The sequence below is a fragment of the Homo sapiens genome, chromosome 20 (genome assembly GCF_000001405.40).
Source record: "Homo sapiens chromosome 20, GRCh38.p14 Primary Assembly".
In the NCBI taxonomy this organism is placed as follows: domain Eukaryota; kingdom Metazoa; phylum Chordata; class Mammalia; order Primates; family Hominidae; genus Homo; species Homo sapiens.
Window position 1 is genome coordinate 45,460,786 of NC_000020.11, and position 141,825 is coordinate 45,602,610.

Consider the following 141,825-nt stretch of genomic DNA (forward strand, 5'->3'; position numbering starts at 1 on the left):
CTAAAATTTAAGGTTACTAAGAATAAAAATTCTAGCTAATATATAATCTTTTTTTTTTCAGAGCAAGTGTGGAAATTTATTTTTAAAGGCTTTAGAACAGTAAAGAAAGGAAAATACACTTGGAAGAGCCCTGAGTGGGCACCAAGGTCAAGTGCCTATAATTTTATATATAAAAAATGTGCCAAAGATGATGTGCCTTTTTTTCCCCCAAGTTGGAGTCTTGCTCTGTCATGCAGTCTGGAGTGGAGAGGCACGATCTCAGCTCACTGCAACTTCTGACTCCCAGGTTCAAGAGATTCTCCTGTCTCGGCCTCCTGAGTAGCTGGGATTACAGGTGCCCACCACCACACCTGGCTAATTTTTATATTTTTAGTAAAGATGAGGTTTCACTATGTTGGCCTCTGTTTGGCAGTGTATGGGTATGCAGTGGGTACTCACAAATGCTGGTTAGACACCTGCAGGCTTGTACTAAGGACCAGGTTTGGCAAACATCAGTGTTTGAGGGAGTCTGATTTGAGAGTGTGGAAGTTGAGAATCATGGCAGGAGATGGACTCTGCTATTCACTACTATGAATCAACCTTGGTCCCTGTTCTTGGGGGAGACCACAGGCCAATGGAAAAAACAGAGATGTAACTAATTGCTGGTAGCGTTATGAGTAACTCTGTTGGGTAAGCCATTTGGTAGGAGGCAGAGAACTGGAGGCAAGACCTATGTACTTGCAGAGAACATTGTTAGCAGGACTGGCCTAAGGGCACCTTTCTCCCTTCATTCATCAGAAAGGATCAAAGCTGCTGCTAGGAGAGGAAAAGGGAGCTGGGCCAGCCCTGGCTGTAACCCTTTACAAGAAATAAAGCTGTGAAAGAACCTGTGGAATCATTTTCAGCTCAGAACACAGAGCAATATTTTTACTCTCTCTTACGGGTGGAATTGTGTCCCCTCAAATTCATATGTTGAAATCCAGTACCTTGGAATGTGGCCTTATTTGGAGATAGAGTCTACATAAGCAATCAAGTTGAAATGAGGTTATAGGGTGATCCCTAATCAAATATAACTGACACACTCAGAGAGACTATTTTATTTTATGTATTTTAAAAATTTTTTAATTTAAATCGTTTTTGGGGAGCAGGGGTTTTTTTGTTACATGGATAAGTTCTTTGGTGGTAATTTCTGAGATTTTTTGGCGCACCCATCACCCGAGCAGTGTACACTGTACCCAATGTGTAGTCTTTTGTCCCTCATCCCCTTGCCCCTTCCCCCCAAGTCCCTGAGTCCATTATATCATTCTTATGCTTTTGTATTATCTTAGCTTAGCTCCCACTTATAAGTAAGAACATACGATATTTGGTTTTCCATCCCTAAATTACTTCACTTAGAATAATAGTCTCTAACTCCATCCGGGTTGCTGCAAATGCCATTATTTTGTTCCTTTTTCTGGCTGAGTCGTATTCCATTGTGTATATATGCCACATATTTTCTTTATCCACTCATTGGTCAATGGGCATTTAGGCTGGTTCCATACTTTCGCAATTGCTAATTGTGCTGCCTTAAATGTGTGTGTCCAAGTGTCTTAGAAAAAGAGAAAATTTAAAGAGACACACATATAGGTAGAAAATTGTGGGAAGATGAAGGCAGAAACCGGGGTGATGCTCCTACAAGCTAAGGAACAGCAAGGATTGCCAGAAAAACTTCCAGAAGCTAAGGGAGGGGCATGGAACAGATTCTTCATCACAACCCTCAGAATGCACCCACCCTGCTGACACTCTAATCTTGGACTTCTGACCCCCCAAACTGTGAGAGAATAAATTTCTGTTGTTTAAGCCACCCAGTTGGTGGTATTTTGTTACAGAAATCCTAGGATTGCTTTGCAAAATATTCTCTCTTAATCTATGTTGAGCTAATGAGGCAAGAAATATCTTCATATTGTAAATTTAAAAACTGAGGCTCAGAGAGGTGAAATAACTGCCCAGGGTCTCAGAACTAGGAAGTGATAGAATTGGGACTCAAATGATCTCTTCTTGACTCCAAATCTCAGGCTCTTACCAGTTCTTATGGGATGGGTAGTAGGGGCAATTTGACAAATAATGAAACTACTTGCTTGTTTCTTCTTCAATTCTGTTACAGATTGATTTCTGTGGGTTAACCTCAGTAATTTACAGCCTGTTCTAATTCTGTATAGTCCCCCCACGGGTCCAACAGGGTTATAAAGAACCTCACCAACAATCTTCGCCTGCTCCAGTTACCTATTGCTGCATGACAGCAAACCATCCTAAAGCTGGTGTAAAATAGAATCATTTCATTAGACTCATGGATTCTATGGGTCAGAATTTTAAACAGGACACAAACATGAGAATGGTTCATTTCTGTTCCATGATGCCTCAGGCCTCAGCCGGGAAGACTCAAACAGCTGGGGGTGACGCGATGACTGGGAGCTGGAATCAGCTGGTGCCTTCTTCATTCACATGGCTAGCACCTGGGCTGGCATGACTGAAAGCCTGGGCTCAGCTGGGATTGCTAACTGTAGCGCCTACATGTGGCCTCTCTATGTGCCTTGGGCTTCCTTACAACAAGGCAGTCTCAGGATAGTCAGGCTTCTTCCATGGCAGCTCAGGGCTCCAAGAGCTAGTGTTCCAGTTAAAAGGGTAGAAATTGCACCATCATTTATGATCTAGCCTTGGAAACCATATAGCATTACATCTACTAGACTCTCTTGGTTGAAGCAATCACAGACCAACTCAGATTCAAGGAATGAGATACAAACCCCACTTCTCTATAGGAAGGTGATATGGTTTAGCTTTGTGTCTCTATCCAAATCTCATCTTGAATTGTAATCCCCAGGTGTTAAGGGAGGAACATGTTGGGAAGTGATTTAATCATGGGGGTGGTTTCCCCCATGCTGTTCTCATGATAGCGAGTGAGTTCTCACGAGATCTGATGTTTTTATAAGTATTTGGAAGTTCTTCCTTCGTTCACTCTTCTCTTTCCTGCTGCCTTGTGAAGAAGGTGTCTGATTCCCCTTCTGTCGTGATTGTAAGTTTCCATGATTGTAAGTTTCTGCTATGATTATAAGTTTCCTCCCCAGCCATGAAGAACCATGAGTCAATTAAACCTATGTCTCCATAAATTATGCAGTCTCAGGTATTTATAGCAGTGTGAGAAGTGACGAATATAGAGGGGTATAAAACAACTGTTGACATGTTTAAAAACTGCTACAACACTCTTGGCCTCAGGGTAGGAAAATCTCATGGGTCTCATGCTTCCCTTTGGGATGAATATGGCTTTCATGGCAGTTGTGGGTACCCATCCTTTCCATCCTAGGAAGGACCAGAAAAATTGGGTTGTCATCCTGCTAGTAGACGAATTAGTAACCATGGAAATGAGTCCAAGCTCATACTACTCACTGCATGACATTCAATAAGTTGAGAGACAAGGTATTGGGGTACTGAAGGCAACTTTATTTCAGAAAGCCAACAAACTGAGAAGATGGTGAACTAATGTCCTAAAGAAACATCCTAAGTTAATAGAATTGTAGGCTCTTTTTATGTTGGGAAGGGGAAGAGAAAGGGGTTTGAGATCAAGAGGTGATCAAGGATCACAGACATCTGGGTGGCAGTGAGGGTCCAAGGGGGTGTGGTGAAACTTCTTTGTCCTTGGTCAGGTCACAATGCTCCTATAAATCATCTTTAACACAATATTGTTACTTGTGTATACACCCTCCTTATCTCCTCTGGGGTTAATTTGGGGAAGGGACTATTAGCAACCTTGCTTTAAACTATAAACTAAATTTCTCCCATAGTTAGCTCAGCCTATGTGTAGAAATGAGCAAAAGCAGTTAACCTAAAATATGTCACCACAGGAGTGGGGTAGGAGTTTGGGGCAAAATAGAGCTAGTTTTTGCTAAGCCTCCTTTTTTACTGCTACAACCTCACAGCTTCTCCCTGTGACTTTATCTTAGGGTGGAAAGTCTAATAAATCAGACCTGTCTCCCGATGTGATGGACTGACCAGTACCCAGTAATTCATGATCTTTTGCCTAATAAAAGGAACCACTACTATCAATGCTTTGCTAAGACAACTGCAAAAATCCTCTTACTACTAGTCCAGTTTCCATAGCTGTCCTCTTACAATGCATTCTTCAGAGCTGCCAGAGGGATTTTCAAAAATTATAAATCAGATGATTTTGTCCCCCAATCTCCCAGCTTTTACTAGCCCATGGCTTCCCATTGCACATAAAAGATATGTTGCTTTTCATAGCCTTCAGGGTCCTTCATGATCTTGTTCTTGCCTAGCTCTTTGATTTCATCTCCCTTGATTTTAACTCTGCTCCAGCTATACTGGTTCTCTTACTCTTCTTGGCATTCATCAGGCTTCTTCCTGCCTTAGGATCTTTGGACTTGCTTTAACCTTTTTTGGTAATGCTCAGCCCCAGATGATGTTGTAGATAGATGTTACACATCATTCAAGTCTCAGCTGTTGATAAAGAAGACTCTTGGGGTGAGCTTGATCAAGGAATGTTTGATGAGACAATGAGCCCAGGGAAGGTTTGTGCAGCATGAAGTAAGTAATGTAGCTGGAAATAAAAGTTGGTATCAGTCAAAAAGGCAGGCTAAGGAGTTCAGCCTTTATCCTGAAGGCAGTGAAGATCCAGTAGAATTTACAGTCAAGGAATTAACTCGACAAGTGCACTGTTCTAGGAAGATTATTTGGTTTAGGGCTGGACCTGAGCCACTTCAAATAGACAAGCTCTGCTTTTCATGGGTTTTTGTGCAGAGACCATGTGTATTTTTTTTTTTTAATGAGGATTTGGTTTGAACATTATTGCATGTATGCCACAAGGATCTTAACTGTGAGTTAGAAGAGAATGAGAGCTGAGAGAAGTCCACTGGATTTGGAAATGAGGAACTTGGTGGTTACACTGGTATAGGGAGTAAGATCTCTTTGGTTACTAGCAACAGAAACCAACTCTGGCTGTTGTAAACAGAGAAGAAATTTATAAAAATGGGATGTAGTCGGCATCCATTCTCCTTTCCTAATAATATCTCTAAGTTAGCCAGAGTTGAATTTTACTGCTTGCACCCAATAGCACTAATTGATTCAGTTTAGCTCTCAGAACTGAAGGAAAGGCTAAAAGAACACAGCTTGGAAAGAATGGTAAAGTCAGAACTGAGTTCTTCCCAGGACACCTCTGAGTTAGCTCCATAAATTTTCAGGTCTTTTATCATTCATTGCTCAAGATTACAGTTCTAGGAACAGTATTTGATTGGCCACTCTGCCTGGGGGTAGGGCAGACACATTAATTGACAGTCTCCCTGGCCCCACCTGTCTTGGTCTGGAGGAAGTTATTTCCTCCAAAGCAAACTCAGGGTGATTTATCAGAAAAAGGACAAATGAATGCTAGGTGACAAAACAAAATAGTCAATATATCCAAAGAGAGAGGTTTCCATGGAATGAAAGGAAGTTTGACTGAGTCCAAAAGTCTAAAAGGAGAGGCCCATTGCATGGTTAAAGGCACCTTTTTTGTTCCTGGAAACTTCTTAAATCTTCACCGTTAACTTGTTTACAGTCATTTTAGAGTGGGCATGTCTACAGCTAATTGACATCATCTACCACTATAAACTTTTCCTTCTTTCCTTTCTGCTTCTTTTCTTCCTCCTCTTCCCTGATATATATTTTTTTACACTCATGAAGTCAAGTCCAAAACTTTGGATGCATCATCTACGTTAACCTCAGATAGATCTGTGTGAATGTGTATAATATTGAAATAACTGGGACAACACAAGTAATTTGGCAAGAGTCTTCCCTCTGATTTACTGGCTGTGTTTCCTCCAGCAAGTCACTTTGCTTAGCTGAATCTCAGTTTCTTAACGTGTAAAATGGGAGTAATAATACTTAATCCATAAGATTGCTAAATACATATAAGCTATCTTTCACCAAACACTTACTATGTGCCCACTCCAGAGGTCACAAATTTAAATGTCCTCCTGGGGTCAGGTGAGCACTGTGAATGGAACTAGTTGCAGAGAGGGAGGATGGTGGTGGTGGGGATTATGGGAAACTGGAGGGAATGCTTCCCTCATAGAAAAAGAGTAGCTGTACTTAGGTTCTGGTTTTCAAAGTATGGTCCCTAGCCCTGCAGCATTGGCATCACCTGGAAACCTGTTAGAAATGCAAATTCTCAGGTTCCAGACCTACTAATCAAAACTCTGGGGATGGGGATCCTGCAATCTGTATTTTAATAAGCCTTCCAAGTGATTCTGATGCATGCTTAGGCTGGGCACTGTGGCTCACACCTGTAATCCCAGCACTTTGAGAGGCCAAGGCGGGCAGATCACCTGAGGTCAGGAGTTCGAGACCAACCTGGCCAACATGGTGAAACCCCGTCCCTACTAAAAATACAAAAATTAGCCGGGTGTAGTGGCGCCTGTAATCGCAGCTACTTGGGAGACTGAGGCAGGAGAATCGCTTGAACCCAGGAGGCAGGGGAAGGGAAGGGAAGGGGAGGAGATGGGAGGGGAGGGGAGGGGAGGGAAGCCTGGGGGACAGAGCAAAACTCAGTCTCAAAAAAACAAAAACAACAAAAAAAATGATTCTGACGCATGCTCAATTTTGAGACCTGCTGCTCTAGCTGATGGTTGTTATATCTAAGATTGCAGGACTGTGTTGCCAGATCTTTTACTTTTTCCAAGAGAAGCTAGAGGTTTATTTTTATATGAAATTCGCTACTTTTAAATCTTGGCAACTAATTTAAAAATTTAAAACATACTGTGTAGTTAATAATGTATGTGCTCTAGCCAGATTTGCAACCTCTGATTTATGCTTTTTCCTTTAACCCTTATAATAATCTTATAAAACCCTTATAATAATCATCCAAGACTGTTAGGATGATACACAGTTTATGCAGGAAGAAGATGCAGGCCCAAAACATGAAGTGTTTCTCTAAGTCACATAGCCAGAAAGTGGCCATGGATGCATTGTCCCTGATTGGGCATGGATGCATTTGGTTCTAAAGCCTCTGCCCTTTTAAATGATGTAAAGAGAATATCTATAACTATACCTAGCACGGAACTTGGCACCACAAAAGCTAAACATCTGATGCCATTGACTGATGAAAATTCCTTCCCCATCCTTCTGCCTGGCCCTGCCACTCTCCCTCAGTCTGTATTCCTGTAAGAGAGAGCCAATCAATAGGGTGCTCATAAGGGCCTGGGAGGAGCAAGGCTGGGCAGTTTCCTGGCCCAGGGAGCTGAATAGGGCCCGGAAGAAAGCTGTTGGCAGCAGTGCCTGGGGCTGAATGTACAGTAGCCAGCTGGGTCCACGGGCTAAAAACTGGCTGCTCACCCCAGTGTTCTCTTTGTGCCCTAGACTGGGTTTCACTAGCCTGTTATGGGCTGTGTTCCCACCTGGCTCCTGCCCTCATTGTTGACTGAGCTCAGAGTAAATAGCCCTGGCCCCTCCCAATAACGTCCCCAGTCCCCAAGTTGAGCATGAGAAGCTGGGGGAGGTGTTCTCAGCATCCATTTTGGGGACAGTGGCCAGATGTACTCACATCACCAAACCCTACTCACCTGTCACTATCATCCCAGTGTTCACTGCCCCAGGGCCCCTCTAGCCTCCAGCAGCAAAGACCTCCTGGGGCTTCTAGAACCTCAGATCATTGGAGCAGGAAGCACTTCTTGTCTAACTCCCTGGGTAACTCTGTTTTGGCACTTAACCCCCTGGATTCTAAAGCTTCATTTATACTTATTGGTCTCCTTCGTCACAGGAGACACTTATCTGTGGAGCACTCATGGCCATGTATCCAGTACCTATCATGGGTCAGGCCTGGAGTCCCTGTGTCAATCAGTGTGGATCTACTCTCAATGCTCCCAGTGAGTACATGGTTGTTCCGTGGCAGGAACGTTGCATTTGTGTTCTCACTGAAGTCCCATATAGGTGTCATTTTCACTGATGATGTGGCAGCTCAGATCCAGGAAAGGATTCATTCCAGGGCCCTCAGGTGGGAAGTGGTGGAGGTGGGAGTCAGACCCCAGACCCTGTCACCCCTTCAAGACCAGTGCTGGAGGGCCCCTTTTGACGACTTTCTCTTCACCAAGCGTCTTGCCCTGCATATGTCACACAGTAGGCACCCAGTGAATATTTACGACGGAATGGAAAAAACAAGGGCCTGGAGGGAGAGACCTGGGTTCAAAACCTTATTTGTACAGCTTTGCAGGGGACCTTGTGGTGGAGGTGCGGTCCTAAATCCCTAAACACTCAGTTCCTTTGTCATATACAGCTGATAACAGTAACTCCCCGGTCAGAGGACCGGCGACAATTCCTTGAGACAAGGAGCACAGAGCCTGGCACAGTCAGCCCTGATCAGGGGCCGGTAGGACAAAGAGAGGGAGACAGAAACACACACCCAAACGGCTTGAGACTGCTAGGTGCTTCACCTTCCTGGGCCTGTTTCTGATGAGGAGGGTTTGTTTATTAATAATAAGTGCTATTTCTGTAGCCCCTACTATGTGCTCTGTATCACTACCCTAGCCCTCCATCAAGAGGGATCTGCCCTCTCATCTGGCTGACCCCAAATCGAACCCTTTAACCCGCATGCTCTACTGCCTCCCTGCGGGCCCTGCCTTATCCTCCTCAACCGCCCACTGGGGACACTCTGGAGAAACCTCGGAGTCTTGGAATAGAAACCCAGGAGCCCTGAGCCTTGGCCCTCAGGCCCCAGGAGGGAGGTCAGGAGGGAGGCGTGGACAAGGGTCCGGCCGTAGCTGGTCCCGTCCTGGAAGCTGCTTAAGTTCCTGGTTCCCACCGGGGCCAAGAGTGATACCTGATCCTGGGGGATTGTGAAATGACCTCATGTGGCAGCCCGCCCGCGGTGCCCGCAAAGCCCTCCACCCTCCCCTTCCCCGCTCGGCTCCACCCCTACCCCACGCCCCCTCCCGCGCGCGCGGTTAAATCCCCGCACCTGAGCATCGGCTCACACCTGCACCCCGCCCGGGCATAGCACCATGCCTGCTTGTCGCCTAGGCCCGCTAGCCGCCGCCCTCCTCCTCAGCCTGCTGCTGTTCGGCTTCACCCTAGTCTCAGGTGAGTGGGGCGGGGAGAGGCCCGGCGCCTAGAGGGGCCGAGCCACGAGCGCCAGGATGGAGCCAGGCGGAGGCGTAGCCTCTGGAGGCTGGGGAAGTGGGAATTCCGGGGGCGGAAGTGGCGGGGACCCTTGGAGCCTAGGGTGTGGGGTCCAATGTGCTGGAGGTGGAGAGACCACTGATGGCTGCAATTTGGGAGGATTCTGTGCTGAACGCGGACACTCCGTGGCTGCAGTGGGCTGGGGGTGGGGGCTGCTCTGCCTCGACCTCGGAAGCTCCGAGACGCTCAGCTGTGCGGCGTCCCCTAGGGCTGAGATCTGAGGGCCCCGACGCCAAGGGTTAGGGAGCTCTCGTACTCCCAGGGGTCAGGGACTCCTGGTCTGGAAGAAGGAGTCTCTGGGGGCTGTAAGGGGACTCCTAGGGCCAGAGACTGAGAATTCCTTGGGGTTAAGGTTTGGAGCAGGAGGTGGGCATCCTCTGGGGCTGGCGCTACGCCCCACCCTCGACTGTCCCGGGCCTCCCCTCCCAGGCACAGGAGCAGAGAAGACTGGCGTGTGCCCCGAGCTCCAGGCTGACCAGAACTGCACGCAAGAGTGCGTCTCGGACAGCGAATGCGCCGACAACCTCAAGTGCTGCAGCGCGGGCTGTGCCACCTTCTGCTCTCTGCCCAATGGTAACCCCACGGCGGCCGAGCGGGAACGGGGCGGGGCCGCGCTGGGCTGGGAGGAGGTGGGAGGGCCCGGGTTCCGGGAACAGGGGCGCCCCCGGACCCGGGGACCCCCGGGAAAGTCAAGGCGGTTGAAACCAGATCCGTCAGTCCTCTCCCTCGCACGGCCCAGGGGTAGACAAAGGCGTCGTTGAAACGCAGCCAAGGGGGGGTCCCCACCCCTAGCTGGGATTCGAGTCTCTGGTGCATGACGGGCTTCCGGGCACGCACAGCCGGGACATTGTTCCCCGCGGCCTGGGGACCCGGGGCCGCAGTTTCCTTCTCGAACCGGCCGAAGCCTGCCCTGCGGGAAAGCCCGGAGCCTGGGGCGCTCACCTCTCCTCTTGGAGTCCCTCCCTGGGGGCCTCCCCCAGCCCTGGGGAAAGACTGGGAGAGCCTGGCCTGGCAAGATTTTCCCCAATTCCTCTGTCCAGGCGGAAAGGAACTTTACAGATTTAGGAAAATGCCCCGCTCATCTTAAAGATGTGTAAGGGAGCATCGGTGAGAAAAAAATGTTCTTGCCCAAGGTCACACCGCCATCCCATGGCTGCTGGAGTCATAGTGAGGGTTCAGCTTTTGCCTTTCAGGCCAACTGGCTGAGTGATTCGAAGAAAGTGAGGAATCCTCCCTGGACACTGTATCGCCCTTCGTCGTCTTTCAGTCAATCTCTTCCACTCTAAGGATTGAGTGAGCGCGAGCTGGGGACTCTCTCAAAGGTGCTTGCTGGAGCTGCAGTCTCCACCAGGCTATCAGAACAGGGGGTGGCTTAAACAGCATGGAATCTCAGCTTTCCGTTCTCCAGAGGAAAATGCTGAGGATTAGAGGCAGGGATAGGACCTGGAGAGAACCAAGGTACTGTAATGATGTTCTTTATCCAGAATACAGCCCCTGTGACTTTTCCTCTCTGTTATTTCCTTGAAGATGCCAGCACAGGCTGGGAAGGTTTGTAATACGGTGACCCAAGACACCGATCAGCAGGGAGGTGGTAAGTGGAGGGGGACTGGCAGCCCACCAAGGGCAGCTTCAAGGTCATGAGTCCCCTCCTCTGGGCCAGGGAGAGGAGGACCAGAAGGAGAGAGGAAGATTTGGAGAGAAAGCAGGCAGCAGCCAGATGAGAGAGGTGGAGGAGCAAAGGAGGGAGTCTTTGCTGTTTGATGGATGAAGAATTTGTTCCCTTATCTCAGATGGACAGACTGAGGCAGGAAGAGGGACAAGGTCAGATGGCCTCCTGAGCCAGGGAGGCAGCCTGGAGGTTTGAATCCTAGTTCTGCCATTTTCTAGTTATGTGATCCTGAGCATGTTGTTTACCTCTCTGAGCCTCTGCTCTAAGATGGGAATAATTCCAAACTCTATAGGATTGGCATGAGGACTAAATGAAATAATGCATCTAAAGTGTCTATTAGTGAGAAGATACTCCATACACAGTGGCTTGTTTTGATCATAAATGGTTCCCTATTTATTTCCAGGGCAGCCCAATATTACAGGTTCCTACTCCTTTCAAGAGAATGAATTTCTTTGTATTAGGAAGTCAAGACTGTTGGCAACTTAACAACATTTTTTTTTGTATTTATGCTTTAAGTTCTGGGGTACACGTGCAGAACGTGCAGGTTTGTTACATAGGTATACATGTGCCATGGTGGTTTGCTTCACCCATCAACCCGTCATCTACATTAGGTGTTTCTCCTAATGCTATGCCTCCCCTAATTCCCAACCCCCCGACAGGCCCTGGTGTGTGATGTTCCCCTCCCTGTGTCCATGTGTTCTCATTGTTCAACTCCTACTTATGAGTGAGAACATGCGGTATTTGGTTTTCTGTTCTTGTGTTAGTTTGCTGAGAATGATGGTTTCCAGCTTCATCCATGTCTCTGCAAAGGACATGAACTCATCATTTGTTATGGCTGCATAGTATTCCATGGTGTAGACGTGCCACATTTCCTTTATCCAGTCCATCACTGATGGGCATTTGGGTTGGTTCCAAGTCTTTGCTATTGTGAACAGTGCTGCAATAAACCTATGTGTGCATGTGTCTTGGGCATTTGCGTTGGTTCCAAGTCTTTGCTATTGTGAACAGTGCTGCAATAAACCTATGTGTGCATGTGTCTTTATTGTAGAATGATTTATAATCCTTTGGGTATATACCCAGTAATGGGATTGCTGGGTCAAATGGTATTTCTTGTTCTAGATCCTTGAGGAATGGCCACACTCTCTTCCACAATGGTTGAACTAATTTACACTCCCACGAACAGTGTAAAAGCATTCCTATTTCTCCACATCCTCTCCAGCATCTGTTGTTTCCTGACTTTTTAAGGATCTCCATTCTAACTGGTGTGAGATGTTATCTCATTGTGGTTTTGATTTGCATTTCTCTAATGACCAGTGATGATGAGCATTTTTCATGTTTGTTGGCTGCATAAATGTCTTCTTTTGAGAAGCATCTGTTCATATCCTTCGCCCACGTTCTAATGGGGTTTTTTTCTCGTAAATTTGTTTGAGTTCTTGTAGATTCTGTATATTAGCCCTTTGTCAGATGGATAGAGTGCAAAAATTTTCTCCCATTCTGTAGGCTGCCTGTTCACTCTGATGATAGTTTCTTTTGCTGTGCAGAAGCTCTGTAGTTTAATTGGATCCCATTTGTCAATTTTGGCTTTTGTTGCCATTGCTTTTGGTGTTTTAGTCATGAAGTCTTTGCCCATGCCTATGTCCTGAATGGTATTGCCTAGGTTTTCTTCTAGGGTTTTTATGGTTTTAGGTCTTACATTTAAGTCTTTAATCCATCTTGAGTTAATTTTTGCATAAGGTGTAAGGAAAGGGGTCCAGTTTCAGTTTTCTGCATATGGCTAGCCAGTTTTCCCAACACCATTTATTAAATAGGGAATCCTTTCCCCATTGCTTGTTTTTGCCATGTTTGTCAAAGATCAGGTGGCTGTAGATGTGTAGTGTTATTTCTGAGGCCTCTGTTCTGTTCTGTTGGTCTATATATCTGTTTTGGTACCAGTACCATGCTGTTTTGGTTACTGTAGCCTTGTAGTATAGCTTGAAGTCAGTTAGCGTGATGCTTCCAGCTTTGTTCTTTTTGCTTAGGATTGTCTTGGCTATGTGGGCTTTTATTTGGTTCCATATGAAATTTAAAGTCGTTTTTTCTAATTCTGTGAAGAAAGTCAGTGATAGCTTGATGGGGATAGCATTGAATCTATAAATTACTTTGGGCAGTATAGCCATTTTCACGATATTGATTCTTCTTATCCATGAGCATGGATTGTTTTTCCATTTGTTTGTATCCTCTCTTATTTCGTTGAGCAGTGGTTTGTAGTTCTCCTTGAAGAGGTCCTTCACCTCCCTTGTAAGTTGTATTCCTAGGTATTTTATTCTCTTTGTAGCAATTGTGAATGGGAATTCACTCATGATTTGGCTCTCTGTCTATTATTGGTGTATAGGAATACTTGTGATTTTTGTACATTGATTTGTATCCTGAGACTTTACTGCAGTTTCTTATCAGCTTAAGGAGATTTTGGGCTGAGATAATGGGGTTTTCTAAATATACAATCATTTCATCTGCAAACAGGGACAATTTGACTTCCTCTTTTCCTAATTGAATACCCTTTATTTCTTTCTCTTGACTGATTGCCCTGGCCAGAATTTCTAATGCTATGTTGAATAGGGGTGGTGAGAGAGAGCATGCTTGTCTTGTGCCGGTTTTCAAAGGGAATGCTTCCAGCTTTTGCCCATTCAGTATGATATTGGCTGTGGGTTTGTCATAAATAGCTCTTGTTACTTTGAGATACCTTCCATCAATACCTAGTTTATTGAGTGTTTTAGCATGAAGGGTGTTGAATTTTATCAAAGGCCTTTTCTGCATCTATTGAGATAATCATGTGGTTTTTGTCATTGATTTTGCTTATGTGATGGATTACGTTTATTGATTTGTGTATGTTGAACCAGCCTTGCATCCCAGGGACAAAGCCAACTTGATCATGGTGGATAAGCTTTTTGATGTGCTGCTGGATTTGGTTTGCCAGCATTTTATTAAGGATTTTCGCACTGATGTTCATCAGGGATATTAACCTGAAATTTTTTTGTTATTGTGTCTCTGCCAGGTTTTAGTATCAGGATGATGCTGGCCTCATAAAATGAATTAGGGAGGAGGCTCTCTTTTTCTATTGTTTGGAATAGTTTCAGAAGGAATGGTACCAGCAACTCCTCTTTGTACCTCTGGTGGAATTCGGCTGTGAATCTGTCTGGTCCCAGACTTTTTTTGGTTGGTAGGCTATTAATTACTGCCTCAATTTTGGAACTTGTTATTGGTCGATTCAGGGATTCGACTTCTTCCTGGTTTAGACTTGGGAGGGTGTATGTGTCCAGGAATTTATCCATTTCTTCTAGGTTTTCTAGTTTATTTGCGTAGAGGTGTTTATAGTATTCTCTGATGGTAGATTGTATTTCTGTGGGATCAGTGGTGATATCCCCTTTGTCATTTTTTATTGTGTCTATTTGATTCTTCTCTCTTTTCTTTATTAGTATGGCTAGCAGTCAGACTATTTTGTTGATGTTTTTCAAAAACCCAGCTTGTGAATTCATTGATTTTTTTTGAAGGGTTTTTCATGTCTCTATCTCCTTTAGTTCTCTCTGATCTTAGTTATTTCTTGTCTTCTGCTAGCTTTTGAATTTGTTTGTTCTTGCTTTTCTAGTTCTTTTAATTGTGATGTTAGGGTGTCAATTTTGGATCTTTCCTGCTTTCCCTTGTGGGCATTTAGTGCTATAAATTTCCTTCTAAGCACTGCTTTAGCTGTGTCTCAGAGATTCTGGTATGTTATGTCTTTGTTCTCATTGGTTTCAAAGAACTTATTTATTTCTGCCTTGATTTTGTTATTTACCTAGTAGTCATTCAGGAGCAGGTTGTTCAGTTTCCATGTAAGGTTATGCGGTCTTGAGTGAGTTTCTTAATCCTGAATTCTAATTTGATGGCACTGTGGTCTGAGAGACTGTTAGGATTTCCGTTCTTTTGCATTTGCTAATTAGTGTTTTACTTCCAATTATGTGGTCAGTTTTAGAATAAGTGTGATGTGGTGCTGAGGAGAATGTATATTCTGTTGATTTGGGGTGGAGAGTTCTGTAGATGTCTATTAGGTCTGCTTGGTCCAGAGCTGAGTTCAAGTCTTGGATATCTTTGTTAATTTTCCGTCTCATTGATCTGTCTAATATTGACAGTGGGGGTTAAAGTTTCCCACTATTATTATGTCGGAGTCTAAGTCTCTTTGTAGGTCTCTAAGAACTTGCTTTATGAATCAGGGTGCTCCTGTATTAGGTGCATATATATTTAGCATAATTAGCTCTTCTTGTTGCATTGATCCCTTTACCATTGTGTAATGCCCTTCTTTGTCTCTTTTGATCTTTGTTGGTTTAAAGTCTGTTTTATCAGAGAATAGAATTGCAACCCCTGATTTTTTTTTGCTTTCCATTTGCTTGGTAAATATTCCTCTATCCCTTTATTTTGAGCCTATGTGTCTTTGCACTTGAGATGGGTCTCCTGAATACAGCACACCAATGGGTCTTGACTCTTTATCCAATTTGCCAGTCTTTGTCTTTTAACTGGGGCATTTAGCCTGTTTACATTTAAGGTTAATATTGTTATGTGTGAGTTTGATCCTGTCATTATGATGCTAGCTGGTTATTTTGTCTATTAGTTGATGCAGTTTCTTCATAGTGTCGATGGTCTTTACAATTTGGTATGTTTTTGCAGTTGCTGATTCCAGTTGTTCCTTTCTATGTTTAGTGCTCCTTTCAGGAGACCTTGTAAGGCAGGCCTGTTGATGAGAAAAATCCCTCAGCATTTGTTTGTCTATAAAGGATTTTATTTCTCCTTCATGTATGAAGCTTACTTTGGCTGGATATGAAATTCTGGGTTGAAAATTCTTTAAGAATATTGAATATTGGCCCCCACTGTCTTCTGGTTTGCAGGGTTTCTGCAGAGAGATCTGCAGTTAGTCTGAAGGGCCTCCCATAGTGGGTAACCCAACCTTTCTCTCTGGGTGCCCTTAACATTTTTTTCTTCATTTCAACCTTGGTGAATCTGATGATTATGTGTCTTGGGGTTATTCTTCTCAAGGAGTATCTTTGAGGTGTTCTCTGTATTTCCTGAATTTGAATGTTGGCCTTTCTTGCTAGGTTGGGGAAGTTCTCCTGTATAATATCCTGAACAGTGTTTTCCAACTTGGTTCCATTCTCCCCATCACTTTCAGGTACATCAATCAAACATAGGTTTGGTCTTTTCACATAGTCCCATATTTTTTGGAGGCTTTGTTCATTCATTCCTTTTCATTATTTTTTCTCTAATCTCATCTTCATTCTTTATTTCATTAAATTGATCTTCAATCTCTGATATCCTTCTTCTGCTTGATCAATTCGGCTATTGATACTTGTATAGGCTTCATGACGTTCTCGTGCTGTGTTTTTCAGCTCCATCAGGTCATTTATGTTCTTCTCTAAACTGGTTAATCTAGTTAGCAATTCCTATAACCTTTTTTCAAGGTTCTTACCTTTCTTGCATTGGGGTTAGAACATGCTCCTTTAGCTTGGAGGAGTTTGTTATTACCCACCTTCTGAAGCCTACTTCTGTCAATTTGTCAAACTCATTCTCCGTCCAGTTTTGTTCCCTTGCTGGCGAGGAATTGTGATCCTTTGGAGAAGAGGTGTTCTGGTTTTTGGAATTTTCAGCCTTTTTGTGCTGGTTTCTCCCCATCTTCGTGGATTTATCTACCTTTGGTCTTTGATGTTGATGATCTTTGGATGGGCCTTCTGAGTGGACGTCCTTTTTGTTGATGTTGATGCTATTCCTTTCTGTTAGTTTTCCTTCTAACAATCAGGCCCCTCAGCTGCAGGTCTGTTGGCGTTTGCTGGAGGTCCACTCCAGACCCTGTTTGCCTGGCTATCACCAGCAGAGGCTGCAGAACAGCAAAGATTGCTGCCTGTTCCTTCCTCTAGAAGCTTTGTCCCAGAGGGGCACCCGCCAGATGCCAGCCAGAGCTCTCCTGTATGAGGTGTCTGTCAGCCCCTGCTGGAAGGTGTCTCCCAGTCAGGAGACACGGAAATCAGGGACTCACTTGAGGAGGCAGTCTGACCCTTAGCAGAGCTCAAATGCTGTGCTGGGAGATCTGCTGCTCTCTTCAGAACCGGCAGGCAGGCTGAAGCCACATCCACAGCTGCCCCTTCCCCCAGGTGCTCTGTCCCAGGGAGATGGGAGTTTTACCTATAAGCCCCTGACTAGGGCTGCTGCCTTTTTTTCAGAGATGCCCTGCCCAGAGAGGAGGAATCTAGAGAGGCAGTCTGGCTACAGCGGCTTTGCCGAGCTGTGTTGGGCTCTGCCCAGTTTGAACTTCCTGGTGGCTTTGTTTACTCTGTGAGGGGAAAACTGCCTACTCAAGCCTCAGTAATGGTGGACGCCCCTCCCCCTACCAAGCTTGAGAGTTCCAGGTCAACTTCAGACTGCTGTGCTGGCAGTGAGAATTTCAAGCCAGTGGATGTTAGCTTGCTGGGCTCCATGGGGGTGGGATCCGCTGAGCTAGACCACTTGTCTCCCTAGCTTCAGCCCCCTTTCCAGGGGCGTGAATGGTTCTGTCTCACTGGCATTCCAGGCACCACTGGGGTATGAAAAAAAAATCCTGCAGCTAGCTCAGTGTCTGCCCAAATGGCCACCTAGTTTTGTGCTTGAAACCCAGGGCCCTGGTGGTGTAGGCACCCAAAGGAATCTCTTGGTCTGTGGGTTGTGAAGACCGTGGGAAAAGTGTAGTATCTGCTCCAGAGTGCACTATTCCTCACGGCACAGTCCCTCATGGCTTCCCTTGGCTAGGGGAGGGAGTTCCCTGACCTCTTGTGCTTCCCAGGTGAGATGATGCCCTACCCTACTTCTGCTCGCCCTCCGTGGGCTGCACCCACTGTCTAACCAGTCCCAATGAGATGAGCCACGTACCTCATTTGAAAATGCAGAAATCACCTGCCTTCTGCATTGATTCACTGGGAGCTGCAGACTGGAGCTGTTACTATTCGGCCATCTTGAAAGCTGAACCTAAATCTTTTTTTTTTTTGAGATGGAGTCTCGCTCTGTCGCCCAGGCTGGAGTGCAGTGGCATGATCTCAGCTCACTACAACCTCTGTCTCCCAGGTGCAAGCGATTCTCCTGCCTCAGCCTCCCAAGTAGCTGGGATTACCGGTGCATGCCACCACGCCCAGTTAACTTTTTTGTATTTTTAGTAGAGCGGGGGGTCTCGAGTCCTGACCTCCGATGATCCCACCCGCCTGAGCCTCCCAAAGTGTGGGATTACAGGCATGAGCCACTGCACCCGGTGATCTGTCAGCCACTTTCCTTGTCCTCTACAGCTAATCACCCAGTTCTGTGCCTGTGTTTTACACACAAAAACCTGCACATATTTATAGCAGCTTTATTTATAATTGCCAAAAGTTGGAAGCAACCATGATGTACCTCAGTTGATGAATGGATTTGGCTGGGCCTGGCTCCCCTCTATCTAACCTGGGAAGTGGAGTGTGATTGTGTGTGTGTTTGTTAGTGGAAGGACGTGTGGTTTCTCTCTGCATGGATGAATGAGTGTATTTGGAGGGTCATGGTGCTGAGAGACTGCAACTGGGATTCGGTCTGTGGGTATGAGTGAAGATTATAAGTGTGTAACCCCTCACATGTGTACTGTACTTTACACTTTAAGTGGCAGCATAGTGCTTAACCATGGCAGCAGCAGTTAACACATAGACTCTGCAGCTAGATTTCTTGGGGTTCAAATTCTGCCTCAATTCTGTGTGACCTTAGGCAAATTACTTAACTTCTCAGTGCCTCAGTTTCCTCACTTGTAACACAAGGAAATATTAACAGATCCCTCCCCTTCTTTTAGGATTATTGTGAGAATTAGAAGAGTTAATATATGTTAGGGGCTTGATACCTGGCATGTAATAAGAGCTAATTAAGTGTTCACTGTTATAATTTCTCATAACTACAGAGTAGTTTGATATTTCAGGGAGAAATAATATATGTTTGTTTCCCACTGCTTTCACAACAACCCTATGTTGTAATTAGCACTGTTCCACTGGCACCTAAAGACACGGAGGCTCTGGGAGATTTCTGGCCCTAGGCCACGAAGGCCCACTTGGGACTCAAGCTGAGGTCCTGTGATTCCATTTGGGAGCAGGAGGAGGGATTTGCAGGTGATCTTCCTGGGCCTCCTGAGAGCAGCTCAGGTGCCCAAGATGGACTCAGGCAGGCAGCTCTGCTGTATGTGAAGCCCAGTGAGGGGCAGTGGGGGGGCCATGCTGCAGGTACAAGTTAATCTCCCTGTATCGCCTCTGCCCACTTACCCTTACTCCTTTTTCTACCCAGATAAGGAGGGTTCCTGCCCCCAGGTGAACATTAACTTTCCCCAGCTCGGCCTCTGTCGGGACCAGTGCCAGGTGGACAGCCAGTGTCCTGGCCAGATGAAATGCTGCCGCAATGGCTGTGGGAAGGTGTCCTGTGTCACTCCCAATTTCTGAGGTAAGTGAACGGGAAAGAGAAAGTGCATTGATGGCCAGGTGTTGTGGGAAACAGGAGAAAACGTCACCCAGGCGGAGGTGAAGGGAGGTTAGTTGCAGGGACAGTTGGGAAAGGTATACCAGTGGGGTGACCCTCAGCCTGTTCTAAAAGAAGAGTGAAAGGTGGGTAGTCTGATGAGCTGCATTGGGGAGGCTGTCTCAGGCAGAGGGAACAGAATAAGCAAGAGCTTGGCTGGGTGTGGTGGCTCATGCCTATAATCCCAGCACTTTGGGAGGCTGAGGTGTGCGGATCACCTGAGGTCGGGAGTTCAAGACCAGCCTGACCAACATGGAGAAACCCCGTCTCTACTAAAAATACCAAAAAAAAAAAAAAAAATTTAATGGGTGTGGTGGCGGGTGCCACCCACCCGCTACTCAGGAGGCTGAGGCAGGAGAATTGCTTGAACCTGGGAGACAGAGGTTGTGGTGAGCTGAGATCACGCCATTGCACTCCAGCCTGGGCAACAAGAGCGAAACTCCATCTCAAATTAAAAACAAACAAACAAAAAACAGCTTGGTGGTACCCTTGGGTTGAAATCTCGTGGTTGTCATGTGCTACTTTTAACAATTTCTCAGCAAAGTAACCTGAAGATAACTGATAGAATCCAATAGTGCAGAGATGAGCAATTGAAATCTAGAGAGGGGGTGTGCTCTTGGTGCCCGAGAGGGAACTATGGTTTCTCTAAACTAAGCTATGGTCTCCCTGGAGCCAGGGCTCTCAGATGCCAACTGCATGGATAGGCTTTGCAGTCAAGAAGACCTTGGTTCAAATGTTAGCTCTGACACTTACCTAACCTTCTCACCTCCCTGAGTCACAGTTATCTCGCTTATAAAATGTAGCTAAATAAGATCTAATTGATCAGATAATCCCATTTTAACCTAAAGAAGAAGGCATGGCAGAACTTCCTAATAGTAGAAGGATTCTTGGGGAGAGAAATGGCCATGACCCCTCAGGAAGGCCACAGTGGACATCTGGGACCACAGTATACCCAGGTGCCTGCTAGGGATGGTCTGACCACAGTATACCCAGGTACCTGCTAGGGATGGTCTGAAGGAGAAGAGTATGTCTAGAACCTGTAGAAAATGCAAGCAGAGCCCCCAGAAGGTGAGGCTTTGCTGTGTGGGTGTGTGGGATGGGGTGGGGTCAAGGAGCTGGTCTAGGATTTAAGCTGCAGGTACTCCTGCCTAGTCTAATGGATATTGTTGTTGATGGTATTGTTATAATTTTCTTCCTCCAGCTCCAGCCACCACCAGGCTGAGCAGTGAGGAGAGAAAGTTTCTGCCTGGCCCTGCATCTGGTTCCAGCCCACCTGCCCTCCCCTTTTTCGGGACTCTGTATTCCCTCTTGGGCTGACCACAGCTTCTCCCTTTCCCAACCAATAAAGTAACCACTTTCAGCACGTTCTGTCTCTGTCTCCCCTGACTTGGGTTGAGGTGGGTGGGCAAGTGTTAAGGGTGTGACCAGATCATCCAGGCATGAAGTCCAGAGAAGGATCATCTGGTAGGTGTTAGCATTCTCCTGGTGGATCCCTGCATCAACCCTATGAATCTGGTCATTATTCCTCCAGGAGGATGGATGAGAAAAACGAGGCTCAGACAGGTGGTGGGGTGCTTCCAAAGTCACTCAGATTCATTGCTGGGGGTGCTGATAAGCAGCAGCATGCACCAGGTGCCAGACACGGTGCTGGGAGGTTTGCTTATGAGATCCTCTGGGTCCTCAAAACAATCCCCAGAGCAGTTAACAACATACCCCTGTCATAGACCTGGACTCCATGAGGTTACTTGCCAGTGGCCACACAGAAAGATGGCAATCCAGGATCCTCTCTTGTTGATACTTTAAGTCAAAGTTTTATTTTATATAAGTAATATAGTCATATGCATCCAAACTCAAAAGATTAAAAAAAGATATACAATGAAAAGTGTCTTTCACCCTTTATCCCCTGTCTCCACCTTCCACCCCAGCCACCAAGTTGTTTTCTATAAAGACAAAAAATGTTCTCAGTTTCTTGGGTTTCTTTTCAGATATGTATCCCCAGCTCTCAATCCTTTCTCTCTCCCTTCTCTATTTCTTCCTCTTTTCCTTTCTATTCCCCCTCTATGCCTCACTCTATTCTCTTTCTCTCTCCTCTATTCCTTCCTCTCCATCCTCCCCCTCTCCATACTCCCTCTCTTAATGCCCCTCTCTCTATGTACTTTCCTCTCTCTCCATAGTGTCCCCTTCTACTTCTCTCCCCACTCCCTATCTCTATCATCTCTTTCCATCTGTTAGAGTAGGTAGTTAGACATGAGCAGGACAGGAGAGGGCTCCCCCCTCACACGCCCAGGAATGTCAGGTGACGATCAGGTGATGGTCAGGTAGTGGTTAAACTGTCTCTCTAAAATGATCACTGGGCCGGGTGCAGTGGCTCACGCCTGTAATCCCAGCACTTTGGGAGGCCGAGGCGGGTGGCTCACCTGAGATCAGGAGTTTGAGACCAGCCTGGCCAACATGGCCAAACCCCATTTCTACTAAAAATACAAAAATTAGCCAGGCATGGTGGCATGCACCTGTAATCCCAGCTACTTGGGAGGCTGAGGCAGGAGAACTGCTTGAACCCGGAAGGTGGAGGTGGAATGAGCTCAGGTCACACGACTGCACTCCAGCCTGGGCAACAGAGAGAGACTGCATCTTATTTTTATTTTTTAAAGTTACAAATAAAAGTTTTCTTGGCTCTGAAAAACAAAGATCAGCAATGTTTTAAGTAAAAAGTCATAGAAGGGTTATTTTAGTCTTCTATTAGTTCAGTCTATGCAGTTAACACCTGTTCTGCTTGATATTCATAAACATTTCAGCTCTCCATGAGAGTCCTGAAAGTTTTTTCCTCGATTCTAATGTCACAATCTCCAAAGGTATCAGAAACCTGCATTCAAGAGCACCTGTCAAAGTCCTATAGCTGATTATAAACCACCTTTTGAAGAGAATCAAAACAAGACAATAATTGTGGGTGACAAAAAGTCTTAGGACAGCCACTACTAAAGCCACATTTGACAATTTTGGTTACTTCTGTGGCATACAATTTTACACAACAATTATAATTATTAATTACATACACTAAGCCATATCAGAATTACAGGACTTTCCAGTAATTTTGGAACATATACTAATAACATATTTATACAAATACAGCCCAAAGAAAGCCAAACACCATTTCATATTTGACAATGCTTCCTGTATGATTTTTATACCAAATAAGCCAAATATGTCATTTTTGGACTTTAGGGGACCTAATAGCTATAAGATTAATTAGGTCAGAAAAAGACATAATTTATAATTTGGTTTTGGAAAGTTTGTTACTATCAAAGGTTTAAAACACTTGATATTATAGAAGAGAATCATAGGCCACCATAAGTCATCTAGCCAAAATAACTCAAAAATTTTAAAAAGGCAAAAAACTTTATTCATGGAAAATCTTGTTCAAGAGAAAGCCAAATTTCACCTTTGCATTAGTGTACTATTAATATCAAACCCAATTCTTAGTAGAACCTTAGACAAATCTCTTCAATTTTAATGTTTGACCCTAAGGTAAGATTCTTATAAATCTTATGACCCTTTACAATTTTTGTTAAAGAGCAGATCAGTGCTCCAAGGAAATCCTTTTGTGCTTTTATTCCAATGTTCAATTTACAGAAAAACTGAATAATGTCACTTTAGCTTTAGCCAATATGTTCACATATAAAATTTCTTTTACCAGATTAATCTTTCACAAACCTATCACAACTTGCTCAAACCTTCAGCTTTATGCTATCTTAGTTAAAACCTTTAACCCTCTAAACTAGTGTAGCCAAAAAACTCCCACATTTCCATGCCTTCTTATAATCTTTTACCAAAAACACATTTCACTTTCCTGACACACCTTGCATGTAAAACGTTTCTGTAGTAGTCTCCATTGCATGTTACACTGTTAACTCTTAGAAACTTTTGTTGTTGCTGAAAAACCTGATAAGTGAGTGATTTTTAATTTTGTAGCAGGTGTGGAGCCTAAGATACGAGACAAAAATGCAGATAAGTTATCCTTCCATCATAGTGAGGGGGCATCCCTAACTCCGCATGTCCACAGGCCTTACCTAGAATCTAATAGCTCAAAGAATAGCTCTTCTTTGACTTTTCAAAAGTCAAAGAAGCAGTTCATGATCTTAAAGCGTTTAGCAAACCTAATTATCTGACCTAATTTAGACCAAATGTCTTTATTTTACCAATAATTTTTTAAACTGTCCTTCCAAAGCTTACTAAAGTCACGTGAACTAAAAGGCATTAGTTTTTATTTTCCTGACAAAATATTTAAGCGCTTATTTTTAAGCCAATTAATCAGAGCTCCTTCATATATAAATGTCACACACACAACACATATAAATATACAGACAGCAGAAGATCCAGTAGTTGTTACGATTTTTCATTTGGCAGTTTTTAAGTTTCTTAATTGGATTACTGGCTTCAGGGTGGGGTCCTTTGAGGAACAGGGTTAGGAAAACATGCCGTTTCTAGGGCTTAATAAGCAGATACAGATGGAAAGCAAAACAGATCCCCCAAAATTCAGGGTCCTATTTTTATACCGGATCCTCAATTCCCAAAAAAGAAATACTACAGAACAAGACAATGAATGATCTTACTGTGAGTTTCATTGCAAGACAACCCAGAGTCAATCAGCCCATTCTGTGATCAGCCTATCCCCCACGGAAGCCTTATCTCAGTGGTGGGGTGGGGGATGGGGATGTTTCCATACCTTCCAGGTGGCTGAGAGCACGCCTCTCTGATCCAAACGTGCAGAGAGCCAAGTATCCCGCCATAACTGCCACTGGCCATGCCCAAAAGTATATTTGCTACCTAGTTATTACACACCAAAGCTCACTCATAATGTGAAGTAATTTCTGATACTCTAAAAAGTAAAAAATGTCAAATAACGCAATGCAAAACAGAACAGAGCCTTAGCTTTTGAGAGAGATCTATCTGCTTCCAATCCCTGGGTCTTAATGAGGAAAACAGATGTTTTCCCTAAAACGGGGTCTGTGGCACCTCCTCTGTTTTTCTCAAGGAGTCCAAGGCTATTAGAAATTATCTTAGGTCCTCTCACATGTGCATCAAGAGTGGCAAGAAGGCAAAACAGAGAAACAATTCAGTTGACTGTGAAAAAAAAAATACCTTTTTTTTCCCCTTGTCTTGTTTTCCCCTGGTAAAAAAAAATACTTTTTTCTTCATAAGATCCAAGAAGAGAAAAAAACATAAAGACCTTTTAAATATACGTATAGCTTGGATATCTGCTTTTAATTAAGCTAACTTTTAACAAAATCTCTTATTACCAGACTCTAGCCGGGACAAACAGCCAATATTTATGGCCTTTAAACTTTACCAAAGGTAATCTCCCAGGTGAAACCAATAAGCCTTAACTAAGGTTGTGACTTAACCACAGGTGTACGAAGTATTTTCAAACAGGTGGTAAGCAGTTTTTACAAGATTTAGAATCTACAAAGGCAGCTTAGAGAAGGGAAAATTCAAAAAGGAAAGCCAGATGTTGTTCAAGGAGGGGCAGAGAATCAACAAATGGCAAAGCTCACGTAGATATCAAACTAGAAAGGACTAATTCCCTGAGCTGGGAATTGAACCCTGAATGTGGGCTGCCATTGTGAAAAGACAAAACCTTAGCTACTAAGCTTCAGCATTGGGCAGTTTCCATTTCTTTTCTTAGAAGGACCCTAGAGGCAGCCAATTTTGAGCTTGCAAAGGCTTTTAACTGCTCAAGACAATTTTTAGGGCTATGACGTGAACCTCAAAATTCCTGTCCTCTGGATGCTGGAGACTAAGAAGGTATACCACCATATGGTTACAAGGTCAAGCTTCCAAGGGCATAAGACAAGGGGAAAACTTCAGTCAGTTTTTTGTTTGTTTCAGGGACCTGCCGCAAAGTTTGTAACTGACCAGTGTGCCGGACTGGCTTGAACAGCAAGCTTACCGGGTCCTAAGCCCATATTCTATCCTAAGGTACCTCTCTTTATGACAGAAAAATACAGAAAGACAAATTCATAGCACAAATTACACCAGATTTGCTACAGCTTAATACTAGCCACATGAAGGCTTTTGTTTCATTAATTGAAACTTTGCAGAGGAGGCAGTGATTTTTACCATTCCTACAGTCGGCGCGCACAGAGAGAGGCCAGAAGTCTGACTGGTAAGAAATTCTTACCCTTTTGCTGGCATGCCAGGTTTCTGGGTTCCCTTTCCCTGAGTGGCCCTAGCGAATCTACTTGCTGCATCATAGCCCTGGAGGCCAAGCTGCAACACAAAATTAAAAAAAAAAAAATCTCAATTTTGTAAGATGCTGCCCAGTGGGTTGCATGGGGTAACCAAATGAACATTTTCCATTCCAGCCAGAGCAAAATACGTGTGACAAAACATAGACATTAGCCGCTCTGCTTAGCACCCAATATCTAACTGGCAAGGCTCAAACTTGCCCCCGGTTGGGCCTTGTCATCTTTAATCCATTCAAAGTGGGGTGGAGTGACCTCCGACCCGGAATTTCAACATGTGGTCTCTGGGCAAGATGGAAGAGCAGGTAGTCTCAAGTAACAGAAACGATAGGAAAAGAAAAGGAGAGAAAGAGAGAGTAAGAGAGAGAAGCCTGGTCTGAGGCAGGGTGGGGAAGCGGGGAGCTCAGGGAGACCAGAGGAATACCCACCCATTGCAGCAACACTGAATCAAAAGTTCAGGCAGGTACTTGTCAGTCACAAAGGGATCTTTTCCAGCAGTCCCATCAGCTCTCAAGTTGCCCCCTCTGGGGAGAAAAAAGTTCCCCATGTTCCAAGATCCTGTACATGCCTAATCCAGTCACCTGTAGCCATCAGCAAACAGTGCAAGGCAGATTAATCCAGAGAATAGCAGTTAACATTTCATAGTGCCAAATCCATTTCTAACCAAGAGGGATGTTACTGAGGGGGACCTCTGACCCACTGTCTTTCTCTTTTCTTTCTAACCACTGTCTTTCTCTTTTCTTTCTTTTTTTCTCTTTCTCTCTTTCTTCTTTTTGAGATGGAGTTTTTTGCTGTGTTGCCCAGGCTGGAGTTGTGCTTCATCCTAAGGTACCCCTTTTTATGACAGAAAAATACAGAAAGAAAAATTTACAAAATACAGAAAGAGCCCCCTCTGCTGGAGAAGAAATCTCCACCCACTCCACCTCCAGCCCCGACTCCTCAGCCTCTCCCACCCGCTCCGCCGCCACAGCCAGCCCTGCCCTCACCACCCCCGCTGGTGGCCCCCACGTCCAGCTCACCACCGCCACCACCGCTGCCACCTCCACCAGCTATGCCTTCGCCTCCACTGCCACCCCCGCCAGCCGCTGCCCCACCGGCTGCCCCTCCAGGGGAGCCCGCCCCCCATCCCCCGAGGACGCTGAGCTGCCGGACACCTGGCCTCTGCACCTGGCCAAGAAGCAGGAGACGGCGGCCGTGTGTGGAGAGACGGACTAGAAGGCTGACGAGAGTGGCGGAGAGGGCATTTTCCGTGAGCAGGACGAGTTCGTCATCCGCGCAGAGGACATCCTTTCCCTCAAGGTGAGTCCCAGGCTTCTCCAAAAACTGGGCCTGATGGGTTACTTGAGTGTTTGTTGAGCGCCTGCTGGATGAGAGGCTTGTGTTGGGACCTGCGGATCCAGTCATGGCTGAGGGAGAATGGCTGGGCCCACTGGAATTCACAGTCCAATGGGGCCGTTAGAGGTGGCAGTGACCTGCGGGCCTCAGAGGTGTTATTTGCGTATGTGTTTATACACGCATTACCTGTATGTAAGGTAAATACTTTTTTTTTTTTTTGAGACAGAGTCTCGCTCTGTCGCCCAGGCTGGAGTGCAGTGGCGCAGTCTCGGCTCACTGCAACCTCCGCCTCCCGGGTTCACGTCATTCTCCTGCCTCAGCCTCCAGAGTAACTGGGACTACAGGTGCCCACCACCACGCCCGGCTAATTTTTTGTATTTTTAGTAGAGACGGGGTTTCACGGTGTTAGCCAGGATGGTCTTGATCTCCTGACGCACCGCCTTGGCCTCCCAATGTGCTGGGATTATAGGCGTGAGCCACCGCGCCGGCCAGGATTTTTGTTTGTTTGTTTGTTTGTTTGTTTGTGATGGAGTTTCACTCTGTCGCCCAGGCTGGAGTGCAGTGGTGCGATCTCGGCTCACTACAACCTCTGCCTCCCAGGTTCAAGCAATTCTCCTGCCTCAGCCTCCCGAGTAGCTGGGATTACAGGCACATACCACCACACCCGGCTAATTTTGTATTTTTAGTAGAGGTGGGGTTACCATGTTGGCCAGGCTGGTCTCGAACTCCTGACCTCAGGTGATCCACCCGCCTCGGCCTCCCAAAGTGCTGGGATTACAGGCATGAGCCACCGCGCCCAGCCACCCCCTATGGCTTAGAAGGGACTCTAATTTTTCTAAGTTAAGCCTTTAACCCAGGTTTGGTCAAGCGTCGTTGCTTTTTATTAACAGGGGCCTTTAAGCCTCTTTGTCTTAGGAGGGACTCTAACTCTCCTAAGTTGGGCTTCTAACCCAATCCCATCCTTTACCCAGGTAAAACGTACCCCACCACATATCCAGAGTTGGCCAATTGGTGCTGCAGTCTTTTTCTTTGGGTCAGAAGTCTCTTCAGTATAGTCGCTTCATGGTGGCCAGGAAGATGTTACCAGAAAGGAGTCCGGATCCAGACCCCAAGAGAGGGTTCTCAGATCTCACACAAGAAAGAAATCAAAGCAAGTCCGTAGAGTAAAGTGAGAAAGCAAGTTTATTAAGAAAGTAAAGGAAAGGGAAAAAGAGTGGCTACTCCATGGGCAGAGCAGCCCCAAGGGTTGCTGGTTCAAGATTTTTATGGTTATTTCTTGATTATATGCTAAAACGGGTGGATTATTCATGAGTTTTCATGGAGAGGGGAAGAGATTTCCCAGAACTGAGGATCCCTCCCCTTTTTAGTCTATATAGGATAACTTCTGAGTGTTGCCATGGTGTTTGTAAATTGTCATGGCACTGATAGGAGTGTCTTTTAGCATGCTAATGCATTATGATTAGCATAGAATAAGCATTGAGGATGACCAGAGGTCACTTTCATTGCCATCTTGGTTTCAGTGGGTTTCGGCTGGGTTCTTTACCACATCCTGATTTATTAGCAGGGTCTGTGACCTGTATCTTGTGCCAACCTCCTATCTCATCCTGTGACTAAGAATGCCTAACCCTCTGGGAATGTAGCCAAGCAGGTCTCACCCTTATTTTATCCAGCCCCTATTCAAGATGGAGTCACTCTGGTTGGAAGGCCTCTGACACAATGATTTCTTACTTTAATCCTGGGGTGTATGCTTATCCTTTGGGGTGAGGGAGAAGGAGAATAAGGGAGTAATGTCAGTGACTCTGGCCCCCCAGGAACAGCCTTCATGTCCTTCCCTTCTCTACCCACCGTGGAACATGAGAGATCTGGAAAGTTTCAGTGACATTGTCTGGAATATCTGGCCAGCCTGGCTTGGTGTCTATCAGGCTTTATCTTCCTCATCTTCTTGTGGGACCAGGGACCAGGGACCAGACAAGGCCCCAGGGCATCTCCATTCACTCCCAGGGGCACAAACTGATAGAGCCTCCTGGTGGGAGTGGGGATGCTTTGTGCATATGATAGCCCCTTGGCCAGAGATGGCAGTGTAGATTTTCCCAGCTCCCCACTTTCTGATTTCTATTTTTGTCCATGCTCGGGGCTCCCCAACCTTTTAGGCAGAAACAGAGGCATCCAGTGATGGGTTGGGAAGAGTTGCTGGGAACTCGGTGTGTGACTACCACTAGCTCCACTTTCTCCTGTCCTTCTACAGGTTTGCATTCTGAAAGAGTGGCCCAGGCAGGGTGATGTCTAACCCAGGGATGGCAAAGGTGTCCACATGCCATCATTTCTTCCACCAGCACCCATATCACATGATTGCTGCTCCTTTCCATTAGCCCATGTGTGGCCACAGAGCCCTCAGCACAGGGCTCCAGGCAGCTGCTACAGCTGCCCATTGATTGGGGTTGATAGATAGATTTGCTACCCCTGATTTAACTCAAGAAATAAAATGCTAATGGTGAAAAGTCAGACCTGGCAGTTGAGGTTTTACTGAGTAAGAAGACTGCACAGGGGACCCTGAGCAGGGGTCCAAAGGAGATGGGACCTCAGGCCCTCCACCAGAAGCTTAAGAGGGGGTAAAGCTTTTTCAAGGGGTCCCTAGCCCAGAGGCCTCCTGCAGAAGATGAGGTGGAAGTTGCCAGGGATCTCAGTAATGCACAGGAAGAAGCTACCAGGGAAGGAGGACTGAGAGGTGGGATGGGGCAGGTAAGAAAGCAGGGGTGGGTTAGACGAGGCAGAACCTCTGGCTGAGACCCTTCCTTTAATTTTCTTTTTTAAGCTGCTTGGTCAATAAGTTTATTGTTTTTATCTGAATAATCTTATAGAAAATGACTATTTGCCAGACGTGGTGGAACGTGCCTATATTCCTAAGTACTTGGAAGGCCAAGTGGGGGAGGATTGCTTGAGCCCAGGAGTTGGAGGCTACAGTGAGCTATGATTGTGCCACTGCACTCTGACTTGGGTGACAGAGCGAGACTCTGTCTCTGAAAAAAAAAAAGAAAAAGGAAAAAGAAAAGACAAGAAAATAGTTGTTTGGCTTAGCGCTCAGCAGCCTGCTCCTGAGCTCTTAGAAAACTTGCCTTCTGAGCTACTCAGTCTTTCTTCTGGACAGGGGACGTCTTGGGATGGTTCCACCTTTTCTTAACTTCTTCCCCAGGCTTCCTCTCGTGAACTGGATTCTCTTGTTCAGCATCATGAGCTTTCTTACATGTCTCTCCGTCATGACTGGAGTTATGTTGTTCTTTATGTATTGAGAAAATTGTTTCTTGTAAACATCTTCATCTTCTTACATTGGGTAATGCATATAATCTGCGATCTTCTGACCCAGGATGTGCTTCTGCATTGAACTCCCTGCTTTCTGAATTGGAACCAGGGAATTGTTTGGTAACTGTGAGGGATAGAAAACCTCAATCCACACCTCCCTTCAGGGCCCCCCTACCTTTATTTCCGTTGGTAGTTCTGGCAAGTAGCAAGTGAAGGCACCAAGTAACCATCAATGCTTCCCATGTGATACCCATCTCTGCTCACCTCCACTTGACCTTCATAGGTGTTGTCCATGCCAAGACTATTGAGGGGCCTTCGGGTCAGCACAGGCCAGTACAATGTGCTGCATCATAATCTGGCTGGCCAACCTTCATGCTACACTTTAGACATTCATGAACATATGCTGTGCAGACAATCATATTCCCTTCTGTGTGGGCAAAAACCATATGACAAATGATCTCTCTGTTAGTTGCATGAACTATCCTGAATTTTGGTGTGTTCTACTTATTTTCATCCTGGATTACCAAGTGTGTCTGAGCATAGTAATCAGTTTAACCCACTGGTCTTCTAAATGTCATCTGTATCTCTTAAAGTAGGCCTTACTCTTAACAATTTTAACACACTCCATCCTCCGGAACAGAGAGCTGTGTCCATGGCTTGACACAGACCTGCAGCGTGCAAGGGGGGCCAGGCAAGGCGGAAGCCCTACGATCATTCTTTGATCAACTTTTGCAGCCAAGTGAATGCTGTAGGTTGGGGACTCTGAAGATTTGTGATTGGAAAGGGGGAAGGAAAAAGGACAGGGTCCCAGACTGGTCTCTTCCCCCTCTTCCAGGCCTTGATGGGCCACACTTGATATAGGCAGACCACAGCAAAGCTTAGTTTTGGCCAGGAGAACAGCTCCCAGGGCCCAGGAATCCCAGTAAACAGGTGGATCGAGATGGGACAGCCAACCTCAAGGCCCCTCACAGAACCACTCAGCCCAGCTGCCCCTCCAGACGTCAGGGCAGGGCTTCTTCCCGCACTTATTTTCTCCCATTTCCGATGGCAAACTGCTTTGCAGATGCCTCTAAAGGCCATCCCCAGCCCAGGAAGCCATGTATGGTAATACCTACATGGAAACAGACATCTTCTCTGCAGGAAAGTGCAGGTTTGGGGTTGGAGCGATAGTAAGAAGTTACATGAGTGAGCTGGAGCTTAGAAAATAAAGTTCTAAAGACAGACCAGTCAGGGAGGGGAAGGTCCTGCCCCAGAAACAACATCAGCAGAGGCATTCACTCATTCAATATTTATAAAGCACTTACTATGTGTTCTATTCTAGGTGGTGGGGATTTGATAGAAGGAAAAGAGTGTGTGTGTGTGTGTGTGTGTGTGTGTGTGTGCGGTGGAGAGGATAGCCAATAAATAAATGAACTAACACATATATAACATGTTAGGTGGAGGAAAAGTTATGGAGAAATACACAGGTAAGAGGAATAGTGAGTCTGGGGGTGGGGTAGAGATGGGGGTGATTACTTTGCAAAGTAGTCAGGGAAGGTCTTAAAGTATTATTCAAGTAGTGAACTCAGTGAAGGAGGACATGAGCTGCGTGACAACCCATGAGAAGAGGAATTTAGAGAGAAGAGAGTTCCAGAACAAAGGACCTGAGGTCAGAGTGTTCTCAGGGTGTTGGGGATCATCCAGGAGGCTGGCATGGCTGGGGTGAATGAGTGGTCAGGAGCCTGAGGTGAGTTGAAGTCAGAGAGGTAGCATGGGCACAGAGAATAAGGGCCTTGTGGCTCATTGCAAGGATTTTGCCTTTTATTTGGAGCAAATTTGGGAGCCACTGGAGGAGTTTGAGCAGAAGAGTGACATATGACTTCAGTTGGAAAAGGATCCTTCTGGCTGCTGTGTTGTGAATACTACAGGGGAGATGCAGAACCAGGGAGGGCAGGTAGGTCACTGCAACAGGGCAGGCAAAAGCTGGCTTAAAAAAATGCTTCAGGCTGGGCATGGGGGCTCACACCTGTAATCCCAGCACTTTGGGAGGCCAAGGCTGGCAGATCACGAGGTCAGGAGCTCGAGACCAGCCTGGCCAACATGGTGAAACCCCGTCTCTACTAAAATACAAAAAAATTAGCTGGGTGTGGTGGTGCGTGCCTGTAATCCCAGCTACCTGGGAGGCTGAGGCAGGAGAATTGCTTGAACCCGGGAGGCAGAGGTTGCAGTGAGCCAAGATGGCGCCACTGCACTCCAGCCTGGGGGACAGAGCGAGACTCCGTCTCAAAAAACAAACAACAAAAAACTCTTCATCCAGTGGTATGAGGCCCCCCACACTGTCAGGTAGAAATCTTGGCTTCCTTAAACAAACCTTTATTGTTTCCCTTATTGGAAGTATTCCTTCCTTGGTTTCTAAAACACCGCAGAGCCCTGAGACACAACATTTAACATAATCATAGTAATGCTGAATTACAAGCCAACTCAAAATTCAGTGACTTAAGGCAACAATCATTCGCTCTCACTCCCATATCTGTGGGTCTGCTGGGGTTCAGCTGATCTAGGCTGGGCTCAGCTGGTTCTTCTTGAACCAGCAGGTTCCATAAAATGTATTCCCTGGGTCACCTGAGGTCAGGAGTTCCAGACCAGCCTGGCCAACATGGTGAAACCCTGTCTTTACTAAAAATATGAAAAAAATTAGCCAAGAATGGTGGCGGACGCCTGTAATCCCAGTTACTCAGGAGGCTGAGGGAGGAGAATCACTTGAACCCAGGAGGCGGAAATTGCAGTGAGTGGAGATCAAGCCATTGCACTCCAGCCTGGGTGACAAGAGTGAAACTCGGTCTCAGGCTGGGCGCAGTAGCTCACGCCTATAATCTCAGCACTTTGGGAGGCCGAGGCAGGTGGGTCACGAGGTCAGAAGTTCGAGACCAGCCTGGCCAAGATGGTGAAACCCCATCTGTACTAAAAACACAAAAATTAGCCGGGCGCGGTGGTGGGCACCTGTAATCCCAGCTACTCGGGAGGCTGAGGCAGGAGAATTACTTGAACCCAGGAGGTAGAGGTTGCAGTGAGCCGAGATCACGCCACTGCACTCTAGCCTGGGTGACAGAGCAAGACTCTGTCTCAAAAAAAAAAAAAAAAAAAAAAAAAAGCAAAACTTGGTCTCAAAACAAAACAAAAACACATTCTCGTAGGATTGGTAGAAGGATAAGCACAGATTCCAAGTCTGTGCTTTCATCATGTCTGTTAGCATCATTAGCCAAAATAAGTCACATACCAACCCCGAAGTTAAGGGGCAGAGAAATATACTCTGCCTCTAGTGGAAGAAACTGCAGACTCTTTGATTGTGGATATAGGGAGGGTGATGAATTGGAGCCAGTAACTCAATCTACCACAGTTATTATGTTTAATAACAAGATATGCTTTGGTTGCTCTGATCCATTTATTCTGGCTGTGGGAAAAAAAGCACCATATGCTGGTTGCTGATTGAGAGCATGTACAGTATCCTGCGAGATAGAACCTTACCCACTCGAAGTTTTATTTCCAAGTTGTTAATGTCACACCTGCAGGACATCCCACCATTCCACAAGTCTGGCTGCTTCTGGGTGATGGAGAACAGGATAAAACTGGTGAATCCCATGAATAACAGGCCCTTTCTTTCTTTATTTTACTGTAGCACTCTCCCTAGATGTCTGTATGGTTAATCTTCACTCACCTCATTCAAGACTTTGCTTAAGTGTAACCTTCTCAAAAAGGCCCACTATGACCATCCTCATTAAAACTGCAACCTCTGCATCCCCAGTTCCCCTTATTCTACTCACTTTTTCCCCATAGCACCTTGTACTACTATTAGTCTATATAATTAAATTATATATTATGCTTATTGTTTATTTTCTGGGCCCCACCCTGAATATAATATTTATTATCTTTGCCCCACTCAGAGTGTTTGTGATCAAGAAGGGGAAAGGAAAAGATTATTGTTTTGTCCGTTTTGTGTTTGGCATATAGTAGGCACTCAATAAATATATGTTAATTGAATGAATGAATGAGGAGTTCTTTTCTAGAAGCAATATTATATGGGATACAGTCACTGTGATTAAGAAATTCCACAAATCCATGGGTACCAGTACTGGCACAGGCATGGAAGGCAAGGAAATAAAATTCAAATTCAGAATATCTATTCCAGTGAGGGCCAATCACCCCTGCCTCCATGCTTTTGAAGGGGTCTCATGTACCTGTCACCAGATAGCTGGTTCATTTTCTCTGGTTAACGGCACCATATCAGGGCTTAGATTGGCCATCACGCTAGCAGGCTCACTGCTGGAGTACACTGCTGTATACCATAAGTGTCAATAGGCCAATCAGCCTTGCTAAGTGGGAAGTCCATGTCATTGGCCCCAGGCTTAGTCCCTACCACTGTCACATGGTGCTTTGTTCATGAGCCCCCTGAGCAAGCACTAGGGTGGCCAGGGAGACAGGCTGACTGACATCTATGGGGGTGTCATCCTCTCTAAGTGATTACAAGAGCTTCTCTTGTAGCTTTTGTGAAGTGCCTGCGGGACATTGAGGGAGGTCTTGGCCCATCTCCTGGGCTCAGTTCCTCTTTGGCTTTGAAGCCCAGTAAATAGCTAATTCTATATGTTGTCATACTGGGTACTGGCCATTATTACATTGTCACAATGGGACTGTGCAAGTGTGCTGTCTCAGTTTCACATAGCTTCTGCAGGAAGATGGTACTAATTGTGTAGTAAGAAACTGTGTTTATAACCTGGATATTAGATCAAGATGGTGAAGATTGCTTCACATTTTTACAACATATCAGGGTGATATGTTGCAAATGTAAGAAACTTGGTAAACCCCATGTGGGATTTCCTCTATCTAGTAGGCTTGCACCAACCCAAAATATTCCTTGTGAGGAAACTGGAAGGTTACAGAAGCAACACTCATTGAAAATCCCCCCAATCTTATGTCCTCTGTAATGCTTTTCTGAAAATGCATCATCTGATCATATTGCAGTAAATGCAACTGCTATATGATTTAAACGTTCATTTCTCTAAGCCTCAAACCCGGTCCAATTCCATTTATGTAGTGTCCAACCTAGGGCTTGGTTTAAGTGAGGAGAGGTCAAGAGTAAGACAAGATCTCTTCCGGATTTTGAGGTGTCCTAACACCCATTATTTGCAAATGAGCTTAAGTCCTTTCAGGGACCACCCCAGCAGAACATGGTGTCCAGAAGAGTCAGAGGAGCTAATTATTGGATTCAATCACAGACCAGTGCAGGGATCTTGGAGTCCAAAATACACTCTTCTTGGGCAGGGAAGGGGAGAGGCTGCCCGCTACTGTAACTGGCAAAAGGGTTTGGCTGCTTGCCACTTGTAAAAAGAAGCCAGTATAATGAGAATGAAGTGTGATAAAAAGAGAGCAAGATTTTATTATCCATGCTAGATAGAGGAGAAGTGGATGTAATTCTTTCCAAAGATTTCCACTTTATGATTTGTAGAGGAAACACGGGGTCTTTTAAAGACAGGGTTCAGAATGCAGAAGAGGCAGGGGGCTAGGAGGTGTCAGGTGGGGTGAGCCACTCCAATGGGTTGTCTTGAATTATTGTTCCATCTGGTGAAGGGGCCAGCACCATTGTGGCTGAAAGTGTCTGGTCCGTATCAGGATCTGGTCCCTGAAGCTTCTAAGGCAACATATTGACCAGATAAGTGAGTATGATGTGTGTTTAACAAGCATCTAGGTAAATACATGTGCGAAAGGTGTGGGAGCGCAGAATGGGAAAAGAAAGGGAGTGGAGGTTTACAGCATATTCCAAAGCTGTGTTTCGAGATGAAAGGAAACACATATGCAGTTTGTCTCAAAGTTATATCTTGAGACTGGGGAGAAAGGAGGCAAGAAAACAAAGTTTTAAAATGTGGTTTGAAGCCAAGCTCCTCAGTTACGCTATTAAATGCAATCCATGCTATTAAGACAGAAATTGTGGTAGAGCTAGGATCTAGTAATGCTACCCTTTCCTGCCTACTGCCAGTCTTGGAAATTCTTGCCCCCAGCCTGGCCCTCACCCTTCACCCTAATGCTACCATCATCCATCCGCCCCACTCTACCAGTCCCAGTGCTTCTGCAGTACCAAGTCCCACAGCCCCATACCAGCTGTAATGGCTCGAGCTTTCCCTTCTTCACTTTTGCTCCTGCTGGTGCTGTGACTGCTGCATGGTTCCACTTGTCCTGTCCATTGATGCAGCCTTTGGAAACGCCAACTTGAAAAATAAGCGAATGGCAAAAAAATCCTCCTCCTTTCCCACCTCATCACTATGTTTACCCAGTTCATAATTCACCTTAAGGTCATGGCAAAGAGAGAGGGTGGGGAAAAAGTACAAATGGAGTGATGGCAGACAAAACAAACAAACACAAACAAACAAACAAAATGAGCCCTCTAGTCATTGCTGCAGCCTGTTGGCCAGGAGATAGGGGTCTGCTTAGCTTAGCTAGTAGAGGTGGTGCTTGGAGGAGCTATAGCATGCACCACCCCACTCCCGCCGAATTTTTTTTTTTTTTTTTTTTTTTTTTTTGAGACAGAGTCTGGCTCTGTTACCCAGGCTGGAGTGCAATGGTGCGGTCTCGGCTCACTGCAACCTCTGCCTTTGGGTTCAGGCGATTCTTCTGCCTCAGCCTCCCGAGTAGCTGGGATTACAGGCACTGCCACCAAGCCTGGCAAATTTTTGTATTTTAGTAGAGATGGGGTTTCACCCTGTTGGCCAGGCTGGTCTCGAACTCCTGACCTCAAGTGATCCACCTGCCTTGGCCTCTCAAAGTGCTGGGATTACAGGCGTGAGCCACGTCGCCCGGCAGCACGCTGACTTTTTCCACAGAACAGCATAGCATTAGTAAATCCTGCCTGCAGAGCATACAGGTCTTAGACACAGAAGTTTCTGTATATCCCCCTCCCCAGCTGAGACTTTAACCCCCAAATGTCCAGGGCCCAGCCACACCAGACATGTTGGGATGAGCTCATTACATAAAAACTTGGTGAATTTGCAAGAGATGGGACCCCTGGGGCTGCTCTGCCCTAGAGTTTATGGCCTTCACATCTTGAACACCCCTCAGAGGATTTCTCCCTGGATGAACAATCCATAGCCTGTGGTTTATTATGGGTTAGGGTTAGGGCTTTTGCACCACCTGGGGGATAGACAATGAAGGCAACTGCCCTCTTCCATCAATCTCAAAGTAAATACAAATGGGAAGGTTTGTGGTTTCCTCAGCAAGCAGAGCTCTGTGAAGCTAGGTGGCACCACAGGATCTACTTCAAACAAGACCCCAATGTTGGTCGGGCGTGGTAGTTCATGCCTATAATCCCAGCACTTTGGGAGATGGAGGCGGGAGGATTGCTTGATCCAAGGAGTTTAAGACCAGCCTGAGCTGGTTTCTACAAAAAATACAAAAAACAGCCAGGCATGGTGGTGCATGCTTGTAGTCCCAGCTACTCGGGAGGCTGAGGTGGGAGGACCACTTGAGCCCAGGAGGTCAAGGCTGCAGTGAGCCATGATAGTGCTACTGCACTCCAGCCTCAGCGACAGAGCAAGACCTTGTCTCAAAAAAACAAAACAAAACAAAAAACCCGGTGAGCTCTGCAGCCTCATGATAGGTGCCTGGGTTGGTTGAGTGGTTGGAGCACAGAAAACCCTAGATTGGCTCATTCATTATCTACGTTGTAGGGCCAGAGACTCTGGTTTGAAATAATAGAAATCTCTTGACTTCTTAATATATGACTTAGGTGAGTACATGCTTATCAGAAGGACAGTTCTCCATCCATCCTGGGGGATTCCCATTCAGCTGTGGCAGATTAGCAGAGTCACTGTCATTTCTTATACTTTTCTCTATGATTTCATAGGATACCACTGTATACCACTGTGGTGACTTCCCCTTCACTGTTTTCTTTATGTTTTATTCTTTTCTTTCAGTGTTTAATTTTGACATAATTTCAGACTTAAAGTTACATGGCTGAGCACAGTGGCTCATGCCTATAATCCCAGCACTTCAGAAGGCTGGGGCAAGAGGATCACTTGAGCTCAGGAGTTTGAGACCAGCTTGGGCAATGTGGAGAGACCCCGTCACTACAAAAAAATTAAAAAATTTGCCCAGCATGGTGGTGCACACTTGTGATCCCAGCTCTTCAGGAGGATGAGGCAAGAGGATCTCTTAAGCCCAGAAGTTTCAGGCTGCAGTGAACTGTGATCACGCCACTGCACTCCAGCCTGACAAACAGAGCGAGACCCTGTCTCATAAAAACAAAAAGAAAGAAAAGTTGCAAAAATAGTACCAAGATTTCCTGTATACCCTTCACCCACATTCCCGAAATGCTAACATTTTACAACATTTTTCTTAATCCTCTCTGTGTCTGTCTTTCTCTGACACACACACACATACACACACATATACCCCACATATTATGTTTGTTCATAGCATATGGGAATAAGTTGCAGACATCTTAAATACTTCAGTGAATTTTCTAAAATAAAGGTATTCTTTAAAATAGCCTCAGTACAATAGTCACATTCAGGAAATGAGCATTAATACAGTACTATTATCTAATCTAGAGGCAAAACTGGCTACATAATTGTAGGGGTACCCAGTGCAAAGTAAAAATGTGGAGCTCCTTGTTCAAAGAAACAGGGGAAAACATCACTAAAGGTACTCAAATAAAAGGCTTTTTTCTTTCTTGCAGAGTCTCTCTGTCTCTAGACCTCTCATGGAGCTTTTTATTTATTGTTTCTGTCACTCTCCCTCAGGCACGGGGATAGTTGTGGAGCAGTGCAGACCCTCAGAACTACCTAGGGTCCCTGACCGCTACTTGGTGGTGTGTCCTGGAGGGTTCCGCTTGCTGCTGAATTCCTCCTCATGCCAGCTGCCAGACTGAAGCTCTGTGACCCAGCTAGGGGTGGGAAATCAATCTTCCTTGTCCATAGGTCCATTGCACCAACCCATGGATGGGCAGTCCCCAAGCGATTGCAACCTCTGTGCTGAGACATGCTCAGTACAGGATCAGGATAGGTGAGAGGCTGGCTCCTGCCAAGTCACCAGTTGAATGTATTGTGCTGCTGCCAGCCTGGGACTGGGACAGTAATTGGCACTCCCTGAAATGCCACAGGATGTGCACACCTAACTCTGACCCTTCCTGCACCCTTTCCCAAGCCCCCACTGGGAGTGGTTGGCAACGGTAGAACATGAGCCTCCCCTTGCCAATGTGATTCAACTGTCATCTGCATAGCAGCAGTCAGGGGGCAAAGGTGGAAAGGGGCGGGCTGAGCAGAGCCATGGTGTCAGTGGGTGGAGGGCGAGTTGCTGAGAACCCATCCCAGGGAGGCAGCAAGAGGTGGCACTGCTCTTGAGTCCGGACGCCTAGCTCCTGGAGCATGCACCATCGTCTAATTAACCTTCACTTACAAACACAAATTTAAATAACTGAGAATTTTAAGACAATGACCACAGGGAATTACATCCTGGGTGCAGGGTCCTTCTGTGTCCAGGGCCCTGTGTGATTTGGGTGCATGCCTACAAAGCCCATCTCTAGACCTTATTCGGATTCTACAAATTGTCTCAATAATGTCCTTTACAACAAAAGAAAATCTTGGATCCTGTGTTGCATTTAGCTGTCACACCTCTTTAATCTTCTTTCTTTTTCCTTTTTAAAATTACTTAGTTCAGGAGCAGATCTTCCTTTAATCTTCTTTCATCTGGAAAAGTTTCTCAATCTTTTTTTGTCTTTCATGACATTAACATTTTGGACGATTAAAGGCCATGTATTTTACAGACTGTCTCTCAATTGAGTTTATCTGCTATTTCTTCACAATTAAATTCATGTTATGCGTTTCTGGCAGGAATACTATAGAAAAGATACTGTGTTCTTTGTGGTGGATCATACCACGAGGCACATGCTGTTGATTTGTTTTGTTACTAATGGTGTTAACTTTGACTACTTGAGTAAGATGGTGGCTGCCTATTTTCCCATTTGCAATAAATAAGTATTTGTGGGAAGATACTTTGGATCTATGCAAAAATATTATTACTTCTCAAAATTTTACCCACTAGTTTTAGCATACATTGATGATTCTTGCCTAAATCAATGATTATTTAATGGTTGCTAGATGATGTTTTCCTTTTATTTTTTTCTTTTATTTATGTTTTTTGTAGAGACGGTCTCGTTATATTGCTCAGGCTTGTCTTGAACTCCCAGCCTCAAGAGTTCCTCCCACCTCGGCATCCCAAAGTGCTGGGATTACATGTGTGAACCATCATGCCCAGCTGTTAAATGATGATTTTCTAATTCTATCCTTGACCCCTTGTCTACCTTTACTGAGCCCTTTTTGGCTTCCTATCCTTGCCTACGATGTGACATTTTGATGTGTTCCATCTACTCTTCTGAGCCTGTGGGCACGATGCGGGTAGGGGAGGTTTGGGACTCTGATCTCTCTGAGGTTTGGGTTAAATGTCTTAAGCCAGGGTTTACTCCATTAGTTAATGGAGTGTCTTACTCCCGAGAGGGCATTAAGCTTCACTTTCCCACCATCCTTCTTTCTCTCCTTCCTTCCTTCTATAATTCAGAGACTATGAGAATCATGGCTCTGACTCATAGCTTAACACTTTAACTCTAAAAAAGAAATCCCAGGTCCCTCTTTTCCTCCATGGTATCATGTCTACAAAACTAATCTACAAGTACTTGTTGAGTACTTATTCTGTGCATACCGTTTTGCTTGGCTCACTGTAGAGAAGAAATGTGTAAGGCAAAGTCACTGCTTTCAAGAACCCACAGCTGTAAACATGAAGAGTAGAAGCAGGCAGGCCTGGAATATCTCTGTGTAGTCTACATGGAGAGGTCCAGGGGATTTTATGGGATGGGGAGGTAAATAGGTCATGGCAGAGCTGAACTTTAATGATAGCAAACTGATTAAAAAGCATTGGCTCTAGAATTAGACTTTGATTCCAACACCATCTTCATTCCTTCCTAATTTGTTATTCTGGGCAAGTAATTTATCTTTCTGACCTTCAACTTTTTCATTTGTAAGATACAGATATTAATAGAATCTTCTTCTCAGGGCTATTGCGAATATTAAATGAGATAATGCATGCAAAGCACTTAGGTTGGTTCCTGACATATCCTAAGTGTTTCATAAACAGTAGTTATTAAAATCTTAAAGGAAGGTATTATGTGTCAAAAGCTTTTCAAATGCATGTCCACAGTTGACCCAGAAATTCCACTTAGAATCTATCATGAGTAAACAACCAGAAATACCCATAGTGATTACTTACTATATCGAGAAAACCTCAACAACCTTTAACATTTAACATTAACATGTAACCATTGAAGCTTGTTTAAATAAATGGTGATCTCTTTATGCAAGTAAAGCTCTACACATATTAGCAATTATGTTACAGAATATTTAATGATACAAGAAAATCTTTACCTAATATTGTCAACTGGGTAAATCTATGAATCTGCATTAATATATATTCTTAAACTGTTCTCTATCCCATATATTCTTTCATTCTTCCCAGAAACATTTTTAAAGGACTTGAGGAGCTTGCCACTGCCCCAAGGGGCATTTGGAAGATTTTTCTCTAGCAAGTGTGAATTAAAAAATTTAATGGGACCTCAATATTATGTCAGGAGGGTTCTTCCCAGTGCTCATGTAGCATATCTGGCACACACTAGCCTCTGGTACACTTTGTGAGAGTTAAGTTTATCTGTTTGTCTTTGCATGCCAGCAACTTTTATAACACAAGAGCTCTCAGAATCCAGACATGGTGATTTAGAACTACTGGGTATTTGTACTGATAGGGACCAGGCACTATGAGCCTTAAGCTTTCACCTGTGAATAAATCTCAGGGAAGAAGGAGAGGAGAGGGAAGAGACCAAAGAATCGACATTTTCTCCCCACAGTGTGGCCTTTTTATTGATTTAAAGAGAAGAGACGTGAAGCTGCAAAACTTTTTTGGTAGCAAAGCAGGGTGTTTTTATCAGTTCTTATTTTTTGCTTTGAATTCTCAATGCCACTACCTCTGTCCAAGCTTACAATCCGTCATAACCAGATGATGGTAAAGCTGCCCACCCTGTTTCTCTAAACAAATCTTCCCAATTCTAGAACTGAGACTTTTTTTTTTTTTGAGACAGAGTCTCACTTTGTCTCTCAAGCTGGAGTGCAGTGGCATGAATTTGGCTTACTGCAACCTCCGCTTCTGGGTTCAAGTGACTCTTATGCCTCAGCCACCCAAGTAGCTGGCATTACAGGTGTGCACCACCATGCCTGGCTAACTTTTTTGTATTTTTACTAGGTTTCACCATGTTGGCCAGGCTGATCTTGAACTCTTGGCCTCAAGTGATCTGCCCACATTTGCCTCCCAAAGTGCTGAGATTACAGGTGTGAGCCACCACTCCCAGCCAAGAACTGAGACTTTAAGCTCTCACTGCATTTGACTCTGGGCAAGTTGCTCCTGGTGGCAGTCAGACTTCTCAGATGACTCCAATGACCTCCACTTCCTGGTTTTTATGCCTTTGTGTGTTCTCCTCCTCGAGTGTGGACTGAACCTAGTGACTTGATTCTAATGAGTAGTGATGTCATGGAAAATGTTGGGACGTCACTTCTGAGATTAGGTTACAAAAGACTATGACTACAATAACTTATTGTATATTTCAAAATAGCTAGAAGAAAAACTTTGGAATGTTCCCAACACAAAGAAATGATAACTGCCTTGGGTGATGGATATGCCAGTTATTCTGATTTGATTATTATACATTGTGTGCATGTATCAAAATATCAAATGCCCCCCATAAATATGTATAACAATTATGTATTAATAAAAAAAAGACTGACTGGGCTTGGTGGCTTACACCTGTAATCCCAGCACTTTGGGACGCCGAGGCAGGTGGATCACCTGAGGTCAGGAGTTCGAGACCAGCCTGGTTAACATGGTGAAACCCCATCTCTACTAAAAATACCAAAAGTAGCCAGGCATGGTGGCACATGCCTGTAATCCCAGCTACTCGGGAGGCTGAGGCAGGAGAATCGCTTGAACCTGGAAGGTGGAGGTTGCAGTGAACCGAGATTGCACCACTACACTCTAGCCTGGGTGACAGAGTGAGTGAGACTCCGTCTAAAAACAAAAGACTGTGACTTCTACCTTCTATTCAGTCTCTCTGGAGCTTCTTGCTTGCTCACTCTGATAAAGCAATCTATAGGTTATGAGCTGCCCTCTGGAAGGACCCACTGACCAACGAACTGGAAGTGACCTGCAAGCAACTGAATCCTGCCAGCAACCATATAAGTGGGCTTGGAAGTGCATGCTTCCCTAGTTGAGCCCCAGCCAGCCAACAATTAGACTTCATCCCTGTAGAAGACCCTGATCCACAGGACTAGTTCTGTAGTCCTTGTGTCCTGCCTCTTCCCTCACCTCCTGTGAGAGTTCCCCTGAATTCCTGCCCTGGTGGTACAGAATGGTGTATCCAGTCTGCCCCCACTGCAACAGAACTGCCTTCTCTTTGGGAATTTGTTTCTTCACAGAATCACAGGATGTTATTTTCAAAGGGTGTCTGTGCTTGTGTTTAACCTTGTGCTATTTTATAATAATGAACCATTGGAAACCAAGTAAACTAAGTAAATTACAATGCTTGGTAGGTCAGAATATTATGTAGCCATTAACAATGACACCAGAGAATATTCACCCACCTGGGAAAAAGTTTATAATATAATGCTAAGTAAAAGTCTTGGTAGAAAAAAAAAAACGCTGGTAGAAAATAGTGAAAATAGTACACACTCTCTCTCCCTCCTTCTCTCTCTCTCTCTATATATATATATACACACACACTATATAGAGAGAGTATATACTTATTGTATATGAGTACTATTTTTACTATTTTCATATATATAAACATTTATAATAGCATATATAAATTTATACAAAAATATATAGCATTATATACTATATATAAAGTATATATACTTTATATGCATATATAAAGTAATTAAAAGCCTATGGAGAGGATATTACTTTGAGATGCTAATTGGAGCTTTATACCTGTAGATCTACTTCTCTTTGGTCTTTCTCTCACTTCTGGCACCTGGACATTCTACCTCATGCCTGGGGAGGAGACAGGACAGCATTATACAGCTCGCAGAATATTTAAATTCTTGGCTTGTAGAGTTCAAAAGAGAAGGTTCAGATCTAAGACAAAGGGCTTATTTGGAGATAACTGAGCAATTAAGGGTATCAGGGATCTTAGAGATCATTAGACCATCGGAGCTAGAACCTTAATTTTGGGAAGAAAGTGTTTTAATTACATCAGAGTGAATGCAGATCACGAGATGAAAGAATATATGAAAAACCAGAATCAGGTTTTAACAACCCCTTGCTTCCTTTCTGCTCCCCGCCATGTATAAAATTCTCCCCATTGGAGGTTTAAAGAAGAGAGTTAGAAGGGAACCAGAGGAAATGAATGGTGGTTTGGGATCCTGAGAAGGGGGTTCTTAGGCCAATAGGGTACCAGGTATATTTGGGAATCAAGAGAAATGACCACAGCCAGGGTATACTTCCACAACTAGGAAGTATGAATTGAGGAACCACTAGTTAGAACTGAGAACCCTTGCAGGGTAGATCAGAAATTGGAACATGGGAGGTCTATGTATAGGGTTTTTAGAGGGTCCCTTTGAGTTTCCTATAGTCCTAGGTGGTACAGAGCAGTGAGGTATTTCTTGAGCTCTAAGGAGCAGCAGTGAGGTATTTCTTGAGTTCTATGGGGCATATAAGTCACTGAGTGAGCTCTCATCAAATGAGGAGGATGCAACAGTTACCTGCCAGAAAAATATCTGGCAGGAATAAAACAGTGTGTATATATGATAGTGACCAAGAATCAAGCACACTTCCCATTGGATGCCTTGGAATTAAGCCAATGCACTGGAATGTAGAGGCAACCCTTAGGGGTATGTGGCCGTCAAACTAATGAAATGACAGAAATTAATTTCCATTACCTGGTTAAATGGAAGATCAAAATGAAAATTCAGGCCAATTACAATTTTTTTTTTTATTTTTTTGAGACAGAGTTTCGCTCTTGTTGCCCAGGCTGGAGTGCAATGGTGCAATCTCGACTCACCTCAACCTCCGCCTCCCAGGTTCAAGCGATTCTCCTGCTTCAGCCTCCCAGGTAGCTGGGATTACAGGCATGTGCCACCACGCCCGGCTAATTTTGTATTTTTAGTAGAGACGGGGTTTCTCCATGTTGGTCAGGCTGGTCTCGAACTCCCGACCTCAGGTGATCCGCCCACCTCGGCCTCCCAAAGTACTGGGATTACAGGCATAAACCACAGTGCCCAGCTGCCAGTTACAATTTTTTAAAAGACATTTTGAGCATATCTGAGTTTGTAGTAGAGTTTCATTCTAGCTACAAATTGCACTTCACTGCCAGGTACTCAATGCTCTTTGACCTCCAGACTTTCACCATCTCCATCACAATTAGAAAAATTTTCTCAACAGTTGTTGGGTCTTTGCATCATTCCCTCCAGATCCAAAGTCCAGGGCAGGAGCAACTGACTGGCTAAGTTCATGTCACACACTCGCACTCAAGCAGCCAATCAGAAGAGAGAGGTAGTACCTGGACTCTTTTCGTTTCCATAGAGGAGAGGAACTCAGCTAAGAACCATCAGCTACCAAACTCCCAGCTGGGGTAATAGGCACTTCATTCCTGAAAGGAAATATGGGTGCTGTCCATAGCAACTGCCAGAAACCTTTGGGTAGGAACCTGAGGCAAGTTCAGTAGTCCGCCCTTATCCGTGGGGCATGTGTTCTGAGATCCTCAATGGATGCCTGAAACCACGAATAGTATTGAACCCTATACACTATGTTGTTGTCCTATACATATATAGTTATAATAAAGTTTAATTTATAAATTAGGCATAGTAAGAGATTAACAACAATAATAACAAAACAGAACAATTATAACAATACTCCAGCATCACTTATCTTGCATTTTTTGGGCATTAAGTAAAATAAAGGTTACTTGAACACAAACACTACAATACTGTGACAGCCGATCTGATAACTGAGTTGGTTTCTAAATGACTAATGGGCTGGTAGCATGTGCAGGGTGGATACACTGGACAAAGGGATGATTCACATCGTGAGCAGGATGGCACAAGATTTCACCCCAATAACAATGTGCAATTTAAAACTTATGAATTGTTTATTTCTGGAATTTTCCATTTCATATTTTTGGGCCAAGGGTAACTGAAACCACAGACAGTGAAACTGAAAATATGGGGGAACTACTGTACTCATATGAATTTTGGCTTTTGCTCTGAGTTAGATGAAAAGTCAATGAAGGATTGCTAATAGCAGAGTATCAGGACATAAAGAATCTTTCTGGCTGTTCTTTTAAGAATAAACTGTAGAGAGCAAGGACTAAAGCCCTGAGACCAGTTGGGAGGCCATTTCCGTTTTAAAAAATGGATGATAGATGGACCACTAAAGGGTGGGTGAACAGCGGATAAGTGTTGTGTGAGCGTGTGGACTAACTTGTCTATCTCCACCTGTGCTGAAGGTTTGTCTTGTCTGAAGCTGTTGAGTATTGATAGAATGATGCAATTTTAGTCATGAGACTGTAACCAGGCCCCTTGAGATTTCAGCACCCCAGCATTTTTAGTGACTAAAATAATGAAAATGTTTTGCACTTGCTTTTTGCCCAATATTCCTTGTTTCCACAACAAAATTATTTGTTGCAAACAAACAGTTGCTGATGTGCTGTTTCCTTGTTAAACGGAGAGATAACTTCAGGGTCACGAAAAGGTTTGCAAGAAGAAATGAAAGACTTTAAGGACGTTGTGACTAGCTGCTGACTCCCAGAGGTCTAGTTGTTCCAGGTGTTACCTGAGAGGGAAGAAACACAGGCTTTTCCCCTTTGTTCCCTGAAACTTCCCCTCCCCTACTCCCCAGCCACATTAAAAGCCCACTTTGTTATTGTTGTTAAGGTGGAATTGAGAGCTCTTACCCTTCTGCCTTCTTGCTTTGGTTACATTGAATAAACATTTCTCCATCTCCAAACACCCATGCATCAATGTTGGCATCAGCTGCCCATTGGGTACACAAGCCTGAATCTGGGGTTCTATGACAATTCTGGCGACCATGGAAGAACCTTGTGCCCATGGCTGGGCAGTCCCAACCAGGATCTGCGTGCACAGGGAGTCCCCAAAGCTGCCTAGGCACCTTGCCTGGGGGACACCCCTCACTGGTTCCTTTCCTGCCAGTGGTGACCACTTTTGGTGCAATGCTCGCTTGGAGTGAAGACATGTACCTGACTTTGGTGTACTTTTGGATTTGCATTTCCTGGGTGAGTCACCACGACCTTTGTGACAATTCTCACTGGATAGTGATCTGGATAGCACCCCATTTGACCCCAGTTTCATAGCACAGGAAGGACAACGGATAGGCCCAGCCTTACCTGAGTGTGGCAACTGTCTAACAGATCCAGGGCTAGGGAATGTGGCTTTAATGACCGCCTCAACTACTGACACTGTGCCCTGTGCTCCTGAAGAATATGTTTCTTTTCTCTTTCCCTTCCCTTCCTTTCCCTTCCCTTCCCTTCCCTTCCCTTCCCTTCCCTTCCCTTCCCTTCCCTCCTTCCCTTCTTCCTTTCTTCCTTTCTTGACAGAGTTTCCCTCTCTTATCCAGGCTGGAGTGCAGTGGCACTGTCTCAGTTCACTGCAACCTCCACCTCCTGGGTTCAAGCGATTCTCATGACTCAGCCTCCTGAGTAGCTGGGATTACAGGCATTCACCACCATAGCCAGCTAATTTTTGTATTTTTAGTAGAGACATGGTTTTGCTGTGTTGGCCAGGCTGGTCTTGAACTCCTGACTTCAACTGACCCACTCATCTTGGCCTCCCAAAGTGCTGGGATTACAGATGTGAGCCACCATACCTGGCCTGCTCATGAGGGATATGTTTCGATCTGCAGTCAGGAAAACCAACCCTGGGCCTGTAGGTGCATTAGGAGGGGAGATCATGGACAACGTTTATTAGGATACTCAGTGACATCTTTCTCGGTACATAATGAAAGTGTTACCAAACACCGGACAAGTTCCCTAAAACTGTTGCCCAGGCTCTCCCAAGGAATTTTGGAAGGAGATTCTGTCTGTCAGGGACAGGGTGGTCTCTGAAGTGGATTTGCCAGGATTCCTGATGACACAGGGTACTTCTTCAGATATACGTTGCTCCCATGGTGGGGAGTGGCTGTTTATCACCACGTGCTTAGAAACATGTCCATTACTTAAGGATTAGAGCTAAAGAAAGGTGCTGCTATCACAGCACAGCAAGTCTTTGGATTCTCTAGCTAAAGTTGTTTAGATAATGGGATAGCATTAGATTACCTGCTGGCTGAACAAGGCCAACTCCTCCTGTTTGTCTTATATTAACACCTTGGCTGAAGTTGAAGTTGAAATGCAGGTAGATAAAATAAGAGAGCAAACTTCATGGTGGCAACAGATAAAAAGAAGATTAACTAGGATTAGGTGATTGGTATTCTGGATTGTTTTCTTGGATCTCACAAGGGATCCAATCTGTATTTTCTGGTATCGTTACATTTGGCTTATTTCTCTTATCGTTATTGTAAGTTATGTTTTCATTAATGTCATCATCAAATATAGATTAAGATGCTGCTCCAAGACTACAATAGGTAACAGTACCCAGATAATGGAATTGCAGTATGCAGGATATGGGCCCGGCCCCTGGAAATACTTTCAACTTCAAATGGATAGATTCTGCTCTTCAGTTTCCACACCTTTGCCCCTTTTTCAGCAGGAAGTAGCTAGAAAAGAATGACACCCCTTTTCCTACATGAATGAGGAATGGAAAAAGGCAGTGGGGATTTGTAACAGGGCCCCTTGAGATCTCAGCATCCAAGCATTTTTAGTGACTGAAATAATGAAAATTCTGATCAGGCCCTTGTTTGCTTGAACTTGCTTTTTGCCCAATATTCCTTGTTCCCACAACATAATGATAAACTGCTGATGTACTGTTTCTCTGTCAAGCAGTGGGAGTTAACTTCAGGGTCACAAAAAAAGTATCCAAGAAGAAATAAATGTCTTTAAGGATGTTGTGACAAGCTGCTGACTCCTAGAAGTCTGGTTGTTTCAGGTGTTATCTGAGAGTGAAGAAACACAGACTTTTCCCTTGGTTTCCTGAAACTCCCCCTCTCTTACTCTGCAGCCACATAACTCTCTGCTTCTTTTTCTTAAGGTAAATCGGAGAGATCTTGCCTTGACCAAATTAAATAAACCTTTCTCTATTTCCAAGCACTTGTGTGTCAGTGTTGGCATCAGCTGTACGTTCGGTACAAGAGCCTGAATTTCGGATTCTATGACAAGATTGGGTGGTTAATGCAGATACAATTGAATTATAGAGACAATGATCACATTTTCTGAATCTCAAGGCCAGATAGTTCTGGTGTTTCATGAGTAGGAGACAGAGCTTAAAGCCAGTGATTTAGGTGTTGAGCAATTCAGGAATTTCTAGGACATTTTGGTAAGACAGAATATCTGATTGGTGTTAGCCATGATTTAGGTGTTGAGCAATTCAGGAATTTCTAGGACATTTTGGTAAGACAGAATATCTGATTGGTGTTAGCCATGGAGAATGCTCCCTCTTGTGAAATGTTGAGAAGGGAAGAGAGAGTGAGGGTGGGTGGTATGGAGCCAGGGGCTAGGAATGAGGCAATCTCTCTTTTGTGGAAGTCCTCAGTAGGTTGGTGTGACTGCTGCTCTCCAACCTGGAAAAAGAAGACAGCGGCCATGGGAGACATTTAGGATTTTGTCTCAGGTTCTTCCCAGAGATGATCCAGGAATCCTGCTTCCCGGTGTTCTCCACAAAAGGGAGATGTGTTTGTTGCCTTGCCAGCATAACTTGGTGTTTTAAAATTTTTCTGATACAACCTTTAACTGGAAATCAGCCCCATGGGGGAAATCCTGAGATCCATGACAGAGTGAAGCATAGCCATTATAACCAGGGACTTTGCAAATATACTGACATGAGCTCAATGACCAGCTCTGCCACTTTCCAGCTGTGTGGCCCTGGAAACATTACTGCTCTGTTTTATCCTTGGTTCCTCATCTACCACTGCTTCCTAAACTTGAGTGTGCCCACAAATCACCTAGGAATCTTGTTACAAGGCTGGTCATGAGATTCTGCATTTCTAACAAGTTCTCAGGTGACCTGGAAGCTGCCTGTTCCTGGAGCATGCCTTGAGTAGTAATCTGATTTTTAGGGTTACCCTGAGGTTAATGTGTATTATTTATGAAGAGCTTAGCATGGAGCCTGGCATAATGGTTTGGAGTTATTGTTCCTCGGGCAATGGGAAGCAGCTGACTTGGACTTTGGGGGAGGACTCTGAATCAGAGTGGTAAGTAAGGGACAGTGCCCACATGAATGCCCCCTCTTCAATTCTGCCCTCCATCCCAGAGGAAGTCTGGAAAAATTATGGATTGGGGGGTTTACAATGCAATGGAAAAGGCCTTTTGGTGGGACCAAGGATGCCTCTGTTTTGTTCCCAACCTGTGATCTTAAAGAAGTCCCTCCGCATCTATGGGCCCTCTTGAAATAAATGAAAGAAATGATTCCTGTGTTTTTCTCCTCTCTCTCCAAGTTGTTGTAATTGGTGTTGCTTAAGGCAAACCAAAAGACTCTAGGACCAGGGCTCTTCACTCCTCTCCCCATGTAGCCCTTGGTAGGAAGATGTGGTTGAGCCTTAGTAGATAACAGCTTTCATAAAAATTCACTTTTTTTTTTTTTTTTTGAGACCAAGTCTCACTCTGTCACCAGGCTGGAGTGCAATGGCACGGTCTCGGCTTACTGCAACCTCTGCCTCCTGGGTTCAAGCGATTCTCCTGCCTCAGCCTCCCGAGTAGCTGGAACTATGTAGTGTAGTAGCATGCGCCACCACACCCAGCTAATTCTTGTGTTTTTAGTAGAGACGTGGTTTCACCATGTTGGCCAGGATGGTCTCGATCTCTTGACCTCATGATCCACCTGCCTTACTCAGCCTCTCAAAGTTCTGGGATTACAGGTGTGAGCCACCACGCCCAGCCCACTACTTTTTTTTTTTTTTTTTTTTTTAATTAAAAGTGTCCTTAACATCTTCAGTTTCTCCCCAGCTCCCCTTTCTTCCCTGGTTTCTGTTGTTTCCTTGTTTCTTATTTCACAAGACCAGAAATCCCCTCCTTGTCCAATGTAGGCCCTTCCAATGTTGTACCCGAATTTCCAAATCCACCCTCTCTGTCCTTCAAAACCTTTATCTCCCAGTGGGTTAAGCAGTAATTCATACTAAGGTGTGAATGGTTGCTCTAAATTTCCCCAGTGTATTTGTAAGTACGTGTATGTTTTAAAAAGGAGGTCTTGAGATTGTAAACATGATTGCAACATTTATAGAATTTCAGGCACAGAGATGAAGCACTTGTAGGAGCACATCAGGGAGAATAAATGTGGGGGTAGAGGAATGAACCTCTTGTTCACACACACACACACACACACACGCAAATGCCTTCTATGGCCCTCAGAGCAATCCCGAATCCATGGAGGGCTGTGTTCTTGTTAGAAAATCAGGTGAACTTGCAGAATTTCTCACATTTTTCTTTCCTCAAAAAGTTGTTGCTGTTGCCTCCGCAGCCTCCGTAAGCAAATAACTCACATTCACCAGTTTCAAAGTTGAAAAACCATCGCGTCATGTAGGTTTGACAAGGGCCCTTTTCCATAGGAAAAGCGCATACATTTGGGAGGAGATCCTTGATAGTGTCTGAAGAGAGAAAGTGGTTGAAGGAGACCAAACCCATCACCTTCTCCTTGTTTGCCTCATATGCCAGGGGCTGTGACAGCCCTGGGCACAATTGTGAGGCCATCCACAATGGCTGTGCTCTGTACCTCTTTCTACCCAGCTATGGTCTGATCTGTCTACACAGAAGTTGACATTTTCACTTCTGAGAGTAGCCTGATGTGGTGATAATCATAGGCTTGAGAATATAACTCAAGTGGATTGAGATCCTCGCGCAGCCACTTGCTACTGTGTGATGTTGTATAAACCTAACTTCTTCATGTCTCCATTTCTTCATTTGTAAAATCAAGGAGTTGAACCACATCATCTCTGAGTTCCCTTCCAGATCTACTTTTATAGGATTTGATAATAAAGATCCTCAGGTTTCTACCTCCTGTCTCATAATCAATTCTAGAATCAATATCCTATGAGAGAAGGAGGACAGACTTTGAATCTGAGAGCAAGATTGAATCTGAGAGGGTTCAAACTTGTCTCAATTATCTTCTAGCTATGTGATCTTGGACAAATGACTTATCTCCTTGACATTCAATTTCCTTCATTGCAAAAATGCAGGTGTAATATCCACATTTTTGGTTTATTGCAGGGTTAGAGATTACCAGTGAAAAGCATTGATAAATAGAAAATAAATCAATAAATAGTAGCTGCTCTTAATCATTCTATTTCTTAACCAATAAGACTCTTGAGAAGAGGGACCTCATTGTACTCATTTCTGCAGCCTTAGTGCCTAACACAGGCCTAGTTCTCAGTTCTTAGCAAATATTTGTTAATAGAAAACCACCACCACCACCCCACTGAGCCCCTCTGGGGCAGGATTAAAAGTTTCTTTGTACCCTCCTTTTATGTTTCTGTCACCATGTGGGCAGTTTTACTCTTCATGGTAGCTAGTAGAATTTCCAACATTATGTGAAGAAACTAAGGCCAGATAAATGAAGTACCTGTCCTAATGTCAGGCTAGGAAGCAGTAGGACCAAGAATCAAACCCAGCATGGTTCGACTGCAAAGGCTTGCAGGTTCTCCATCCATCTTGGTTGTTGTAAAATGAGTGAATGCACAGATGAATGATCACACCTATGGTGGAACTTCAGGCAGCAGCCTAGGGCTTGGAAAGGTTCAGACTCTGTCTTATCCTCCTACCTGCAAGGCTGACGCTAAGGGTGCAGGAGAATGGGGAAGAGGCAGAATAGCTTATTCAATCCAGGTGGGAGGTGGAGGGGCATGTTCTTAAGACATCCTAGTCACTGCATCATCGGCCCTTAGACCCTTACAGGTGACTCTGTAGGGGCTGGAGTCCCATCTGCTCTTAGTTTTCTCAGTCTTGCTTCTCTGCTCTTCCATTCCATTAAACCAAAGGAAAATCACTTGACTTGCTTCTTTTTTATGTAAAGTAGATAATGACACCCTGTGTGTGTGTTTTGAGTGTGACAGAAGCTGTTCTAAGTGCTTTACAAGAATCTATTAAGAGCTAAGTTATACTGAGAGCTTGACATACATCAGACTATTTGATTAATAAAGCAGAAAAGATGGTTAATCTTTTTTTATAGAAGAAGAAACTGATGCTCAGAGAGGCTATAAATGATGTTCCTGAGGCACAGAGTTTGTAAGTAGAGGAGCCTGGACCAGAACCCAGGTGTGTCTGACTCCAGGAATGCTCATACTGTAAACCACTACATTCTTCTTACTTATGGCAGACATTTTCAAACTTGAGTATGCGTCAGAATCATCTAGAAGGCTTGTTAGAGAGACCCACCTCCACAGTTTCTGATCAGGTGGGACTGGGAACTAGCATGTTTCCAGTTGATACTGCTGCTGCTATTGCTGTCAGACTAGGGGACAAACTCGAGAACCACTCATCTATAAGGTTATTGGGAGGTTTAGAGTTCCATTTATGTCTAAGAATCTATCATTAATAGCTCCATGTACATACATGCAGAGAACTATGCTTGCACATGCAAGAATGTTCACTGGCACATTGACAGTGATAATCTCCAGAGGGTAAGATTTTGATAATTTTTCACCTTCTTTCTTACCCTTTTGTGTATTCTAATATGCATTTTTATACAGGGCATCCTACTGGCTGCTTAAAAATCTTGGAAACTGCTGCCTACCATCCCCATTTCCAGCAGATTATCTTAGCTATAACTGCACTTCATCTCCCCACTTCCATTTGCAGATTCCAAGCTTCCACAGAGAAAGTGGTCCAGGAAGGAGCCTTTTCTGACAAGTGCATCTAACTTGGCTAAGTCCCTCACTCTCAAATTCTGGCTCTGATCTCCTTTTCCCAACCTCTCCTTGCCTGCCACCAGCCCCACCCCAGACATTGAAGGCCCCTTTTCCTGCTTTACTTATTTCATTTTCTATAGCACTTTGATCATCTATCATTTGTATTAGGTATTGTATGTCTCTCTCCCATTAGCATCTTAATTTCACAAAGGCAGGGTCTCAGGCTCTTTGCTTTAACCTCAGCACCTAGGACAGTGCCTGGCACATAACTATGTGCCCAACATATGTCTGATGAAGTGAATTGAACTGAATTGACTCTCAATCCGGTAAGGTAAGAAATGGGCTCTGTTTGTGCTGCATCACCTCCCCCACCACCCCGCCCCCCAGCCTGATTCCCAGTCTATTCTTTGAGATCCCACATTTCATACCAACCTCGTGCTAGTTCTGATCGAAGCTCTAGGCAGAGAGTGAGAATCAGGAGAAACGAGAGAGAGGCCTGAAGCTGCATGGTGCCACTCAGCCAGTGGCTCAGCCTGGGGTTGCCATTTTAGGGAGAAAAGGGACCAAGGGGAGGAGCCTGGCCCCACATCCAGCTCATTCACCTTTAACTCAGGCTTTTCATGGGGCTGGGCTGCCTCAGGAACAGAGTGTTCAGCCAAAGCACAGCTTCACCTCTCTCCTCCTGGCCTTATCTGATCTGGCCACCCAGGCTACTTTAGTACCACTTCAGGGTGGAAGCCTTTTTCACAATAATAAAAAGACAGCAGCCATTTTTGAGTACCTTTCCTTTTCCAGGCACCATGCAAAATAGTTTTCACACATTGCTTCCCTTAAGTCTACACGGGAATCCCACAACACTAACACTCCCATTTTGTAGATGAGAGGAGGTTATGCTACTTTGACCATTGTTACATGGACAGCAAGTTTCAGAGACAAGACTGAGACCCCGGTCTGTCTGCTTCAGTGCCCTCGTATCACTCATTCATTCAACAAACATTCATCAAGTACCCACACTGCACCAGGCAAAGTATTAGATGCTGCCTCCATCCCATCTGGGTGCTCCCAGGAAATTATGGCAACAACACACACAAACACATTGGAAGTCAGAAACAGTCACCTACTTGGAGGAGGAGCAGATTCATTATATTTTAATAGAAATATCAAAAGCACCATGTAGAAGGAGGGCCCAGCTTTGTTTGCTTCAGAGGGTCATGGTCTCTAGAGACACACCCCCAGAATCCAGCACATTCCAACTGTCTCCTTTCCTTGACTCTCTAGAGATCCATTTTTTTTGAAAGACAAAGCCAGCATGCTTTAGGGAGATTTAGTGAGCCTCAGATTTAAAATTTGAGGTTGTGATGGGTCCAGCTATTCTTTTTCAAGAAGCATTCTATCATATATTTATTATTATTTATTTTTAATTGAGAAATAAAAATTGTATAAAGGCAGTCCCCAATTTACAATGGTTTGACTTACAGTGTTTGACTTTATGATGGTGCAAACACAATGCACAGTCAGTAAAAACAGTACTTGGAATACCCATACAACCATTCTGTGTTCACTTTTAGAACAGTATTCAATAAATTACATTAGATATTCAACACTTCATTATAAAAGGGGCTTTGTGTTAGATGATTTTGCCCAACTGTAGACTAGTATAAGTGTTCTGAGCAAGTTTAAGGTAGGTAAGGCTAAGCTATGATGTTTGGTAGGTTAGGTGTATTAAATGCATTTCAACTTCTGATATCTTCAACTTAGGCTAGGTTTATTAGGCTATAATCTCATCATAAGTTGAGAAACATTATATATTTATGAGGTACAATATGATGTTTTGAAATATATGTGTGTATATATATATAGAGAGAGAGAGAAATTTTCTCTCTTAGCAATTTTCAAGTGTACAATATGTTATTAACTACGGTCACCATGCTGTGCAATAGGTCTTTACAACTTATTCCGTCTGTCTAACTGAAATTTTGTACCCTTTGACCAGCACCTTCCCAATACTTCCCACCCCCAGCCCCGGGTATCCACCATTCTACTCTCTGCTTCTGTGACTTCAACTTTTTTAGATTCCACATGTAAGTGAGATCACCTGGTATTTGTCTTTCTGTCCCTGGCTTATTTCACGTAACCTGCAGGTTCATCCACGTTGTCACAAATGGTAGGATTTCCTTCTTTTTAAAGGCTGAGTAGTATTCCATTGTGTATACATACCACATTTTCTTTATCCATCCAGTGACGGACACTTGGGTTGATTTAAGTCCAGCTACTCTTGACCTGGGCAAGTCATTTAACGTCTTCCAGCCTCAGTTTTCTCATCTATAAATTGGGGTTAATTATGTTGCTTTAGCATACTTCCCAGAATTGGTGCAAGTGTTCAATAAATATTCAAATGCCTCACACATTGTGAATGCACACACAGGTATATGTCTTTTGCAAGGGATGCGTGTGTGTGTGTGGCAATGATGCCTTTTTGAAAATGGGGGTGCTAACTGGATCAGCAGCATACTTAGTTGCTACAGAAATGTTTTCCCCATCTTTGCACATTAGTTATAGCTCTTCCTTTTCTTTAAATTCCCTAGAACCATGATACTCATTCCTTGGCCATTGCTTTCTCTAACTATAGCTTATACAATTGTTGGTCGATCCTCTCATTATCTATTGATCTTTGCTGTTTACCCCACATTTATTTCCTTGAAGGCACTTCTGAAGCCTACATTGCAACATCTCTTTGGTATAACTTCTTTTGCACTTTGAGGGGTCCACCAGCATTATCCTTGATATCGCCTTTCTTAGCCCTCTTGGGTGATCAAATCTGTTCATCAGAAAACAAAATAATGATAGAAGGAAGAAATAAATAGACTGTCACTTGTTGTGCAGGCAGAGGAAAGGCGGGGGCGCCTATTGATGATCCTTGGCTGAGAGCTTCCTGCAGTGTTGCCTCCTCTGGGGCAATGGATCAGGAAGTGAGAAGCTGCCTTTAAACGTACTATTCAGGAAAGCAGGGGAGGGAGTGATACTGCCCCCAAGGACACTCGGCAATGTCTAGAGACATTTTTGATTGGGGGCATCTACTGGCTTCTAGTGTGTTGAGGCAGAGATATTGCTAAACACCCTATACTGCTCAGGACAGCCCTCACATTTGGCATCAAATGTTAATCTTGCCAAGGTTAGGAAACCCTGCAGAAGAGCAATAGATACAAACACTTTTTTAAAAAATTATAATAATATTTCCAACATTAACAGCATGATAAGGATCCAGTGCAGTGAGGGGCAGTGCCTGATGAGGTGTGTCTGTACTCGTTTGGCCAAACAGGCCTTGTGGGAAGGTGCAACAGGACCTGGCCCTTGAAAAGCTCATTCTGTACTCAGGTTGCCCTGGGGATCTTTGGTCATGACTCAGTGAATTGGCTCTTTCTCAGGAGATCTGGGTGGCAGTGTTATTGTAATTCCAGAAAGGGGAGGGCAAGTGTAAGATTTATTAAAAACACGTTAGAGCAGCTAGAAGGCAGCCCTAGCTAGTTATCTAGCACTTATATTCATTGCAGGAATCTTACTAACCCTATGTCAACCATATGTGTGTGCATGTATGTGAAAAATCATTACATTATTTTTTTAAAAACTTTAATAAATTCAGGAGCTACATGTGCAGGTTTGTTACATGGACATATTGCACAGTGGTGAAGCCTGGGCCTGAAGAGTGAATACTGTACACCATAGGTAATATTTCAACCCTGCTCCGCTTCCAATTCACTTACTACTTTTTTTTTTTTTTTTTTTTTTTGAGATGGAGTCTTGCTCTGTCACCCAGTCTGGAAGTCTGGAGTTCAGTGGCGTGATCTTGGCTCACTGCAGCCTCCACCTCCTGGGTTCAAGAGATTCCCCCGCCTCAGCCTCCCGAGTAGCTGGGATTACAGACGTGTGCCACCACGCCTGGCTAATTTTTGTATTTTTAGTAGAGACGGGCTTTCACCGTGTTGGCCAGGCTGATCCCGAACTCCTGACCTCAAGTGATCCACCCAGCTCGGCCTCCCAAAGTGCTGGGATTACAGGCTAGCGCCACCGAGCCCAGCCCCAATTAACTTACTTTTGATTGAGACCCATTAATTTGGCTGGTTTAAGGAAGGAGGAAGTAAATAAGGGTGGGATTTTGAAAGAATAAAGTTTCACCCTTCAGGTTCTAACCTCCAAATGACCTTTCTCTTTTGTAGAAGGAAGAAGGGGACTAACATCTTATGAGCACCATATGTCAGGCAATTCATTTAATTCTGGTAAAATATAGTAACGTTGCACCAGTATAGCTCTATTTCCTGCCCCTCCTTTGTGCTTTTGTTGTCATATATATTACATTTATGTCTATTATAGCATTGTTATAATCAAGAGAAGACCACATACACACACACACACATACACACACATGCCCTTATATACACATATACACACTTTTATATTTACATACTTACCATTTCTGGTGTTTTTCATTCCTTCCTGTGGATCCAAATTACCATCTGGGCTCATATCCTTTCAGTCTTAAGGAAAAAGTCTAGTCCACGAGAAGCATCACCTCCTCTCAGTTTTTGTTTATATGGGAAAGTCTTTATTTTGCCTATATTTTCTTTAATTCAAATTTTTATTGAGATAATTATAAATTCACGTACAGGTGTAAGAAATAATATGGTTTCCCCTAATGTTAACATTTTGAAATGTTTCCCTAGTTTCCCCTAATGGTAACATTTTGAAAATGGGATATATATATATATACACACACACATATATATAAATTCTTTTTACTATAAGGAATTGGCTCACATGATTGTGGAGGATGATAAGTCTAAGATCTGCAGTCAGAAAGGTGGAGACCCAGGAAAACCAATGGCACAGCACCAGTACAAGTCCATGGGATTAAGAACTGGGAGAGCCAATGATGCAAGCTCTAGTCTGAGTCTGAGGACCTGAGAACCAGGAGAGCCAATGGCATAAGTTCCAGTTCAAGTCTGAGTGTGGAGACAACCAGTGTTTCAGCTTGAAGCCAGGTAGGCAGAAAAAATATATATTTCTTACTCAGACTTTTATTTCATTCAGGCCTGCAACAGACTGGTCAAGGCCCATCCACACTGGGGAGAGCAATCTGCTTTACTCAGTCTACCAATTCAAATGTCAATGTCATCCAGAAACATCCTTACAGACAAACCCAGAGATAATGTTTAACCAAATATCTGGGCACCCCATGGCCCAGTCAAGATGATACATAAAATTAGCCATCTCAAGTCCATTACTTGTCAACCTGGCACCCATACATATCTCCTTAGACTATACTTAATCTTAAAATAAAGACTATTACAAGGTTATAATCCCACCTAACATGATACAATTATCCTGCAGACAATGGAAATACACCAACCCCTTTCCCAAAGAGAACATAGTTTTTGAGTGACGTTTACTCCTCTTGATATCTCATAGCTTAAAATTCTATGATGTAAAATGAACAATACTTAAGTACTATGAAATAAAGTCAATACATCTTATGTTGCATAATAAGGAAATAGGAAAGGGAAGAAAACAAAGATATTTGCTTAATACACACCCATATTCATAACAAAATAAGGAGGACTACTCATGACAATTACAGTTTTTGTTTCTGTAATGGTCACGTGGTCATAGCTGGTATTTATAACTACTTTTCCCCACTACCCATTCTGTATTGCCTTTGCCTTCAGCAAGCACCTCATCTGGTCATTGTTCTTTACCTGGGCAAGTGACCCAAACTTTCATTCTTGAAGGGTTTGGGCCATTTGCTAATGGTCCTGCCTGGGTTGGGTTGTAGTTTTCCATTGGCCTTAATCAAAGGGCATGGTAATATTAAGAGTTGCCCCAAGGAATCTTCCGTATTCCGGACACACTCTTCCTTTACCTGTATTGTGCAGTACTTCAATTTCCCCCTTGGTAGTCTGGATCAATAACCCCAGCCAACATAGTAATGCCTTTCTTTGCCTATTAATTCAGAGGCAGGAGGAGCCCAAAGTGGCCAGATGACAGTCTTAACTTTCAGTTCAGTGGAATCATTGTTGGTTCTCTTTGTGAAAGCAGGCCTCCTTTTGGAACTGAGACTTCTAGGGAAGCATAGAATAAGATCATGGGAATAGGAAGCAAAAATTTTGCTAGTGGGTCACCAGGGATAATAGTGAGGAATGCCTACTCCCATTTCCACTCTTTTATTCCTGGGCACATGAATCCTGACTATGGGAGAAAGGGTACCATATATTGGAGGCTGATTCAGAGCATCTACAGCCTGCAGGAAAACCTTGCCCCCCGTCCTGCAAGGTACTATCAAACCAGCTGCTTCAGGATGCTGGGAAATACAATAAGATCAGTGAATTCCATGAGCACGGGCCTATTGCTGTAATTTTTTTTTTTTACTGTGACATCAGTTCCTTGATAAGAAACAACACTGTGTGAAATACTATGACAGTGGATAAGGCGTTCCATAAGTCTACAGATGGTAGTTCTGGCAGAAGCGTTCCATGCAGGGAGGGCAGATTAGTGTTCAGAGTAAGTATCTATTCTAGTAAGAACAAAACACTGACCTGTCCCTGATGGAAGTGGTCCTTATCTGTTGTCTTACCTTCCTCTTTCCCTCCCTCCCCACCCCCTTTCCCATGCCCACACACTGCCCATCAATATTTTTTAAAAGCTCCCCAAATGATTCTAATTTTAGCCCAGGATTAAGAGTGATTCTCCTCTGACTTTCACATCTAATAATAACCCACTAGAGGAATGTTTGCCTCTCATCCTCCCAATCCTGGGCTTAGTGGGATTGGTGGTCTTAGTGCTCAAGGGAGGAATGCTTCCACAGGAAAATACTGTTGGGATTTTGCAGAATTAAGAGCAAACACTGCCCCTTGGATATTTTTGGCTCTTCATACCACTTAATCAAAAGAGAGAAAGGGGAGGGTGTCACTGCACAAGATGGGTGGTTAATCCTGATAACCAAGGGGAAATTGGGTTGCTGCTATACAGTGGAGGTAAGGAAGCTTGTCTATATACTAGTTCTCCTGAGAAACAGAGCCAATATAAGATTATGTGTGTGTGTGTGTGTGTGTGTGTGTGTGTGTGTGTGTGTGTGTGTAATTGGCTCATGCAATTATGTAGGCTGGAGGTCAAAAAGTCCCATGATCTGTCATCTGCAAACTGGAGACCCAGGAAAGTTGGAAGTTGGTGGTGTAATTTAGTCTGAGTCTGAAGACCTGAGACAAGGGTGTGAATCTTTGTTCAAGGGCAGGAGAAGATGACATGAGATGTCCCAGTTCAAGAAATGAGGCAGAAAGACGGGACAAATTTTTCTTTCTTCCATCTTTTGCTTTATTCAGGTCTCAGTGGATTGGATGATGCCCATCCACTTTCAGGAGGGCCGTCTACTTTACTGAGTCCACCAATTCAAATGCTCATCTCATCCGGAAACACCCTCACAGACAAACCCAGACATGATGTTTAATCTGGATATTTTGGGGCCCAGTCAAGTTGATGCATAAGATTAACCATCACAACCTAGAACCCAAGGGATTCATTGGCACCTCTTAGAACTCCTTTGTACAATAGTCTTGATCAATGAAAAACTGTGGGAACCCCATAAAGGAAAGATTGTGAAGGGCTCAGACTGCACAGGAATGAAAGTTTGGATCACCTCGTCAGGTGAAGCACTCCATCTGACTGGCAGAAGGTAATGGAAACATAGAAAGGATGCCAGGAGAAGGCAGCTATGGTTATCACCTTGAACTTCATGACCAGCCACACAGAGGGGGTCTGTAGTCGCTGTTTTATGTTAGTTGTCTCTTTCCTCCCTTCTTCCACAATTGAATATGAGGAACATTGGTGATGGCTAGCATTTTAGCTTTTGGGTATGTGACCAACTGACACCCACAATGATTTGGTGACCAGGAGGACTCATGCAACCCCGTAATGGGACATGGACTTTTCATGCGGACAGAACCCAAGAGTGAATGTTGAGGGATGGATTTGAATTTCTTTCTTTCCCCTTTTGAACCTACTTACCCCCTCTTCTGTGCCCTGCTTTATACCTCAGAAAACCAAATGTATGGGTTGTATCAACGGTTATCTTGCTTTCTGGCTTCTCCTTGGAACCAGCCCATGGGGCACAGAGGGAGATTAGAGGAAAGACTGGGACTAAGGTTTGGGTATTTATTCCCCATCTTCCTCTGGTTGTGTCTCCACAGTCTGCATGGATGCCTCAATTTGCTCCTTTCAGGATACCCCTTCCATATAGATCTCTGTTCCAGTAACCAGCCCCTCCCCTTGGTCCTTCACATTAAGGGGTGTTTTATTATACGATGCATTTCCATTCATTCAACAAATATCCATTGAAGACCTCTCCTGTGTCAGGCACTAGTAAGAAAAAGGCACAACGCTTTTTCCTCGTAGAGCCTAATGTCTAGAGGGGAGAGAAACATTGAATAATGTCACAATTAAATACATACCTACAGATTATGATAAAAGCTATGACAGAGTTAAGTACAAGATCTGCGATGAAGATTTGAGGTGAAGGGAATCCACACATGTGGACCAGCACATGTGAGTGCTTTGGGGGCAGTAAGGAGCTCAGTGTCAGCTTTGCTGACAGTAAGAGGGAGAGAAGCTTGACTTGACAAGGTTTCTCAGTGAATTAGCTCTGGGGAGGGAGTTGTGGGAAAAAGAGGAGACTCCTTAGACATGAAAAGTAAAGTACATTGGAGTTAAACATACTTTTGGCCTCTCCATGTCCTCCTTTTACTTTACTGCTGAATTGAAAGAACACCGAAGATGTGCTCATTTTGCTTGATGAATTAATATGCTAAAGTAGGCAGTAAAGAGGAAATCAGTAGCAGGGAGAGAAAATTGTGCAAAAGGACAGAAATGATGAATCATGAATGATGCACTCTCTACTGGACAATACTTAGCAGAAATAGCAAATTAAGAAGGATGGGTCTTTAGAATAAAAGTTAATAGCAGAAGGAAGCAAGAATGTGCAAAATTATGATGAATCAGAAGTTTTGTGACCTACATTTAATAATACTTTTCAGGAATGTGATATTAAATCAGGAGTATTAGACCAGTAGTTCCCAAACTCACACGGCATCAGAATTACCTTGGATCTTATAAAATCATGTTGTATACTTTAAATATACACAGTAAAATTTTTTTAAAAAGGAACATTATATAGAATTTACAAAAAAGACTTACCTTGGGAGCTTAATTTATTTATAAAGTTTAGTTTTTTGGGAAGGCTCTAGAATCTGAATTCTTGGTGTACTGGTACTAGTGAGCTACTGCCTCAGGTGATTTGGCTAAAAAAAGAAATCCGTGGCTTATCAATGATAGACAATGTATTAAACAAGTACTGAAATGCATGCCCATTTTCTTCAGCATCTGCTGTTGTTATATGACATCTGAGATATCTTAGGACAGCCCAGGTAGCAGTACTTGTTGATTTTGAAATGTAAAGCTCACTGAATGGGGGTAGAAATTTCCCTCCAAACACAAAACCCAGGTCTCGATGACAATTAGGTGGGCTCAGTTCTCCCTTCCCCATGATTCAGCTGTGGAGTGCAGCTGGTCTGACAAGAGGCAGGTGTTGGCAAGGAATTGGATCCTGAGAGGGGTGTGGTCTACAGTGTTTTGCTGGATCTTCTCTTCCTCTGGGTAAGACAACTTACCCCAATCCTCATTGCTACCACCACTGATATCTTTATGAAAGTCCCTGGGGTTGGGGGGATGAGAGCCAAGGAAGTGCCACAGGCAAGTCTGTGGTGGGGGAAGCAGTTACCCCTCCAGGCTCTGGATGCTTCTTGTTCTTCAAACCAGCTGCATGGTACCTCCTCAGAGATGCAGCTGGCCATGCCTCCCCACCTAGTGGACCAAGTACCATTTGATCCCTCAGAGGTCTCAACCCTGGCTGCAGAAATTTTAGAAGAAGAGTGCCAGTCACACAGCTCCCACCTCTCTGTTCCCCCAGAGGTGTGAGCACTATGTGTGCCTGGGCCCCTTGTCTTAACTCCTGGGTTCTGGTAACCCCAAATCTTTTATACTCCCAAATCTAGGAGTGAGGGATTCTAATATTCATGTAACCAATTCTCAGTATTAAATCCTCTCTGAGTGAAAGCTTGGCTCTTTCAGTTCTTATACTGGGAATACTGGTTTTAACTCCCACCAAGACTTCCCTAGTAGGGAGTCCTAGTAGGAATTAGATTTAGGTACTGAATATTAAAAATCGAAATCACAAATAGTCACTATATCCATCCTGATTTCCAACTAGTCTGTGGGATCTGGCAACACTTTGCCACCCTTCAGACCTGGTTAGCTCCAGTTTTGTTACTCATTTGCTGTGTGATTTTAGACAAGTCCATTTCCCCTACTAGAAGCTTCCATTTGTGTATGTGTTTTTAAAAAGAGAGGGATTGGGGCTGCTGGAGTTTTCTAGGCCCCTCAGCTTAGACACTCCCTGCATTTCCAAATGATTTAAGCTTCCTCTGGGCATTTTTGGCTCTGGAGACAGCTCCAAAGAGAGAAGAAGGAGAAGAAGACGAGAGGTCCTGGATATGCGTGGTACCATGGGAAACACCTGAAGATTCCACTTGAGATGTCTTCTGGGATCTAATGGACAGAGTCATGAGCAAACAGTCAGTGATAAAGAGACCCAACGTACTCCAGCCCCACTGAGGTCTTGCAAGGCAGGGGTTCTCAGTGCTCAGCCCTGAGGGCTTTGAGTTCATTCTTGAGCAGAGCAGTGATCAGATACTGCTCACCACACGGCACATTCTGAACATTTCCAAGGGCCTCTTTGGTCCATGGGTGTCGGGGACAGAATGATTCTGTTCCATTCATTCATGTATGTCAACCCCAATCAAGGATTGAAGAGTGCCAGTGAGAAGGACAAGCACTAGGTGCTTATCAGATTTGGCAGAGTCCTTGAGCTGCTGTATTTTCTCAAATTTAGAAATACACTTTGACATCATTAGTCCATCGTCTTCATCTTAGAAATGCAAAACTGAGGCCCCAAGGGGAGCATCCCTCCACCCTATCCTGTTCCAACCACAGCATACATTCAACCAGGGGTAAAGCTGGGATTCAGATTTGGATCTCTTTATTCCCAGACACGTGCTCTTCCCATAGGATGCAGACCAAAGATGACTGGTTAGTAATTTGGTCTGAATCTTAAGGATGCACAGGACTGGGATAGGCTTCCCGGGAGCAAAGAACAATTCTCACAGAGGTATGGAGGCAAGAGCAAATGTCAACATGGGGAGATACCACACATGGGGACAATGTGGCTGGACAGACACTTTGCAAAACTGCCAAATGAGCAGCCTTTTCAGGGTCTTCATCACGACCCTGACCTGACCCTCCCACTTCCAAGGATTCTAACATCTTCACCTACTCTCCTTCTACACCAGAAACAGGCACCATAGACTTCTTTTGTTAATGGCAAGACATTTGTCACAATTTTATTGTAATCACTCAGAATATTCCAGAATACTATTGATCTTCTTTCATACTGTGGCAAACACTTTAAAAACATTATGTCTTGTCTATTTGGGGAGTTACTTTCTAACAATTGCATTAAACCTCATTTTCGGCCGAGCACGGTGGCTCACACCTGTAATCCCAACACTTTGGGAGGCTGAGGCGGGCGGATCACGAGGTCAGGAGTTCGAGACCAGCCTGACCAACATGGTAAAACTGCGTCTCTACTAAAAACACAAAAATTAGCCAGGCGTGGTTGGCACAAGCCTGTTATCCTAGTTACTCAGGAGGCTGAGACAGGAGAATTGCTTGAACCTGGGAGGCGGATGTTGCAGTGAGCCAAGATCGTACCATTGCACTCCAGCCTTGGTGACAGAGTGAGACTCTGTCTCAAAAAAAAAAAAAAAAAACCACCTCATTTTTCTCAGTAATTATTTGGACTTAGCTGTAAAATTTTTAACAGATTTATTAAAATATCATTGACATATAAAAAAGTATCCATTTAAGGTGTACCACTTGGTATTTTGATATACATATACATTATGAAATGATCACCACATTCCAGCTAATTAGCATATCTATAATCTCTACATAGTTAACCATGTATGTATACGTGTGTGTTGAGAAGATTTAAGATCTACTCTCTTGGTAAATTTAAGTATACAAGACAGTATTGTTAGCAATCCTTACCATGCCGCACATTGTATCTCTAGAATTTATTCATGTCGTATGATTGAAACTTTATCCCCTTTGATCAAGATTACCCCATTTCCCCCTCCCACCAGCCCCTGGCAACCATCATCCTACTCTCTGCATCTAGGAGCTGTATTATTAAAAAATGCTAAGAGAGTAGATTTTAAATGTTCTTGCCACAGAAATAACTTAGTGAAGTAATGCATATGTTAATTAGCTAGATTTAGCCATTCCACAATGTGTGCGTGTGTGTGTGTGTATCAAAACATGTTATTTGAAAAAGCAGTATGTAGGGGAAAAAATCATGTTGTACACAATAAATACATACGATTTTATCTGTCAATTTAATGTAAATTTTTAAAAATTCTACATATAAGTGAGATCATGTAGTATTTCTCTTTCTTTGTCTTGCTTATTTCACATATCATAACGTCCTGCAGTTCCATTCATGCTGTGCCAAATGGGAACATTTCCTTTTTATTTTTTAAGGCTGATATTATCCCATTGAATATGTATGTGTGTATTTTATTTTATTTTATTTTATTTTATTTTATTTTATTTTATTTGAGACAGAATTTTGTTCTGTCACCCAGGCTGGAGTGCAGTGGCGCAATGATAGCTCACTGTAGCCTAGGGGCTCCTGGGCTCAAACAATCGTTCTGCCTCAGCCTCTCAAGTAACTGGGACTACAGACACGTGCCACTATGCCCAGCTAATTTTTTAAATTTGTTGTAGGGATGGGGGTCTTTCTATGTTGCCCAGGCTGGTCTCAAGCTCCTGGGCTCAAGCAATCCTCCCACCTTGGCCTCCCAAATTGCTGGGATTACAGGCGAGAGCCACCATGCCCAGCCTTTTTCTTTCTTTTTTTTTTTTTTTTGGTTTTCCTCTTTTTTTTTAATTTCATTATTATTATACTTTAAGTTTTAGGGTACATGTGCACAACGTGCAGGTTTGTTACATATGTATACATGTGCCATGTTGGTGTGCTGCACCCATTAACTCGTCATTTAGCATTAGGTATATCTCCTAATGCTATCCCTCCCCACTCCCCAAACCCCACAACAGTCCCCGATGTGTGATGTTCGCCTTCCTGTGTCCATGTGTTCTCATTGTTCAATTCCCACCTATGAGTGAGAACATGCGGTGTTTAGTTTTTTGTCCTTGCAATAGTTGGCCTTCATCTGTCAACAGACATTCAGGTCGTTTCTGGACTTGCCGTGAATAACGCACAGTGAACATGGGAGCACAGCTTTCTCTTCTCAGTCCTGACTTCAATTCCTTTGGGGGGGATTTCTGGATCATATGGTAGTTTTAGTTTTAATTTTTTTGGGATCTTCCATATTGTTTTCCATAAGTAGCTGTACCAATGTACATTCTCACCACCAATAGTGTCCAAGGGTGCCCTTTTTCTAAATTCTTGACAACACTTATCTTTTGTCTTTTTTATGATAGCCATCTTAACAGGGGTGTGGTGACATCTCACTGTAGTTTTAATTTGCATTTTCCTGATGATTAGAGATCTTGAGCACATTTTTATATACCTGTTGACCATTTAAATTTTTTCTTTTGAGAAATGGCTATTTAGGTTCCTTGCCCATTTTTTTCAGCTTCCCAAAAATTGTTGGATGTCCATTTGTTAATCAGGTTACTTGTATTCTTGATATGTATTCTTGAATAGTAGTCGTGTGAGTTATTTATGTATTTTGGATATTAATTCTTTACAGCATATATGGCTTGCAAACATTTTTTCCTACTCAGTAGCTTGCCTTTTCATTTTGTTGATTGTTTCCTTTGCTGTGCAGAAGATTTTAGTTTGATATAATCCCACTTGTCTATTTTTGCTTTTGTTGCTTGTAATTTTGATGTCATGTCCAAAAAAAATTGCCAAAATCAATGTAAAGATGATTTTTTCTTTTATCTTTTTCTAAAAGTTTTTATTTTTCTCCCCCTAGCTTTATTGAGGTATAATTGACAAATAGGAATTGTATATATTTAAGGTGTGCAACTTCCTATATTGATAATGTATAAAATGATCGCCACACTCAAGTGAATTAACATATACACCATCTTACATAGTTAACCTTTTCTTGTGTGATGAGAACACTTAAGATCCACCCTCTTAGCAAATTTCAGGTATGCCATACAGTATTGTTAATTGCAGTCACCATACTGTACATTAGGTTCCAGAACTAATTTATCTTGCATAACTGAAATGGAAACTTTGTACCCTTTGACCAATATTTTCTCATTTTTCTCCTTCCCCCACCCCATCACCCCATCCTCCTTGTAATTACCATTCTACTCACTGCTTCTATGAGTTTGACTATTTTATTTATTTATTTATTTATTTGACAGGAACTCACTCTGTCACCCAGGCTGTAGCCTCAAACTCCTGGCGTCAAGCAATCCTCCTGCCTCAGCCTCCCAATGTGCTGGGATTACAGGCATGAGTCATCACTCCTAGCCCAAGTTTGGCTATCTTAGATTCCACATATAAGTAAGATCAGGCAATATTTGTCTTTTTGTGTCCAGCTTAATTCACTTAGCATGATGTCCTTTGGATTCATCTGTGTTGTGGCAAATGACAGGATTTCCTACTTTTTAAAGGATGAATACTATTGCATGTGTGTGTACACATATAATGTATACATATATTGTATAATGTATATATACGTTGTATATATATGTATAACGTGTGTATACACATGTGTGTGTATGCATACACACACCACAGTTTTTAATTCATTTATCTGCTGATGACATTTAGGTTTTTTTCATATCTTTGCTATTATGAATAATGCTTCAATGAACTTGGAAGTGCAGATGTCTCTTCAAGACTTTTTAAAGAATTTTAGTTTCAGGTCTTATGTTTAAGACTTTAATCTATTTTAAGTTGACTTTTGTATATGGTATTGGATAGGGGTCCAATTTCATTCTTTTGCATGTGAATATCTAGTTTTCCCAGCACCATTTGTTAAAGAGATCTTCTGTTGCCTATTGTGTGTTTTTGACACCCTCGTCAAAGATCAATTGACCATAAATGGGTGGGCTTAGTTCTGGCTTCTCTATTCTGTTCCATTGGCCTGTATGTCTGCTTTTCTGTTTTTATGCCAGTACCACACTCTTTTGATTACTCTAGCTTTGCAATGTAATTTGACATCAGGAAATGTGGTGCTTACAGCTCTGTTCTTTTTCAAAATTCCTTTGGCAATTTGGGGTCTTTTGTGGTTCCATATGAATTTTAGCATTGCTTTTTATGTTTCTGTAAAAAATGCCATTGGCATTTTGGCAGAAATTGCATGTGCTCTGTAGATTGCTTTGGGTAGTGTGGACATTTTGACAACATTGATTCTTCTAATCTATGAGCATGGATGTCTTTTCATTTATTTGTGTCTTTTAAATTTCCTTCATCGATGTTTTATAATTGTCAATGCATAAGTTTTTCACTTCTTTGGTTGAGTTAATTACTGAGTGTTTTGTTGTTGTTGCCGCTGATGGAAATGAGATTGTTCTTGGTGTATAAAGTTGCTATTGATTTTTGTATGTTGATTTTGTATCCTGTAACTTTAATAAATTTGTTTATTAATTCTAACCTTTTTTTGCAGTGCCTTTAGAGTTTTCTACAATCAGTTTTACCAGCCCTTTCTAAAGAGAGGGAAGCAGAGATGGCAACAGCATCAACAGCAAATGAATTCCAGCCTCTTTAGAGCCCCTTGATCCAAGTTATATTAAACAACAAACTTATTTGACAAGAGATAGCAAGTCTTGGTGTGCTGTGATGACAAGCTGCCTGTTGTGAGGTTCCCTTCTCAAGCCTGGCATCCTCTTATCTTGCCCAGTCCTATGGGTGTCTCTTTCTTCTTTCTCTCTCCCTATCCTTCCTTCTACTCCCTTTTCATCTTTTTTTTCTTTCTTTTTTTTTTTTTGAGACCAAATCTCGCTCTGGAGTGCAGTGGCGCAATCTCAGCTCACTGCAACCTCCGCCTCCCGGGCTGAAGAGATTCTCCTGCCCCAGCCTCCCGAGTAGGTGGTATTACAGGTGCCCGCCACTATGTCTGGCTAATTTTTGTATTTTTAGTAGAGACAGGGTTTTGCCGTTTTGGCCAGGCTGGTCTTGAACTTCTGACTTCAAGTTATCTGCCTGCCTTGGACTCCCAAAGTGCCTGGGATTACAGCTGTGAGCCACTGCTCCTAGCCCGTTTCCATCTTTGATCACCTATTCTGTGAATAAATTTTCTGAAAACTTAGCACTTTAAAGCAACCATTTTATATTGTGGGTCAGCCATCTGGGAAGCAATCTGCTTGGTGGTTCTTTTATAGGGTCTTTCCCATGGTTGCAGTCAGATGTCTGCTGGGGCTGCAGCCATCTGAAGGCTCTATTGGGTTGGGCATCTCATTTGCATGGCTGAAATTGATGCTGGCTATCAGTCAGAGCTTATCTGGGCCTGCTGATCACAGCACCCACATGGGTCTCTCTAGCATGGGCCTCTCTCAGAGTAGTTGGACATCTTACATGGCAGTTTCCCACTGCCCCCAAACAAGCTACATAAGAGGATCAAGTGGGACTTGCACTTATTCTAGCTTAGCCTTGGAGGTCACATAGCATCATTTTTGCTTTATTCTCTTGGTCAAAGCAGTCACAGAGTTTTCTCAGATTCAAAAGGAGGGGACATAGATCCCACTTCTAGGTGGAAGGTGAGTGAAAGAATTTTAGGACCTTGCTTTAAAACAGTCACACCATCCAGTGTCTTTTCCTCCTTCACCCCTTTCTTCTCCCTTCCTCTTTAACTCTTCTCTGCTTTCCTCCATCTCCCCCTTTCATGCCTGTCCAGCTATTTTCAATTTTGGAGTTTCTGCACCATACTATGGAACTGTCTTCTTTACTACAACTCCAGTAAACAAGTCCATGAGCCCTTTCAGAGACGGACTTACCATGAGGTCGATGGAGCCAAGCCTCAGGGTCCTCGCTCGAGCGAGCCCCTTTTAAGATTCTGGGAGTGCTTCTAGCTATATGTTTACATGGTCAGATGACTTGTAATATCTGCAAAAGTAAGATATTCTAACCATAATCGCCAATCCACCTTCCCTTTCCACTCTGACCTTTCCCTCTGTCACACTTCTCCTAGGTCAGGTGGTGTTTGGGCGACTGCCAGCATTTTAGGCATGCAAATTAAAAGGAAGTTGAGTTGGGGATATATTTATTTTGGAGTTAGTAGAATATATTTAGGTCGTTAGCTGTCATTTGTATGTGTAGGAAGTTGCTGCTAGCTGTCCTGGTGGAGAAGCAGCTGCAAATAATACTCCTGTTTTCTACTGGGCCTATTCCCTTGATGTTATGACACTAAGTTATGGGACTAGAGGTTGCACTGTAAAATGAATGTTCTTAGCCCAAGAAGGTTGCGGGTGGTAGAGGAGAAACAAGTTTTGAAATGTGTGGAGCCAGGAAAACAAGCCTGTGTAGCATTCTTTCAAATATCAGATACATCAATTTTTTTTTTGAGATGGAGTCTCACTCCACCGCCCAGGCTAGAGTGCAATGGCACGATCTTGGCTCACTGCAACCTCCACCTCCCGGGTTCAAGCAATTCTCCTGCCTCAGCCTCCTGAGTAGCTGGGGCTACAAGTGTGCACCACCACACCTGGCTAATTTCTTGTATTTTTAGTAGAGATGGGGTTTCACCACGTTGGCCAGTCTGGTCTTGAACTCTTGACATCAGGTGATCTGCCCCCTTCGGCCTCCCAAAGTGCTGGGATTACAGGCATGAACCACTGAGTCTGGTCAGATACATCACATTTTAATTAGAAAAAAAAAATCAGCTCTTATGGAAGCCTGTTCAGAAGTTCTTTTGTAGTAAGCATATACTTGATAATTCAATATGTACAATTTTAAATGTACCATGCATTTTTTCTTTTTTTAATAGAGTTGTACAAAAGATAATTTATTAAAATTCCTGTGTTTCTAGGACACAAACCTGTAACAGAACTGCAGACATCAAGCATGGCTTCAAGCATTCAGGTACATGTTTTATCCAATTCACCTATAATAAAAATTAAAATATCATATTTTGATCCCCACATTAAATAAAAAGTTATCTTTCCATTCTCTCCACAGAAATAGTGCTTTACAGAATTGAGGTCATAAATGTAAACAATGAATTATTAATTTATATGGGTTTTGTGCAATTTTTACTGTTTGTCAGCCTTTAAAAATTTGCAGCTGGTTGCAATTTCCCTCCTCATTTGAAATAATATTCTCTTTTGTACTCATTTGTGCTTGGTTTCTTTCTTTTTTCTTTTCTTTCTTTCTTTCTTTTTTTTTTTTTTTTTTTTTTGAGTTTTGTTCTTATTGCCCAGGCTGGAGTGCAATGGTGCAATCTCAGCTCACTGCAACTTTTGCCTCCTGGGTTCAAACAATTCTCCTGCCTCAGCCTCCCGAGTAGTTGGGATTACAGGCATGCACCACCACGCCTGGCTAATTTTGTATTTTTAGTAGAGATGGTGTTTCTCCACGTTGGTCAGGCTGGTCTTGAACTCCTGACCTCAGGTGATCCGCCCTCCTTGGCCTCCCAAAGTGCTGGGATTACAGGCGTGAGCCACCGTGCCCAGCCTGTGCTTGGTTTCTAAAGGAGCTCCTCATTTATCAGGTTTAGACCATACAAAATCTGGATCTGCACTGGCTCCATTCTTCAGCATCTTAACGACAACTTTACCAAAGTAACAATGTCACTAGCATTCTCAATTTGCAGGATTTTCATACTCTCTCCCTTTTTTGGTGTCACCAGAAAATGCAATGGCTTTTTGTTCTCTGAAAATTGCATATAGAGAGATGTGAGTGTATGTCAATATCAGCATATTGCAGATGTGAATTATTCAGCCTCGGAGAGATCGGACCCCACAGAGCACTTTATTAAGGCAACTGAAGCCTTCATACAAATAAATGGGGGGTCTGAAAGTTGAAGACATAGAGTTTCATACTGAGAAGTGGTCAAGGGGAAGAGCATTGTGTTTGAAGAGATGCTACGCTGGAAGAAAGTGTGTAAGCAATTCCTGGGGTTCAGTTTCTGGAACAGCCAAGGTTTGGCCCGTGGAAGCCAATTTGGAGCATCAATCAGGCACACGTGGAGAGAGGCCTGGATTATGAGCCAAATCCTGGAGGTTATTCAAGCTCCTCCTTATGGTATAAAGTAAGGCTGACCTGTGAAGCAGAAGAATAAAGGGTGAGATGCTTGGACCCTGACCACATTAGGAACCAAATCTTGCACCTAATGGGAAAAAGGAGGTGGGATCATTTTTACATCTTTGGGCAGGAATGGAATGAAGGTGAGTTTGGGGGCTCCTAGAATGATCATGAGTTCTGACTTGTCCAGTAGAGTCCCAGTTTATGCCTGTTGTCTCAGTGTAATAATTAATGGCACCTCACCTTGAGACACTTTCAAAAGTGATTTGGTTTGGCCAATAAAGTATGTGGTTGCCCTGGTTAGAAATAACCTTTCAAAGGAAGAGAAGTAGCAACAAGGTTTAGTGAGAAGTAAAGGACTATAATGATTGGCTGATGAATGGTGCCCAGGGCTGGGCTGGGTTTACCGGGCTTCCGTCTGACCTGGTCTGGGATACTCCACCACTTCTGTTTTCTCTCTACACCCACTACTCACCTCATACTTGCCAATATCCCTTTGACTAATCCCTCCCTTCCCACCCTCTTTCCCAAAATATCCTTCTACTTATACTTCTGCATTGGAGCTGGTTTTGTCATCCCCAGCGCCACCCAGGTCTTGGAATAGACCAGCCAACACCCAGACCTCCCAGTGTGGCCTTGGTGAGCACAGGAGACCGGGACCTCTGGGACTTATGGTATTTTTTGCAGGTGACCAGACAGATAGCTTCAGTTTGGAAGTTGTTATTGTTCCCCTGGCTACCGCCATAGATGAATTCGGAGCAGATCTTAGTTTTTTTTATTGTACCACCAGTGTGGTATGGAGGCCAGGCAGGGGCCAGCCTCCTGTGGCATACTGCATATATCTGCAGGGAGATCGCAGAATAGAGCTGTTTGGGTGCCTGTCTCCCTGGAGAATGTCCATCTCTCCCCTTCTCTGGCCACCATTCCCTTTGTCTCCACTGAGAAGCAAATTTGCCTCAGGGCTCTGTTCCCAATTCAGTGTGAACCCTGACCACTCATTTTACCTCTCTGGTCCTTGACTTCCTCATCTGTAAGATGAGAATACAAAATCCCAACCTGCTCGCCTAACAGGGCTGTTGGAAGGAGCAGCTGTGACATCACATGGCTTCTTTTTCCTTGCCTCCCCAACATCTGAACACTAAATCTGGCTGATTTTGCCTCCTAAATAGCTCTCCTTTATTTCCTTCCGGCTGCTTTCTTAATTCAAGCATAATTATCTTTTGCAAGGACTCCATGAAAGGCCACCAGCTGATCTCCAAGACTTCTCCAATCTGCTCAACATTGGTTTCCAGAATGGCCGATCTGCTGGGCACAGGATAAAGTTCTACCAAACCCAGAGGGACTTCAGAATCCATTTTCTCCTTCTCCTCTCCAGCTTTATTTCTTATGCTGCCCCAACACCCAACTTCCCAAACTTATGCTCTAAAAATAGCACTTTCTTACACACCCCGTGCCTTTGCACATGCCTGACATATCCAGCCCCCTCTTGCTAAGTGAACTCTTGTTCATTCTTTAAAACCCTTTCCGGACATTGACTCTTTTATGCAGTCTTTCCTGGATTCATTCTTTACTCTTTGCTTTTCTTCGTTGCTTCTCAGTCTTGCACACACATTTATCATTTCCATTTACTTTCTTGTTCATATTTTCTGATTCCTCCATGAGAATGTGAGGTTTTTGAGAGGGGATTGCATCTTATGCCATCTTGATACAGCAGTTTCTAGCAGGTAATTTGGCATAGAGAGGATGCTTCAGGAGTATTCACAGAAAAAAAAAAAAACCCAAAACTCAAATCTACCCTGATCTTAAGCATTTATTGAGCAATTATTTTGCCCATAGTGCTATGAGGTACAAATAGAGTTCTTTAGAACCTCAGGTCTGAAGCACGACAAAACAACAATTGTAGCATTGATTAGTGTCAGCACAACAAAACAACAATTATAGCATTGATTAGTGTTCTTAGTAGTTGACATCTATTAACATTTAATCTTGTAAAGTAGGTCCTCTCATTGTTCTCATTATGCAGATGAGAAAACTAAGGTTTAGAGAGGCTAAATAACTTTCTTGAGGCCACACAGATGGTAAGGGATTTGAACATAGGTTAATCCATTGCTGTTAGGATCAAGACCAGATCCCTTACCAGCTCTCCTTCCCCCAACTAGCCCAGCTTCATCTTCCTCTCTTTTTAAAATTTGTTACTTGTTTATTTATCAAGAGAAACTATTTCTCAGCCCACATATTCATGCTTCATGGTTCAGGAACACAAGTCAGTGACAAACTTTAACCCAAAGAAATTCTTTCAATTCCAAAATCACTTTGTACTCTGAAAGATACCAGCCTTCCTCATCTCCTGAAAATCTGTTATAGAATTACAATTTCTCTAGAAATCTGTGTATGCCTTATTTCTTGGTTCAGCAACAGCGAACCTATAGAGAGCTGCAATCCATAGGGATGCAACAAATGCTTAAACAATATGAAACCACAGATGCCTGGCTGGAAGGCCACACATTTGAGGTTTTATCAAAGCACTGAAAACCTAGTTATTGTCTTGAAAGGTATGTCAACCTAAAGTAACAAGATTCAGAAAATATCATTAAGTAGGGCATTTATTTGACCCCAAAACTTGAGGATGGCCACTTGGGAATACAGATTCAAGTTGCCCTGAATATACACTACCAGTTTCCTGTTTCTTGTCTCTTGCTCACTCTCTGCTTTCTAGCCTTTCTAGACCTGAACATCCTGCCTCCTGCCACAGAGCCTTTGCACATCCTATTATCTGGCCTGAAAGGCTATTTCTTCCCATTTTTGGTCTAAGTACTCATCTTTCAGATCTTAAATCATGGATCTCTTTCCCAGAAAAACTTTTCTGACCTTCCTGGCCACAATGAGCAAGTGGAACCCATCATGGGTGTCAGGGGCACCAATCAATATTTGTTGAATGAATAGAATGAACGAATGGTCCTTGATGATCTTCTTTAGAGCTCAATAATATGGGCAGAGAAGAAAGAGTGTAGGCGGTCTAAGGTGGTCAGGGAAGGCATCCTGGATTTATGTAGACAGAGAGGCCTAGAGAAAAAAGCCAGGAAATACAGATTATATACCTGTCTCTTATAGCTATCATATAACCTGACACAATGTTGGCATTTGATGAGACTTTGGTGACTACTTGGCATCTCGAGAATCACTGAAGAGTAGCCAAGAGACCATGTGGTCCATTATCCACACCTGTCTTATGGAAAGGGAAACTGAGGCCCAGAAAGGAAAACTACATTGTTCACATCACTTACCAAAATAGAGGAAGAAATGAAATAAAATCCATGTCTCCCAAGTCCAGGACTGGCAGATTTGTGTCAAGTAGAAGATGTACCTAAACTCTTGGTCAGAGACCAGCCATCAGTGAACTAGGAGACAGAGGTAGTGCAGTGCAGGTGGAGATAGGAGGTGAGGGCACTGGGTAATTTAGGAAGCATCTGAGTTACCTTTCTGAAGTCTAAACATTTCTTTCCACGGCTGAACGGGCAACACTTCATGTTTTCTGGGCAATCTCTGGGTTTGGTACACTGGTCTATTTCTTCCACTTCGCATTCCACTTTGATTTTGGGACACGGCTCTAAGGGAGGGGAAGATATATTCCCTCAAGGCCTTAAAGGAGCCAGTGCTCCCCCTCCCCGAGACCAGGGCACCCCTCCAGAGTTAGAGAACTTTGTTTCCACTTCACCTATCCCCAGAAGGTAGTGGCCCTCAGGGGGCTCAGGAATTTCACAACACTGCTCACATCCCCAACCCCATAACAACTCACCATCGGATGCCTAAACCAACCCCTACCCCCTACCCGCACCATCTATGAGATTCCTGAGAGAAAGACGCATTCCTCTAAGACTGTTCTGGTCACTCAGCCTTGCTGTGCTTGGTTGCTCCCCCAGGAGGTGCTGTGGCTCTCGATGATTGAGATTAACATTTCTGGCATCAGATAGCTGGGCTTTTGAATTCTGTGAGACGCTTGGTGTGCCAGGCACTCTCTCTGAGCCTTGATTTCCTCATTTGCCCATAGGGTTGCTTTGAAGACTAACCAGCAACACAGTTTGACAAGCCATCGTCAAACTGCCTGGGGCAATGTAACGTAACAATGAGTAATATGGATGAAGCACTTACTGTGAGCTGCCTTTTCTCCTTAATCCTCATTACAAATCTATGGGTAAGTACTCTTAATATTCACATTTTGTAAACAGAAGAATTGGAAGCATAAGGAGATTATGTGAATTTGCCCAAGATCACACAGCTACTCAGGGGTGGAGCCAGGTTTGAACCTACAATGTGTGGCTCCTGAGTGCTCACTTTCAACCACTAATTTTCAGTGCCCAGTACAGTTAGCTGCTAATTGTGAGTCTTCACATTTCAGCATTCCAAGGGACTTCTGGAGACCATTCTTTAACCCAAAGACCAGGGTCCTCTGTGGGTATGGGTGTGGGGGCTGCAATGAGAACATTTGGAAGTTGACACAGGTGGTGTTGTGGGGAGCAGCCTGTTTTTCTTGTGGGAGACTTCCTTGGGCTTACTACTCCTTCTTAGTTCATTTCATGAGCTCTAGGTCCAGGCACCTCCAGGAAGAACTCTTTGGAATGGCAGCAAGGAGTCACTTGCCACAGATTTGGATGCCTGTATTCACCAAGGGAGTCTCTTACCAAGAGACTTCAAATAGCTCCCCTCTTTCCCACCTGGAATTCCAGGCAGAGGTGGAGAAAATAATTTCTCAGCTGCAAAATTATTCTTTGTTCCTTCCTCCCCACTGAGTTTCCTTTCCCCATTGCAAGGACGGAGTTCCCAATACTTACTGCCAAGGATGCCTTCAGCGTGCCCAGGTTCCTGGATGTCCCCCAAAAGGATGAATGGTACCAGGATTGGCAGAAGTCCTGAGAGTCCCATTTTAGGAAGTACTGGCCTGGTTGATGGCACCAAAACTAAGAACTGCTCCTCAGCAGCTCCTACATCTGCACTTTGCCTGCCCCGGTGTGGCCCAGCACCTTAAGAGACAGCCCTGGAGACAAGCCAGCCAGACTCCCCGATCAGGAACACCAGATCCCTGAGGCCATCAGTGGGACTACCTGGTACCTACACTGGGGGATAGGTGGCTCCTAATCCTCAGCAATCTGAGGCTTTCTGGTCTACCAGGGAAAGAGGGCACATGTTGTCTTGGGCTTTCCAGGCTCCCTTAGCAGAAGGGGAGGTTTAACTCCAGAGTCTTCCATTTCCCAGGGGGAGTTTGCAGGTTAACAGTATGCTAGCTCTCTTCCTTCTTTCTAATTTCACTCTTCTCCTGACATGTCTATTCTTATGTTTTATTTTTCTCACTCTGTTTCTTCTCTTTTCTGTGCATCTGTATGTCTTTTACTCTGTGCCTGTCTTTTTCTCAGGGAGTCTCTGTCTGTCTGAGTCTCTTTCTCCCCGCCCTTCACTTCCCTCTCTCTTCTTTCGTATGTAAAGATCAGTTACATTTATCCTTTAAGTCGTTTGATTTTGCAACAGTAAATAACTTCTTTCATTACTTTGGGACTTCTCCAACTCTGTTCTCCGTTTTTCCCTGTTGTCACAGCTACAGCATTGGATTAAAAGTCACACCCTGAAGCATTAACGCTTGAGCATCTGTACCAAGTTTTATATCCTTGGTATAAGCCCGAAGGAGGTGAGGAGCCAGTTACCTGGGCATCAGTTCCATCTGGCAAAGGACTGTGGGTAATGGAAGCATTTCTGCAGGGTGGCAGCAGGGTGTGTGTGCAGCAAGGCATGTCATCAGTGGTGAGTGAGAAGTTCATTCCTTTTTATGGCCGAATAATAGCCAATGCACATTGACAGCCTCCTACCTCTAGCATCAGTCCCTAATTTTCTGCTGTGGGTTTTCTCTGGCCCCCAGGGAGCTTGTATAGCTTGCAAGTATAACAGTTTGAAAGAGCGAGGGATTTAGTATCCCTGGCATCCAGTGGGCGTTGGGAATCAGTGGACAAATAGCTTAGCTTTCCCATCACTGGAGACAGATTAAGAAAATTTGTGGTCTGATATCCAGAATCTACAAGGAACTTAAACAAATTTACAAGAAAAAAAACAAACAACCCCATTGAAAAGTGGGCAAAGGACATGAACAGACACTTCTCAAAAGAAGACATTTATGCGGCCAACAAACATATGAAAAAAAGCTCAACACCAGTGATCATCAGAGAAATGCAAATCAAAACCACAATGAGATACCATCTCATGCCAGTCAGAATGGTGATTATTAAAAAGTCCAGAAACAACAGATGCTGGTAAAGCTGTGGAGAAACATGAATGCTTTTACACTGTTGGGAATGTAAATTGGTTCAACCATTGTGGAAGAGAGTGTGCCAATTCCTGAAAGATCTAGAACCAGAAATACCATTTGACCCAGCAATCCCATTACTGGGTATACACTCAAAGGAATATAAATCATTCTTTTATAAAGATACATGCATGTGTATGTTCACTGCAGCACTATTTACAATAGCAAAAACATGGAATCAAACCAAATATCCATCAACGATAGGCTGGATAAAGAAAATGTGGTACATATATGCCATGGAATACTATGCAGCCATAAAAAGAAATGAGATCACGTCCTTTGCAGGGACATGGATGAAGCTGGAAGCCGTTATCCTCAGCAAAGTAACGCAGGAACAAAAGTAAATACCACATGTTCTCACTTGCAAGTGGGAGATGAACAATGAGAACACGTGGACTGTTGAGGGGGCAGGGGGAGGGAAAGCATCAGGATAAATAGCTAATGCATGCGGGGCTTAATACCCAGGTAATGGGTTGATAGGTGCAGCAAACCACCATGGCACAGGCTTACCTATGTAACAAACCTGCAGGTCCTGCACATGTATCCCGGAACGTAAAATAAAATAAAATATTTTTAAAAAGAAAATTTGTAAGCCTGTTTTACATGATTCTTTAAAAGGTCCCCAATAGGATTGAGCCACAGTAGTAACCAGCTCATAATAGACTCTTCTCTCTTCCCTTCTCTTCCCTGAATTACTCATCTCACTCCCCATCTTGTATGTCCTGGGAAATCTCTCAAACAAACTACCTGCACCCATGCCCTTTTCCCAGGGTTAGTTTCTAGAGGATCCAAACTAAGGCACTGTCCTTGGGCCCTTGCCTAAAAAGGGTTTTACAATCTTTTGTAGAAACAGAGGAAGATAACAATAACAATATTCCTGGAACTCTGAACTCTCAAAGTTCTGATTGTCTTCACTCCCTTGAATGATGTCACCAGAAGCCTCAATGATCCCTTACTCTGCAAAGTGTAATGTGCCAAAAAGATGTCAATCACTCAGCCTCAAGGCACAGGACTACATCAAGTACTTTACTGGAAAAAATTGAGAGTGACACAGGTATAAACTGGGAGTTCTAGAAGTTGGAGATAAAGGGGACATAAAGATGAAATCAAAACGGATGGATATTGTGCATCAAAAGAGCCAAAGATGGAGGAAGAGGAGGTAGATGCAAGCGTTCTGTTCTGGGAAGGGCTAAGATCTTGGAATGCTGAGAGTGAAACTGGAAGCCAGTCTGGAGCATCCGTCAGGTACAGGAACAGTACTCAGAGCATGAGCCACATTCTGGCAGTTCTTCCAGTGCATCCTTATCCAATCAGGGAAAGCCTGCAGAGAACGTAGGACAGAAACAGCTGAGCATCTTGGGTTCAGCTCATCTTTGGAGCTTGAAGTTATGTTTATACATCTTTGCACAGAAAGACACTAAAAAGTAGTGGGTTTGCTTTGGGGAGCTCTCCATCTCCTTCAAGGAAAAACAAATAGGAGTGAATCGCTGCCAAAGAGTTGTGTTGAGACATTGATGGCTTAGAAGGGTTGGTTGGTCAACGTGTCTTAAGTTTAGCGTCCTGTGCCTCTTCTGCAATTCATCTCTGAGATTTCACCACTTCTACACCCTTCCTCCACCCCTCCTAATTCCCCTCATACTTGCCAGCATTGATTACTTCTACATCCCTTCTCATCCTCAGTTCCTCATACTCAGAAAGTAACTTTGTCTTGCCTTTTGCCAGGTGCATTCTTACCTCCTGATCAGAGCTGGTTCTGTCAGCACCAGGTCTGCCAAAGATGTAGCTGTCCTGGAATGGACCAGCCAACACCCAGACCTCCCGGCATGGGACTGGAGAGGATGAAAGACCGGGGCCCCTAGGACTTACGTTTATTCTTGCAGGTGTTCAGGCAGTTGGCTTTGGATTGGAAGTTGTTATTGTTTCCCTGGCAGCCACCATAGACAAACATGGAGCAAGTATTATCTTTCTTGTCATACCACCAATGAAGAAAATAAGCCAGGCAGGGGCCAGTTTCTTTTGGCATTTCGCATACATCTGCAGAGAGACTCCAGAGTTGAAAACTCAGTGTGCCCACTCCAGAAATAAACAGTTGTTATTATTCTCCCTGGCAACTGCTATAGAAGAAACTGGAGTAGGCTCCTTTTCTCTTATCACATGGCAGGAGCACAGCTCCACTGACATATTGCACACATTTGCAAGGAGACCCCAGAGTGGGCATCTGCATCCCTGGAGATAGGGTTGTTGCAGGTGTAATTAGCTAAAATGAGGTCAGACCAAAATAGGGTGGGCCCCTATACCAATATGACTGGTGTCCTTATACAAACAGGTTAATTTGGACAGAGGCACACACACTGTGAGAACACCATATGAATGTGAAGGCAGAGATCGGGGTGATGTGTCTACAAGCCAAAGAACACCAAAGATTGCCAGCAAAGCACCAGAAGCCAGGGGAGAGCAATGGAACATGCTTCTTCCCCATAACCCTGACAAGGAACCAACCATGCTGACACCTTGATCTCGGACTTCTAGCCTGAGGAACTGTGAGACAATACATTTCTGTTGTTTAAGACTCCCAGTCAGTGGTGCTTTGTTATAGCAACTCTACCAAACAAATGCAGGTCCCAACTAAATAATGCTTACACAGTTCCATTTGGGTAAATCTCCACTGCTAAACAATTAGATCCTGTTGATTTTTACCTCCTAATAGCTCACCTCTCTGCCAGTCTCTTTAATATAAGCCTCAGTGTCTCATGCCTGGACTGTTGAGGTGACCTCAGATTGATCCCCCTGCCTCCATTCCTGGCCCCTCCAATCAATCCTTCATGCTTCCCACCAGAGAGAAGGATCTGATGGATCTGAGAGCCAGGCTTATCATGTCATTGCACAGAGAAGACCTACCTTCACTCTATGACAATGTCCTCCCATGACCCACAAGGCCCTTCATTGTCTGGCTCCTACTGTGACGCTGGCCTCCTCTCCTGCCGCAGAACCCCTTTGAGCCACATGCTCCAGCAGTACTCAACACACCGTGCTACCTCTATACCTCCATCCCTTTGCACTGCTCACAGTGACACTCTTCTTACTTCAAAACCTTTCTCAGACATCAACTGCTGTGATGTCACTCTTGACCCCATTCTACATTCCTCACTGCCACACCTTGCTTCAGAGTCTTGTGCATTCATTTTTCATTTGTTTATATCTTCAGTCTCATCCCTGAGGCTGTGAGTTTCTAGTGAGCAGGGAGTGAGTTTCTAGTGTATCTGCTTTCATCTTGGCATCCCAATTCCTAACAGGTAGCCTGGCACAGTACAGAACCTTATGGAACGTTGAGGATAAACGAAATGTATCCTGATCTGAACTGAATAAATTATTCATTGAGCACCTATTATGTGCTCAATGCTTCAAGGAACAGAGAAAAGGCATGATCTCTGCTATTTAGGAGCCCTTAGCCAAGAATTACAAATAAGCGAATAGGTATCAGGTGGCTACTGTGTGCCAGGCATAACTCTAATCACATCATGCAGATCAATTGGATCCTCAAAATAATCTTTTACACTGATCCTTTTATTATCTGAGGAAACTGACTCACAGTGAGGGAAAGTTGTTAATTTATCCAAGACAAAAAGGCTCGTAAAAACTGGAGGTAAGAGTTGAACTCAGGATGGCTGAATTCAGAATCCTTACCTGCTGGCATATGAGTGACTTAGCCCCCTAACCTGCCCACTCTACTTCTCTGTCAAGTCCTGTTCACTTTGCCTCCTATGTCCTACTCTTTCTTTCAAGCAGGTCCTACTCTTCTTCATCCCCTCAGCTACCTCTAGTTCCGGCCACCATTTCTATCATCTTGAAGTCCTTTAAGATACTCTGTTCCTCCTATTTTAAACTCGATAGATGTAGTATGAACCTGGTCATATGATGCCCCGCCTCGGTGGATTGCCATAGCCCTTGGGATCCAGGCAAGACTCTTTAATCTGGCCCACCATACCTGAATTGTTTGATCTCTGCCCACCCAGAATCTGTTTTCCTTGTACCATGCTCGTGCTCACTCTGCGTTCTGGACTCCCAAGGCCCCACCACTGAGCCTTTGTGCATGCTACTGCCTGTGCCTGGAAAACCCCTCCACCCACTTTTTGCCTAAAACATTACCCATCTTTCTCAACTCAACCCCAGATTTTCTTTCTCAAAGAAGGCAATCCCAACCCCCCTGACCACACTGAGACCAAATCCTATTGTGGGTCTCAGAGGCACTCAATCAGTATTTGTTGAATGAATAAAAACAGAATCTTTGATAGTCTTTTTGCATCCCAGGGTGATGGGCATGAAACTAAGATGCAGCAGAAAGGAGAAACCCTCTGTTCTGGAGCAGTCAGGAGAGGCGTTTTGGTGCAAAGTTGGATTTGTGTAGGCAGAGAGGTGGTCACTCCATAGCAAAAAAGTTGGGAAATATAAATTGCTTAATTTATCACTTGCAGCATATGTTAGGGCAACGATGGCCACCTGGGAGCTCAAAAAATTATAAGAGTGACAGGTATCCAAATAGCCAAAAGAATCTGATTCAATGCCACTGATTCACCAATGATTTGTTCTGGGAAACTGAGTCTCAGACATTACCTGATAGGATAAGGTCATTCCTAATGGCACACACCATATTTGGCACAGTAATGAATCTAAATCGCAGGTCTCCCAAGTCCAGCAGTTTTGCCAGAGACCAGCCCTCAGCGATCAGGGCACAAAGCCAGTCCAGGAAGGCAGAAGGTGAGGACAGGGGGAGGAGGGGTTGGTTATTCTGCAGCTCTGAATATTACCTTGTTTGAGATCTAAACATTTTTTTCCGCAGCTGAAGACACAACACTTCTTGTTGTCCTGGCATTGTCTGTCCTTTGTACACACATCCCTTTCTTGGAATTCACATTCTTCTCTGATTTTGGGACATCTCCCTAGGGAAAGAGCGGTTTTACACCCGTGTGCCTTAGAGAGCATAGTGTCTCCCCACTTTGCCAGACACAAGGCAATTCTAGAGAGTCAGGGAAGTTTGCTTTCAGTTTGCTTGCCCCCAGGAGTTCTTTTCCTCAGGGCAGCCTCACTCATTTCCCTACTGCCTACACCCCCACCACTCCCCAGTGACCTCTCCTCCCTCTATTCCCACCCCCCAGCTCCATCCCATCTAAGGCAGAATTTCTCAACCACTGGTGATATTTGGGCTGGATAATTCTTTGTTTGGGGGGCTGAACTGGGGATTGTAGGATGTTTAGCAGCATCCCAGGCCTCTTCCCATCAGAATCCAGTAGCACCCCTGATTGTAACAACTGAAAATGTCTCCAGGCACTGCAAAGGTCCCCTGGAAGGCAAAATCACACCATTGTGGGCCACTGATGTAAGCCAATGCGGTCTTTTTGGCCTTGTTGAGGAATCCATGTTTGGAAGTTCCTCTAGGTGGTAGTATTATACAGCAATTAGTATCACTTACCCCGGAGCCAGTTTAGATTTTGAATTCTGACTTGGTCTGAATTCTGACCCTCTCTGAACCTTGGTTTCATCATCTGTAAAATCATTTTGCCCTTACGGATTTTGTGAGAAAACAATGAGACAAAGTATATAAAGCCCTAATCAAAGTAACTGATGCACAGTCATATTATCTAACATTTGCTAAGTATTTACCATAAGCCGAGCACTCTTCTAAGCATTTTAAATGTATGATCTCATTTAATCTTTATAATTGCTCTATGAAGGAAGTTCTATTAATATCCCCATTTTACACATGCGGAAACTGAGACCCATGAAATTTAAGTAACTTGCCCAAGATTACAGGGCTACCAAGATTTGAACCCACTAAGTCTGATTCCAGATCCCTCTGTTGTTTTAGAAATCCCTTTTCAGAAATCCTTACTTCCTGAGTGTTCAGCAAATGATACCAATGATCATTGTTACATTATAGTCATGGAATTAATATTCCACAACTAATGTGTCTTAAGTTTAAAGAGACTTCTGGATGCTGTCCTTTATCTCAAAGTTAGGGAACCCCTAGGGATACAGGGACACTTTATGGGACTACATTTGAAAGAACCAAGAGTGGATAGAGATGATGCCTCAAGGAAGGGGCCTGTTTTGCTTGTGGGGTAAGGAGAAGGTCCCTTGGTTTCCCGGATTCCTGTAGCGACTCCCCTGAAAGCTAGATCCTGTGACTCTCCTCCACCTGCTTGATAAAGACCCTCCACTTCAAAGGAGCTGAAAGTGGGGATTGCCTAAGTTGGGGTTACTGCATTCCCAGAAGGAATCTTACACAGGAGGGATCTTACAAATATCTCTCTCCTCTCCCAACCCGGGACCTGGGCTAAGATGGTGGAAAGCAACCCACATCTGAAGAGTTCTTCCCTGTTCCTTCCTCCCAGCAAACTCCCCTCTCTCTAGGGTAAGGGCTGAGGCCAATACTTACTGGGAAATAACCAATCAGTCAGACCAGGTCCCTGGACATTCGCTAAGAGGACGAATAGCACCAGGAGGCTCAAAAGTCCAGAAGATCCCATGTTGAAGAGAGGCCAGCCTTTCTGGTGGTTCCCGAATTTGGAATGCTCAGCTGCTGCACCTTGGATATAAGAACTGGAGACAAGCCAGCCACCCCCTTTCTTGCTGGGAACACTAAGTTCCCAAGGTCACAAATGGGACTAACTGGCACCCACAGCTCACAGCTTGGGAGGAAGGGTCTCTTATTGAATGGATCTTGATCCTTACACCCCTAGGCTGCACTGGGCTGGGGGCTCTAGTCAACCACAGGGAGTGGGCAAAGCGTGTCTCCCACTTTCCAGGCTACCTTCAGAGTGAATGCCACCATCTTGGGTCTTCATCTTGATAACTTGGAGAGTGGTGGAATGTCCTCATTCTTCATTCATTTTCCATCGTACGTGCACACTTACTAGCACACTCCTTCTGCTTGTCTCTGACAATGTGTCTCTGTCGGTCTCTTGGTATCTCATTGTTTATCTGTGCCTCTCTGTGCCTAAGTCTACTGTTTCTCTTTCCCCATGGTCTCTGTGTTCCTTTCTCCCTCTCCCACAGTTTCCTCCCATCCTTCTGTCTTTTATTGTATCTTTGGTTCACTCATATTCGTTGACTAAGGCCAAAGAATACAGATTTGCCACAGAGCAGGGTGTAGGGGAGGAATCAGGCTGATAGCAGAGTCTTCAGAGAATGTTTCTCAAAGTTTTGTTGCTCTGAGAGCAAGAGAGGATATCAGAGCTTAGAGGGAGCCTTTATCATCACTGCCAGCTCCTTGATGTCTGAGGAACTATGAAGTGAAGGGACTTGCCTGGGAGACTGCAGTGGAATAAAGTTCAGTAACACAGCAGACTTTGGGGATTCTAACTGGGCTGCTAGAGGAGCTGTGGGAAAGAGGTGCTGGGGAACTTGGACAGCTTTCCTTTCCTACAGCCATGGAATCTACACTGGCCACTCAGCCAGTCCTGGGAAGAAGAGAGACACTCTTTACAGAGTAAATGTTATCCCGAGGGCTCCCGTTTTCTTCTCTAACTAGGAGTTACCCTTTTGGGCCAAGTTTGTTCTCCAAATTTTCCTACATGACAGACAGAGGCCAGACAAAGACAGCCTTATTATCAGAGAGTGACTATATGGTCACAAAATTTAGGATCACAGACAGCCGCCGTAAGAATCCCATGCCACCAACTTGACAATCTCACTTGAAGAGACTACCGAATCAAATTTTTCTTTTCTTTTTTCTTCTTTTCTTTTCTTCTCTTTTCCTTTCCTTTCCTTTCCTTTCCTCTTCTCTTCTCTTCTCCTTTCCTTTCCTTTCCTTTCCTTTCTTTTCTTTTCTTTTCTTTTTTTTCTTTAAAAACATTCTTGCTCTGTCATCCAGGCTGGAGTGCAGTGGCACAATCTCGGCTCACTGCAATCTCCACCTTCCCGGTTCAAGCAATTCGTGCCTCGACCTCCCAAGTAGCTGGGATTACAGGCATGCACCACCATGCACAGCTAATTTTTGTATATTTAGTAGAGATGACGTATCGCCCTTGGCCAGGCTGGTCTCCACCTCCTGGCCTCAAGCAATTTGCCCACCTAAGCCTCCCAAAGTGTTGGGATTACAGGCATGAGCCACCGTGCCTGGCTAGAATTTCTAATGAATGAGTAAGACGTCGTAAGCAGTGCTGTTTCACTCATTTCATTTCCCATATTCTCACAAACTCAGCCCAGGAGAGAGTGAAAACTGGAATATCTAAGTGGAAGGGCTCTGAGGGACCATCAAGCCCTATTTCTCAATTTATAGATGGGAATCATAAGGCCCAGAGAAGTGAGGATGCTGACTAAATGTCACCCAGCAAGTGAGTGTCAGAAATAAGATTAAGAGGGAGCTGAGCACACAAGTTCTTGCCAGAGGACACCAGGGCATGTTTTGATGTTGGTGTGGATATAATATTTTCTTGTAGAGTTGAAGGTAGAGAGGAAGGGTGAGTCTAAAGGAATGAAGTAATGTCTTTAGTGGAGACAGAGGCTGAACACCCACAAAGTGAAAGTCAGTAAATTTCTTTTTTTTTTTTTGAAACGGAGTCTCACTCTGTCACCCAGGCTGGAGTGCAGTGGCGCAAACTTGGCTCACCAAAGTCAGTAAATTTCTAAATGGTACCCAGGGTCCCCAATTAAGGCTGCATTTTTTCGTAAATTTTATTGAAAATAAATTAACTATCTTTCTGGTTGCTTCATTCCATTCTGTCTTGCCTAATTTTCAGGCCCATCCAAGCATCTCACTTTCCAAGCAGGTGAAATAAAATTTATGTCTTTGGGACTTGGGATAAATCATGGTTTTGGCCCCTTCTCTCCAATAATTTCTTGGAGAAGGCTGGGTAAGGACCCACCTGGGGTTTTGCCTCTCCTTTCTTCATCCTTTCTCATTGAGGGCATGGTGCCCTACCTCTGCCTCCAGGCCAATTCTCTCCCAGGAACAATCCTGTGCTTAGAACAGGGGACTCCAACGAGAACCAACAAGATCAGCCTCTACCTGGCACCTCCTGCTTTTTCATTAGCCCAAGATCTGTCACATGGACTGATTCTCTGTCACTGGCTTCCTATGTTGTTCCCTCTGCCTCTAACTCTATTACTAAGTTACATGTTTGCTCCCCCAAGTAAGCTCTGAACTCCATTAAACAGGTCTGTGTCTAGAACGCAGTGCTTAAAACATGAATAGGCCCCAAATAAACACTCAGTACATCTTGCTGGAAGAGCAAGGTAGGTGGGGGGGATTGGTAGGTGTGTGAATAGGTAGGTAGCTATGTGGATGGATGGGTGGCTGGTAGAGTGTGATAAGTGGGAAGATGGTTGAGCAGGGAGAGGGATTAGTGAGGAAAGCATGGATGTTTGGGTACATGAATGCATGGATTATGGATGGGTGGATGATTGGGTGAATAAGTGGATTGGATTGAATATAAAGATGGATAGGGTAGTGATGGGATATGTGGGCCTATTGATGGAGGCTGTTTGAATGAAAGGTGGAAGAGTGCATTGGTAGGGGGATGGAGGGAGTTAGGTATAGAAATGATGAATATGTATTTTGATGGGTATGAAAGAGTGTGTGCATGTGTGTGTGTGCAGAGAAAGGGGGAAGAGAGAGGTCAATAATAGGAAGATGAATTAAAGGCTAGATGGGCAAGTGGGTCTGTAGAAGAAAGATGAGTAAGAAAAGTAAGTGGATAGACATATGGAGTAGGCAAATAGCTAAGTTGAAAAGTGTGTCAGTGGAAGGAAAGGAGGGATAGGTGAGTGGGGATTGGGTATTTGCATATGTGTTGAGTGAATGGATAGGTGAGTAAAGGGATTGAATAGTTAGTAAATAGGTGGGTGGAAACATGAATGTACAAATGAAAGCATTAACCAAAGTTAAAGATATAAAAGAATTATATAGAGAACAATTTATGCTACTCTAAAGTAATACATGTGAAAATATAGGAAAAATGGATCAATTTTACCAAAATACAAAAGACCAAAATTTGCAGAAGAGGAGGTAGAAAACCTGCAGACTATAAGATGAAATATTTAAAAATTACTAAAATATACCACTAGAAAGAACCTGATCTAGATGCTTTTGGAGCTGAATTTTGGTAGCCTTCAAAAAATGCTGAATTGCTATATTATGTAAAATATTTCAGAGCATAGAAAAAGTAGCTAGGTTTCCCAATTAGTTCCCATACTCATTTTTTGAAAGTAATATGACCCAAATAGAAAAAACAAATTTAAAAAGACCTATTTTTCTTTTGACTATAGATGTGAAAATTCAAACTATACTATTAGCTAAAAAGAACCAATAATATATTGATACAGCAGTCTGCAATTAAGTTTATTAAGAATGCAAGGATGGCTCAAGAAAATTTAGTAATTTATTATGCCAACAAATTAGAAGAGAAAAATCATTATGTGACTGTATGCTTAAAAGGTATTTGATAAAATTCAGTAGTCATTTTCAGTAGTAGCTATAAATGGATAGGAAATAGGCTTAAAAAGGAAATAACTGGCCAGGCACAGTGGCTCCCACCTGTGATCCCAGCACTTTCGGAGGCTGAGGTGGGTGGATCACCTGAGGTCAGGAGTTTGTGACCAGCTTGGCCAACATGGTAAAACCCCATCTCTACTAAAAATACAAAAAATTAGCTGGGCATGATGGTGGGCACCTGTAATCCCAGCTACTTGGGAGGCTGAGGCAGGAGAATCACTTGAACCCGGGAAGCAGAGGTTGCAGTGAGCCGAGATTGCGCCTGGGCAATAAGAGCAAAACTCCGTCTCACAAAAAAAAAAAAAAAGAAAGAAAGAAAGAAAAGGAAAAAGAAAATAATTTAAGTGCAATAAAACTTATGTATTCCAAATTCAACAACAAATATCTTTTTATAGTGCAGGAGCCATTGACTTTAAAATAAGGAACTAGACAAGGATGGATGCCATTGCCTTTATTTTCATTATTATTTTGGAGGTTCTACACAATACAAGAAGACAAGAAAATAAAGTCATGAAGTTGAAAAAAAGCCAAATATATCATCACTTTCAGATGATGGGATTATATATAAAATCAAAGTAACATCATTCAATATTGTGATACTTAAGATAATTTGGCAAGTTGGATACAAGACAAAACTGACAGCTCTTTATCATGCTACTCATAATTAATGATTTTGATGATAATATTTTCTACTTACTATTCAACGTCTGGGGTCCATACATTTCAGTCCACAATGTGAGCAGCACTTTTCCACCAATGGGCACTCCTCATCCTGCAGGCACTTGGGTTTATCAATCTTGGTACATAGCAAGGGCTTGCGTGGGCAGAAACCTTTTTTGACTTTATGGGGTAAAAGAAAACACTTGACCTTGAAATACTTGGTCATAATTTGAGACAAATTTGAGGAATCTTGGGAATCTCAAACAAGGTTTTATTCTGATTAAGCTTCTTACCTTTCCCCCTACAGTAACAATAGACTGGAGGAGGCAGAGTATCAACTTTCTACGACTAATAACTTGAGGAGCATCAAGAAAAGTCTTACCATCTCTGACTTGTACCATCTGATAGGATTCCTGTCTGCTCCTACAGAATTAATGGATCTGGGTTATATAACCCCAGAGTACCACAGGTGGCAGGAGTATTAGCACACAGAACCTTCTTGTTTTACAAATTGTAGGCATTGAGGCGTATTTAGAGGGAAATGAGTTGCCCAATGCCACATAGAAAGCCAGTAGAAAAGTTGAAGTAGGTTGAAAAGCCTTGGACTCCTGCCACCACACTATACTGAACCTTAGAACCTTAAAGCCACACCTGGACAATCCCTGGGACTACATGGGGAAGTAAACACCTGCCTTAGAGGAGGCAGGAAAGTTGGCTTCTATCCAACATCATTTGCTACTAATGTTTTCCCCAGCCCATCTTACAGGATATGAATATGATGTGCATGCTTTGAAGTTCTGTGCAGACATGAGGGCTTATTAGGAATACACCTCATGGTTATGAATTTTTTATGAATCGGTGAATATTGTCACCTTGCAAGTCATTGAGGAATGAGTCTCAGAAAAAATAAGTTTTCTTGGGGAAGAATAGAGAGCAATGCTATGAATTACTGGCTTTGAAGAACAGCACAATAGTCTTCAGAGGTCAAGAGGTCAATATAACTTGTTGGGCATTAAAAGGGGTTCCCAAAGATCCTCAAAGATGAGCCCAAGGAGCATCTGAGGTTCAAGACACCCCCCACTCCATGGAGACAGCATGACATCCTTGGCACATGCCCAATAGATTTGGGAGGTATATCCCCAATCCTTACCTGTCCAGGCCCTGGCACAAACAAAGCCACACCTGGATTCACAACATTTGTCTGTCTGGGGACAATCGATGTCACTGTGACATGAAGGTGGACACTCCTTACGTTCAGTGAAAGGGAAGAGTGGGCATTGTCCATCCTTAACTAAAATAAGAGCAGATGTGAGCTTCTTAAAACCCCACCCCCATCCCACCACCCTTCAAAGAGCCTTTCCTTCTCTTCAAAGCTAGTATCCCTTTCTGCAACTTGGTTCACCCTACCCTATCCATCTCCAGTAGGCTGTGGAAGAATGAAATGTCTCATCATATCATGGGATATGGTAGAGAGCATGCTGGGCTTGGTGCCTTAAGCCCCATGGTAAAGTCCCAGTCCTGCTACTTGGTGAGTTTCCTTCTCTGTAAAATGAGGATAATTATGTGAAATCTACACAAATCAGTGTAAGCCATTTTAGGGTATTTGGTTTTACTTAGAATGAAATGGGGATCCATCACACTGTTCTCAGTAGAGAAGTGATATGGCCTGACTCATGTTTTGAAAGGGTCATTGTGACTATTGTGTTTATAATAGATTGTAAGGAGGATAGAAGCAGGGAGACCTTTTAAGAGGCTGTTGGGGTAATCCAAGTAAGAAGATGGCTCTTCAGATCAGGGTGGCAGCTGCGGAGGTGGTAAGGTTTTACCAGATTTAGGATCTACTTTCAAGGTAGAACTAAAATTATTTCCTAACTAACTTAATGGATGTTAATTGATAAAGAGAGGCATCAACTGTGATTGTGAAGTTTTTCAACCAAGATGAGAAGCATGGATAGAACCGGTTTGCGTTAGGGGAGTGATGGTAAGAGGTACTGGTTTATGTTTATGTTGAGCTTATTTTTCTGTTTTTGAGACAGGGTTTCCCACTGTCACTCAACGAAGCCTCAATTTCCCCAGCTCAAGTGATCTTTGAGGAGGTGGGAATACCTCCTCAAGTGATCTTCCCAGCCTCCTGAGTAGCTGGGACCATAGGCACGTGACACCATGCCTGTTTTTTTTGTTGTTGTGTTTTTGTTTTTGTTTTTGGTTTTGTTGTTGTTGTTTGTAGAAATTGGGTCTCACTATGCTGCCTAGGCTGGTCTCAAACTCCTGGGCTCAAGTGATCCTCTTGCCTCAGCCTCCCAAAGCGCTAGGATTATAGGTGTGAGCTACTGTGCCTGGCCCGAGGTTCTGTTTAAGCAAGTTCAACATGAGATGTTTGTGAGGTCCAGGTGGAGATGTAGAGCAGATAGTGGATTTTAGGAGTCAGATTAGGGCTGGAGACACAACTTTGTGGGTCATTAGGACATAGGTGGTATTTAAATCAATTCTTTGGGGTTTTGTATGCTCTTGTACTCATCTGACTGCAAATTCTACAAGGGCTTCCCCAGGTCAGGCTCAGGCTATGATGTGTTGAACTCTCAGAGGTATTATCAGGTTGCCTCTGAGTCTTAACCTAAATTTCCCACAAACCAGCCCAAGCCCATTTCCCTGGCCTCCTCTTCCTTGTCTTCCTGGGAGAGGAGACAAGGCTCTTGTCCACAGCACCATGATTCCTTAGAGCTTCCCATGAAGGGAAGCTTGTGGTCCTAGTTTCAAGTCAGGTCCCAGGGTTGCCTTGGCCGTTCAGGCCCATGGGTCCATGGAATTAAAATTCCACCTCTACTCCTGACCAACTGTGGGTCCTCAGGCAACTAACTTCACCTCTCTGACTGTGTTCTCCCATCTGTAAAGTGGTAGTGATGGTACATTTTTCAGCTTGCCTCACAGAATCTGAGGTCGAAATTGCAACGCTGCCTCATAAATCACACAGTTGTGAAGATCACTGGTCACCATCTCAATTGTTACCGTTTAGTGAGCCCACACCACGGGACCACCACTCTATCAAGTCTTTGTGTTTTAAATCACATATAATCCTGCCAACAACTCAACGAGCTGTTTGCTGTGACTCCAGAATTACAGAAGAGGGAACTGAAATTCAAAGAAATGAAGAAAGCAGCAAGTGGGAAAAGTCAGATTTAAATTCAGGTCATTTGACTCCTAAGTTTGGTAGGACACTGTTTCCCAACATTGCTGGTGATGATCATTATACTAAGGAATGAATCCACAGCCTTCACCTTCACCCCACCCTACTCTCCACCTCCAGTGTGGACACTTACTCCATGGGATTCCAGAGCTGGCCTGTCTACACTTCATTCTTAAGCAAATCCTCAGTATGATGCTCAACAGGTTACTATGATGAGGAAACACCTTCTTCCAAGGGGGCACACCTGGCTTTCGGGTCACATTGGCCAAGATCTATTAACATTTTCTATACACTATCTCATTTTTTGGCAGAGCCACTCCATTAGGTAAATACTATTATTAACCTCATTCTATAGACAAGGAAACTGAAGCTTATAAAGGCAGGCAACTGGCCCAAGACCTCCCAGCCAGTGAATGACAGAGCTAAGTCTTGAACCAAGGAACTTTAACCTCAAATCCTGAGCCTATAACCTCATTGGTATACTATTTCTAGTTAAACTAGACCCTCAGATTTCCAGGATAGAGGTCTCACCAATTAACATGCAGGCCGTTCTGCAGGCATCCTCATTTAAGAAGTTGTTGGCATTCCCTTCGCAGCCCCTGTATTTGAAGGGTGTGCAGCGGTAATTTTTAAAGTCAAAATGCCAGCGCTGTGCCTCATGATTACAGTTTCCATGCCTCACAGGTAGCATGCAGGGTTCTGAGGTCAGGAAGCAAGGAAAGAAGGATATGAAGAGTAGAGATAAAAGAACAGGGTCAGTTCCCTAGCATTTCTCATAACTCCTGGTGTTATCACCCAAGTCATAAAAGGAGCCATGGCAGGGGAAAAAAAAAGGCATAGGTTCTGGTCCCAGTTCTACTACTAATAGTCTATGTTGTATGGCACCTCTGAGCATCACTCCTTCCTTGCAAAGAATATTACAAGGTGCATATAAGAATCTTGTACTTTGGAGCTGATCTTTCTTCTCCACTGTCCTGAGCTTTGGTAGGGCAAGACTTGTTCAGCAACTATTAGGTTGATGCAAAAGTAATTATGGTTTTTGCATTGTTAAAATTTGCCATTTGATATTAGAATACATTCTTAAATAAATGTGGTTATATCATATATCATTTTAATGCACATTTCTTGCTTCCTGTACTTTTGCTAATGACTTATTATTTGCTGTTTAATTTATATTTATTTTAGACTATATAAATTATGTCAGACAAAAAGCAAATTCGAGTGATTTTCTCATTTGAGTTGAAAATGGGTCGTAAAGCAGCAGAGACAACTTGCAACATCAACAACACATTTAGCCCGGGAACTGCTAAGAAATATACAGTGCAGTGGTGGTTCAAGAAGTTTTGCAAAGGAGACGAGGGCTTTGAAGATGAGGAGCATTGTGGCTGGTCATTGGAAGTTGACAATGACCAACTGAGAGCAGTCATCAAAGTTGATCCTCTTATAACTACATAAGAAGTTGCCGAAGAGCTCAACGTCAACCATTCTATGGTCATCCAGCATTTGAAGCAAATTGGAAAGGTGAAAAAGCTCGATAGGTGGGTGCCTCATGAACTGAGCAAAATTAAAAAAATATATATTGTTTTGAAGGGTCATCTCTTATTCTGTGCAACAACAACAAACTATTTCTCAATCATATTGTGACGTGCAATGAAAAGTGGATTTTACACGACAACCAATGATGACCAGCTTAGTGGCTGGACCAAGAAGAAGCTCAAAAACACTTCCCAAAGCCAAACTTGCACCAAAAAAGGTCATGGTCACTGTTTGGTGGTCTGCCGCTGGTCTGATCCACTATAACTTTCTGAATCCTGGCAAAACCATTACATCTGAGAAGTATGCTTAGCAAATCGATGAGATGCACTGAAAACTGCAGTGCCTGCAGCCAGCATTCGTCAACAGAAAGGGCCAATTGATCAACAGAAAGGGCCAATTCTTCTCTGCCACAACGCCCAACCACACGTCACACAACCAACACAAAAGTGGAATGAATTAGGCTACAAAGTTTTGCTTCATCCACCATGTTCACCTGACCTCTTGCCAACCGACTACCACTTCTTCAAGCATCTAAACAACTTTTTGCAGGGAAAACACATCCACAAACAACAGGATGCAGAAAATGCTTTCCAAGAGTTCATCAAATCCTGAAGCATGGATTTGTATGCTACAGCAATAAACGAACTTATTTCTCTTTGGCAAAAATATGTTGATTGTAATGGTTCCTATTTTGATTAATAAAGATGTGTTTTGCTTTATTTTCTTTTGTTTTTTTTTGTTTTTTGAGAAGGAGTCTCGCTGTGTCACCCAGGCCGCAGTGCAATGGTGCGATCTCAGCTCATTGCAACCTCTGCCTCCCGAGTTCAAGCAATTCTCCTGCCTCAGCCTCCTGAGTAGCCGGGATTACAGGCACCCGCCAACATGCCCAGCTAATTTTTGTATTTTTAGTAGAGACAAGGTTTCACTGTGTTGGTCAGGCTGGTGTCGAACTCCTGACATCAGGTGATCCACCCGCCTTGGCCTCCCAAAGTGCTGGGATTACAGGTGTGAGCCACCGTGCCCAGCCAATAAAGATGTGTTTAAGCCTAGTTATAATGATTTAAAATTCACGGTCCAAAACCGCAATTACTTTTGCATCCAAAGTGCCTAACAAAGTGCCTAGTACCTAGAAGGAATGAAATACCAAGGAAGAAACAGCCCCTGATGTCTGAAAAGTGATCTGACACTCCCAGCTAAGCCACATGGATTCTCTGTTGGACATTTAAAAAATCTCCTAGAACATCTGTATCAACCAACGTCACTCTGAGATCATGATGAAGTGAGACAAAAACAAGATCACAGTGAAACCTGCAAAATACCAAACACCCGCCCCCCTCTAAGCTAACGTGAGTGACTTATGCTTCTCTACCAATCAATCACAGCTTTATCCTTAGTCTATTCTGTATTCTGTATTGTTAAGATTCCCTGGGATAGCCAGTCATAGAATTGCCCCCGCTTTCTGACAGCACCCAATCTAGAGAAAACTCTCACTTCTTTAGACCCTCCCCCGAATTACCCAATCAAAGCCCAAATCCTATAATAGATTCTTTCTACCAGCTTCTTACTGAAATGCCTCATACTTGTCTAGGGTGAATCTTTTCCCTCACTTCAATAAGTAATAAACCCAATTTGTTCAACTATAGGTGTATTCTGGTGGTCTTTGTTCAAAGGGCATTAACAACAGATATTTGTTGAATGAATAAATGTATGAGTGAGTGAATAAATGAATCTTTTTAAAAAACACACAGTTCCCCGCACATATTAGATAGATGCCCAATACATTGAGTCACCAGAAAACCTCCTTGAAGATCAAAGAGTCTGAAAAACAATGCCAGCATTTAAGCTGACTGAGGTTTTATTTTGTCACAGTGCCATAACAGTCTCTTGAACAGAGTGCGCATGCAACAAGTATTAGTTATTTGTGAATAATTGAATGTTGGACCCAAGAAGACCAGCATCAATATTATGGTGATTGATGGTCACCATGCCTAGACTTATGACTTGTACTTGAGGGTTAGGCATTGAATAACAGAATGAGAAGAGCACAGGCCCTGGGTCCTTGTCCTGCCATCCAAGGGAATCCCTCAGCCAGTTTTGGACAGAGCAAGAAGTGGGGAACCTCTGTCCTCAGCCTGGACATCGCTACCTTGAAAGGGATCCATGCACTTCTTCTGACAGGCAAAAAAGCAGCACTTCTGGTATTCCTTGCAGTCAAAATCTGTGTTACATGAGTCCGGAAGTTCAGTGGTACAGGTGAGCCTCTCTTTGGGACATAACCCTGGTTTGTCTGCAAGAAAGAAATGTCCAAACTCACATTCTTTCGGAATTTCAGCTCTTTTTCTCCTATGGCAAAGGTGTGTAGTGAAATTCTCTCAGCCCTATCCTCTACCTTCGATTCTTAGTTCTTGCTCTGCTTATATTCAGGGGCTAGTTCTGTTTCTCAGCACTCAGATTCATTCAAATGGATCTGAATCAGGAATTTGTGTCCAAGAAGAACTGAAGGAGAAGCATGTTGGATACCAGGGAAAGGGGTTAGAAAGGGACCAAGGCCCTTTCCCTAAATTCAAAAGATTTTCTCTCTTCTTGAAACCTAATATTTTAATGCTTAATTCCTTTGTCTCCAGTTGATAAAAGAAATTAGTAAAGACTGGTGGGAACATCATGGAAGTAGAGGTCAGGAGGGCTGATTTGACCCTTGACTCCTGGTAAACTCAAGACCAATCTGAACTCATTGTATGATTTTTAATTTACCTCTAAGGAGTAAGAAACAGTGGAGTGGAAGAAGCATTGTAGTCAGGCAGACCTGGCTCGGGAGCCTGGCTCCAACACTAACCAACTAAATAATCTTGGGAAAGTATTTCCCTTCATCTGAGTTATATTTTCCATCTTTAAAATGAGAATGACAATTCCTGCCTTACAGGCTGATTATAAGAGTTAAATGGGGTGATGTCTATAATGCCTGGGGTAAGACCTTGGCAGATGTGGCGTTGCTTTCTACCTTTTATTTTTATTTTTATTTTTTTACTAAAAACTAGAAGAGGCAAGGGGAAAAAAACTACAGCACCCAGTGTTTCCAGTCAGTCTCCCATCCAAGTACTAACCAGGTCTGATCCTGCTTACCTTTTGAGATCAGACAAGATCAGGAATTTTCAGGGTGGTATGGCCATGCTTCCTTCCTTTTTAAGGCTAGACATGGCTTCCTGATTTCAGTGCTTGTGGTAGGTAGAATCTAAAGTTGCACCCTCAAGATTCCCATCTTCTGATTATTGAATCAAACACTAAGCTAGGCAATGCTGTGAAGGGATTTTGCAGAAAAATTAAAGACCCAAGTTAGTTGACTTTAAGATTAGAGATTATCTCTAATTTTAAGGTCTAATCTCTGGCCCAGACCTAGTCAATTAGGTCCTTGAAAAGCAGAGTTTTCTTCTGGTTGGTAGAGAAGAATTGATTAGAGAGATTCAAATGATGAGAAGGATCCAACTTGCTATTCGTAGCTTTGAAGATGGTTGAGGCCAAGTGCCAAGGAATAAGGGTGGCATCTAGAAGTGACAGCCAGTAAAGGAGCCTCAGTCCTACAACTCCAAGGAAATGACTCTACTACAACCAGGGAGCTTGGGAGAGGACAGTGCATCCCAAATGAGAACTACAGCCCTGGCTGACATTTCAATCTTGGCCTGGTAAGACCCGGAGCAAAGAACCCAGATGCACAATGCCAGACTTCTGACCCACAGATAATTTGTTACGTAGCAAAGGATAGCTCATACAGCGCTTAATGTGTCTCCATGATTCTAAACTGAGCATCCCTCCAGTGGAATCTGGCCAGAGAGGCATGATCCTTTCAGATACTACTGAGTCTTGGAACTGTAGAACTTTGGAATGGAAAGAACTCTATTTATCATTGGTACCAAACTTCTGATTTCATAGATCAAAAGTAATGAGGTCAGATAGGATAATACAATGCATTAGGGGCAAGTCTGGGACTTACAATCCAGGACTCACTTCAGGAGCCCCACGTCTTCCCTGAGGACTGGCCACTGAGACTTTGAGTACTTTCCAACAATACTTCTTGTCATTAATGACCCCCTCCAGGAATGGACTGAAGCTAAGAAGAGTATGTGGTTCCTAATTTGGAGTGTACATCAAAATCATCTATGCATCTTTCAGAAAATATAGACTCTAGGCTGAATCAGAATCTCTAGAAAGTGCATCCTTGGGACTCCACTTTTTAAAAAGAACCCCAGGTGGTCCTAAAGCAGGCAGTGGGCTCCAGGAGATAGGCTGTTACTTGGGAACCATTGTTCTAGGTTTAGGCAGAGACAGAGTTCGGCAAATCAAACTGGGTTTGAGTTGTTGTAGCTCCTTTCCCCATTGTCAGCTTGAACTCTCACTTATTAATAAAAACCCTCCTCCGTTTCTTGTTGGCTCTTCTTAACCACTTACTTGTGTGTATAAGCATACCTCATGGGTTTCTCTGCATCTACTGGGGATGCTTCTCAGAGATCTGGTCTCAGCTGTCTTCTGACATTACTTGACACATACTTCCTGGGTAATCCCACTCGTTCCCACGATCCCAACTATGATTCCCATCTCTTCCTCCAGACTCATCCTCTATTCCAAACTAAAGACTTTTATTTCGACCTGCCTGGGAAAAACACCATCTGGGCATCTCAGAAGCACCTCTGTTCCAACATATTTAAAACAGAACTATTATCTTCTTATGCCCAAGCACTACCTTACTTTCTATTCCGCATCTTGACATTTGGCATCAACAGGTCCAGTTTGTTATTAGAATCCAGAGATTCACTCCTTCCTCTCCGCCACCCCAGTATCCCATCACTCATGGACTTGGGTCAATTCTGTCTCCTAAACCTCTCTCCAAACCCTGTCTCCTGCCTCTCTTTACTACCACTCCCTCAGATCAGCACCTGATCTCACCCCTTGTCTCTTCTCAACTACTGCAGCAGCCTCCTCACTGGTCCTCTCCCCTCAGGCTCATGCCTAGTGACTTATTAATTAAAAAACAATTAAACTTGCGTGTGTGTGTGTGTGTGTGTGTGTGTGTGTGTGTGTACAGTGGGAATGAATGTAATCACCCAAGAATTATGTGTTGAGTGATATCATAAGACAGATGAGACCAGATCTCTGGGGATCATCCCTAGTAGATGCAAACTATATATATAGTCTCCTTACATATATAAAAATATGGAAAAGTTAGGGAAATAATTTGGGGGGAGCAAGTAAGGAAAGTATGTGGAGGGCCAGGGTCGTGAGCAGGGGTAGCTTTCTGTGGCCCCAAATCCACAGTAGAGGGGGCCTCATCTGACACTGGCACTGGCCTCATGTCTAACCCTCATCCCCAATAATGCTTTCTAAGGAAGAATGGCTGCAGCTTTTTTGAACTCACGTTTGATCTTCTTGGTCAGCATTGCAGAAGTCCACTCCAAAGCAAGGGAGAGAAGCAGCAGGAAAGCTACATTCCTCCAGGAGAAGGTGGGGCTATGGAGAGGAAAGTGCCTGTATGGATGAGAAGAGAGGTGGGAGTTAAGCACAATCCAGAGAGAGACACAAAGTGTGTGCAGGGGAACCTTAGAGATGATCCACCAGGTCCCTTTAGTTCACAGGTAAGAAGACTGACACCAGCATGGGGAAGGAGTCTGTCTGAGGTCAGATGGTGAGTTAAGGTGTGTCTAAGACATTCCGTTTCAGGACCCTGACCAATCCCCATACCCTGCCATGGTGCTGTACCTTGTGCCACACAGACACTTGCCTATTGTCTTGTTCCTGGGTAAAAGGCCACACTTGAATGATCACAAGGATTTATTTGGAACAGTTGCAGAGCTGGTTTGCCCACAGTCACTCCAGGGGCAACCCCAGACACTAGTGAGCATCTTTTCTTTGCTCCACTGATGACAGAAATGGATGGTATGAGATTTCCCAGAGGGCCTGGGCACACTCTACTGGATCTTGGTGCACCAGAAGCAAGAACAATCTCAGATGACCTTGGGTTAACAGAGAAATTCCTTTTATTCCTTCTGTGACTATCCAAGCCTAGGATCTTATGATACTCCCAGACAACCAGATGAACAGATGAGCTTCCCCCGCCTACTCAAGCCCCCATTTCCCATATGTGTCTTCATGATCCTTATGTATTTTTTATTTTAAGGTGTGAAAAACTAATAATCCTTTACTGTATTAACTCTTAGAGTGCATGCATTTCAAAAATGCAAGAGGTGGGTAGAGGGAGAAAGAGGAAGCAAGAGACAGAGAAAACATCTTTATGCCAAAATATACATCTGTATTGGTGGAACTTCCGATACTGAGAAAGCTATGAAGGTATCTTGGAATAGAGTATCTTCCAGAGTTCCTGAAGCCATACCATGTGGCTGCCTAAAAGTAAAGACTTGTGACAATTTATCTCCCCAACCTTTTTTGTTGGGGGAGTTCTAATCATGTATCCTCTTCAAATTTTACAATAGTGCCTATACTCTCTGGTCATGGAAATTATGACCCCAAACATAGTGATCTTGATTTTGGGCCTCGCTCAATCCCTTATAACAGCATATCTTGGATCCTCAATTTCCTCATCTGGAAAATGGGAATAATACAATTAACCTGGAAGCTTTGTTGTCATTGTGAGGATTAAGATGAGATAGCATGAAGATTTAATGAAGTGGTACGGAGTGGTAGGAAACGTAGCATTCAGAGTTAGACCTGAGTTCACATCCTGAATCCACCACTTATCGGCTGTGTGGCCTGGGTTCAGTCACTTCACTTCACTGAGCCTCAATTTGTCATAAAGGAAACAATAATAACACCTACCTCACAGACATGAGAATTACTTGAACTATTTTTGTAAAGCATGACAAGTGGCTTGTAAATCAGTGTTTATTGTATTTTAGCCAGTTAACAAATAATGAATGGCAATAGTGAATGCCAACAAATGTTCCTATTACCATTTTAGCTTTTGAGTTCCCTAGTTAGAGACTGTGTAAATCATTCCTTTAGTTCCCCTAAAAGATTAGCCAAAAGGCCCTCTGGTGCTTTAAATTTTTATTATCAAGTCACTCTATGGGTTTGAAATTTTACCCTCTAACCTGAAAACATCTATTAACCCAGTCTTGAGAATCAGTTAATCAGATTAGCCTGCAGTCAGTTAGAAGAAAGCAGATCTCGTGGGATGGAGGCAGGGGAGAAACACAGATTAATAGAATTGCCAAACATAATAGAGGATGTCCATTTATAATTTTAGCATAAGTATATCCCATGCAATATAAGGAACATAGTTCTACTAAAAAAGTATTTGATGTTTATCTGACATTCAAATTTAATTGGTCATCCTCTATTTTTATTTTCTAAATCTGGCAACTTTGACACAGAATGAATCCATTTTGGTTGGACTGGGGTTTGTTTGGGCAAGAGACTACAAAACACAGGTCTTATAGGTAACAAATGAGCATAATTGCAAGAGTTGCTCAGTGGGGGCTCTGAAGAACTAGGACAGACCTGGAATACTAGGACAGACCTGGAATACTAGGACAGACCTGGAATACACGGACACAAATGTGCTATATAAATAACACACTAGGTTCTGGGCACGGTGGCTCATGTTTGTAATCTCAGCACTTTGAGAGGCCAAGACAGGAGGATCACTTGAGCCCAGGAGTTCAAGACCCACCTGGGCATGGGCTGGGTGCGGTGGCTCACGCCTGTAATCCCAGCACTTTGGGAGGCCCAGGTGGGCGGATTATGAGGTCAGGAGATTGAGACCATCCTGGCTAACACGGTGAAATCCCGTCTATACTAAACAAAATACAAAAAATTAACCGGGCGTGGTGGCGGGTGCCTGTAGTCCCAGCTATTCGGGAGGCTGAGGCAGGACAATGGCGTGAACCCGGGAGGCAGAGCTTTCAGTGAGCCGAGATCGCCGCCACTGCACTCCAGCCTGGGCAATAGAGAGAGACTCTGTCTCAAAAAAAAAAAAAAAAACTTAGCCCAGCATGGCAGCGCACACCTGTGGTTCTAGCTACTTAGGAGGCTGAGCTGGGAGAATCACTTGAGCCCAGGAAGTCAGTGTTTCAATGAGCCATGATCATGCCCCTGCACTTCAGCCTGGGTGACAGAGTGAGACCCTGTGGAGGAAGGGAAAGGAAAGGAAAGGAGAGAAGAGGAGAGGAGAGGAGAAGAGAATAGGGGAGAGGGAGAAAAAAGAAGAAAGAGAGAGTGAAAGAAAGGAAAGAAAGAAAGAAGGAAGGAAGGAAGGAAAGAAAGACAAAGAAGGAAGGAAAAGGAAAGGAAAGGAAGAAAGAAAGAGAAAGAAAGGAAGGAAGGAAGAAGAAAGGAAGGAAGGAAGAAGAGAGAGGGAGGGAAAGGAAGAAAGAGAAAGAGGGAGGGAAAGAAGGAAAGAAGGAAGGAGAGAAGGAAGGAAGGAAGGGAAAAAGGGAGGGAGGGAAGGAAGGAAGGACACACACCAGGAATGAAGAGATTTTGATTGAAATCCACGCTTCACCATCAAATCACTGTGTCAACTTGGGCTAGTTTTACCTCCGTCTACCCATTTGAAATTTTACCTCCGTCTACCCTTTTGAAAAATGAGTGGATTTGACTAGATTAGGCTTGTTCAGGCTGGGGTACCCATATCCCTCAGGATACAGGTAGATTTTCCAGGAGGTACACAGGTACAGAGGGATCTGAGGACATTACTGATTATTAAACTACATATTTACTTTTTCCTGAAGTTGATTTACTTGACAATGAGCCACCCTGAAGTTCTCCTTTTCTTCTTCTCTTTGATTAAGTCCTTCCTCTTTAAATTTTTTTTTAAAAAAAGCATACTTCTTACATATCTCTCACATGTCTTCAAAGTGTAAAAACTTCTGAATTCCAAACAAAGGAACAATTCAAGAATGCATTTTCCTGAGGATGCTTTCCATGGAAGCAAAGGAAAGAAAGTGTGAGTAAGAAATACCAAGGGGTCAGCACCGGTTTCATTCAGGTGGCAAACTCACACTAAGCCACTGTGCCTTTTGCTGTCTACCCTAGAAATAGGATTCAGGAGTGTGATAGTTGCCACGGGGATGTAGATTAAGACATTGATTTGAATTGAAAAATGAAGACATTCTTTTGTGGGAGAAATGAGTTTGACTGATTTGGCTGATGGAGGACTGACTTTGCCAATTAGTTAAATCTGTGCCATCAAGTTTTTTAAAAAATATATTTAAAGTATGCAGTAAGATAAAAGCATTTTATGAAAGTAATCACAAAATTTTAAAAAAATATATTTTTTATAAAATGCTTTCAAACTTTCCTATATTTTGAAACCATAGTATTCAAACTTTCCAGCACTTACAGAGCATTTCAGATTAGATAAGGTCACTAAATGAAAGAATAACATGTATAACTAATCACATTATTAATCGTTTGGTAGATGCTGGTAAAGCCTTTTTAGTTAACTTTCTGGAAATTAAGAAAATCACTTGTGATTTGTGATTAGTATTCTACCAGCTAAAAAAACAAATCCTTTTGCAAGATACCAGGTGTCCAATTCTATGACTTTATAAAAATTGAAGGAGTGTTTAATCAAGCTATTGATTAATAATTAAATTAGATCATTAAAATAATTTTTAAATGCTTAATATTATTTTAATATAATCTCTTGAGATCAATAACATATTGCTAGCCAGGTGCAGTGGCTCATGCCTGTAATCCCAGCATTTTGGAAGGCTGAGTCAGGTGGATCACTTGAGGTCAGGAGTTCAAGACCAGCTTACCCAACATGGTTAAACCCTGTCTCTACTAAAAAATACAAAAATTAGTCGGGCATGGTGGTGCATGACTGTAATCCCAGCTACTCGGGAGGCTGAGGCAGGAGAATTGCTTGAACTTGGGAGGCTGAGGTTGCAGTGAGCCAGGATTGCACCACTGCACTCCAGCCTGGGCAACAGAGCGAGACTCTGTCTCAAAAACAAAAAACAAAAAATAATAAAATAAAATAAATAACATTGCAAAATGTTCTGCAGTAGAAGTGCATTCCTAAATAAGTAAACCCAAGGCAATAGTTGACAAAAAGGCAAATAAATAAGTAACTTTAGTTTAAAATACAGTCACCCTTTGGTATCTTTGGGGGATTGGTTCCAGGAACTCTCATGGATACCAAAATCCTTAGATGCTCATGTCGCTTTTATAAAATGGCATAGTATTTGCATATAACCTACATTCATTCTTCCAAATACTTTAAAGTCACCTCTAGATTGGTAGGTATTTAATACTTACCATTATAAATGCTATGCAAGTAGTTGTTATACTGTATTGGTTTTTATTTGTATTATTTTTATTGTTGTGTTATTTTTTATTGTTTTTTTCTAAATCTTTTCTATCTACAGTTGATTGGACCTGCAGATGCAGAACGTGTGGATATGGAGGGCCAACTGTAAATGCCAAAAAAAAATCAACTTTACAAAATAGCGTTATCAATGTTAACTATTTTCAAATACAAGTAGGGACTGAACATATATGCATGGAATCATGTTCTCATTCACTGACATAAGTGTAAGTGTGCCTCCAAACAAGTTACTATGAGGGTAAATACATAAATATATTCAAAATACACACACTCAAATAATAAGCCACAGATCACCCACCATTTTCCAAGACCAAAATTTTCACATAAATATAAGGGCAAATACAGCCAAATACCAGTGTAAATTAACACGCTTACATACACAGATATGTGAAAATTCCAGAATTCAAAGTGACATGCAGACATGTAACACAGGTGTTTATGCATAAACACACAGCTCGGTCAGAAACGGCCCATACAGAAACAGTGGTCTACTGAAACACAGAATACTGCTGTGACCTTCTCACTAGCGATGAAAACTCAACAGTTCACGATAAAACTGACTTTTAAAATGCTCATGCTTTAAATAATAGAGACAAAGGAACCAGACTTCTAAAGCCACTCTCCACCGCCACTGAATTTCTTATAAGTTGATAATGTGAAGGCAATTTCAAAAACGTAAAAGCACAGGGAGGTTGGTGACTCCCATCTGGAATAAAGATTTGTTAAATGAAATCACTGAAATTGAACAGAGAAACATTCTGTAAAGTTAGCTAAATCATTTTTACCTTTTTTCTTGTTAGAGACAGAACCTCACTCTGTCACTCAGGCTGCAGTGCAGCCGGGCCATCCTAGCTCACTGCAGCCTCAAACTTCTGGACTCAAGCCATCCTCCTGCTTCAGCCTCCTGAGTAGCTGGGATTACAGGCATGCACCACCATGCATGGCTCAAATTCTTTTTACTGTGAAGGCCCTGCTAGAGACTTGCTACTGCTCTAGTTCACATCTTGTAGAGGCAAAACTAAAAAAGCTGTTGCTGTGCGCAGGTGCTGTGGGAGAACCCAAGAAAAATGGTCTGAACTGAAAATCTCCATTTCCACTACCCAATTTCCAACTGGTATACTGTCCACAGAAAATTTGGAGTTGTTCCCTAATGGGAAGCCAAAAACATCAGAGTACAATCATGGATGGCTCAAGGGTATCTTTGTGGTGTGGAATAGTGATGTTTCATAGCCTAAGCCTGTCATAGAGGCCTTGGAGCTTTCAATACTGATGATTGTGCTTCATAAGTGTCTCAGAGAAGTCACTGTTATTTTTTTCTTGTATTCTTCTAGCACTCTCCTCATGGAGGTTATCTCCCTTTTCACAGAGGTCAATTCAACATCCTGGCTCTGTATTTGCTGAGTGTATGTCTTCTCCATCTGTTTCATATGGCCTTCAGCTTTCCTGAAATTGTATTCTTGATAGAGACACACCTGATGTAATGTCCAGAAGGCCAAGTACTTGGGAGCTAATGCCCAACACTATCTCCAGTCACAGTCCAGCCAATACCATAGCTTTATATTCCTGAATTCAGTGCGGACAATATCTAGCCTTCCAGAAAGTGTACTGTTGCAGGCAGGACAGATAGCAGGTGAACCACAAAAGTCACCACTGCCATGCTGATCACAGAAGATGTGAGAGCAGATGGTGACCCATGCATAACCAGAGAGTTCAATGTGACACTCTCGATAATTACAAAACAACATGTCTTCACACAAAGACATAATAGGATAGTGAGGTCTCCAGATGCTGAAAATAGTCCATGAAAGAAATATGCAGTCATCATCCATTGTATATCTAGAATTTACAGCACTGAAGAGGACCAGACTGAAACAGTAAGACTCAGATCTGGTTTTGGCCTTGAAATTTTACTTCTCTGGTATCAGATGAATCCAGCTTCTATGTAGGTATCAAGTTGAACTACAGGATCTATCAGCTACTTAGCATCATCTCTTTATAGTCACATCAGCCTTTAACTCTTCCTTTATTGAGAATTTCCAAATCCAATCCTGCTTGATTTTCAGGGGGTCTGCAGATGACCTTTCACAGGGCCACTTCTGGCCTGGCACACAGGGTGCTAAAGACCCAGGTCTTACCTCTTCAGTGGATTTCATCTTCAACCTGCCATCCTTCTCCCTTTAGGAGAGGGAGGGTTAAAATAATTTTTGATTATGAGTATCATGTGATATTTGGCAACTTACTAGAAGTTCAAAGAACCAAATGTCATACTTAAAACTTTTTGTCCCTGTACACTTACATATTAAAAGATGAATTCCTATAGATTTGTATTTATCAATAAAATTGTGTTTCTCAATTTTTACAATGTGTTTATTTACATGTTCATTATTATTATATCATTGAAATAACAAATGGATTTTAAAAATTAATTCATAAGAAAAAATTTGATTCCTGGAGTCTCATGGTCACAGTAAATAATTTAAATTTTAATTTATGCATATGTTTTTAATTGCATAGCAGTAGGAAAATAGCATGAATGGCATTGCCTAGGTTGTCTTTCAGGATTTTTATGGTTTTGGGTTTAAAATTTAAGTCTTTAATCCATCTTGAGTTAATTTTTGTAAATTGTGCAAGGAAGGGGTCCAGTTTCAGTCTTCTGCATATGGATAGCCAGTTATCCCATCACCATTTATTGAATAGGGAGTCCTTTCCCCTTCACAATAGCAAAGACATAGAATTGACCTAAATGTCCATCAATGGTAGACTGGATAAAGAAAATGTGATACATACACACAATGGAATACTATGCAGCCATGAAAAAGAATGAGATCATGTCCTTTGCAGAAACATGGTGGAGCTGGAAGCCATCATCCTTAGCAAACTAATGCAGGAACAGAAAACCAAATACCGCATGTTCTCACTTATAAGGGGGAGCTAAATGATGAGAACACATGGAGACATAGAAGGGAACAACAGACACTGAAGCCTATGGGAGGTTGGAGGGTAGGAGGAAGGAGAGGATCAGGAAAAATAACTAATGAGTACTAGGCTTAATACATGGGTGTCAAAACAATCTGTACAACAAACCCCCATGGCACAAGTTTACCTATATAACAAGTCTGCACACGTACCCATGAACTTAAAAGTTAAATTAAAAAAAGAAAATGACATGAATAAAAGACTTCTGAGCATAAGATTATATTCCATTATACTGAAAGTCTGGGGGGTAAGAGGAATGAAAATATGAGTTCAATGAAAAAAATTAATGTTTTAAATTTTCTAACTGTTAAAGAATTGCTTTCCATATATTTTAAATAGATGCTTGTGGGTATCAAATTAGTATATTTCTACCCCAGTGATTATATATATTTTAAAAAATTATGTAGCAGTTTAAAAAATTAATATTTACATGTTCACATAATGCATTGAGATTCATTTATGTTGTGTGTTGTTTGTTCTTTTTTATTGCTGAATTTTGTCCATTCTATGGCTATACAACAGGTTCATCCTTTCTCTTGTTCATGGAAATTTGGGTTATTTCCAGTTTGGGGCAATTATGAATGAAGCCCATACAAACATTCGTATAGAGGTATTTTTATGAACCTAAGTATTCATTTCTCTTAAATAAATACCAGGAAGTGGTATTGCCGGGTTATGTGACCAGTGTATGTTTGTAAGAAACTGCCAAACTCTTTTCCAAAGTCACAGTACCATTTTGCATTTTCATTAGTAATGCATGCACTACTCTCCTAAGAGTTCCACTTGCTCCACACACCTGTTAGCGTTTGGTATTGTAAATGCTTTTATTTTAGTCGTTCTAATAGATGTGCAGTGGTAAGACTGCATGCTATTTGGAGAAATGAAAGTAATTAGCCTACATTTGTGGAACTCTAAGAATCTAAGCCACTTCAAATGTTGGTGGGAAGATTTTTCGTATTTTCCAACTTCTCCTAGGACAGCTTTCAAATCCAGTTGGTTCCTTGGTTTCTGAGCCTGCTTGGGTAGGAGTTTCTCCAGAGCCCCATCATTGAACCTACTTTAAAAAAAAGTCTTCATAATTTCCATACTTTATTGTCCTTAAATCGTTAATTTTAAGTTTAATATTATTCCTTTTTTATTTTCCATGTCTGATTCTCTACCCACAATCTTTTTGTTTTCATTAGATTTTATTTGCCTTTCTTTTTCCAACTTGAAATGGATCATTGGTCAATTTCATTCATTTCTCATTTCCTATAATTTACTTCCATTTTTATTTTTAATTTGAGACATACCTCTTTCATCACTGCTTTCATTGCACTTTAAGAAATTTATTTTAATTGACTAATAATAATTATTTATATTTATGTGCTACAATTTAATGTTTTGATGTATGTACACATTGCGGAATGGTTATATCAGGGTAATTAACACATCCATCACCTCAGATACTTATCATTTTTTAAATTAGAACATTTCTGTAGCAATTCTGAAATGTACAATACATTGTTAACTATGGTCACCATGCTATGCAATAGATCTCAGAGACTTCTTTCCTTTGTCTAACTGAAACTTTATCCCCTTAACCAACATCTTCCCTTTCCCCATACACTCCACCCTGACCCCTGGCAACGGCCTCTGATAACCACCATCTACTCTCTACTTCTACAAGTTCAACTTTTTAGATTCCACATGTAAGTGAGACATGCAATATTTGTCTTTCTCTGCCTGGCTTGTTTCACTTAGCATAATGTTCTTCATCTTCATCCATGTTATTGCAAATGACAGAATTTCCTTCTTTTTAAAGGCTGAATAGTAGTTCATTGTGTATATATACCACTTTTTTACCCATTTATCCATTGCTGAACACTTAGGTTGATTCCATATCTTGGCTATTGTGAGTAATGCTGCAATGAACATAGCAGTGCCAATATCTCTTCAACATACTGATTTCATTTCTTTTGGATATATACCCAAATATGGGATTGCTGGATTATGCAGTAATTCTACTTTTAGTATTTTTGAGGAAGCTCCACACTATTCTTCATAATGGCTGTACTAATTTATACTCCCACCAACAGTGTTCAAGAATTCCCTTTTCAGCCAGGTGCAGTGGCTCACACCTGTAATCCCAGCACTTTGGGAGGCCGAGGCGGGCGGATCTCATCAGGAGATTGAGACCATCCTGGCTAACGCAGTGAAACCCCGTCTCTACTAAAAATACAAAAAAGTAGCCGGGCGTGGTGGCGGGTGCCTGTAGTCCCAGCTACTCGGGAGGCTGAGGCAGGAGAATGGCGTGAACCCAGGAGGTGGAGCTTGCAGTGAGCCGAGATCGTGCCACTGCACTCCAGCCTGGGCGACAGAGTGAGAATCCATCTCAAAAAAAAAAAAAAAAAAAAAGAATTCCCTTTTCTCCACATCCTCATCAACACTTGTTATGTTTAATCTTTTTGATAACAGACATTCTAACAGGCATGAGGTGATACCTCATTGTGATTTTAATTTGCATTTCCCTGTTGATTAATGATGTTGAGCATTTTCTCATAAACCTATTGGCTATTTGAATGCCTTATTTATTTATTTACTAACTTACTTATTTATTTATTTTCAAGACAGTCATGCTCTGTCACCCAGGCTGGAGTGCAGTGGTGTGATCTTGTCACACTGCAACCTTCGCCTCCCAAGTTCAAGCAATTCTCGTGCCTCAGCCTCCCGAGTAGCTGGAACTACAGGCATGCGCCATCATGCCCAGCTAATTTTTGTGGTTTTAGTAGAGACAGGGTTTCACCATGTTGGCCAGGCTGGTCTTGAACTCCTGGCCTCAAGTGATCTTCCTGCCTTGGCCTCCCAAAGTGTTGGGATTACAGGCGTGAGCCACCGCGCCCAGCCTTTGTATGCCTTCTTTTAAGAAATGTCTATTCAAGTCCTTTGCCCATTTTTAAATTGAGTTGTTTTCTTACTATCAAGTAAATGGAGTGCCGTATATATTTTGAATATTAACCCCTCATCATAGTATGGTTTGCAAATATTTTCTCTCACTCTATGAGTTGTCTCTTGACTCTGTTGATTATTTTCTTTGCTATGCAAACGCTTTGTAATTTAATGTAATCTCACTTGTCTAGTTTTACTTCTGTTTCTTGTGATTTTAGGGTCATATCCAAGAAATCATTGCCCACACCCATGTAATGGAGCTTTCCCCCTATGTTTTCTTCTCAGAGTTTTATAGTTTCAGCCATTGCAGTTAGATCTTTTGTCCATTTTGAGTTGATTTTTTTAAATATATGCATATTTTGTATTTCAATAGCTTTTGGGGCACAAATGGTTTTTGGTTACATGAATAGATTGTATAGTGGTGAAGTCTGAGATTTTAGTGCACCAGTCCCCAAGTAGTGTACATTGTACCCAATATGTAGTTTGTTTTATCCCTCTCTGCCCTCCTACACTCCGCCCTTCTGAGTCTCCAAAGTCCATCATACCACCTGTATACCTTTGCATACCCATAGGTTAACTCAACTTATAAGCGAAAACATATGGTATTTGGTTTTCCATTCCTGAGTTTCTTAACTTAGAATAATGGCCTCCAGCTCCATCCAAGTTGCTGCAAAAGACATTATTTCATTATTTTTTATGGCTGAGTGGTGTATATATACCATGTTTTCTTTATCCATTGAGTTGATTTTTTTGCATGGTGTGCAATAAGGGTTCAATTTTATTTTTCTACATGTGGATTTCCAGTTTTCCCAAGACCATTTATCAGAGACAGTCTCCATTGTGTGTTCTTGGCACCTTTATCAAAAATCAGTTAACCATAAATGTATAGATTTATTTCTGGGCTTTCTATTCTGTTCCATTGGTCAATGTATCTGTTTCTATGACAGTACCATGCTGTTTTGATTGCTACAGCTTTGTAGTATATTTAAAATCAGGTAGTGTGATGCCTCCAGCTGTGTTCTTTTTGCTCAAGGTTGCTTGAGATTCTTGGGGTCTTTTGTGACTCCATACAAATTTTAGGATTTTTTAAATTTCTATAAGAAATGCAACTGGAATTTTGGTAGGGATTCTGAAGTTATACACTAACAAGTGGAATAACCTGGAAGAAATTGAGAAATTCCTAGAAGCATATAATCTACCAAAACTGAATCATGAAGAAACAGAAAAACTAAATAGATCAACAAGTAAGGAGATTTAATTGGTAATTAAAAGTCTCTTATCGAAGAAAAATCTAGGATCTGATGGCTTCATGACTTCATTCTACCAAACATTTAAAGAACTAATGCTAATCCTCCTCAAATGCTTCCAAAAAATTGAAGTGGAGGGAATTCTTTCAAACTCATTTTATGAGGCCAGCATTATTCTAATACCAAAGCCATGCAAAGACACTACAAGAAAAGAAAATTACAGGCCAATATCCATGATGTACACAGAGGCAAAAATTCTCAAAAAAAAAAAAAGATCAGCAAATTGTATTCAACAGTACATTAAAAGGATCATTCACAGCCAAGCATGGTGGGTCACACCTGTAATCCCAGCAATTTGGGAGGCCAAGGAGGGCAGATCACTTAAGGCTAGGCGTTCGAGACCAGCCTGGCCAACAGGGCAAAACCCTGTCTCTACTAAAAATACAAAAAAAATTAGCCAGGCATGGTGACACATCCCCATAATCCCAGCTACTTGAGAGGCTGAGGCACAAGAATTACTTGAACCTGGGTGGCAGAGGTTGCAGTGAACCAAGATCGTGCCGCTGCACTCTAGCCTGAGTGACAAAGCGAGACTCTGTCTCAAAATAAAAGAAAAAAATAGTATCATTTACCATGATCAAGTGGGATTTATCCCTTGGATGCAAGGATGGTTCAACATATTCAAAGCAATCAATGTGGTGAACCATCTTAACAGAATTAGTGATATAAATAATATGATCATCTCAGTAGATGCGGAAAATGCATTTGACAAAATTCAACATTTTTATGATAAAAAATCTCAACAAATTAGGTATAGAAGGAATGTACATCAACACAATAAAGGCCAGATATGACAAGCCCACAGCTCTTATACCCAACAGTGAAAAGTTGAGTTTTTTCTCTGAGATCAGGAACAAGACGAGAATGCCAATTTCTACCACTTTTAATCGACATAGTACTGAAAGTCCTGGCCAGAGCAATTAGCAAGAAAAATAAATAAAATTCATCCAAATAGGAAAGAAAGCGACGAAATTGCCTCTGTTTACTTATGACATGATCCTATATATAGAAAACCCTAAAGACTCCACACCAAAAAAACTGTTAGAACTGATAAAGCAATTTATTAAACTTTCAGGATACAAAATCAACATACAAAAATCAGCGGCATTTCTATACACTAACAACAAACTACCTGAAAAACAAATTAAAACAATCCCATTTACAATAGCATAAAAAATACTTAGGAGTAAATTTAACAAAGGATATGAAAGATCTGTACACTGAAAACTACAAAATATTAGTGAAAGAAATTGGAGAAGACATAAATAAATGAAAAGATATTTCATATTCATATTTCATATGGATTAGAAGAATTAATATTGTTAAAATGCCCATACCACCCAGAACCTATCTTTTTGCCCAGCTTCCCCAAATAGCAGAGGTTGCACTTTGCAGGAAACTGAGCAGCATTTTGCAATTGAAAGGTCTACAGATGGCCAGGAGCTGGGGGAGCAGTGTGAATTCCCAGGTTACAATATTTAGGAACTACAGGTAAGGGCCCACTATGACTCTATTACATCTCGCTACCCTCTAGTTCTCCCCAGTTAGGCGCTTGCCCAGCCCCAGGCCCTGTTTCCATGGCTGAGAGCTCCTAGCTCACACCCCTCCTCATCCCCATAGCATAGCATGTTCTGTTGCAAGGCTACTCAACCAGATATGTGCCTCTAGCCTCAGTTACTAGGAAGCAGACCTTGAGGAGGACAACTAGCTCCATAAGTCACTTTAATACACCTTGCCCTAAGTTCAGGCTGAGTAAGTAAGTAAATTAGTAAGCCTCGTCCAAAGATATTTTCTTCTAAATGCTGCCTAGTCAGATATCTACATTCTGATACCGGAGAAGGATTGTCTCTAAATATTGAGTACAGAACACTCCGTACATATCTCCATATTGTGCTGCTAAAATATTTTAAATCTTTTACATTTTTTGTCCTTTTGATCTGTCAATGATTGAGAAAGGTGTGTCAAGGGCCCTCAATACAGCCATAGATTTCTCAATTTATGCCTATAATGATGTCAATGTTTGCTTTAATATATCCTGATTTGATTGGTTTAGGTAAATACAAATGTATTCCTGGTGAACTGAGTCTTTTACCATTATCTAGCAAGCCATCCTTTATCCTTAAAGATAAAACTTCGTCTTAGAGTTTTCTTTTTTTTTTTCAGACAGTCTCTCACTGTCTTTCTCCCAGGGCGGAGCGCAGTGGCACGATCTTGGCTCACTCCAACCTCCCTCTCCTGGGTTCAAATGATTCTTGTGCCTCGGCCTCCCAAGGAGCTGGGATTATAGGCATGTGCCACCACACCTGTAATTTTTGTAATTTTAGTAGAGACGGGGTCTTTCCATGTTGCCTAGGCTGGTCTTGAACTCCTGGCCTCAAGCAATCTGCCTGCCTCGGCCTCCCAAAGTGTTGGGATTACAGGCGTGAGCCAATGTGCCCAGCCTTAGAGTTTTCTATTGCCTAATATTAATCAAACTATACTCTCTCTTCTTTGTTTGCATTTGCCTAGTCTTTTTTCCATTCTTTTGCGTTCAACCATTCTACTTATGTTTTAAGTTTATCCTTCAAATCGTGTAAATCTACATTGTAAAAATCCAGTCCAGAAATTATTACCTATTAATTGACATTTATGGGCACTAATGACATATTTGGATTCATTTCTACAATTTTATTACAAGTTATCTACTCTCAGTCCTCATTATTCAGATTCTGTACTTGCCAATTTGCCTACTTGCTGAAATTTATTTATTACCCAAAAATCAATACTCATGATGCTTTTGTGGTCATTCAGGGATATGTGCAGAATGGCAAAAAATTTGAGTCCCCCAACGTACACATTCCCAGCTGAAGTCAAACAAGGCAACGCTCTGCTTGTTTAAGCTCTTCTACTACTATAAACAAGCTTCCTTTTTGCAGTCTACTTAGTGTCACATTTTTCACATTTTTGTGCTTTTTGTTGGTGAGTTTGCTGTTTAAAATGGCTGCCAAGAATTACTAAAGTGCTGTCAAGTGTCCTAAGAGCAAGAGGCCTGCAATGTGCCTTACAAAGAAATTACTTGTGTCAGATAAGCTTGGTTCAGGCATGAGTTACAGGGCTTTCAGCCACAATTCAATGTTAATGAAACAATAATATATATTACATAAGGTGTCTTTTTTTTTTTTTGAGATGGAGTCTCACTCTGTCGCCAGGCTAGAGTACAGTAGTGCGATCTCGGCTCGCTGCAACCTCCGCCTTCTGGGTTCAAGTGATTCTCCTGCCTCAGACTCCCGAGTAGCTGGGATTACAGGCACCCACCACCACGTCCTGCTAATTTTTTGTATTTTTAGTAGAGATGAGGTTTCACTGTGTTGGCCAGGATGGTCTCAATCTCCTGACCTAGTGATCCGCCTGCCTCAGCCTCCCAAAGTGCTGGGATTACAGGCATGAGCCACCGCGCCTGGCCTATATACATGTTTAAAAAATAAAGACAGGGCCAGCACGGTGGCTCATGCCTGTAATCCCAGCACTTTGGGAGGCTGAGGCAGGCAGATCACCTGTGGTCAGGAGTTCAAGACTAGCCTGGCCAACACGGTGAAACCCTGTCTCTACTAAAAATACAAAAATTAGCCTGGAGTGGTGGTGCACACCTGTAGTCCCAGCTACTCAGGAGGCTAAGGCAGGAGGATCCCTTGAACCCAGAAGGTGGAGGTTGCAGAGAGCCGAGATCACACCACTATGCTCCAGCCTGGGGGACAGAGAGAGATTCCCTCTCAAACAAAACAAAAAAAATAAAAATAAAAATAAATAAATAAATAAAGTATGTAGAGTTTTATTTAATAATTAACCACACAGATTAAAAAATAGAAAGTAGCCAGCTTCCCAGAAGTCTTCTGTGTGCACCTTCTAATTACCATCTCTGTCATGTGTCTTCAGACAGAAGCACATATAAAAACAAGGTTATGTATTGATCAAATGATGAAAATGTGTGGTCAGAGGCTTGCATTTTCCCTAGGAGCAATGGCTCAGTATTTGCTAATCCGGTGTTCACAGTGACTTTACAGAACATAACTACCCCCAAGTAATGGGAATCAACTGTATTTTTATTACTTTGGTGTACAAAGAACTTTGAGCTCTCCATGGCTTGCCACAACAAAAGACTTCCTAGGCAAATTGTCTACTGCTTTGTTCCAAGTGGGGGCTCTACTTGAGGCTGTGGGACCAAGACAAAAGAAGCAGCCTCTATGTGGATTAGGCCCCTTCTCCTGGCAGAGAGAAAGCACAAAGGAGCTGGCAGAAACTCACAGTGCAAAACTCACTATGCATATGCTACATCTGCTCATACTCCAATAGGCAAAGCACAGCTGACAGCAAACCCAAAGTCAATGAGACAGAAATGTGTCTTCCTTCCACGGGCCGTTCTAAAATTGCAAGGTAATGGACAGGAGTGTCCTCTTAAAGGAAAGATGGAATGAATAGTTGTGAATAATAATATAACCCATCACTACTACTCCTGTTTTAATTTTTTGAAAATGTTTAGATACATATTATATGCTTGTTTAATTTAAAATATCAAACTTTACCTTGCTCAGGCTCTGCCCCTCCACACTGGGCCACTCAAAGATGCCCAACTTACCCTACTTGGGCTCCAACAGCCATATCAGGTTGCATTCGAGACCAGCCTGGCCAACATGGTGAAACCCCGTCTCTACTAAAAATGCAAAACTTAGCCGAGCGTGGTGGCGCACACCTGTAGTCCCAGCTACTAGGGAGGCTAAGGCAGGAGAATCGCTGGATGCATTGATGCCCTCTTCACCCTGCTTAGGCTCTGATTCCTGACACAAGACAGCTCTGTTCTGTGGAACCCCTCCTCACTATGCTTGGCCCAACTCCCCACAGCCGACCACTCTAACTTCTATGTATCCTCCTCATCTCCTTGGGCTCAGACCCTCCATGTCTGGCTACCCACCCCCATAGACACCCTCCTCACCCTCCTTCAGTTCGGACAGTCCACATCAGGCCTCTTCCCTATGGAGACAGCTTCCTCACTTTGCTCCAGCTCTAAGGCTCCTCCCTCATCTGCTCCCCTGCCTGGACACTCTGCTCACCCCACTCAGGCTCTCATTCTATGCCAGTCTGCCCCTCTAGCCCCAGGGGGATGCCTTTCTCAACATGGGCAGGCTGGTCTCCATGCTATGCTGCTTCTTGCCTCTTCACTGGGCATTCTCATCTACCCCTGGCTCCAGCACACCAGGCCAGCAGCCCTCCTACAGAGACACCCTCCTTGACCTGTTCCAGCTCTGATGCCCACACGGAGCCAGCCGTGGCTCCCTTCCCCTTGGGGCAAACGCCTACCTTGCTAAATGTGCCTATCTAATGGCTTTAGGACTGACTAGTTCAGTTAGTAAAGAAAAGGAGACAAAACAAGGAAGAGCTACTTTTCCTTTTTGTAAAAATATGTATTGTGAAAAACACCACAAAAATAAAAATATGCATGAAACATTAATGTTCAGTCTAACGAACTATTACGAAGTGACCACTCATTAAACTATCACTGAAATCAAGTAAAAAATTTCCAACACTTTCTGCTCCTTTTTCATTCTTTTCCAGTCACAACCCCTTCCTATGCTCTCAAAGGCAGCTAATGGTAGTGACTTTCTTTTTCATATTTTCAAGATCATATGTATTCCCCTAAATATGTTTTTGTTTTTGTCTGCTTCTGTTCTATATCAATGGAGTCACTTGGAATGTATTCTTTTGTGCCTGGCTTTTTGTGTTCAACATTATATTAATGAATTCCATCCACATTGTTTTGTGTAGCTGTATTTTGTCAATTTTCATTGCCATGCCATCTATTGTATGACTACACACATCTCTACTGAGTTGTTTATAGTTTGCAGCTGTTAAGAATAAAGCTGCTGTGTGTATACATAGCATGTATGTAATAACGTTCTGCACGTGTATCCCAGAACTTAAAGTATAATAAAAAACTAGGATTTTCTAAATAAAAATGTTATTTATATCAACATGTAATAAGTTTATTACGTTAAATGAATTAATAAATGTTTTTAAATGTCAAAAAAATTTTAAACAATTTACTCATGTAAAAAAAAGAATAAAGCTGCTATGAACACTCTGTGTGCATTTGCTGGAGCACGTGGGCAGGTGTTCTTGTAGGTTATACATTCAGCATAGGGAATGATGGGTTACAGGGTATGCATATCTTCAGCTTCTCAAGCTGATACCAAATTATTTCCCAAAGAGTTTGTACCAATTCACAGCCTTGCCATTGGTAGTTGAGAGTTCCTATTGTTCCATAACCATGCTGTATGTAGAACTGTCACAATCTTTTCATTTTTACCATCCTGCTACGAGTATGGAAATACATCACTGTGGACTTAATTTAAATTTCTTGACTACTAATGAGGTTGAGCACCTTTTTAGATCTTTATTAACCACTTGGCTATCCTCTCTTTGATTTTCTTTTCAAATGTTTTGCTCATTGTTCTCTGGGGTTTTCTGACTTTTTCTTGCTGATTTCTACTGGAGTCATGTCTTTCCTCAGTTATATGTATTATGAACATCTTCCAGGATCAAGGGTAATCTTCTAAAACCCTTATTGGCTTGTCTTTTACCTTTTGAATGAAAGTTTTTATCACGTGCCCTTCCTACCCCAAAGACAGAATCAGGAATCCTTTTTCTATGTTCCTTTCCTACAATACAATAACTCGCTACAATACAATACAGTAACTCCAATATCTGAAGTCTTTGTGGACCTCTGCTGTTGGTTGTTTTTCTTGATTTTTTTCATCTTGTTTTCTTAAGATCTGTGTGATTTTTTTTATTGTGAGAGTACATATTTAATGGAAGTTTATGTATGTAACAATACTTTGTGGAATTTCTTGGATTCCTGTGTTTAAAGGAGAATTCTTCCGAATCAACTTGTCCTCAATTTTTCCCTAACAACTCATGCAATTTTGAATTAAATTCATAGCTTTAGATTTATCAGACCATGCACATGTGCCAATTTTCCTACTCTGCTCTTATGAAAGGAAACAAGGTTGCAGTTACAAATTCTCAGAATAGTCTTTTTTTTTTTTTTTGAGATGGAGTCTCGCTCTGTTCCCCAGGCTGGAGTGCAGTGGCACTATCTCAACTCACTGCAACCTCCTTCTCCCGGGTTCAAGTGATTCTCCTGCCTCAGCCTCCTGAATAGCTGGGATTACAGACACGCACCACCACGCCTGGCTAATTTTTTTGTATTTTTAGTAGAGATGGGGTTTCACCATGTTGGTCAGGCCGGTCTCGAACTCCTGGCCTCGTGATCCACCCACCTCTGCCTCCCAAAGTGCTGGGATTACAGGCATGACCCACTGCACCCAGCCCAGAGTAGTCTTTTTTCCTGTTTTGTTCAGAGCCAAAGCCAAGACAGGCAAGTTCCTTCACCACAGTTGTGCATGTGTGTGTTTCTGTTTCATCCATTTATTTCTGTTTCATCCATTTATTAAGGTGTCAGCATTTGGTGATCCTTGTGAGTGAGATTTCTGATCTGACTTTTCACATTGCTTAGGGCTTAGCTCTTTTTTCTTGCCCTTGCCAGGGGCCCACTAAAATTCAAACTGCAGATTACCAGGCATTGGCAGATACTCCCAGGGAAGCCTCTAACTAAAGCACTTCCTTATCTCTCTGGAGTCAGACCTTCACATCATTTTTGGCTTTTAAGAATTCCTCTTTCTTGCCAACTGACTCATTGATTTAAAGAGTCATGCATTTTAAGTATTTTAGACAATATTTTGGGGGGGTGATTTACTGGGAATAGTTTCTAAGAGTCCTAGTTATGAATTTTTAATTATAAAATTACACACATCAAATACCCAATAAGTGAAACAGTACAAAGAACATATAAAGAAAAGGTAATAATTTCTAAGCCACATCTCTCCATTTCTAACTCCCTCAATATTAATAGCCTTGGTTGATAATTAATAACCAATTTTAATGGGCTGTTTTGTACCCTTACCATCTTTCTCTGCGTCCAAATATATACAATCATGTATGTATATGGGTTCTGATACTTGGAAAACAAAATGAAATTATGATGTATACATTCACTACTACTGTACTTGCTTCTTTTCACTTAACTCTACCTCATGTAAGTCCATCCATATAAAAATGTAGATTGAAAATTGCCTTAAATAGATGCCCACACTCTGTTCAACATCTCTGCTCTTAAATTACTGCTAGTCTTATGGAAATTGCAGAGTTGCTTAATTTGCATATCCCCAACTACTACTGATATTAATCTTCTTTGCTTTTTAAAGTTTTTTAGTTAAAAAATTTATAATTGACAAATAATTTTATATATATTAGTGTGATATTTTCATATACATATACTTATATTGTGAAATGATTAAATCAAGCTAATTAACATCTCCATCACCTCACATACCTATCTTTTTTTGTGACAAAAACATTTAAAACCTACTCTCAGCAATCTTCAAGTGCTTTTAATTATCGGCCATTTGAATTTTCTCTTTCGTGAACTGCTTGTGCAAATCTTTTTCTATTGAGATGTTTGTCATTTTCTCATCAATGTGTTTATTAGAAAAAATAACTTCTGGCTAGTCATATGTATTGCAAATATTTCCCTCAGCCTGTAGTTTGATTTTTATTTATTATGTGTTTTGTTCTATAAAAATTTAAAGAGTTATGTAATCAATAATGCTTATTAATTTTTCTTTATGTCTTACATTTCTTGCTTAAGAAGTTCTCTCCAATGCTAACATTTGAGATCATTCTCCTAATTTTTCTCCTAAGTTATTTATTTAAAAAAATCTAACACATAGGACAGAGATTTCTACTTTTCTGGGAAAATGAACTAGATGGACTTTTCTCTATTCCTCTGATGAAATTCAGCTAAAAATCCTGGACATTAAATACACAAGAAGATTCTGAAAGGTAATAAGGGCAAGGCAGACGAGCCAGAAACCTTAAGACCTGAAGAACAGCACGGCAGCGGGATTACTGAGTTTTCTTTTTGCCTCACATATTCAAGACTGGGTGCTAGAGAAGCTGGAAACCCAGAAACACAGAAACAGAGACAATAAAAGCCTCAAAAACAAAACAAAATGCAACACAACAAAAAACCAGCCTGCTCACTCTTGCCAAAGGACCAGGAAAGAGGCAGCCTAATAAGACGGAAAACATTGAACAATAACCACTAGTATAGCCAAACACGTAGTTCCACCCCCATCAGAGCTGAGAGAGGAGCCTCAACTTCTGCCTTTACCAGGCTGAAAGGAGGAGCCCCAGTCTCCCTGCAAAGAGCCCAGACTTTGGTCACCACCAGACAGTAATGATGCTGCCTTCCCCCAATGCGTGTGCTGTCAGTGGAGGCCGTGTGGGGAGCAGAAGGATACTTCTATCCCTCTCTGCTAGAGAGGTATCAGTGGAACTTATTGAGGAGCTAGACCTCCCACCCCAGCCCAGAAGTAATGAGAGGAAACCACTCCCCCAACTCAGTTGTCAACAAAGACTCAATGGGGAACCTGATTTCTACCCCCATCCGGCAGTAATGAGGTGGTGCTCCACTCTTCCCTGCTGGAAGGGTGACAGAAGAAATCAAGGTTTAAATGAGATCTAGAATCTCATAAAATAAAACCCAAAGTTTCCAACTTTCAATACAAAATTATTTGTTATATCAAAAACCAGAAAAATCTCAAACAAAATGACAGAAGATTATTAATAGGTGCCAACACTGGGATGACAACGATGTTATAATTATATGATAAAAATTGTAAAGAGGTCATCATAAAGAAGCTTAAAGGAGCAATTATAAACAAACAAAGATATTAAAACAGAACGTCTCAGCAAAGAAATAGAAGATATAAAGAAGAAACAAATGGACATTTTAGAAAATTTTAAAAGCGTATAACTGAAATACAAACTCAATGGATGAGCTTAACAGCCAAATAGAGAGTATAGAGGAATAATCTGTGAATTTGAAGATAGAACTTTCACTCACATCCGTGTGAAGAGACCACCAAACAGGCTTTGTGTGAGCAATAAAGCTTTTTAATCACCTGGATGCAGGCGGGCTGAGTCCGAAAAGAGAGTCAGCGAAGGGAGATAAGGGTGGGGCCATTTTATAAGATTTGGGTAGGTAAAGGAAAACTACAGTCAAAGAGGGGTTGTTCTCTGGCGGGCAGGAGTGGGGGTCACAATTTGCTCAGTAGGGGAGTTTTGAGCCAGGATGAGCCAGGAGAAGGAATTTCACAAGATAATGTCATCAGTTAAGGCAGGAACAGGCCATTTTCACTTCTTTTGTGGTAGAATGTCATCAGTTGAGGCAGGAACAGGCCATCTGGATGTGTACGTGCAGGTCACAGGGGATATGATGGCTTAGCTTGGGCTCAGAGGCCTGACATTCCTGTCTTCTTATGTTAATAAGAAAAATAAAACAAAATAGTGGTAAAGTGTTGGGAAGGCGAAAATTTTTTGGGGTGGTATGGAGAGATAATGGGCGATGTTTCTCAGGGCTGCTTCGAGCGGCATTAGGGGCGGCGTGGGAGCCTAGAGTAGGAGAGATTAAGCTGAAGGAAGATTTTGCGGTAAGGGGTGATATTGTGGGGTTGTTAGAAGAAACATTTAGAATTATTGGTGATGGCCTGGATACAGTTTTGTATGAATTGAAAAACTAAACGGAATAAGAGAAGGAGAAAAACAGGTATTAAAGGTCTAAGAATTGGAAGGACCCAGGCCATCTAATTAGAGAATCTCCTAATAAGGAGATTCAGCATAGTCCTGCCAGCAAAGATTATTTATTTACTTTAAGAGTTAAGAGTGGCAGTTTGGAGATAGCACTAGGAGATATCAGCTGTGATGGCTTGGAGAAACAGTGTAAGCCGGCAGTGTAAACATATTGTCTAGTCCTTTTTAAGTTAGTGGCTGAGCTTGGTGAGGTGTGTTTTTAAAAGACCTTTAGTCCGTTCTACTTTTCCTGAAGACTGAGGACTGTAAGGGATATAAAGGTTTCACTGAATACCAAGAGCCTGAAAAACTGCTTGGCTGATTTGACTAATAAAGGCTGGTCCGTTATCAGACTGTATAGAGGTGGGAAGACTAAACCAAGGAATTATGTCTGACAGAAGGGAAGAAATGGCTGCGGTGGCCTTCTCAGACCCTGTAGGCAAGGCCTCTACTTATCTAGTGAAAATGTCTACTTAGACTAAGAGGTATTTTTGTTTTCTGACTCAGGGAATGTTGAGTAAAGCCAATTTGCCAGTCCTGGGCAGGGGCAAATCTCTGAGCTTGATGTGTAGGGAAGGGAGGAGGCCTGAATAATCCCTGAGGAGTAGTAGAATAGCAGATAGAACACTGAGAAGTTATTTCCTTGAGGATAGATTTCCACGATGGAAAGGAAATGAGAGGTTCTAAGAGGCGGGCTAGTGGCTTGTACTATAGCATAGCCTGCCTTTGCTGGTGTGTGGTGATTAGGCCTGGTGGAACTACCATCAATAAACCAAATGTGATCAGGGTGAGGAACAGGAAAGAAGGAAATATGGGGAAATGGGGTGAATGTCAGGTGGATCAGAGAGATACAGTCATGGGGGTCAGGTGTGGTATCAGGAATAATGTGGGAGGCCGGATTGAAGTCCGGGCCAGGAACAATGGTAATTGTGGGAGACTTAACAAAGAGTGAGTACAGCTGAAGGAGCCAGGGAGCAGAAAGTATATGTGTCAGGTGTGAGAAAGAAAATAGATTCTAGAAGTTATGAGAAGTGTAGAGAGTGAGTTGAGCATAGTTTGTGATTTTAAGGGCCTCTAAAAGTATTAGGGCGGCAGCAGCTGCTGCACGGAGACATGATGGCCAGCCTAAAACAGTAAGGTCAAGTTGTTTGGACAAAAAGCTACAGGGCGTGGTCCTGGTTCTTGTGTAAGAATTCTAACTGCACAGCCCTGCACTTAGGCTTTGGGTAATGAAAAGGGTTGGGATGAGTCAGGGAGAGCTAGGGTGTGGGCAGTCACTAAAGCTGTCTTCAAGGAACGGAAAGAGGAGTGGGGAAGGATTTAGGATCTATAGGGTCAGCTAGTTTTCCTTTTGTGAGTTTATGTAATGGTTTTGTTAGGATGGCAAAACCAGGTATCTAAAGTCGAAAGTATCTAACCATGCCTAGGAAGGAAAGGAGTTGTTTTGTAGGTGTTGGGGTTTGAGAGATCAGCTGAACACGATCGGCAGGGAGAGCACGTGTGTTTTTATGAGAATTACACTGAGATAGGTAACAGATGAGGAAGAAATTTGGGCTTGACTGAAGTAATGGGGGCTATCTGTGAAGGCTTGCGGCAGTGCAGCCCAGGTAATTTGCTGAGCCTGGTGGGTGTCAGGGTCAGTTCAAGTGAACGCAAAGAGAGGCTGGGATGAAGGGTGCAAAGGAATAGTAAAGAAAGCATGATTGAGATCCAGAACAGAATAACGGGTTGTGGAGGGAGGTATTGAGGATAGGAAAGTATATGGGTTTGGCATCATGGGGTGGATAGGCAAAACAATTTGGTTGATAAGGCGCAGATCCTGAACTAATCTGTAAGACTTGTTCAGGTTTTGGACAGGTAAAATGGAATTGTAAGGAGAGTTTATAGGTTTTAGAAGCCTATGCTGTAGCAGGCGAGTGATAACAGGCTTTAATCCTTTTAAAGCATGCTGTGGGATGGGATATTGGCATTGAGCAGGGTAAGGGTGATTAGGTTTTAATGGGATGGTAATGGGCATGTGATCGGTTGCCAGGGAAGGAGTAGAGATGTCCTATACTTGTGGGTTAAGATGGGGGGATATGAGAGGAAGAGGCAAAGGAGGCTTTGGGTTGGGGAGAAGGGTGGCAATGAGATGTGGCTGTAGTCCAGGAATAGTCAGGGAAGCAGATAATTTGGTTAAAATATCTCGGCCTAATAAGGGAACTGGGCACTTGGGGGTAACTAAAAAAGAGTGCTTAAAAAAATATTGTCTAAGTTGGCACCAGAGTTGGGGAGTTTTAAGAGGTTTAGAAGCCTGGCTGTCAATACCCACAGCAGTTATGGAGGCAAGGGAAACAGGCCCTTGAAAAGAAGGTAATGTGGAGTGGGTAGCCTCCATATTGATTAAGAAGGGGACGGACTTACCTTCCACTGTGAGATTTACCTAAAGCTCAGCGTCCATGATGGTCTATGGGGATTCCGAGGCGATCGGGCAGCATCAGTCTTCAGTCGCTAAGCCGAGAAGATCTGGGAAGGAGTCAGAGAGCCTTGGGCCAGAGTTCCAGGGGCTCTGGGAGTGGCTGCCAGGTGAGTTGAACAGTCTGATTTTCAGTGGGGTCCCGCACAGACGGGACACAGCTTAGGAGGAATCCTGGGCTACGGCATTCCTTGGCCTGGTGGCCAGATTTCTGGCACTTGTAGCAAGCTCCTGGGGGATGCAGGCCTGGAGGAATGCCTGGCCACTGCGGTTTGGGCATTTGGAAGTTCTTGTATGCTGGAGATGTGGCTGGGGTTTCTCTCAGAGTGGAGGCAAGGAATTGCAACTCAGAAATATGTTGTTACTTGGCTGCCTCTACTCTATTATTGTACACCTTGAAGGTGAGGTTAATTAAGTCCTGTGGTGGAGTTTGAGGGCCGGAATTTAATTTTTGGAGTTTTATTTAATGTCGGGAGCAGATTGGGTAATAAAATGTATATTAAGAATAAGACGGCCTTTTGACCTTTTAGGGTCTAGGCTGTAAAGCATCTCAGGGTTGCTGCCAAATGAGCCATGAACTGGGCTGGATTTTTATATTTGATGAAAAAGAGCCTAAACGCTATCTGATGTGGGATAAAGAAAAAGGAGCATTAACCTTGACTATGGCTTTAGCTCCAGCCACCTTTTTAAGAGTAAATTGCTGGGCAGGAGATCATGTATGGTTCTTCCAAGATTGCCAAGGTATCCTCCAACTCTCACTGGTGGTTTCGGGGCTCAATGCAGGAAATCATATTGCTGATTTTCTAGTCCAACTTGCTGTTCTCTAGAAGAGAGAAGGGGTAGGAATTCAGTAGCCACACAATCTGGTAAAAACATATCCATTTAAGCATAACTAATCCTCCCAAACCCTGTGGGCAGGGATGTTTTTCTGTGGCTCAAGAGATGCCCACACAAGGATTCTCCCAGGATGTTTTAAGTTCAATGAGCAGAGACATAAATGCCAGATCTCCTAGGGTTTGGCTAAATCAAGCAGACCTACAAGAGGAGTGTGGGGAGTCTGGGGATAGGATGAAGAAGCAGAGGCCCCAGATTGGATTGGCTGGGACTGAGGAGGCATAGCATCCTGCTGTCTGTCTCCCCACAACCTAAGAGTCCATAATTTTTGAGAACTGGATGAAGAGGGAAAGGTGCTTCTTAGATCTTACCATCTTCAAGAAGCATGCAGACATTTCCGCAGAAGACATTACTGCATTAATGATGAATTTGAGATTCTGAGTGTAACTTGCAGAAGGTTCTGCCTATCAGTGAGAATCTGTGTGGCATTTCAGTTTTGGCTTTGATAAAATTGAGGAGTATATGAGCAGTAACACCCAGGAGGGTGTTTCTCACTATTATCAGCCCCTCCAATGCTCCAGGACCCACTCCATTGATTTCCCTTCTTCCTCTCCCCAGCGCAAGGATCTGGGTGGTTTTCTTTGTTGTTGTTGTTGTTGTTGTTGTTGGCTTCTGGAGTAAAGTTCCAGTCCCCAATCATCCTCCCTTCAACAACTCAGCTGCTATGACGTCACCTCTATGGAATTTAAACTCACAGAACCTGAGTTCAATTCTTAGAGCAACTAGTTCTGAGGCACTTTCTAGTCCCCCATTTTACAGGATGGGAAGAATTGAATCTCAAAGTAGGGAAAAAACTTTCCTTCCACCTTCACCTCTCCACTTCTGGCTGAAATGGCCCTGAAAGACTCAGCTCTTCCCTACCCATATTCATCATGCAATATCTACTCACCACCTTACCTTCAATTCTTCTGAAGATTTCACTTTTGTTATCCCAGTGGCTCCAAACTTCTCTCCATCAAGCATGCATTTTATTTCTCCTTTTTATGCCCAATGTTTTGAAATACTCAATCCTAATAAAAGGGCATGTTTCAAGAAATAATTAGTAGTCCTTTCCCAATTTGGTGTTCCTCTTTGGAACTCTTAACTGAGGACATAAACTCCTAAGTTTATGTCCTCCTCAGTTTATGAGCTAGGAACCCTCCATGCAGGCTCTGAACCTGGTGGAGCTCTTCCTTGGTAAGTGTCCTCCTAGACAAAAACTCAGTGAGGCCACCACTGTCCCCCAAACACAGATAAAAACATTGCATTACTTGCAGCATCAGGAGATCCTCAAGCCTGAGAATTAAACATTTAGTTTTCTTCAGGGATTCTGACTTTTTTAAAAAGCTGTGTTTTTATGTTGCCAGCCCCTGGCACCTCTCTGCAATAGGACTGTAAAAGTCTTTTTGTTTTCCACCCACTCTTCATTTTGAAGCCCAGCCAGAATACATACAGTAATCTGAAAATTCCATTACAGGAAAAAACTCTTTCTTTCCATTCTCCTGACACTGGCAGAACCACAATGCCAAGGAGTATCAGCAATTTGGACATCTGAGTAAAGCTGGCAGGAGACTCAGGATTTTACCAGGCTCTGCTGGGGGTAGAAAAGGGTTCCAGATGAGGAGTTTGGAGAATGTGTGACTCGACTCTCACTACCTTATCTGGTTCTGCCTCCTCCACTCCTCTGGCCATCACTCCCTGGGTGGGCACTGGCTTCTCACAAAGTACTTCCTTTTTCTTATAGCTCATACACCTCTCATTGCAGAAATAAATTCTCCACACTTTTTTTTAATTTTTGAAATTTGAAAAATATACATTTGAAAAACAGAAAAGAACAAAGAGAAGTAATGAGATAGTAGTTATTCCTTACCTAGAGATAATAACTGTTGATAATTTACTACGTGTCCAGATTTTTTTACTGTATCAATACATATATCATCTGAATTTATATCTAATCTTTACCTCTACTCATATATAATCTATATATATGTGTTTTTCATCAAATATGCCTCAGATTATACATGCTGTTTCTAACTTTTTTCATTTAATCAAATATTGCAGAAATAATTTATTTTCTATAAAATGATTTTGGGAGCAAGTACTGTTTTCTTTATGTATACTGCACACAAGTGCATAAATCATTAGTGGATTTTTACTACATACATACCCATCTAGACACCACCCAGATTAAGAAAGAGATCATCAGATAATATTCCTCTTCTCTCATCCAAGAAAAGGTCATCGCTATTTTAAATTTTATCACCATCAATTAGACTTGCCTATTTTAAACTTTATATAAATGGAATAATACAGTGTGTATTATTTTGTGTCTGGCTTCTTTTGCTCAACATCATGTTTGGAAAGTCCGTCTATATTGTGGATGTTGTTCATTCAATTTCATTGTTATATAATATTCCATTGAATGAATATAATATTTAATCCATTCCACTTTTGATAGATATTTGGATTGTATCCAAGTTAGAGTCTTATGAATGTTTCTATGACCACTTTTATATATGGCACTGGGCATACATATAGATATTCCTGTTGGGTATATACCTAGAAGTGGAATTTTTGGGTCATAGGATATGCATATGTTCAGTTTTAGGAGATCTGCCAAACAGTTTTCCAAATTGGTTATATCAGTATACATTCTCATCAGCAGAATATGAGACTTCCAGTGATGCTGATTTTTCTGCAACATTTAGGTTTCTTAAAAACTTTTTTTTTTTTTTTAGATGGAGTCTTGCTTTGTTGCCCAGGCTGGAGTGCAGTGGCGTGATCTTGGCTCACTGCAAGCTCCACCTCCCGGGTTCACGCCATTCTCCTGCCTCAGCCTCCCAAGTAGCTGGGACTACAGGCACCCACCACCACACCTGGCTAATTTTTTGTATTTTTAGTAGAGACAGGGTTTCACCGTGTTAGCCAGGATGGTCTCGATCTCCTGACCTCGTGGTGCACCCGCCTCGGCCTCCCAAAGTGCTGGGATTACAGGCATGAGCCACCGCGCCCTGCCTTAAAAAATCTTTTTCATTTTAGCCCTTCTGTTATGTGTGTGTTTTGTGATTTGAATTTGCATTTTCCTGATAACTAATCAAGTTGGGCACCTTTTTATTACCTTTTATTGAACATTTGGATATTGTCTTTTATAAATTGGCTGGTTGAATCTTTTTGCTCATTTTTCAATTTTATGCCCTTTTCTTATTTATTACACATTCTTATATACCCTGGATATGAGTCCCTTGATAAATATGTATATTACAAATATCTTCTCTCACTCTGTAATTTGCTTTTTCACTCTCTTTTATTTTTTAATAAACAGAAATTATTATTTTAATGTAGTTCAATTTATCCATCTTTTCCCCTATGGTTAGTATTTTTGTTTCCCATTTAAGAAGGATTTCCTGCCCCAAAGTTATGAAGATATTCTTCTGTGTTATCTTCTAGCATCTTACGTTATATTTTTGACATTTAAATCTATAGTGTAACTTACAGATTTAAATATATACTTTAATGTATGTTTTTACTTCATTCACTTTTTTCTTTTTATTATTTTCTTCCTTCTAACTTCCACTGTGATTTTTATTTCTTTTTTTTTGTTCTGCCAATTTTTGCTTAATATATTTGATGCCGTATTACTAGATAAATCACATTTCAAACTACTATTTGTTTGTGGTGGATTGACAATTTCATCATCATGAAATGTCCAGTTTTATCTTTAATAATGCTTCTTGCTTTAAAGGCTACTTTGTCTGATATTAACATATTCATACTCACAGTCTTTTGTTAGCATTTGCATAGTATACTTGCTTACATCCTTCAACTTTCAAACCTTAAGGTAGATCTTTCAAACCTTATATTTAAGATAGATGTCTTAAGCTGCATTCGTTTTGTTTATTCACTCTGACAGTCTTTGTCTTTTATTTGTAATATTAGGTCTGTTTGTATTTAATGCAATAAATGATATATTTGGGTTTGTATCAACCAATTACTATGCAATTTCTATTGTCCAACAGCTGTTCTATTTTTCTTTTTATCCTTCTTGCACTTTGGATTAATCAAGCTTTTTTCCTATAATTTCATTAACACTGCCCCCCTCATTGACTTGTTAGTTAGTTATTCTCTTACATTACAAAATTCATCTTGGACTTATTAGGGTATAAAATAAAATTTGCATCCCAGGCAATGCAAAAATTTTCAAACATTTTACCTCCAAGTACTCACATCTTTTGTGTTTTTTTTTAATGTACCATAATTCTACATAAATCTAAATTCCATGGAAATTACTATTGACTGTATAATCAATAGTAACTTAAATAAAGATATCTCGGTTTTGGCCCTGTTGATGTTTTGGGCCATATAATTATTTGTTGTAAAAGGCTGTTCCACGCATTACGGATGTTTAGCAGCATCCTTGGTCTCTATCCACTAGATGTCAGTAGCACCAACCCCCAAGTTGTGACAATTAAAAATGTCTTCAAACATTGCCAAATGTCCCCTAGTGGGCACAATTGTCCTGACTTGGGAACCACAGATTAGATTTACCCACATATTTTCCCTTTCTGTTTTTCTTCATTCCTTCTTCCATTTTCTTGTTCATCATTTGCCTGCATAAATCTCTGATATTTCATTTCTTTTCTTTTCTTTTTTTTTTTTTTTGAGATAGAGTCTCACTCACCCAGGCTGGAGAGCAGTGGCGTGATCCTGGCTCACTGCAACCTCCATCTCCTGGGTTCAAGCAATTCTCCTGCCTCATCCTCCCATGTAGCTGGGACTACAAGCATGTGCCACCACACCTAGCTAATTTTTGTATTTTTAGTAGAGACGAGGTTTCACCATGTTGGCCAGGCTGGTCTTGAACTCCTGACCTCAAGTGATACACCCTCCTTGGCCTCCCAAAGTGCTGGGATTGCAGGTGTGAGCCACTGTGCCTGGCCTGATATTTCTTTCCATGTGAAAGTGCTGGTGATGAATTTTCTCAGTCTTTCTCTGAAAATACCTTAGTTCTGGTCTTATTTTTGAAAGATTTTTTTCTTAGGTATAGAATTCTAGGTTAGCATTATTTTCCATCAGCAAGTTGAAGATATCATTCCATTGTCTTCTCCCTTTCATTATTTCCATTGGGAAGACAGCTATCAGTATTACTGTTATTCTTAAAAAGGCATGTCTTTTTTTCTGTCAGATTTTAAGATTTTTCTCTTTGCTTTGGCTTCAAGTAAAATTAAAACAGATATACCTACATATGGTTTTACTGTGATGTGCCTAGGTGTTCACTGGTCTCAGGCGGCTTCTTTAATATGTAGCTTGATGTCTTATATCAGTTTACCAAATTCTCAGCCATTTTCCCTTTCTTTGCTCTATTCTGTCTTTCTTCTCCTTCTGCATCTCCAATTACACATATGTTAGTTCTCTCACTATATGCTATATGTCACATTCATTCTTTTCTATACTTTCTAGTATTATTTTCCTCTCCCTGTTTTAGTCTGGATATGTTCTGCTAACTTATCTTTCAGTTTGATCAACCTCTCTTCAGCTGGGTCCAGGCTTCTCTAAATAGCATACACTGATTATTTTATTTTTATCATTGTATTTTTATTTTTGGGATTTTGATTATTTTCTTTTTTATTATAATGAGTCTCTTGAATACAGCACACAGGTGGATTTTGACTCTATCTGGCTTGCCACTCTGTGTCCTTAAATTGGGGGCATTTAACCCATTTACATTTAAAGTTAATATTGTTATGTGTGAATTGTATCCTGATATCATGATGCCTGTTGGTTATTTTGCAGACCTGTTTATGCATTTGCTTCATAGTGTCACTCATCTGTGTGTTTCAGTGTGTTTTTTGTAGCGGCTGGTATTGGTTTTTCCTTCCATGTTTAGTGCTTCCTTCAGAAGCTCTTGGAAGGCAGACCTGGTGGTGACAAATTCCCTCAGCATTTGCTGTCTGAAAAAGATTTTATTTCTCCTTCACTTAGGAAGCTCAGCTGGGCCAAATATTAAATTCTAGGTTGGAAATTATTTGCTTTAAGGGTGTTTAAAATTGGCCCCCGATCTCTTCTGGCTTGTAGGGTTTCTGCTGAGATGTCTGCTGTTAGTCTGATGGGCTTCCCTTTACAGGTAACCTGGTCCTTCTCTCTGGCTGCCCTTAACATTTTTTTTTTCATTTTGACCTTGTAGAATCTGATGATTATGTGTCAGGGCTGATCTTCTCATGGAGTATTTTACTGGGGTTCTCTGGATTTCCTGAGTTTGAATGTTGGCCTGTCTTGCTAGGTTGGGTGAGTTTTCCTGGATGATACACTGAAGTGTATTTTCCTACTTGGTTTCATTCTCCCAGTCTCTTTCAGGTACCCCATCATTTCTAGGTTCAGTCTTTTAACATAGTCCCATAGTTCTTGGAGGTTTTGTTCATTCCTTTTCATTCTTTTTTTCTCTAATCTTGTCTGCCTGCCTTATTTCAGCAAGATAGTCTTCAAGCTCTGATATCCTTTCTTCCACTTGGTCTATTCAGCTATTGATACTTGTGTTTGCATTATGAAGTTCTCATGTTGTGTTTTTCAGCTCCATCAGATCATTTATGTTCCTCTCTAAAGTGGTGATTCTGATTAACAGCACCTGTGATGTTTTATCATAGTTCTTAGCTTCTTTGCTGTGAGTTAGAACATAATCCTTTAGCTTGGTGAAGTTCTTTATTACCCATCTTCCTAAGCCTACTTCTGTCAATTCATCCATCTCAGTCTCAGCCCATTTCTGTGCCCTTGCTAGAGAGGTGTTGCAACTCTCTGAAGGAGAAGAGGCACTCTGGCTTTTTGAGTTTTCAGCATTTTTTCTCATCTTCATGGGTTTATCTACCTTTGATCTTTGAGGCTGCTGACATTTGAATGGAGTTTTTTATGGTGCCTTTTTCATTGATGCTGTTGCATTCTGTTTGCTTTTATTTTAGCAGTCAGGCTCCTCTTCTGCAGGGCTGCTGCAGTTTGCTTGTGGTCCACTCCAGTTCCTATTTGCCTGGGTCCCTCCCATCCCTGGAGTTATCACCAGTGGAGGCTGCAGACCAGCAAAGATGCCAAGCTGCTCCTTCCTCTGAGAGCTCTGTCTTAGAGGGGCACTGGCCTGACGCCAGCTGAAACACTCCTGCATGAGGTGTGTGGAGACTCCTGTTGAGAGGTCTCACTTAGTCAGCAGGAGCAGGGTCAGAGACCTGCTTAAATAAGCAGAGTTTCTGCCCCTTGAAGGGTGTGCCACACTGGGGGAATCACCCTCATCTGGGCTGCCCTGACTCTCCAGAGCCAGTAGGCAGAAAAGACAGATCATTGATCCACAATACCACAGCTGTCCCTCCTCCTAGGAGGTCCTCTCAGGGTTATCAGTGCCCCATCCATAAACCCCTGGCTGGGGATACTGAGATTCCCACTGGGAGGCCCCAACCAGCACTTTGGGAGGCCAAGGCAGGCAGATCACTTGAGGTGAGGAGTTGAAGACCAACCTGGCTAACATGGCGAAACCCCATCTCTACTAAATATACAAAAATTAGCCAGACATGGTGGCATGCACGTGTAATCCCAGCTACTTGGGAGGCTGAGGCATGAGAATTGCCTGAACCTGGGAGGTAGAGGTTGCAGTGAGCTGAGATCGTGCCACTGCACTCCAGCCTGGACGACAGAGTGAGACTCCGTCTCAAAAATAAATAAATTAACCCTAATGAATAAAGCTTTAATTGTGGGGCATTCAGATAATGGAAAATTGTCCTTAGTTAGGGGGGACTTCTGAAAGCCCTTCTCATTTTGTCCCTGTTGACACAAGCAACATTGCCTTTGCTTGGCATGAAACCCAGCAGCAGGGCCTAGGCACAGAGATCAGCTCCCTAACTATTCTGTTGATGCAACAGCATCACTGGATGTCTCATATCTGAGATACTGCTGATCTGTTCTCCTCTTGGTTTGGGCACAAACCATGCAGATGGGACATTAGTGATGTTCCGATGATGCAGTGTCCCAGGTAGCAAAAGCAATAAGGCAGAGGTTGATCCGAGTGAGGGTAGGAATAGGGCATGGAGTGATGCTCTGGATTCTTGGCCTCTGCACTTAGCACAAAGGAGGAGTGTCTGGAGCAGACTGACAAGGAACAAAATAGTTCCAGGAGACAGGTGCCATGCTGCTGCTTATTTGGGTTGAAACACACCAGCCTAGATTAGTGTTTCTTTGAACAACTATTAATAATATTTGTTGCTTGGAACAATAGTTGTTAGTTGTAACTAATAAATCTATTGCTTACCCCTGCTATACCCATGGGATACACCCCACCCCACCTTCATCTATCCATTACAAAAAAACTCCTGTGTTCCCACAGAAGTCAAAACAGATATTTCCCCCCCTGGGGAATGCTCCTGATAAAATCCACAGTACTGCAGATGGAGGGCTCCTAGACTTAAAAAGACTCTTCAGGGCACTATGTGAAAATAGAAGAGATCCTCTGACTTGAGACAGAGCAAGAACCTATGGGGAAATTCTAGACTCCAGAAAAGAATCCAGACCTTTTATATCCATTATAAGAGGGAGCAAAAGGAAAAAAGAAAGTACAGAAATTCCAAATTGAACACCAAGTTCACAGTCCAGTGTGATGTCAGAACTGGGGACCAGGCAGAGCACATGATGTCAAAGTAGGAAAACAGGATTTCATTCCTTCTCTTCTTCCCTCTCTGTCAGGGTCCAGAGAGAGCCTGGGCTGGGTCTATTTTCTCCAGGATAAAAATATATATACACTCAAAAGTGTCCCAATTCCTTCTTTTTTTTTTTTTTTTTTTTTTTTTGAGACGGAGTCTCGTGCTGCCACCCAGGCTGGAGTGCAGTGTCGCAATCTCCGCTCACTGCAACTTCCGCCTCCCAGGTTCAAGTGATTGTCTTGCCTCAGCCTCCCAAGTAGCTGGGATTACAAGCATGCACTACCACGCCTGGCTACTTTTTGTATTTTAGTAAAGATGAGGTTTCACCATATTGGTCAGGCTGGTCTCGAACTCCTGGCCTCAGGTGGTCTGCCCGCCTCAGCCTCCTACAGTGCTGGGATTACAGATGTGAGCCACCGTGTCCAGCCCCAATCCTTTCCTGTTTCTCAAGGCCATGTTTACATTTAGCATGCCCCAGGGACCCTACTCTGAACCTCTCACCATCAACTTCCTCTCTACCCTCTCCCCTTAACTCATAGGTACTGACTGTGAGTCCCCTTATGCTTTGTTATCATGCTCTACTCTGGACTCTACTTGTCTATATTATAAAACTTATAATGCTGAAAGGCATGTAGCTACCTTATCCATCTGTGCATGAATACCTAGTCCCTTTTCCTATAGAGAGGTATCAACCCAGGCACACAGTAGCAATTTTATAACCTCCTGTTGATTACTTAATGGAAGTTATTAAATTTTAAAATGAGCCTATTACAGGTTATGTGGATCCTGAAAGAGTAAATGACCACTAGTGGAAATGAAATCAACTAGGCAAAAAGGACAAATCTAATACTTCTTAAACCGAGGAATAGGTAATAGTACCTTTGAGTACTGCTACTTTGAAGGCTATCCTTCCATGAAGGAAATTAAGGACAACTAGAGGAAACAGAGGAATGGTCTTAAGAAAGGAAAAAAGAGGGTAAGGATAAATGGAGAAGCAAGTTGAGGGCACCTGTGGATCAGTTATGGGGATATGCCCATATACGGGTGGTTGCTTCCTACAGATATTGGGTACATGTAGAAGGGAGAGGTCTTTGGGGACCTGGTCGAGAAAAAGTGGCTATGTGATGAGTGGCAGGGATGGGAAGTCAGTGAAGAAGTCAAAGCTCTTGGACAGAAAGAAGAGTCAGGTACGTGGCTTTAATGAGGGAAGCTAAGGGTGCTGGAGATGGAGTAGTAGAAGCAGAAATCCTAGGTCTGCTTGATTGGAATATCAAGGCTGGGATATTCTCTCCCATGGAAGTGGGTCCAGGTGAAGCAAGGAGGTAACCCTGTCTCCCTCTCTTCCTTTCCCATCTCCCACTGATGGATCACAAGGCCAGGTAACCTTGGCCATTTACTTGTCAGTCCAGGCACATCTCTCTCTGGTCAATGTAGAAATCCATATATGAATCCATTTGGAAGTGCCTGAATAATAATCCACCTGTTGGGATTGTGTCAGGGCAGGTAGGTATGTACAACAGGCTGAGGAACCTTGAGAATCTACCCTTTTCAAACTTAACAACCCTTCTAGACTCCAGAATCCATGGATTTAACTGCTTCTTAAGAAAGCGTCCTCTTTGTACTCTCCAAGTCCTGTGTTTGCTTAAACTCACTCCCTTTGCCTGATCTGCTCCTGCAGTCTCCCACAGGATCCACAATGTGCTGGCCTCTAGAGCTTCCCTATTTCCCCTTGGCCAAAATGAAATCTACTTTTATCATCCCAAACTCTAATGAAGTCATCCAGTGAAATCCATACTCATAGAACTCGAGATCCCAAAAGAGCCTGAGAGTTCCTCTAGACTCTCACCCATATCTTATCTCTCCCTGACTCTTATTCTCTCTCTACTGTCAATCACTCACTCCAGTCGTCTTCTAGAGTCCTTCTTTAACCTTCTTTCCAACCTCTTGACCTTTCCACTATTACTAGTGTCATAGCTCATAAGTATCCAGACTTCACCATCTTCTCCCTTTTCTTCAGCACAAAGTGAATGCATTAAGAAATAAGTAATTTTTTTTTCTCCCTTGGAAGTGATCAAAGCTACATACAACTGGTTCTCGAATTCTTTTTTTTTTATACAGAGTCTTGCTCTGTCGCCCAGGCTGGAGTGCAATGGCTCGATCTTGACTCACTGTAACCTCTACCTCCTGGGCTCAAGCAATTCTCCTGTCTCAGCCTCCCAAGTAGCTGGGATTACAGGCGTGCACCACCATGCCTGGCTAATTTTTGTATTTTTAGTAGAGATGGTATTTCACCATGTTGGCCAGGCTGGTCTTGAACTCCTGATCTCAAGTGATTTGCCCGCTTGTGGTTCTCAAACTCTTGACACATCAGTTGAGTGGCAGTGTCCACCGTGCCAAAGCCTTCCCAACTTCAGATGACCTGACGTTTTCTTTCGTTTTGCGGGGGAAATGTAAGTAAAAGTTCCTGGAAATTTCTCAGTTAATTCTTACAGGTCTGGAAGGTGGTCTGTAAGGAAGTCTTTGGATGAAGCTTGAAAAGGGTGCAATACTCATCAAAGCAGTGAGTTCAGCACCAGGCAGATTGAATGTACCACCTTCTCTCCCCTCTTCAGGTCCTATCCTTACCACCCATGTGGTCTCAGGGCTTGGGTCATCTAGTATGAATCACAGCAAACCAGGGGTCATAGAAGTTAGAGGTTTATGATATTAAGTATATGTGCATCTTAGTGATGGGTGCCTCTTGGAATAGTGAGGAAGAAGGGAGGAAAAATGGAGAAGGCTGTGCCACACATAGACCAAAACAAGAAGGCCCTCTCTTTGAGGGGCCCTCCTCTAGCTCTGTCATTTCCCCATAGAGCAAAAAGCTTATGGAACCAAGAGGATGCTCACCTGGAGACTGCACTGCCGCTTCTAGATTACCATGGGTAGCAAGTACCCAAGAACACCCTTTCCAAATGGCTCTAAGCCCATCTCCAGACCTGTGCAGGCTTTTCCTAAGATATATCTTCCAAAAAATGGACCTTGTCATTGGTGTGCATATACCTGAACCCAAGCATTGGCCAAGGGGCAACGGTTTGCAGGTACATGTGGAGAAAGCTTAGAATTGTGGGCTTTTGTGTCTACTAGACTGAGCTTTCTACCCATTCCTCCATATACTCCTCATTATTTTCTTTTTATGATTACAAAAGCAATCCATATTTATTGTAGAAAATTTTTCAAAAACTGAAAAACAATAAGAAGCAAATAGAAAATTACCAGCAATTTAATGACCCTGAAATTATCATGTTATCATTTTGGTGTATATGCTCCATGTAGTGCATCTCCATGGGGTGTGTGTGTCTCTGTGTGTGTCTGTGTGTGTGTCTGTGTATCTGTGTATGTGTGTGTGACCTACACACAACTAGGCATTCCCTAGTGGTGCCAAACAATCAATATCTTTTATGGGCCCTCCGTTAAACATCGCTGTACTCACAAAGAAACATAAATCCAATTCTATAAATATTGGGAATTTTACTGATGGTAAAATTAAAATAGGAGGAGGAGGTTACATCACTATCATATGGTAACATTCCCTTAAAAATCATCTCTTTATCTTTCCTAAATATTCCACTGTCTTTGACTGCTATACCTCTCTCTCTTTTCTTTCACCAAGCCTCTCTCTTTGCTTTCCTTCTGGTAAAAGCAGTCTCTCTCTCTCTCTCTCTCTCTCTCTCTCTATCCCCCCCTCTCCCTCTCTCTCTACCCCTGAATCTGGCCTTTCTAAACACCCTCAACTTGTGTACCTGTATACTATACTGAGCTACACTAAAGTTTCTATATTTAGCCAAATCCAGCCCATCATACCAGCTCTTCCCCTGGTATATTCCTAGGAGTGGAGCTCGGTTCACGCTGTTTCACACTTTCCTTGGGAAACACTCTGTGTTCTTCTGCAAAGAGGAGTAGGCAATATGTTTTCAGATTCACAGACAAGCTTCTCCTTCCACCGTCTTGCTCCCACCCTATGCTAACCTGTTCACAAAGGTTAAGCAAGCAGTTGGAATTATGGAATCTCCCATCTGGTTTCCTAATCATATTTTTACCATCAGTATCAGGCCCATACTCATGTTTCATCCCCACACTGCTCCTAGCCAGGTTCAGAACCTCTCTCTAGGGTCTCCTCCTCTGGTAACAAAAGAATGGGTTTACCATGTTTGTTTCTCATTAGCATAAGTGGTTATAAGATGCACCTCATTTGCTATAATTGAAGAAAAGACAAGTGTATTTCCACTCTCAGAGTCCAAGGCAGTCCCAAGTGTGACTTTTAATATGTCTCACACTTTCTGGGCTCTGAGAAGGGCAGGATGCTAGTGCTCAAATGACCACAACAATGACAATTATAAACATCTCTGACATGAGACATGATGTATACAACTGATTGTACCTGTGTCCTGGGTTTATTTGCAATGCCTGCAAATGAATTCACCCTGTAGGGAGATTATTAAAACTACCATGGATATGTTTGAACTGTTGTGAGAATTACCAAAATGTGAAACAGAGACATGAAGTGAGGACATGCTGTTGGCAAAATGGCACGGGTAGACTTGTTCAATGCAGGTTGCCACAAACCTTCAATTTGTAAAAAATGCAATATCTGCGAAGCATAATAAAACAAGGTGCAATAAACGAGGTATGCCTGTATATCCGACTGATTGATGGTGCTGTTGAGTTCAACTGTGTCCTTACTAATTTTCTGCCTGCTGGATCCCATTCATAACTGAGGCATGTTGAAGTCTCCAACTACAGTAATGGATTCATCTATTTCTCCTTGCAGTTCCATCAGTTTCTGCCTCACATATAGTTTTTAAATGTATTTTTAAATGCACATTTGACTTTTTAAAATGTATATATTTAAATGTATATATTTTAAATATATATATTTAAGGTACACAATTTGATGATTTAATATACATATACACTGTGGAATAATCACCACAATAATTTGTCTATCATCTCAGATAGTTACCATTTTCTTTCTCCCCTTTATTCCTTTCTTGCTTTTTTTCCTTTTTTTTTGGTGAGAATGCTTAAGATACATTATCTTACCAAAGTTCAACTATACAATAAAGTATTGTTAATTATAGTCACATTGCTATTCATCAGATCTCAAAAAAATATTGATTATGCACAACTAAAACTTCGTACCCCTTTGACAACTTCTCCCCACTTCTTCCTCCCTCCAGCTCCTGGTTATCACCACTCTACTATCTGTTTCAACGGGTTTGACTATATTAGATCCCACAAATAAGTGAGATCATGCGGCATTTGTCTTTCTGCATCTGGTTTGTTTTACTTAGCACAATGTCCTCCAGGTTCATTCTTGTTGTGTCACCTGATAGAGCTGTTATTTCTATCTTGGTGAAAGCTGAATAATAGTCTAGTGTGTATGTATGTGGGTGTGTGTTTACCATATTTTTTAAAATCCATGCATCCATCAATGGACATTTAGTTTGCTTCCACATCTTGGCGTTTCTGCATAATGCTTAAATGAACATGGGCATGCAAATATCTCTTCAAGATCCTGTTTTCAATTCTCATCGATATATATCAAGAAGTAGGACTGCTGAATCACATGGTAGTTCTATGTTTAATTTTGTTTGGAA

The 141,825-nt window shown here is 42.7% G+C and overlaps 6 protein-coding genes, 1 long non-coding RNA gene and 4 pseudogenes across 10 annotated transcripts, besides 3 other annotated features; 2 read left to right on the top strand and 9 right to left on the bottom strand.

Annotated features, from left to right (window-relative positions):
- The first annotated feature begins 8,967 nt into the window (after positions 1-8,967).
- Positions 8,968-20,747, top strand: WFDC2 (WAP four-disulfide core domain 2). The gene is made up of 4 exons (NM_006103.4): positions 8,968-9,075; positions 9,604-9,747; positions 19,157-19,309; positions 20,586-20,747. Exons 1-3 carry the CDS (start codon positions 8,997-8,999, stop codon positions 19,306-19,308), a joined length of 375 nt encoding a protein of 124 aa, NP_006094.3. The 5' UTR covers positions 8,968-8,996; the 3' UTR covers position 19,309; positions 20,586-20,747.
- Positions 9,633-9,822: a silencer, noted in NCBI's record as "silent region_12958". NCBI's record gives its function as "represses an Ori minimal core promoter by ATAC-STARR-seq in GM12878 lymphoblastoid cells {active_cell/tissue: GM12878}" and the evidence as "EXISTENCE:reporter gene assay evidence [ECO:0000049][PMID:35858748]".
- Positions 9,843-9,892: a silencer, noted in NCBI's record as "silent region_12959". NCBI's record gives its function as "represses an Ori minimal core promoter by ATAC-STARR-seq in GM12878 lymphoblastoid cells {active_cell/tissue: GM12878}" and the evidence as "EXISTENCE:reporter gene assay evidence [ECO:0000049][PMID:35858748]".
- Positions 20,748-26,826: 6,079 nt separating the features above from the next.
- Positions 26,827-79,602, top strand: LOC107987282 (uncharacterized). Its single transcript, XR_001754641.3, has 4 exons — positions 26,827-26,925; positions 72,489-72,541; positions 77,751-77,894; positions 79,290-79,602. It is a non-coding gene; the product is annotated as an uncharacterized LOC107987282 (long non-coding RNA).
- RPL5P2 (ribosomal protein L5 pseudogene 2) lies at positions 30,033-30,886 on the bottom strand (annotated as a pseudogene).
- Positions 51,676-54,837, bottom strand: SPINT3 (serine peptidase inhibitor, Kunitz type 3). The gene is made up of 2 exons (NM_006652.2): positions 54,748-54,837; positions 51,676-52,059 (listed from the first exon to the last, which is right to left on the bottom strand). Exons 1-2 carry the CDS (start codon positions 54,821-54,823, stop codon positions 51,866-51,868), a joined length of 270 nt encoding a protein of 89 aa, NP_006643.1. The 5' UTR covers positions 54,824-54,837; the 3' UTR covers positions 51,676-51,865.
- Positions 73,411-78,697, bottom strand: WFDC6 (WAP four-disulfide core domain 6). Its single transcript, NM_080827.2, has 3 exons — positions 78,532-78,697; positions 77,179-77,309; positions 73,411-73,720 (listed from the first exon to the last, which is right to left on the bottom strand). The coding sequence occupies exons 1-3, from the start codon at positions 78,620-78,622 to the stop codon at positions 73,682-73,684; spliced, it is 261 nt and encodes an 86-aa protein (NP_543017.1). The 5' UTR covers positions 78,623-78,697; the 3' UTR covers positions 73,411-73,681.
- Positions 75,495-86,616, bottom strand: EPPIN-WFDC6 (EPPIN-WFDC6 readthrough). The gene is made up of 5 exons (NM_001198986.2): positions 86,482-86,616; positions 84,854-84,985; positions 81,915-82,082; positions 77,179-77,309; positions 75,495-76,765 (listed from the first exon to the last, which is right to left on the bottom strand). The coding sequence occupies exons 1-5, from the start codon at positions 86,570-86,572 to the stop codon at positions 76,748-76,750; spliced, it is 540 nt and encodes a 179-aa protein (NP_001185915.1). The 5' UTR covers positions 86,573-86,616; the 3' UTR covers positions 75,495-76,747.
- On the bottom strand, positions 79,190-79,501 carry HSPD1P21 (heat shock protein family D (Hsp60) member 1 pseudogene 21; annotated as a pseudogene).
- On the bottom strand, positions 79,841-86,616 carry EPPIN (epididymal peptidase inhibitor). 2 transcript variants are annotated; one of them, NM_020398.4, is made up of 4 exons: positions 86,482-86,616; positions 84,854-84,985; positions 81,915-82,082; positions 79,841-81,369 (listed from the first exon to the last, which is right to left on the bottom strand). In NM_020398.4, exons 1-4 carry the CDS (start codon positions 86,570-86,572, stop codon positions 81,359-81,361), a joined length of 402 nt encoding a protein of 133 aa, NP_065131.1. In that variant the 5' UTR covers positions 86,573-86,616; the 3' UTR covers positions 79,841-81,358. The 2 variants fall into 2 exon arrangements, with proteins under 2 accessions (NP_065131.1, NP_001289790.1); NM_001302861.2 differs by having other exon boundaries at positions 81,915-82,093.
- Positions 86,617-90,366: 3,750 nt separating this feature from the next.
- Positions 90,367-118,499, bottom strand: WFDC8 (WAP four-disulfide core domain 8). 3 transcript variants are annotated; one of them, NM_181510.3, is made up of 7 exons: positions 118,437-118,499; positions 101,325-101,434; positions 98,067-98,207; positions 94,916-95,083; positions 92,351-92,491; positions 91,238-91,380; positions 90,367-90,827 (listed from the first exon to the last, which is right to left on the bottom strand). In NM_181510.3, the coding sequence occupies exons 1-6, from the start codon at positions 118,460-118,462 to the stop codon at positions 91,241-91,243; spliced, it is 726 nt and encodes a 241-aa protein (NP_852611.2). In that variant the 5' UTR covers positions 118,463-118,499; the 3' UTR covers positions 90,367-90,827; positions 91,238-91,240. The 3 variants fall into 3 exon arrangements, with proteins under 3 accessions (NP_852611.2, NP_570966.2, XP_016883608.1); NM_130896.3 differs by lacking the exon at positions 90,367-90,827 and having other exon boundaries at positions 90,977-91,380; XM_017028119.2 differs by lacking the exon at positions 90,367-90,827 and having other exon boundaries at positions 91,304-92,491.
- On the bottom strand, positions 98,973-99,091 carry RNA5SP485 (RNA, 5S ribosomal pseudogene 485; annotated as a pseudogene).
- On the bottom strand, positions 107,019-108,222 carry CCNB1IP1P2 (cyclin B1 interacting protein 1 pseudogene 2; annotated as a pseudogene).
- Positions 117,314-118,249: an enhancer, noted in NCBI's record as "OCT4-NANOG-H3K27ac-H3K4me1 hESC enhancer chr20:44206738-44207673 (GRCh37/hg19 assembly coordinates)". NCBI's record gives its function as "activates a minimal SCP1, AML or CMV promoter by ChIP-STARR-seq in naive H9 embryonic stem cells {active_cell/tissue: H9 hESC(naive)}" and the evidence as "EXISTENCE:reporter gene assay evidence [ECO:0000049][PMID:30033119]".
- Positions 118,500-141,825: the final 23,326 nt, after the last annotated feature.

Coding starts and splice junctions, on each gene's coding strand:
- EPPIN-WFDC6 (NM_001198986.2), bottom strand. CDS start 86,572: ATGGGATCTTCTGGACTTTTGAGCCTCCTGGTGCTATTCGTCCTCTTA. Junction 82,083..84,853: donor ATGTTTAGATCTCAAACAAG/GTAATATTCAGA, acceptor GTCTCTCTGCAG/ATGTATGCGAAATGCCAAAA. Junction 77,310..81,914: donor GAACACCTGCAAGAATAAAC/GTAAGTCCTAGG, acceptor CCCCTCCCTTAG/AGCCGTGTCCCAAAATCAAA.
- WFDC6 (NM_080827.2), bottom strand. CDS start 78,622: ATGGGACTCTCAGGACTTCTGCCAATCCTGGTACCATTCATCCTTTTG. Junction 77,310..78,531: donor CGCTGAAGGCATCCTTGGCA/GTAAGTATTGGG, acceptor CCCCTCCCTTAG/AGCCGTGTCCCAAAATCAAA. Junction 73,721..77,178: donor AATGTTTAGACTTCAGAAAG/GTAACTCAGATG, acceptor TCTGCTTCACAG/GTCAGCCTTACTTTATACCA.
- EPPIN (NM_020398.4), bottom strand. CDS start 86,572: ATGGGATCTTCTGGACTTTTGAGCCTCCTGGTGCTATTCGTCCTCTTA. Junction 84,986..86,481: donor GACTGATTGGTTATTTCCCA/GTAAGTATTGGC, acceptor CTCTTTCCCTAG/GGAGATGTCCCAAAATCAGA. Junction 82,083..84,853: donor ATGTTTAGATCTCAAACAAG/GTAATATTCAGA, acceptor GTCTCTCTGCAG/ATGTATGCGAAATGCCAAAA.
- SPINT3 (NM_006652.2), bottom strand. CDS start 54,823: ATGCAGCTTCAGGCCTCTCTCTCGTTTCTCCTGATTCTCACTCTCTGC. Junction 52,060..54,747: donor TCGATCAGAACTAGCACGAG/GTTGGTATGAAA, acceptor TTCTCTCTTCAG/ACACTATCAAGGATCTCCTC.
- WFDC8 (XM_017028119.2), bottom strand. CDS start 118,462: ATGTGGACTGTCCGAACTGAAGGAGG. Junction 101,435..118,436: donor ACTGTCCGAACTGAAGGAGG/GTGAGGAGGGTG, acceptor TCATCCATACAG/GCACTTTCCTCTCCATAGCC. Junction 98,208..101,324: donor GCTGACCAAGAAGATCAAAC/GTGAGTTCAAAA, acceptor TCTTTCTTGCAG/ACAAACCAGGGTTATGTCCC.
- WFDC2 (NM_006103.4), top strand. CDS start 8,997: ATGCCTGCTTGTCGCCTAGGCCCGCTAGCCGCCGCCCTCCTCCTCAGC. Junction 9,076..9,603: donor CGGCTTCACCCTAGTCTCAG/GTGAGTGGGGCG, acceptor CTCCCCTCCCAG/GCACAGGAGCAGAGAAGACT. Junction 9,748..19,156: donor CTTCTGCTCTCTGCCCAATG/GTAACCCCACGG, acceptor TTTTCTACCCAG/ATAAGGAGGGTTCCTGCCCC.